The 130400-nt window shown below is 47.7% G+C and overlaps 2 protein-coding genes across 4 annotated transcripts; both read right to left on the minus strand.

Annotated features, from left to right (window-relative positions):
- Positions 1-9993: 9993 nt before the first annotated feature.
- ADD2 (adducin 2) lies at positions 9994-87511 on the minus strand. Of its 3 annotated transcripts, XM_083514232.1 has the most exons (16): positions 86475-87511; positions 35255-35465; positions 34030-34165; positions 31110-31261; positions 29764-29844; positions 28903-29052; positions 26555-26698; positions 25974-26072; positions 21171-21347; positions 20095-20346; positions 18868-18987; positions 18370-18459; positions 16012-16168; positions 14827-14943; positions 13895-13928; positions 10241-10527 (listed from the first exon to the last, which is right to left on the minus strand). In XM_083514232.1, coding segments are annotated over exons 2-16 (1893 nt in total). In that variant the 5' UTR covers positions 35438-35465; positions 86475-87511; the 3' UTR covers positions 10241-10526. The 3 variants fall into 3 exon arrangements, with proteins under 3 accessions (XP_083370357.1, XP_083370359.1, XP_083370358.1); XM_083514231.1 differs by lacking the exon at positions 13895-13928 and having other exon boundaries at positions 9994-10527; positions 86475-87509; XM_083514233.1 differs by lacking the exons at positions 13895-13928; positions 34030-34165; positions 86475-87511 and having other exon boundaries at positions 9994-10527; positions 35255-35363.
- Positions 87512-95681: 8170 nt separating this feature from the next.
- On the minus strand, positions 95682-106346 carry FIGLA (folliculogenesis specific bHLH transcription factor). Its single transcript, XM_083514497.1, has 4 exons — positions 106328-106346; positions 100297-100521; positions 96399-96632; positions 95682-95756 (listed from the first exon to the last, which is right to left on the minus strand). Exons 2-3 carry the CDS (start codon positions 100510-100512, stop codon positions 96402-96404), a joined length of 447 nt encoding a protein of 148 aa, XP_083370623.1. The 5' UTR covers positions 100513-100521; positions 106328-106346; the 3' UTR covers positions 95682-95756; positions 96399-96401.
- Between the last annotated feature and the right edge of the window lie 24054 nt (positions 106347-130400).

Consider the following 130400-nt stretch of genomic DNA (forward strand, 5'->3'; position numbering starts at 1 on the left):
AACGCTCTAGCCACTGCACCACACTGCCTCTCCTTCCACTTTGCTATGGCAGAAAATCCTGCCTGGAGCCTCCCATCTTTTGGACCTGACCTTCGGCACACTTGCCCCCCCCCCCCAAAAAAAAAAAAATTAGTTACCTTTGTTTGGAGGGAAAATATCTGCTACTTTCCCCTTTTCTTCTTTTTTAAAGGCATGCCTTCTCCAAAGAATACAGTGGTGCCCCGCAAGATGAATGCCTCGCAAGACGGAAAACCCGCTAGACGAAAGGGTTTTCCGTTTTGGAGGTGCTTCGCAAAACGAATTTCCAATGGGCTTGCTTCGCAAGACGAAAATGTCTTGCGAGTTCCTGCGGGGTTTTTTCCCTCCCCCCCCTTTTCCCAAGCTGCTAAGCCTCTTATCAGCTGATCCTAAGCCGCTAAGCCGCTTAACAGCTGATCCGCTAAGCCGCTTATCAGCTGATCTGCTAAGCCGCTTAACAGCTGATCCGCTAAGCCGCTAAACCACTTATCAGCTGATCCGCTAAACCTGTTAAGCCGCTGATAGCGCTAATCTGCTAAGCCGCTAATGGGCTTGCTTTGCAAGACGAAAAAACCGCAAGACAAAGAGACTTGCGGAACGGATTTTTTTCATTTGCGAGGCACCACTGTACATGTGATCTCTTTTGCCCCTGGGATATTTCTAATCCAACATCCAGGCTTTTAAGGCAGAATTTCCTATTTGATCTAGGATCAAGGGGTCAGCAAACCTTTTCAGTAGGGGGCCGGTCCACTGTCCCTCAGACCTTGCGGGGGGCCAGACTATATTTTTTAGGGGGAGAGGGGATGAACAAATTCCTATGCCCCACAAATAACCCAGAGATGCATTTTAAATAAAAGCACACATTCTACTCATGTAAAAACATCAGGCAGGCCCCACAAATAACCCAGAAATGCATTTTAAATAAAATGATACATTCTACTCATGTAAAAACATGCTGGACCGTCCGTGGGTCAGATTTAGAAGGCGATTGGGCCGGATCCTGCCCCTGGGCCTTAGTTCACCTACCCATGATCTAGGATTTGGTTCAAGCCCCAACAGAACCTGCCGCTCACTCATCCCTTGAAACCTTTGTGCAACTGATGCAATATGCAATCTCCCTCCGTTCCCCATCCTGCCTGGTTCCCCTATGATCTCAGGAGAACCGAATTTATTCTGTTTATAATTTGCCAGCTTGTTAAATGCCTCCCATGGCAGCGGTGCGGAGGAGCAAGGCCCTGCTGGAAGATTGGTCCTTTGCATAAAGGAGATCCGTAGTTTTGTATTAAGGCTGGAAATAAATTATTTTAGGCGTGAACCCCAGGAGACAGCACCGCAGACTGTTCTGCCGGGAGCCCAGGGGGATGAACTAAATGACCTAACAGGATTTCCCCCATCTTTTACCCTTGACACTTCAAAGGGCTCCCTAAAGGCGGGACCCCCTATCTGTCCTCTTTTCCATGCAAAAACCTAAGATCTGCCTGCTTGACAGCTTGCAAACATTGCGTGCTGTGCGGCACCTTTCTTCCTCTAATTCCATCTTCCTGCAGCTGGTGACCTGTAGGAGTTTTGCAGCTGATGGAAGCTGTAATAATAATAATTTTTTATTTATACCCCGCCCTCCCCAGCCAAGGCCGGGCTCAGGGCGGCTTACAAGCAATAATAAAAACAAGTTGAATGATTACAGCTTAAAAACAAAATTAAAATACAACATTAAAATATTGAAACATTAAAATATTAAAATGTAGCCTCATCACAGGAGGAGAAGGAAAAGACAAAAGAGAGGGAGGGAATCAAATTGGCTCCAAGCCAAAGGCCAGGCGGAACAACTCTGTCTTACAGGACCTGCGGAAAGAAATCAGATCCTGCAGGGCCCTGGTCTCATGAGGCAGAGCGTTCCACCAGGCCGGAGCCAGAGTTGAAAAGTCCCTGGCTCTGGTTAGGCTAATCTAACTTCCTTAGGGCCTGGGACCTCTAGGGTGTTGCTATTTATGGACCTTGAGGCTTGGCCTTGCGCGCCATTGTTCTGGGTTCCTCCTTCTTTCCTGTGAGTGAGGGGAGCACCCTGTTGCAACAGATCAATAAAGATCAAGCTTACTAGCTGCTTTGCTTCTCAATATTCTCTGGTTGGCCTCTGTTATTTTCTCCTACCAATAGGGAACCTATGTAGGGACTCTATATGGGCTCTTGGATACCCCATAAGGGAAAAAGTGCAATTTTTGTTTACAACAATAACATGTGCTGGTTCATAGTAAAAACAGATTTCCAAAAATGCTTTCAGTGTTCAGGTGAAAGTTTATTTGCATTTGCTGTTTTTTGCTTTTTTGTGTATTTTTTAAGAGCAATCAAAGGAGACAAAAGCTGTTTAAGGAGTTTCAGATGCAGATATTTAGCCGTCGTATCTTGCTTGGCAACCCAATGACAGCCCAGGCCTCTCGCCTGACTCAGCTCAGTCGCTTTCATACCTCACTATCCATTAGGTCAAGAAGAAGCGCATCTACCATCATCTGTACGGAGGAAAAACATGCAGCAGGAGCAGAAGGCGGCACCGTTGGGAAGGGGTCAGCTGCTGACTCGTCAAACTCTCTTGAAGACAGCAAGTATTCAAAGGTTTAAAAACCAAAGTACAATACAAAAAGGAAGATATAAAATTGCAAAGGAAAAACAAACCAAATTGCCAGTCTGAGCTGCCCCTTGGTTGTGGCAAGTACAGAAAAGAAAGAAAGAAAAGTAGAGGCTTTTGTGTCATAACGCAGAAAGAGAAGAGTCTTAAGTTGCCAGAGAAAGATTATTTACATCAGAACCTCAAAGGCAGACTTCACAAAATCAGTCAAAGGCCAAACACGGGGGCTTTATTTACAGAGGGCAACATTAAATAGCACTTTGAAGCAACGATTGTCAGACACAGACACTGAAGTTTTTGCAGCCCGACTGATAACACAGAGCGTTATTGTGACCTCTGCTTCTGGCTAATCTGGGCCAGGCCTGGCCCCAATCCCTTTTTGGTGGGGAGAGAGGCAGCTTGGAGATCTGCAGTGTGTGGAGGGGCGTCGGGGATTGCACTGGGGCTGGGCTTGGTGGACCCCTGCCCTGCCAATCGACAAGGACATGGGCCAGCCGTGATCAGGGCTGCTGTTAATGTCAGTGTGTGGCAGTGGGCAAAATCCCAAGGAGTTACTGTGGAGTCCCAGGGTGGGAATTGTGGCTTTACCGATTGGGAGGCGCCTATTGCTGCCTTTGCTCCTTTCCCTTGCTCTTCCACGAAACCGGTGCTATATCCACACACTCAGTCTTGCTACGTGTAACTCTCCTGAGATGGCCACGGGACCAAATTCTGCTATGTATATTTTGCGGTCACACTTTCCAGCTGTGAAATGTGGTATTGGCCCCAGAACCGAAGCATCCTAGGAATCCTGGGTGTGGTGGGCAGATGAGAGTAGCTTACATACACCATCCCTAAACTGGATGCACTGGCTGCTGACGGGGGACAAATCAGGGCTAGCTTCTGACCTTAGTAACCTGTGAGCAGCTCACCTCAAAGACTCCCTCCTCCCCGCGCAAGTCTTGCAGCTCAGCAGAGTTGGCCTCACCTTCTTGACTCTTCCACCTCTGCACCAAGTTCAGGAGTTGTTGATTGCTGGTTGAAATCTAGAGGGGAATGAAGGCCTGGGAGGTGCAGCCCCTCTCTGGGAAGAGGCTACAAGTTGACCCTCACGTAGAATCATAAAGGTTGGAGGGGCCCGTAAGGGTCCTCTAGTCCAGCCCCTGCAATCAGTAACCATGGCTAGGCTGAAAGAAGACAATTAATAGGCTCTCCTAGTAACTTTGGTGGTGTGGAAGAAGGAGCCAAAATGCCGTTCTTTCAAAAGCTGCCTAGCTGCACCCCTCATAATATATCCATTGTCTCCCAATCTTCCATTGTAAACCTGGGGCGGGGGCGGGAAAAGATACAACCCATCACAAAACTGCTACTTTTACACCCTAGGAAAACCACTTTTCCTCCTCAGGGAGTGAATGCCCACAGATCAGCTGCATAAGGATGGTGATGATGACAGGCTTGCTTCATAATAATTCAGCATTTGCTTATGCCTTGCTGCTTACATGGAATAAGTGCTCTTGTGATCAGATGCACAGTTATAAAATTAACTAAGTGAATATTGTGTAATTGCAGAGTGAGAGTGGGAGTCTGTTCTCCGCTAACTTCTCTTCTAAATACTATTTAAAAAAATAAGAATTGGGACTTGATAATCTTTGATTACTCAGAGCTTGCTATGCTCAAATAAATGGGGGCACATTTCATCAGGAATGTACCCAGGGCAAACCCCGAATCCATCCAAGGCATTCCCTTCACAAGAATAAAGGTAATGCTGTAGGGTGGATGGGCTGGGCCTGCTTCCAAATGTGCGGGCAAACTGGGCTTTCAGGTGGTTCTTGCTCTCCAGATACAATAGCCTCCAGTTCACAAAATCATAGATTTGTAGAGTTGGAAGGGATCACAAAGGTCCTCTAGTCCAACCCCCTGCAGTGCAGGAATCTTTTGCCCAGTGTGGGGCTTGAAGCCACAGCCCTGAGCTTAAGAGTCTCATGCTCTACCAGCTGAACTATCCCAGTTGGCTGTGAGGGGCTCTCACTCCACCTTCTCCAACTGGGTGCCCTCCAGATATTTTAGACCACAACTCCCATCAGCTCCAGCCAGCACACTTGTTCTGACTGGGAACTGTAGTCCAAAACATTTGGAGCATTCCCAGCTGGGGAAAGCTGAATAACTCGTGAGACCTGGCCAGAGTAATGAGCCACCTTTTCTGGCCTCACTCTGTGTCCTCTGCAAGGCTTCAGCATTTATTTTCTAGCCTTCCTGTGGTCTCCTTGAAGCCCTGCCTCTGCTCAGCCCCTCTGTTTAACCAGCCTACCTCCATGTACTCAACACCCTTTTCTCCCTATAGCCCCTTTAAAGACTTGGGGAAGAGGGGAACAAAAGAGAAAGTTCCTCTGGCAGCAACCGCAGAATGCCATGACCTCCCCACTTAGCAGTGGTTCCCCATGTGCTTGGCAAGCCTTGCTTTTCTTTCCTCTGCCCATGCCTCTGTAAACTGAAGGGAGTGTGTCACGCAATGAAAGCTGTTGGTGCAGCAAAAGCAGCAGTCCTTAGAGAGCAACAGGATTCTTTACAGAGTTGTTTTGGCCTTTGGAATCAAAAGAGCAGTTTCCTTCCAGGGTAGCTGGCATGACTCCCAACTGAATCTGAGAAAATATGAGCCCCCAAGCATCTTTCCATAGCATTCATGAGCCCCTGAGCCCCTCTCAGCAACGATACGCTGCCCACATCTCCACTGACAACATTCTGCAAACACAGTGTCGCCACCACCCCTTCCTCACACATCATGTGGAAACTTGTAAAGTGTAGAGCTTGTATGGTGGTCCGCTTCTGCTCCTAAATATTATTTTCCTGACCAGATCTGCTCTGTTTCACAGCAACTGCCTTTTCTGGAGAGAATTTGGACCTTGGTTTGCATTGTGTGGCCTCAGTCCACCAGATTCTGACTACACACCTAGAATCAGGGCTTCCCCCCAGCTGGAACTCACCAGAACTCAGTTCTGGCACCTCTCAGATGGGCACCATTGCTTCCAGCACCTCCTTTTCTAGAAATTTTGCACTGCCTGGAATCACAGAATTGTAGAATTGGAAGGGACCCAATAGGTCATCTGTTCCAACCCCCTGGGTGAAATCGAGCAGCCGTTCTTCAGACTCACTGCCTGAGCTGGCGACTTGGTCTTTGGAGGTGCCATTTCAGTGCTGGGAGAAGGAAGATTCTCAGTGAGGTTTAAAGGTCTGGGATACAAATATAGCAATGAATAAATTCAAGATTACATTGAGTGATATATATGAGAGCATTGGTTGTGGCTTACATAGGAAGCTGCCCTATACAGATTCCATATAGCTCAATATTGTCTACGCTGATTGGCAGCAGCTCTCTAGGGTTTCAGGCAGAACTTTCTCCCAGTCCTGAAGATGCCAGGGATTGAACCTGGGATCTTCTGCTTGCAAGGCAGATGTTTGCCCACTAAGCTGTGGCTCCTCCCCACACTTTGCATTTGTTTGCATTGAATGGTTATAGCAAACTTATCAGCTCAGGCTAATCAGGTAATTCCGCCACCTTCAGTTGTCATGATTTTGACATGCACACCTGGCAAATGAAATCGAGGCTGCAGCAGGCAGGACCAGTGAGTTGCCCAGAAATTGGAGGGCTTCCCAGGAAGAAGGAGACATGGCCCCAACCCTTCCCAAAGGGATCTCCTGCATAAACTGCCCATTCAACCTACCATTTAAGCAATGTTTGTGTATAATGAACATTGTTTGATGTTATTAGCTGGTCTGTGGAAGCACCAGAACCAGAGAAGCCTTTTGTTGTAGTAGTTTCATAACAGCAGGACATCTCCAGTCACTTATTCTTTATAAAAATGACTGAGTTCTAAAATATTCATTCCCTTTCATCTGTTGAGGAAAAGGGGAGGATTTGGTCCTTATTACAAGAGAAATGAGTTTCTCTATGCAAAGCACCAGTATAATTTTTGAGGTACAAGAAGAGTGAAATCTCTCCATCAGTGAGTTTAAAAGAAGAAATGCATAGCTGTCAACTTTCAGATTTGAAAACAAGGGATCAGCAGCCTCACCTGTCCCAGGAACAGTCCACGGGATATCTAAATAATCCGGGATAGCAGCGGGAAGCGGCGCTGGAATAAGGGAATTTCCCGCAAAAAAAGGGAAGGTTGACAGCTATGGAAATGGGGTTGGTTATTTTACTCTCAAAATGTACTTGTATGCACCAGCGGAGCCCCTGTGTGGACACACACTCCCCACTTTCTAACAAATGGGATAAAAGAAGCAACTTCTCTGGCTCAGATAGGAGATGGTTCCTTTATGAAGGTGTTGCTTTCTGGGTATTGTGACACAGAGACCTGATCTACTCCATGTGAGCAGCTCTCACCCATTTCAGTGTGTCTTGTGCAGGAGAACATGCACGGAGATTGTGCCCAAATAAATTTGCATTACCCTTGTGATTCTTTGCATAGGCATGTTCACATGAGAGCAAAAGGCCATTGCTTAAGTCTCCCTAACTGGCCAGTGGCAGAGGTAATGCATAGGGGACTCTTGGCAATTTCAGTTTCTCTCTGTTATTCCAATCTTAAATCCCAGTTCTTCACATTTCCACATCAGTTTGCAATGTATTTTTTAAGTCCTGCTGGAAATTCATTAGCATTTTAGTGTGAATTTCCTCTAACACGCACATTTCTGTATGCCATTTTGCCTAATAACAAATTTTAGCAAAGCATATTTTCTTCAAACACAACACATATTTGTATGTTATTTTTACTAGTCTATGCATAGGTACAGTACGCACAACTTTACCTCTGTAGATGCATTACTGTACACACCACTTTCTCAGAAAACTGCAACACAAAATTTGGAGGATAGTTGCTCTTCAATTTGTATATTGTTTTGGGAAGTGTGAATTGGTAATGTTGCCTTTCATTGCAAACTGAATCATATTTCTTCCCCCGTCTCTAGTGCTAGAACACACAAATTTGTTCTGGAGCGGGAAATAGCAGGGGTTGAAGTGTTAAAGTCTCCTGCAACACCCCCAAGAATCCTGATCTGGATTGTTCCCCCCACCCACAGCACCCCAGCAACACCCACAGAAAAAACCCCACCATTCACACTTTTGCTAATTGTGCAATGGTGTCGTGCTTAGTTTGGCCCCAGTGCTAGTGAAGGATCACACTTGTGTGTAACCTAATCCTAACTGTTCTTTTCTTAACTTTAGAAAAACCTACTTCTGGTGGGGCAATAAGAGAAGTGGCTTCACATATCCACCTAACGTTTTCACCTTTCTTAAATCGCCCCCCCCCAATGTTTCTTTTTTCTTGCTGAGTCTCAAATGCAGAGCAAAGAACAATGTTCAACTACCAGAGTGGAGGCTCGGATTGGAACAGGGAACTAACTGACTGGCAGGGAAAATGTTAAGCACTGCTCAGCCCCCCCCCCCCCAATTTTCTCAGTCCTGATCACCAGAAGCAGCAGCTTTATTTTCAGATGAGGTGAAACTGCCATGATGTGCCTGTAATGCTTAGCATGGCTTGAAGAATTTAAGGGCAGGAGCATCCAGACGTCTTGGACCACAACTCCCATCAGCCCCAACCAGCATGGCCAATGGGCAGGAATGATGGGAACTGTAGCCAGACTACACCTGGCTGTCCCCAACCCTGCCTGGGAGGAACAAAGACCTCTTTGGTGGGTCCCCAGCCACTGCCCCCCCCCCGGATCCAGCCAAACAAAGGAAAACACTAACAGCTCTAATTAACTTCCGTTGAAAATCTGTATCTGTGTCCCAGCTAAGCATCGTGAGTGATGCTCAGATCACTTCTAAAGGTGAATGCAGTAGAGAGAGCAGAGGCAGGCCATTTCTGTGCAGAACCTGCGCCCCGATCCAAGTGGCTCTCAAAAGCAATTTACAGCTGCAGCAAATTTTACAATCACTTGTGAAAACACCTCAAGCGTGATAAAATCCCTTAATAGTGCAGTAAGTGAGAAAATAGTATTTTTGTAAGCTTTCCATCGTATTATCCGTTGTGATTACACAAGTGACATTATCGGCAGTGTTTGTGGCTGTCTTGATAGTCCAGACAACCAAACTAGCACTTACGTGGCTGAAATGGAGTTATCGTAATACATATTTTCCTTAATGTAGTGCAGGTGGAACTTGGGAGAATCTGATTTATTTCCCACTAGGGCACCAGCACTTTACCAGCAGCTGGAACAGAGAGGGCCTCTCTAGATCTGATGGAGCTGCTGGGTGGCCACAGCTGACCATCTAAGGACAAGAAGCTCCCTTAGATCAAGCCAGGTCCCTGATCCACCTCACCAAGCTTCAGCCACTCCAACTGGCAACAGATCTCAGAGGCGTCATCAGGTGAGAGACCTCCTTTGGTCCTGTGACCTGGTGTCCTTTTCTCGCCCGAGACACCTCAAATTGATCCCTGGATCATGTGCATGCAAAGCACATGCTCTACCCCCGAGGAGACGTGTGCGTGCGTGGGGATATTGCAGCCCATAAATCTAAGCGGGTTTCAATCCAGAACCAGGAGACAGTCCTCAAAACAAGGGAAATCGTTCCACCATTTGTTAGCCTGGATTGTGAACCGGGGACCAGCCCCCTGCTCATTTTGAAGCCTGGAGCAGAAAATCCACAGGGTACCCCCAGTACATTGAGAAGTTCTCCTGCACAAGCCCCATCAAAAAGAATATGAGATGTGCAAGAGACTCACCATCCTCTTGTACACCTCACAGCGACTTCCAATGAGGAAGAGCTTCTTATTGGATTGTGCCCCAGGGGTCAGCTCTGTTCTCTTCCCCTTTGCCAGCCTAATGGCACCTGCCCAACCTTGTTCCACCTGCAGGGCAATCCGCTGGCACAGGGGGCGCCAGTCCTTATATTAAAACACCCACCTTCCCTAAAGGCATTTAGTGTCACTCGTTCGTACGGAAAGGAGGTCCCTGGTGCTCAGCTGGCTCCTGGGTCAGATCCTTGCCCAAGAAATCCCACAGCCTTCTCCAAGGGCTTCTCGGCAGCCGAAACAGCTTGTCCGCTTTAAAGTCCAGAGCAATTTCCGTCAGAGATTAATAGCGGCAATTGGATCAAGCATCCAAAAAGCCAGTCCAACCTCCCGTTCCGCAGGTTCCCTGCTTCAGCAAGGGATCAGCACTCCCCCCAGTGCACACCAGTATTTCTGAAAGTGACCTGCTGTGCACTAGAAAGCAGTCCATGGGAAACTTCCACGCATGGGCCTGACGTGGCTTGGGACGTTTGCGCTGTGAAGTGACTGGCATTCAGGGGCAAGCACCCTCTCCGTCCCAAAGGGAGCAGTTAAAAGGACAGACTATCTTGGTTATATCCTTGGATTTGTGGCCGGGAGGCATTTCCTCACCTTCCCAAGCAAATCCCATGGGGGAAAAACATTCCAGGGTCCTCAGCCTCTCTTTTTCGTCGCCAAAAGAGATGCCACTGTAAGGAGGAGTTTTCCCTGTGGTGGCAAGAGCAGAGGGAGTAGCGGAAGGCAAGAGGAAGAAGAAAAGGAGGAGAAAGGAGGAGGAAGAAGAAGAAGAGGAGGAGGAAGAAGAGCAGCAGGGAGAAGCATCCAGGAGAGGACCTCAAGACTCTGTCTTCTCTTTCTTTTTGCTCTTTTTCAGAAAGGACGGGGCCCGGAATTTCTTTTTCTTCTTTGAAGGAGACTTGGAGGGGGAGCCCTCGGGTGACACAGGTCCACTGGTGACCGTCTCTGTTTTGTCCTTAGGGGCGTCGGTGTCTGCGTTGGTGGTCATCTGGCTCATTCCTTTGCTGAGCAGGTCCTCTATGTTCTGATCATCGTCCTTGCCGTTCACCACCACCGTGCCTGGGTCGTCCGCCTTCTGGTCAGCTTCGGCAGGCGCCTGGCCACCGTCCGCCTTCTTCCCACCTTTCCAAAAGAAACAAGAAATGAGAGCTGAAGATTCAACCGATGTTGTCTTTCGATTGCACCAGGAGTGATGCAAAACAAGTAGTTCAAGTGCAAGACATAGACGGGAGAGACCTGCTCAGCCAGGAGGCTTACTGGGTGACCGTGGGGCCAGTCCCTGTCTCTCATCCTGATCTGCCTCACGGGGTTGTTCTGCAGAAAGGGGCACAGGGGTGTGTGTGAAACAATAATAAAGGGCTAGAACAGATGGGTGACAATATGATTGGGAGTGAGGAGATGGAGAGAATAAATAAGGTACGTTCAAGAAAACAAACACCAGTAACTAATATTGCTTCCTCACCAAAATGCAATTATTATTATTATTATTATTATTATTATTATTATTATTATTATTATTATTTTACTACTGTATTAAAATAAATAACTTTTTTATTGTTAAGAATGGCTAACAATAAAACTGTAACATTAGCAAAGGTTAGAACTACAATGCATAATGATTGTCGTTCCTTTGGAGAGCCAGCAGTGGTGCAGTGGTTAGTGTTGGAATCTGACCTGGGAGAACCGGGTTCGAATCCCAGCTTAGCCATGAAGCTGGGCCAATCACTACCCCCTCAGCCTAACCTACCCCACAGGGTTGTTGTGAGTATGAAACGGGGAGAGGGAGAACCACCCACACCACCTTGAGCTGCTTGGAAGAAAAGGTGGGCTGTAAATGTAATGAGCACATAAATAACTACTGAAATACTTTGTACAGCAAGAACCATCATGTCCTTATCCAAATGGTGCCTGCTCCAAAGGCCTGCCTGAGCAGAGCCCTTGAGCGGATGCCTGAATGAACGTTGGGATGGGGAGGGACAAGCTGGTCTCAAGAGGAAGAGAGTTCCACACTTGGAGCCTCTCCTGCAGACTGCAAAAGCCTGGGGCTGGCCGGGGCTGCAGAGAGAAGAGGCGCTTCTTCAAGCAGCTGGGTCCAAGTGCCGCCATCTTGAACTGGTCCTGCTGCAGACACTGCAATGCTTTCATGATCAGTGTCATCAGACCCTACTGGACGCGCAGCAGGATTCTGCCCCACTTTTCGAGGGAGCGCACAGCAGTAATCCAAGCAGCAGGTTAGCAAAGCATGAACTACCGTGGGTAGGCTAGTCTCCACAGGGCGGTAGGAGGGCCTGCTAGGGCTGGGCATAGGGACTCCTAGCCGCGGAGGCCACGAGAGTCTCTGTCGACAGTTTGGAATCTAGGAACAAAGGAAGACAGGAACGTGCCTTACACTGAGTCAAACTGCTGGCCCATCAAGCTCACTATTGCCTGCACTGACTGGCAGCAGCTGTCCAGGATTTCAAGCAGGAGTCTCTCCCAGCCCTATCAGGAGCTGCCATTGAGGACTGGACCTGGGATCTTCTGCTTGCCCACTGAGCTGCGGTCCAAGCTGCACATCTGTTCCTTTCAGGGGAAGGCTGCCTGGTTCGGAACAGGCCATCTAGGGATTTCTCAGATCCAGGAACCCTTACCCCCACAGCTTCCACCTTACCAAGATCCTTCCTCAGCTTATTGGCCTTCGTGCAGCCCATACAGCCTCTTCAGATTAAGCCCTCTAGTTCTTTCCTACAGATGTTTAATAGCATATTGGTGTTAAACAGAGCTTTAAAGTGTTCCAAGTGCAATCTATAGGCGCATATTATCTATAACCCTTACAACAACCCCACAGGTAGGGGTTAGGTATATTGCAGATGGCATGGGGTTCAGGCTTAGGGATGGTGGCAAGCACTAAAGGAACCTAGAAAGTTCCCAGCGCATGTGAGATTTGAATATAATACTACTAATACTAATACTAATATTTCTACCCCGCCCATCTGGCTGGGTTTCCCCAGCCACTCTGGGCAGCTTCCAGCAAAAGATTAAAAATACATCAGTCATTACAAACTTCCCTAAACAGGGCTGCCATATAGTTGTTTATTTCTTTGACATCTGATGGGAGGGCGTTCCACAGGGCGGGCGCCACTACCTGGTTTCCTGTAACTTCGCTTCTCACAGTGAGGGAACCGCCAGAAGGCCCTCGGAGCTGAACCTCAGTGTCCGGGCTGAACGATGGGGGTGGAGAAGAAGGGGCTTCCTGGTCTGTTCCTGGATCTCTTATGCTACACCACTTCTTGTACATATTCTGTACTACATGTTACACTAAATATTTTTGCAATATGCCACAAAAGCACAATGTATTGCAAAGAAAACTTTGCTAATCAGCAGACTGCATATGATGTAGGGGAGCCTCCCCCCCCAACCATAGAGAGGTTTCTATACTCCTCCAGGGTGGGCCTACTCCATCAACCCATTAGGAAAAGTCTTAACAATGATGAGAGCTGCAACAAAGTCCAACATTCAGTTCTGTTCAGTACAAATTTATTACAAATGTAGGCTGCAGTCCTCTATTAAAGTCTCCTTCCCTTCCCTGAGTGGAATCAGAAACGGAGACGGGGGCAATTCAGAGAGGCTGCTCAAGAGGCAATTCAAATCCTCCCATCACATTCATCAGGATGCAATAAAAGAGGCCAAACTACAACGATGGTTGCCACAGGTCCCCCATCCCTGCTATATTCTTGTTATTATTATTTACCCATTGCTCACTCTAAGGTCCCTGGGTGGGTTACAACATTGAAACCTGTCCCAAACAACTTACAATCACAAAGCAATGGTGGGCCCTAAAAACTTACACCTCAAGTGTCAGAAGCCAGAATAAAGAGGTGCATCTTCAACATTCTCGGGCAACTGTTAAATGATGGTGCCAGACACACCTCTGGGGGCCACCACAAAGAAAGCCCTCTCCTCCTGGGCCACCAAGCCTCCGAGGGCAGACAAGCTACCAGGAGGCCTCCCTCTGCCTATCATAGCACCCAAGGGGGACTGTAGGGAAGGGAGTCATCTTTCAGTTATTTGGGGTCTGAGACATTTAGGGCTTTAAACACTAACGTAAGCAGCTTAAATGGGGCCCAGGAACGAACTGGCAACCAGAGCAGCTGTTTTGAAATGGGTTAAAAGAAATCCAAAGGGAACCCCAGCCAGCAGTTTGGCTGCCCCTCTCTACACAGAGATTCTGGCGGAGGCTTTTCCTAACCATGCTTAGCCAAGACCCTGTTTAACTGGAGCTTTTGGGGACGGATCCTGAAACTCTGCTTGCAAAGCGGATGGCCTGCCACTGCCCTGTGGGCCCTCTTGGCATCATGCAACTGAGTCCATGTTTTACACACGTTTGCAGCTCCAAAAATGAAAGGGTTGATCAGCCCTGAGATGCTGAAATGGAGGCTGGATTGAGGACCCCGTCCCCTCCCCCCCCGGGAGCAGCTGAAAATTGAGAAAACAGCCTCTCTATACTTACTAAAGTGACAAGTATTCAGAATCAGAGGGAACTCCTTTGATGAGAGCAACACATGGAAAGAGAAAGGAGACAGTGTGGAGACAAGCACACCAAACACAACGAGGCACAAATGAGACAATGCAGGGGGGGGGGGAAGCAACAACACTACACCCCCCCATAGCCACAAGAAACCATGCCCCTCTCGGATCAGGGCCACACTTCCACTACACCCTTGAATAGGGCGGGGCATCACATCCTGGGGAGGGTAAGATTTCACAGCATCACAGAATTGTAGAGTGGAAGGTTCCCAGGGGTCATCTAGTCCAACCCCCTGCAGTGCAGGAATTACAGCGAAAGAGTCCCTGGCAGGTGGCCACCCAAGGAAGGAGGGTCCACCAGAGCAGGGCCAGGAGGGAAGGCAGGCCTGAATTCTCCCCCTGCCAGTAGCTGCTAGAATTAGCTAGCTGCTGCACATCTTGTTATCTTACAGGCACCAGGGGGTGGACCTTTTCCGCTGTGCCGCCCAGCCTTCAGGAGTTGCACCCCACCTCTCGATAAGACATCATCTGGGAATCTTTTAAGACTCTCTTGTTCACCCAAGCATTTGCCAGAAATTAGTGCAGAGGAAGTAGATGTACCAGGCCCATTTAGCAGGGACCCCCGGCTGAAATTCCATTATAAAGAAACAAAAAAGAAGCAAGTCTCATATCTCCTAGACTCAGGTATGAAGCAAAAGGTATAGGTACTCTTCTAAGCGGTTTTTGTGGGAAGAGCTAGCCTGGCTGCTCCTGCCTTTCAGCCTTTTTAGCCACCCCCATTTCTCCAATCCTATTAAAAGCATCTAATCCAGTGGCCACCAGCTCATCTTGTTGCTGTGAGTTCCAAAGCCTAACCTTTCATGGTGTGAAGAAGCAGGTGCTTGATTCCCAGAGCGCTGCAGAGGTTTCCCTTACCTTCTGAAGTCTTGGGCGGGCTTTTTAACGGAGGCTTGGCTGGGCTCTGGACTGTGGGGTCTGCAGTCGACTCCAAAGGGGCCGTCACCTCTTCCTCCAGGCTTGTGTCTTTCTCACCTGGGAGGAGATGGGAATACAATGGAAGAAAGCATGTCTCAGGATGCCTGGATGTCCACAAGGAGGGAGCAAATCCCCCCATCTCACTGTTTCTAAACTGATGGGACACAGAGCTGAAGGAGACTGCCAGGGGACCTCCTTGCTCCTTTGCAAGGAGGAGGAGGTCTTTCAATCCCCCAGGACAGAGAGTTCAAAGGGAGGCGTCACAACTTGCTGGGGGCTGTGGTCATCAGCACAGGGGCCCAAAATTCTGTGCAGCCAAGGCAACATTTCAGGTGGCTCACCTACTACCAAGCTGGGTTTGGGGTCCTTGTATTAACTTACAAAGCCCTGAACATCTTAGGTCCAGGGTATCACAGGGATCACCCGAGGATCCCAGCTCAGTCACTGCAGGAGCATTGATAGTTCCTGGCGTTGGAAAGACTCCTTTGACAACAGCAAGTAACTGAGCCTTTAGTGCCACCAGTCCAGTCCTGTGGAACTTCCTGCCACTAGGGGATGAGTTTATGGAACCAAGGGAGCGGTGGCCCTGAAAAGAGTTGGAAGCCACTGCCCTAGGGATGAACTATTTTTCACTCTGTGATGACTATATCATAGGATAGGCATTATAATACATAATTCTCTCTCTCCAGGGTCAGAGCAAGGCAGTGGACTTTGGACTGTGAGCAGGAGAGTCCTGTTATAGGATGGGGAGGGGGTGGTTTGGATGTCATCTCCAAGTCTGTGCTGCTATGTCTGTGAGATGGGATTCTGTAGGAAAATAAACGATTCACGTGGTAAAAAATAAATGTGGAAAACATAAAATTCTCCCCCACCCCTGTGGCTCTAGCACACCACCTACAAATTCCTTGGAACCATCCATATCCCCTCCTTCCCAACTAATGCTTCTTTCTTGTCTCTCTCAGCTGATGACACAGCATTCATCTCCCCAGAGTGTTTAGGTGGCCCCTATTTTATCAAGTGTCGTTAGTTGTTAATACCAAAGCAAGCGCTGTGGTCTTTCAGCCCACTCAAGTTTCTAGTTCTCAGCCACAACCAGCCCCTGTTCTCCTGAACCATGATATTTACCATCGAGACCCAGTTTCTTTCTTTCCACTTCCTTCTTGTACTCCTCCAGCTCCTGGTCTGTCAGCTGACTGAAAGGGTTTGGTGGCTCTGGCTCCGGAGGAACCTCGTTGTGGGATACATCCTTCATTTCTCCGTCTGCCAAGTGACTCTCTGTAGACTGCATTGAGAGGCAAGAATGAGGTAAATATGGGGGGGAGTCTGTGGGCAGAACCATGGGGGCTGGAAAGCAGAAAGGTGTTCTGGGCCCACGGATCAATCCTATCATGCTTCGATCCCACCCTTTCTCAGTGGCCGCTCCCAACCTTTGGAACTCCCTTCCTAGTGAAGCTAGACGGGCTCCCTCCTCGTGGTCCTTCTGCCGGCAGGTGAATACCAGTTTATACCGAGAGGGAAGGGAAGGGCTTTTAATAGCACCGTCCTGTTTTTATTATTTGTATTTTAATAGATTTGTCTTTTTACATTGTTTAAATTCTATTGGAGTTCAATTACTTTTTAACAATGTTTCCAGCATTTTTATTTTATTTTACCTGTGCTTTAATTTGTGCAAGCCATCTTGAGTCCTGGCCCATGAAAAAGGTGGGACATTGATGATGGTCTAAACCTCCACTGCAAAACATTTCGGCTAAATGGCAGGACGCCTCTTTAAAGGTCATTAAAAGATGGCACTGGATGCCCCTATGGCTTTCCAGACTTCACTGTACTCCCTTGCCCTTATGCTTAAAGGCACATCCTTCCATGTGTGGTGGGAGCGTCCGTTGCTTAAAGATTTCTGGACCTGATATCTTTCAGTGTCATCCATCATTATAGCATTTATGGAACACTTAACTCACTCTTGGAGGGTGATAAAAGGATCAGCCAGGAAAGTTGCATTTCACTCTGTATGGTCTCAATTTATATTGTTCATTAACAACAGTACAGTAATCTCCCTTCCCCCTCAGTCATAGCAGCCGCTATGGAGAAATTATCTTAATGCTCTAGACTGAAGTACATCCTGTGGATGTGAGCTTAACCTGGAATGTAAAAGATTTTCCAAATCTGTTTTGATGCCATATGAATAATAGAAGACTTAACATTTGTACATGTATTTGTCCTGGGAGACAACACTTTATGGTTTGTAATTGGTTTTTTTAAAAAAATGTCAATATCATTTGCAAATAATAGTAATAGTAATAGTAATAGTAATAGTAATAGTAATAGTAATAGTAATAGTAATAGTAATAGTAATAGTGAGGGGCCTTTTGTGGGACATTATTACAGTCAAACTCATATTTTGTCAGATAAGCACATGAAGAGGCTGAGGTTCACAGAGCTTTCCTGTTAAATTTGCTAGAGAGAACTCTGTGACATCTCTTCCTTTGTTTGCCTTGGCAGGAAGCTGTAACACTACATCCTTCCTTCCTGCCTGAGCATCTCTCTCTTTCCCTCATGCAACATTTTGAACTTAGATTTTGTACTTTTGTAACTTAGTAGTTATGAACCTGCCTTCATTTTGCTACTGTAAACTGCTGCTTCAAGACCCAGGTTAGGTAAGCAAATACTACTTTCACTTCTTCTCAAAACAACGTGTGTGATGGTCATTTTTAAGGGAGAGAAAAGCAGTAATACCAGGGAAAATCCCATCTGCCTTAAAGCATCCTGGATTCTTGTCTGTAGAAAGTTAAATCAACCTTGCCTTAGCTTCCAAGTTTAATGCTGCAAAGGATGGTACACTGCTGATCTCATAAACGTGAGCAAGGATCCTCTCCTCCTGCCTAAATCCATTCCTACACTTTTCAGTGCTAAATTCTTGAGGGTGAAATTTAATTCCCAGTGAGATCAGGAAAGCCCCAACCCTCTATTATTTGAAATGAGCTTAAGAGGTCTAAGCGCTGGGATTCAGCCAAGGAGCCCATGAAGGACTTCCACTAGTGCAACTGGACTTCCTCCTGCTATCCTCCTCCATGCACAGACAATTGGCTCTTTGGGGGTCCAGAGACATCCCAGAACTTCAGGGAGGTGGTGGTGGTGAAGAGGACAGATAGTTGCATCAGGCAAGCAGGAATGCTTGCAGAAACAGAGCGATCTGCTTAGCGCTACTTTGAATCCCCGCCCCCCAGATGTCTATAGAATAAATAAGTAAAATATGCTTGTCCTCATAACAGCCTGGTGAGATCAATGTGGTAGAGAAATGGTGCCTGATTTGGAGTCTCCATCCCAGTGACGCTTATGGCACTGGAGCCAGCCCCCTCCAGTCGACAGCCATTGGGGGGGGGGTGGCTAGATGATCCTCCCAACTTTACAATTCAGTGATGCTATGATTCTATTCCAGGACATTCCCAGCGGGTTTTTGCACCGGGAGGCTCCCTGAATGACAAGTACCGGGCTCCTGCTTTTCTCTGCTATCACGCTGGCGAGCAACTGGGACTGGGGTCCGGCTGATTTCACGTCCTGGCGGTTTTGTTCTCTAATCTGCAAGTGGAAATGAAGGAAAAGAGGAGAAAGTTTGTGGTCTGTGGGATTGAAGCAATGCCCCTGAAGAAGAGAAAGCAACACACAAAGTTTCTTGGTGCCATCAGGGGCTGTGGATCAGGACCCGGCTCCCTGTTACCAGCACTGATGGGATACCTGGCTGGAGTTCTGACCTAGTCCAGCGCATTGCAGGGGGTAGGACTAGGTGACTTCCAACCCTACAATTCTGGGACTCTACACTGCATTACACCAGCTCTCCCCATTGTATTTCTGCTAGGGAGAGAGGCTGCGGGGATTCTTCCCCAATACACAATTCCCAGGATTATTTTGGGGATGCCATAGCAACGGAGGCGGTACCAACAGAGATGGAAAGTCTCCAAAGAGCAAATGGGAAGGAGGCGGCTGTACCTTATTCCTCATTTCCAGAACTTCTTGTGGGTCTGTGTAGAGAGGCACAAATTGGTTTGGGTTTTCAATTCGGATCGGTGTTCCACTGCTGGTTTTCTCCACCTCGTCTGCTTTCATCCACTGGGCAGCATGAAAAGTCAAGGGCAAATTGTAAGGGCAAAGGGAGGTCTCTTAAGGGTGGAGAAAGGGCACAGAGGGATTCCTTAGCTGGGATTCTGGCACTGCAAGGGGTTGGACTGGATGATCTTTGGGGTCCCTTCCAACTCCACAAATGATCTGCAAAGCTGAGAGGCAGGATGGGATTTGGGGCTTCTGAATTCAAACTGATGAGTCAGTTTTTGCATCCACACTGAGAAAGAGCCCAGATATGTAAGGCTACAGACATTCAGGTTCCTAATTCAGCAAGAAGAGCTTTTCAGATGATTGTGACCCCCATCTTCTCTCGCTTACCTCACTGTGTGGGCCCTGCTGTCATGTAACTAGTCCTCATGAACTGTATAATCTGCCACTACTGAAGGTCACAACTCTTATTACCTATTTCCTGATTGTCACTGAAAACAGAAACGTATGTCCTCTGATTTTCTGAATAGTCCAAGGCAGAAATTTTCTTCAAATGAGTTAAATGGCCTGACTGAATTAAAACAGCTTTTCGAATCTTTAAATTCTCCCCCACGGTGAATATGTTTCATCCTCCCATACCAGCCAGTGGCTGCTACTGGGGGTGGGGGAACGGACGGACCTGGAGGAGTAGCCTCAGTGCAAGAGGACACAGGTTTGTCACACAAATAATGGGACTCAGAAAAGGGCAACCAAAATTATCAAGGGGGTTGATTGACTCCCCTGTGAAGAAAAGTTGCAGTATTTTAGTGTAGGGAAAAGGTGAGTATGACAGAAGTTTATAGAATAGTGCATGGATAGAAAGTAAGTTTTTATCCTTCTGTCATAACATTAATGAAGCTGAATTCAGAACAGAGAAAAGAAAGTCCTTTTTCACCCAGCACAGTTAAACTATGGAACTGTAGGCGCTGTAACTTTACAAAGGTGCACTCCTCCACTGTCTCCTGAGACAGATGTCAACCAACCAACCAACCAACTGTCCCCTAAATTTCTGCTGTAGCCAATTAGATGGGGGAAGAGGGCCTTTCTTTCAGCATGGAAAATGGTGGCCACTTCGCTTATGTGGAGCATTTCGCAGGGACAAGAGGCAGTGAATGGTGTTCTCCTTACGGTGGTTTTGGTTCTGCTGGCGCTGCCTTGGCTTTCCTCGGCCACATTCACCCGCAGATAAGTGTTAGGTGTGTTCAGCCAGCGGGTCTTCTCCTTCTGCTGCTTCTGGGCATGCTGCCGGAGAGTTGAGATGGGGGCTACGTCCTCCTCAAACACAAAGGCTGTGACCGTGGCTGGGATCTCCACCTCACTCTTGTGCTTGGTTTTCTCCTGGACAAACGGATAGCGGTAGGCGTAGCCGGTCCGGTAGCCCTAGGAAGGACAAAGAGGCTTCCCTGAAGGCTCCCCTGCATGCTGACACAGAGGCAAAAGCTGAAGCTGTGAGGCCACTTGCCTTCTGCACAGAAACTACCTGCTGATGTAGAGCAGGATTTTCAATCCCCCAAGCCCACCCCAGTTTCTGGTGCTGGTGGTTGTTGGCATGCATGAAAAACGTTTGTATTTTTACTATCTTAGAGATTACCACATTTCCTATCAGTAACATCTACCAAGAGTCAATTGATAGCAGTTCTGATTTATGGGTTAATTAATGGGATCTGGCAGCTTGCAAATGCTCAGCTTGAAGTTATAAAACGGTAACCATCCATTGTTAGACAATTTCGGCATCCAGGAACTCATTGAATTAAGTTGGGGAAAGGTTTGCTAAAGCCAGGGTGGGGAACCTCAGTGGCCCTCAAGTCACTCTATGTGGCCCTTGGGTTTCTCCCCACCACACCCCCTGCTGTGCCTTCTTTGCTTTGCCCTCTCCTGGAGTGCTTTTGCCCTGGAGTGTGGGGGTGTCAAAGCCAGCCTGCTTACGGACTCATTGCTAAAACCGTGTTTATGGAAGACCATCTTACTCGGCTCTGAGTGATCGCCAAAGAAGAAGACTGTTCCAAGGTAACATCTGCATCAATTGCTCTGCCCATTTTTGCCTCTGGCCCCACCCACCGCTGGCATGTGGGTCCCAGAAGGTTCCCCAGAAGGAAACGCATCCCTCAGGTAGGAAGAGGCTCCCCTGCACTAGACAGAGAAAGTGAGGATGGGACACATGTCCAGGAAAATGGGCGCTGTGGCATCTGCGCTTGCAAACGCACCAGGTTGTCGAGCATCCTCATCAGAGCCTCAAACTCGTGCTCTCCCAGCCGGCTCTTCTGCATGGGTCCAAAGGTGCTGCCGGCCCATCGGACAGAGCCAACGTCATGGGGCCGGTGCTTCTCTCGCTCCAGGAGTATCAGATTCTCTGCTCCGCCGGCACTGGACAAGGCTGAGACCTGGAAAGATGCAAACCACAAGAGAGGCCATTTATCCACATGTGGTGTCCAGGCAAAATAGCTGAGCGCCAAGAGAATATCTGGAGAATAATTCAGAGATCATAAAGTGCAGGGGAGAACCAGTTGGGAGCCAATTTGTTGCAGCCCCAGCAGGAGCCCGAGGGTGCGGGGAGGGGGGCAAGACAGCAGCATCCTTTGGTCATCAAGGAAGTGTGGAAGGAGCCCATGCCTTGCCACCCTTCCACCTGCAGACGGCGCTCATGCGCTGGGCCTTGGCACATGGCTGACCTAGTTTTTTCCAGCTGAAGAAGTAGGCTGATGCTCAGAGGGGCAGACAATGGCACTGAGCATCTAAGGCAGGAATTGCAGGAAGTCCAACCTGCCTCCCCCCACCCCCACCCTGCCTGGGGTTGCAGGGCTTATTAGTTCCTGACAAGGCTGGGCAGAGCCAGAAAGACAGAGAAGGGGGCCGGGGAAGACTGTTGCCTTTTGGGGATAACATTTTTAAAGCCCCAGAAGAGGAAACAGCTGATGAAGCCCACATATGTAAATAATAATACAATTGATTCATTTATGGATTATGAAGCTTGACGTTCTATTCTTTAACTTCCTGCCTATGCAAAAAAGTAAACATTACCAAATAAATCAGGTGCGGTACTCTCCCTGATGCTTTTCAACATCTTTATGCGCCCCCTTGCCCAGCTTGTCTGGAGTTTTGGGCTGGGCTGCCATCAGTATGCCGATGACACCCAACTCTATCTGTTGATGGATGGCCATCCTGACTCGGCCCCAGACACACTGATCAGATGCTTGGAAGCTGTGGCTGGATGGTTTCATGGGAGCCGGTTGAAGTTAAATCCTTCGAAGACAGAGGTCCTTTGGCTTTGAAGGGATGATATGGGATTGGGGGGGCAACTCCCATCTCTTGCGGGGGAGCAATTAGTGCCATTGCCTTCCATTAAGAGTTTGGGTGTAATCTTTGACACCACCCTTTCCATGGAGGCGCAGATTGCAGCTATAACAAAGGTGGCATTTTTTCATCTCGGCCAAGCTAAGCAGTTGGCTCCTTACCTCTCTCGCCCTGACCTAGCCACTGTGATCCACATGACGGTCACCTCCAGACTGGATTATTGTAACTCGCTGTACATGGGGCTGCCCTTGAGACTGACTCAGAAACTCCAGTGGGTGCAGAATGCCGTGGCAAGACTCCTTACGGGGTCCTTGCTGCGAGATCACATTCACCCAGTGCTATACCAGCTGCACTGTATCCCGGTGGAGTACAGGGTCAGGTTTAAGGTGCTGGTTTTAACCTTTAAAGCCCTATACGGCCTAGGACCCTCGTACCTATGGGACCGCCTCTCCTGGTATGTCCCACAGAGGACCTTACGCTCTTCAAACAAAAACACCTTGGAGGTCCCGGGCCACAGGGAGGTTAGGCTGGCCTCAACCAGAGCCAGGGCTTTTTCGGCTGTGGCCCCGATCTGGTGGAACGCTCTGTCACAAGAGACTAGGGCCCTGCGGGACCTGACATCTTTCCGCAGGCCTGCAAGACAGAGCTGTTCAACCAGGCCTTTGGCCAAGGCACAGCCTGACCCCCTCCTTTGGTAATTCTTCACAGAACTCTAGCCCAATGGTTGCCATCAATTTGATTTGAACTGATTTTATAATGAATTGATTTTAGAATGCTGTATTATTTTACTGCTCTGAGTCCGGCTTTGGCTGGGTAGGGCGGGATGTAAATAAAATTTTATTATTATTATTAAATTATGCAAAGCAACTTTTTAAATTTTTTGCAGATCTTAGCAGGAACCAGCTTGGAGGAAGGGAGGGGGTTTTTTCCCTTTCTTCTGAGATTCATCAGCATAGAGCGGGGTAGGGATTTTCTTTAGGATCATGACTGGAGCATGGAGGGTTAAACTTCACCCCATTCCCTGCAGTGGAAATAGTGCCCCTCTTGGCTTAATTGCTAATTTATTTGTTACATTTATACCCCACCTTTCCCTGAAGGAGCTCAGAGCGGCATACGTAGTTTTCCCCCTCCTCATTTTATCATCACAACAACCCTGTGAGGTAGGTTAGGTGACAGGGCCCTGTAATGTTGGGGCTGGTGGGATTTGTACTCCAAAATGCCTTGAGGGCACCAGGCCGGGGAAGGACAACGTTCAACCAGCACTTTCCCTCTTCAAAGGCTCTTACCATCCCTAAGCTGCAAATGCGAAGCTGAGCTTGAGAAAAGCAGGTTTTCCTAAAGCATCCCAGAGAGTTCAGAACAGAAGCGTGATTTTCACTGGGGACTTCACAGCTGCCAGGAACCACCATACTCTGCCAAATTTTACTCTGCAGCATGTTAGGAGGAACACAATGTTCCTTCCATACCACAACTTCTGTAGGAGAAAAACATCATTTCCCTGTGCCTAAAAATTTAATTATTGCAGCTGAAGCTACTAAGATGCTACTTGGTTGGAGCCAGCTAAGAACTACTCAGAGTAGGTGCACAGGAATGAAGGAAACTACATCAGTTATGTCCACTAATTCCATGGGGTCGACTTGGAATGTGGCTAACATTGGAAATAAACCATTGCTAATTTAACAGGGGTATGTGTGTGTGTGTGTGTCATATGTGTGACGTATGTGAAGGCACAACCAGATGCCTTCATCTGCTCCAACTGCAACAAAACAGGTATTTCCCATAACAGTCTCTACAGTCAGAGCAGGTGCTGCAACCTTCCAACAGTTGGACCTCACCCCCCAAGGCGTCCTCTTCCATTGTTTCCAAGACAGGTGGAAGCCAACCAACATGCGTCAACATATACACTATCAATAGTAACTGATACAAACTATCAATATCAATGGATATTGCTTACTTTAGAATGGTTTTAAAATACTGTCACATGAGTATTCTCGGAATGAATTATCTGGGTTGGTTGCCTCCTTGTGAACTTAAATGAACTGGCATTAGACTGACTAGAGTGAGGATGCTCTGATGTGCATTTTTGCTCCTGTGTTGTTACTGTGGCTGCTTTGGACATGCTTACATGGGGAAAGGACATACCGTAGATTCCGGCGTATCAGACAACTTCTTAACCCCGGAAAAGAGGTTAAAAAGTCGTCTTATACGCCAGGTATGGGCGGTGCGGAGCGGAGCCCGGCCACTGCTGCTTCGGAAGCAGCAGCAGGGGGGGCAAGCTCTGCTCCGTGTGGCTTTTTCCTGGTGTGGAGCTGCCCAGTGTATTAGGTGACTGGGCTTATAAGACGAACCCCCAAATTGAAGCTGCCAATTTGGAAAATTGGTTTCCAGGTGGAAAAATCAAAGTTAGAAACAGAATTGTTAGAACCCAATGTAAAGACACTGTCGAGAATGTATAATCTGCTGTTGAAATGGAATACTGAGGAAGAAACAGTAAAATCGGCAATGATAAAATGGGCACAAGACATAGGCCATAACATTATGTTCGCTGACTGGGAGAAGTTGTGGACCACTGGGATTAAATTTACGGCATGTAATGCCTTAAGAGAGAATATTATGAAAATGATGTATAGGTGGTACATGACCCCAGTTAAGCTTGCAAAAATATATCATTTGCCCGATAACAAATGTTGGAAATGCAAAGAGATTGAAGGTACATTCTTTCACCTTTGGTGGACGTGCCCAAGGATCAAGGCCTTCTGGGAAATGATATATAATGAACTGAAAAAGGTATTTAAATATACTTCCCCGAAGAAACCAGAGGCCTTCCTCCTGGGCATAGTGGACCAATCGGTGTTAAAGAAGGAGAGAACCTTTTTTATGTATGCTACAGCAGCAGCAAGAATCCTCATCGCAAAGCATTGGAAGACACAAGACCTACCCACCTTGGAAGACTGGCAGATGCAACTAATAGACTATATGGAGATGGCGGAAATGACTGGCAGAATCCGAGACCAGGGAGAGGAGTCGGTGGAGGAAGATTGGAAGAAATTTAAAATTTATTTGCAGAAATATTGTAAAATTTTTGAATGTTGAGGACATTGAAATGAGTCGCAGGGGCTTTAGCAACAAAGTAAAATGTAAGATTGGATTAATAACAGATAAATTAAATAGGATATGAATTTGCTGAATTAATTTCTAAAAGGGATACAAGAACGGGAGACGTGAGGAAGTCGGGAAAATAAGTTAATTGAAGATGAGAAATTAAGAAAGAGGGAATTTTTGTTTTTTGTTATTATATGTGTTTTTATCTCTTTTTTCTTTTTCTTTTGATGTGTTTAATGTTTGTATTTTGGTATTGTATTGTTTTTTCGGCGATTTTGTGTTTTCTTTGTCTTGGTGTATTTTCTTGAGTGCTTTTCTATTGTGAAAATTTAATAAAATATTTATTAAAAAAAAAAAAAAGAAGCTGCCAATTTGGGGGGGTCGTCTAATACGCCCAGTCACCTAATACGCCAGAATCTACGGCACACAAATGGAAATAATAATGGTGTCTCTAATGCTGTCAGGGGTCCCTTTACCTTTACCTTTAATGCTGTCAAGCAGTTGGACTAGATGACCCTTTGAGTCCCTTCCAACTCTATAATTATATGATTAGATAAAACGTGCCTGGTGACGAAAAGAAGGGTGTGGGTGGGTGGGTGTGCTCTGCTGCTCACCTGCACTTCACAGGCAGCCTGCAAATGGAAGATCTTGTAGAAGGCTTCTTCCACCGTGTCTCCCAAGGCCACCACACCATGATTCCGCAACACTAGAACCTGCCAAGAGAAGGAAGGAGAAAGGGTCAGTAAAAATGGGGAAAGCCATAGGTGCTCCTCAATTCTGTATAATTTTTCACACTGCCTCTTGCCCGAGGATTTCAAAAAGTCTGGCTAAGCCCTACTTCAGAGGTCTAGATCCCAAATGCCAGCTCCTCCACAGTTCCACATGTCCTGCCGTCCCCCCACCAGGGAAACTGGCATTTTACCATTGAATCAGAGCAAACATCAGTCAGGTTTTCTGTGAATTGACGCTTCCTCTGGTTCCGTGTTAGAGAGCAGGTTTTCCTGGGGAAAGTCGTGAGGCAAACAGACAGAAAACCACTTGGACCCCTGCCTGGAATGCACGGGGCAAGCAGAAGCCCTCTTGCCCCTGGGCTTTCTGGGCACAAAACAAGCAGTGTGGACAATCCCTAAGGGCTGTTTGACGCGCCACAGTGCCAGAGGACGCTGAAGCCTGAATGCTACCTCTCAACCCTCACCTTGCAGGTAGGTCCTAGACACTTCTGCAGCTCGATTCTGTCCGCTTCTTCCTCCATCTCCCCGTTGAAGTCAAAGTACACCATGTTCCCTGCCAGCAGTGCATCGTGGGAAATGGGCAAGAGGCCGTGCTTCATGGCAGACACCTGGGAAGGAAGACAGACCAGAGACAGAGAGGCAAAGATGAGCAGGTAGAGTCATCCCTTGTCTTTCCATCGACGCATCTCCACTGTGCCTTGAATGGGCAACAGAGGTGGGCCTGACCTTTGCACCGTAGGTCACATCCTAGGCATGCCAGAGTCAGAGATTTCTCCATCCCCCCTTCCAGGCAAGCGAGAGGCATCCTAGTACAAGGGCACCTTCCAGCCAGGCAAAAGCACTCAGTGGCAAGAAGGGCCTTTTACCAACTGCAGTTGCTTCAACAGTTGTGGCCATTCCTGGACTGGGAAAGCCTGGGCACAGTAGTTCATTGGTTACTTCAAGGCTGGATTACTGCAATGCACTCTATGTGGGGCTTCCCTTGTACTTGATACGGAAGTTTCAGTTAATGTGCAATGCCCAGCATGATTGCTGACAGGATCGAGGCCTTGTCAGCATACAACACGTGCGTTCATAGGTCTGCACTGGTTGGCAATTTGCTACCAGGCCAGATTCAAGGTGTGACTATTAGCATATAAAGCCCTTAACAACTTGGGACCTGTTCTGTATGTGAGATGGCCTTACCCCGCCTGTGCCCGCTCGACTGCTTTGAATGGAACTGGCACTGTTACAGGGGCCACATAATACCCCTTCCACATCTCTAAGGACGCCATTTTTTAGTGTGGCAGCACCAACACTTTGGAACTCCCTCCCTATTGACATCAGCCTTCACTGTACTCTTTCGGGTGCCTGCTAAAACATTTTTTTGTTTAGACAAGCCCACCCAGACGCTTAGGAAGTTGTTGCGAGCCTTGTTGGTGGTTGCATAGGAGTCATGAGTTTCTCTCTCCTCCCACCCATCCACAAGCCTGGAATCTAGCCATTTTCTGTCCCTTCCCTTAACACAGGGGTGCCCAAACTTTTTTCAAAGAGGGCCAGATTTGATGAAGTGAACATGCATGAGGGCCGACCAGGTTGTTTAGCTTTTTTACGATTTTACCCCAAAACTGTTGAGCTTTTTTGGGGGGGATTTTACCCCAGGAAATAAACTGACCTGTGGGCCGAATTAGGCCCCAGATTTGGATTAGGCCGAATTTGGACAAGCCTGCCTTAACACCTTCCAACGCCTTCACCAACATCCCCTCTGGGCGTTATGAGCCACAACCTGGGGATCTTGCAATGGAGTCAGGCTACTTTCTCAGAGGGAGAAACACCCGGGCTTTATTTGGGGACCTCCTGGCCAGAGGACACAGTCCCCTGCAGTTTTCCCAATGACTGCAAAACAGTGCAAGAGTCCTATATCCATCCAGCTCCTTCAGGGAGGTGGAATCTACCAGCCAATCTACTTAAGGCTTCTTCAGCTGGCTATAGCTCTTTGCAGAGACTACAGCCTCCATAGCTGATTCAGAAGCTGTCCAAGGCCCTGATCTTGACTGAGCCTAGACCTTGACTGGACCCTGCCTGATTCCTGGCCATAGAACCAGGTGCAGGAATTCTGTTCCTCTTCCCTGTCTCATTTGCTGCTTTGTGGTTTCCTCTAAACATCTCATTTCTCTTCTCCTGTCACCTCTGTACTGCTGGCGAGTATTCTCCCTAAACTTCAGAGCCAGTGCATAGTTAAACTATGGAACTCCCTCCCACAGGAGGCAGTGATGACTTGGAGGGCTTTAAAAGAGGATGGGACAAGTTCATGGAGGAGTAGAGGACTATTGGTGGCTACGAGCCATGGTGGCTGGGCTCTGCCTCCACACTTGGAGGCAGTCGCTGGAAACCACAGGAGGGGAGAGCGCTCTTGAGTTTGAGTCCTGCTTGCTGGTTTCCCAGTGGTGTCTAGTTGCCCCTGCGAGGACAAGATGCTGGACTAGATGGGCCTTTGGTCTGATCCAGCAGGCGCTTCTGCTGTTCTTATTTGAATAAACTCAAAAGATGCCCTGGTTTACACGATGCCTTCCAGACAGCACTGTTGGGTTCCGTGTTGGGCATCCTGGATACTGTGAAACTGGGGTCCCCCTGACTATTCCTAAGACCTTCTCCCATTCAGAGTCTCCCAGAGTCTCTGCAGTGCACAAGGAGGGATGGAGAGGCCAAGCTGTTCCAAGCTTAATGCTCTTCTATAAATCAGCCTCGGAGCCAGCCCAAATGTCTGGGCAGGAGGCTCTGTCTGCTGTTTCTCGTTGCTCTGTCAGCAAGACGAATGGACAGCGTTCCTTACTGCCGCAGTGGCTGGCGTGTGCAGATGGATGATGCATCTCACGTCTGGTCTGGCTGCATAGATGGCAGAGTGCAGGCTGAACCTACGGGTATCCACTGGGAAGCTGGTGCTGCCTGCCTCCACCACCTCTCCCAGGATGTTCACTTTAACCTGCAGTGCAAAAGAAAAGGGGGAAGCACAGATGGGTGAGACGTTAGGGTGATGAATTGCACCCTAAAGGTGCTGCCTGGATGGCAGCTTCCTTTTGGGGATAGAGGGGGTAGGGGACACAGTCTTTCCCAAACCAGGTGGCAAGCTAGGTTGACATGTGCCATGATAAATACATTTTTGACAATATTCAAACCCTAACCCTCCCCCAAGGACAGACAATTCTTAACCTTACCCATTCTAAGAAGAAATATTTTCAGTCACAAGAGTGACAGGTACTTCCCATTTTAATTCAGACCCAGAGTGTGCCCTTTTATCAGAATTCTGCACTTTCTCATTTTACCCCCTCTCAATTCACACCCGGCCCCAGAAATCCTTTGCACATCAGACAGCAAAATATGAAACAGAGACCTCACCCATCCTAGCCTCTCTGCAGTTGGTGATTCCTTGGGTTTATAAGGCTTACATTGCCTTCCCCAACCTCCAGGTATTTTAGTCTCCAATTCCTATCAGCTGACCAAGTCATTTGCCCTCCATGATGCCAAGGGAACTGGGGGCGAAGACTCCGCCCCATGCCTCCCATGATGTGTTGTCTGACCCTCAAGGGAGATGTTGTGCTTATTTATTAATAATGCCTTAAGCATGAAGATGCTCAAACCCTCAAGTTAGCTAGTTTTGGCAATGGAGAGAGGAAGAGGGGTCTTGTGTGCTCACCAGGCTAGAAGCTGTAACTTCAGGACAGGAAAGGCCCACAGGGCAAATCAGGAAGTGGTCCTGTTCTTTGCTGACTCTCAGCTGTGAAAGGAAGACCAGAAGAGAATGGTGAGCTCGTCTTCATTTCCTTGGGCTCCTGTGGCCTCCTTCTTCCCTAGGGAAATTAAGGTCAGAAGGCTCTTCCATTCATTCCGTTATTTCCCCCTGAGTCTTCATCCACCTTTAAGACACCGTTTATTTCTGCCATTTCTGACTATAAGATCCCAGGATGGCTTTTGACAATATAATTTACCGTTATAAAAACAGATAAAACAATTGCAGGTATAAAAACAAGTAAAACTGTTCCAGTCAGCTCAGAACAGTGTAAATTGTGCCAAAGAGGTGGGTCCCACAAAACAAAAAACAAAGCAAAACACACCCTAACTGCAAAGGGTGCCAGTATCTGGTGAAACCTAGACAATGAAGATGGTAGAACACCTCTTTGGGGAGGGAGGTCCACAGTTCAGTGGCTACCGCAGGGGAAGTCCTCTCCTGAGCTGCCATTTCCTGGGCGGGACATCCAAGAGGGTCAGCAGAGATGGAGACCATCTTTCAGATATTTGGGGCCTAAGCCACTCAGGGCTTTAAATACTGTTACACGTCACCACAGTCTCTGAGTGTTGAAAGACTGACTCCAGGGGTTCCAGGCACTTACGTTCCTTGGAATGAAGGTCAGCAGAGACTGTGGTGTCTTTAGGATGTATGATTTCATTTACAAACATCTAGAACCTGAGCATAAGATGGAGGGGCTCACAGCACTTACACCCCAACAGATCTTGCTTCTCTATTAGTCACGGCTTTGGATCCAGCACAGAGCAAGCTGGTCCCTGTGTCTCCAGCTTCCAGCCTGCTTCCAGCTCAGCCCTGTCACACACACTCTGGCTATTGTTTTCTTACCTAGAAGCTGGATGAGGGGCGTGGAGGAAAGAGGCAGCTTAGCGTGGAGGGCCACCTCACTTAGTTGTAGCTTTTACACCCTAGCTCTTTCTTTTGGGACAGTTAAGGTCACTGTCTTAAAAAGAAACTTGTCTGACCAGTTCAGCAACCACCTGTTCGATTTTAACCCTCGCTGGGTACAGGAGCCCAAGAATTAGAAGGGACTCAGGGCATCATCCAAACTGACCCCACCAAACACACAACAATATCATTGCAAGGACCTTCTTGGGCCTGGAAACAAACTGGCGCACCGTTGCCTTGAGCCAAAGGGGATAAAGTGGGTATTGACCAAGAAAAAGGAGATTTCAAGGCGTCTTGTTTCCTGGCCCTGAGCAAAGTGGGTGGTGGGTGGCAGGGAAGGGATCCCTCACCGTGACGCAGGTGCTGCTGAGCTGCGCCCAGCCATAGAGGTCCAGCAGCCGGTAGACGCTGCTGACTTTGCAGCGCATGAGCCTCTCCCCTTTGGCGAAGGACGTCGAGTCAATGCCCTGGAGGTCATTGATGGGGGTCACCGTGGAGAGGTCTGTGGGAGAGAAAGCGCACAGGAGGGGTCAGCTGGTTAAACAAACACAATCAAGGCATCACTGGAGCTGGGTGAGACGGTCCATTTCCATGTTCCACCCATGGCTCTGGAAAAGCACATTGCCTCTCACTTTCCTCCACTCCTTGTGGATGATTTAATTTTCTATTTGAAACAGAGGCGGGGAACCTATTTGACACCACAGGACACATTCTTATCCAGATAGGCCTTGCAGACCAAATTTGACAGGTGGGTGGGAAACTGCTTGATGTCACAGTGACGCCAGATTCAAGGTGCCTTGAAGTTCTGAAATCAGGACTTCAAAGCACCATTTAAGGTACTGCTGTAATGAAGACCCCCTCCTGGCTTTAGCAAACGATTATGAATCCGGAAGAACATATGAAGAGCCTGCAGGATCAGGCCAATGGCCCATCTAGTCCAGCATCCTGTTCTCCCATTGCTGCCTCTGACCATGAAAGCAGGGCAGAACCATTGTGGCTCATAGTGATCATTGTGGCTCATAGCGATATGGCTTTGCCCTGGCCTCTTTTAAAGCCATGCAAGTTGGTGGCCATCACTGCCTCCTGTGGGAGTGAGTTCCATAGTTTAACTCTGTGCGGTGTGAAGGAGGACTTTCCTTTATCTGTCTTGAAGGGGCTGGCATCCGATGGCCTGCTAAAATGGAGGGGGAACACTTCAATTTAGCCGGTGACTTGACGCAAGTGACTTTCTGAATCAGGAAAGCGTTTGCATGGAATCTGGTCAAACTGAGCTCAACCCCACCCCACTGGTCAGCTGGTGGGCAAGGAGTTACAGGTGAAACTTGGAAAATTAGAATATCGTGGAAAAGTTCATTATTTCAGTAATTCAACTTAAAAGGTGAAACTAATATATGAGATAGACTCATGACATGCAAAGCAAGATATGTCAAGCCTTTATTTGTTATAATTGTACAGCTGATGAAAACCCCAAATTAACAATCTTAGAAAATTACTGCCTCAGTGCGGCGTGGCATGGATTTTGCATCTCATTTGGAAACCAAGGACCCAGAGTCTGGAGGAAGAATGGGGAGGCACACAATGCCAGATGCTTGAAGTCCAGTGTGAAGTTTCCACAGTCTGTGTTGATTTGGGGAGCCATGTCATCAGCTGGTATTGGTCCACTGTGCCTCATTAAGTCCAGGGTCAATGCAGCTGTATACCAGGGGACTTTGGAGCACTTCATGCTTCCTTCCGCAGACGAGCTTTATGGGGATGCTGACTTCATTTTCCAGCAGGACTTGGCACCTGCCCACATTGCCCAAAGTACCAAAACCTGGTTCAATGCCCATGGGATTGCTGTGCTTGAATGGCCAGCAAACTCGCCTGACCTGAACCCCATAGAGAATCTATGGGGCATTGCCAAGAGAAAGATGAGAGATATGAGACTGAGCAATGCAGAAGAGCTGAAGGCTGCTATTGAAGCACCCTGGTCTTCCATAACACCTCAGCAGTGCCACAGGCTGATAGCACCCGTGCCATGCCGCATTGAGGCAGTAATTGATGCAAAAGGGGCCCAAACCAAGTACTGAGTACATATGCATGCTTCTACTTCTCAGAGGTCCAATATTGCTCTATTTGCAGTCCTTGTTTTGCTGATTTCATTTAATATTCTAATTTTCTGAGATTGTTAATTTGGGGTTTTCATCAGCTGTACGCCATGATCATCACAATTGTAGCAAATAAAGGCTTGACATATCTCACTTTGCATGTCATGAGTCTATCTCGTATATTAGTTTCACCTTTTAAGTTGAATTACTGAAATAAATGAACTTTCCCACGATATTCTAATTTTCTGAGTTTCACCTGTAAATCCTGCTGCTTTGGTTACAGGCACCTGTTCCTGGCTGTAAACAGGCATGAGCAGCCAATGCAGGATTTAATCCTGACCTTCTGGCCCATCAGCTGACCTTACAACCATTTGGCTAGGCCAAACCATCACTTCCTCCTACCATTTCAGGAGAAAGACCCTCCCTCACTGGCCGTCAAGTATCTCAAGGGACAGGATGGAGAGAGAGGAAGGCGGTCAGGAATTGTGGCTGGGATGGGGGTAGCTGCAGAACGAAGAGCTGGATCCCTTTTGGGGCTGGCGGCTCATGTGCCAGGTGGGTGGGGGTTCTGCAGAAGTGAATGCTGAGAGCAATGCGCGGGTCTGCCAAATTCAAAACAAGGTTGAAAAGTGGGGGGGGGGGGAGGCGTCCCATGAGGCGGCCAGGCCAAGGTGCAGTGTGGGGTAAAAGGCTGAGCACAGCGAGGCCTTGCTGGAGTCACTGGGGCCGCATTCACACCATACATTTAAACCACTGTGACACCACTTTAAACAGTCACAGCTTCCCCCAAAAACCTTCTGGGAGCTGTAGTTTGTTAAGGGTGCTGAGCATTGTTAGGAGACCCCTTCCCTATTCCCCTCCCAGAGCTACCGTTCTCCATGGAGAGGGGCTGATTATTAGACCGCTCTAGGCCTTGTAGTTCTGGGAGGGGAATAGGGGTCTCTTCACAACGCTCAGCCCCATATATATTCTTTGGGGGAAGCCGTACGTGTTCAAAAAGTGGTATGACATTCCTTCAGATGTAATGGTGTGAATGACACCTGTGTGGTGGCCAGGAGGCTTGTGTTGATGTGAGGCACAGGCAGATTTGTAGGCAAGAGGAGGGAGGGGGGAGGAAAGGGGCTCAGGAGACGGAGAAGGTGCTTTGGCACCAGACCCATTCATACAAGGGATGCCAACTTACTCAAGGGCGAAGGCGGGAAGACGGAAGGGGCAGTGCTGGCCATGAAGTCTGCAATCTGCCGGAGGGCCCAGATATTGGAGTTGTTTCCTTTCTTCATTTGCTCCTGGATGAGGCTCTCCAGCTCCTCCCTGAAAGACTGGGGTGGGGGAAACCCACAGAGACCCTGAATGATCCAGGCTGCAGCAGCTCTGAGTCCTCCTCCTCTGTCCCCTTCAAACTCTGACATTCGTTTGCTCAAGAATGACCACTTTATTCATTTGGATATTCAGGAACCAGAGAGAGACCCTTTCATCTGCCCAGGAAGACTCTCTGGCTGGTCCGAGAGTGGTCTGTCTTACAATAAAGGGAGACTTCATTGTAAAACCACTGCAGGGCAGACCCATCCATGAGAAGTGGTGCCACTGTTGTTTGGGCAAGATCTTGTGAGATCTCACCCACGTCCCGCAAGATCTCGCCAGAACCAACCTCTGCTCAGCTAGGTAAGGGATGCTTTGGTGGCAGGGCAGCGTAGCATTTCCTGTTTCACCTCAAATGGTGCAATGGGATGAATCATCCCTGAACCACTGAAGGACTCTGGATTCAATCACAGTAATGGCTTTCTATCCCACTGCAGCTGTTAATTAACTTCACAGCGCTGGGATCATTGTTAATCTTTAAGGTACCCACATAATTTGGGGAAATGAGAAGTGGAATTGTAACATTTATTGGTTTCCATAGCCGTGTGTGTGGTAAAGGGGGGGGGGCTTTCCTATTGCCAGGAGTCAGAAACCCTTATTGATCAACTGCAAATCACTCAGAAGATCAGCTAGTAGACCCAAATATGCACAGGTCCTGAATCAAGCACAGGAGGAAAGTTTGAACAAAAGAATTACTTTGATAAAATGCATATTTTGTTATGTGCAAATGGCTTTAGATCCTATTAGGTCCATAAATTACCATATAGCATATATTCAACACAAAAAAACAGTGACAATTTGTTGTTGACAAAGGACAGGTGGACATATAAAGGGCCCCAATACCTTCAGTAGCTTAGGGCCTCATCAAACCTAAATCTGGCCCTGCCTGTAGCCCAGAGCAGGTCATGTGGCCCTGCCTCAAGGTCAGACATGCTCACCGGCTCAAGCTGAGCCCTGCTGTTCCTGAGGGGAATGGCTCTTGCCTTGCTGCACAATGTCCCCCCACCCTGTCAAATCTGGCTTGCGCCATTGAGGTGGGTGATACTCACAGGGCTTTGCAGAATCATGGTGACCCTTTTCTTCTGCTCCATCAGGTTGAAGTCTTGGCGCAGGTCGGCAGCCATGTTCCTGATGCGCAGGTACTCAGGGTCATCTTCTGCGAACCGGTCGAAGTAATGCTGGCTTTGGGTGGGGAGGGAGGAGACCTCCTCGGGGATGGTCTCGCTGCTCATTTTGGATGTTCTAGTCTACTTTGGGGGCCTGCACAAACAAAGATGGAAAGGCCATTTGCATCCTCTCTCTCTAGAATCCTAGAACCATAGAAGTGCAGAGCTGGAAGGGACTCCCAAGGGTCATCTAGTCCAAGCCCCTGCAATGCAGGAATCACAGTTGAACAATCCCTGACAGATGGCCATCCAACCTCTGTTTAAAAACCTCCAGCAAAGGAGAGTCCATCACCCTCCAACTGCCAAACAGCTCTTGCCCTCAGAAAGTTCTTCCTTGTGTTTAGTTGGAATCTCCTTCCGTGTCATTTGAATCCTACCCTCTGGAGCAGCAAAAACCAGGCTTGTTCTATCTTCCATGTGGCACAGCCCTTCGGATATTTGAAGGTGGCTATGATGCCATCCACACTTCCCTTTGTCCCACAATTTCTTCCATTGCTCCGTGACTCCAAGGCACAAGTCCAAGAGGTTTTCCCTTTGTCCTGCCTCTTTCCCCGAGAAAACCCACTGTTTACCGCTGAATCGGAAAGGAAGTCAACCCACAGGAAACCTGATTGATGAGCCCAGGCTAACCATACCCAGCTCTCTCCCAAGGCTTTGTTTCCAGACCCCTCATCATCTTGGTCACCCTCCTCCGCACACCTTCCAGCTCTAATATCAACACAGCAATGTTAAGAAATTGCCCAAGCCTCCTTTCCCAGAATCCAGCACTTTAATGTCAGAACGCACCTCTTGACAATGCTTGAGGGGGTTTATATACTTCTAGGATCACAGGGGGGAGTGGGCAGGGTGTGTGTGTGTGGGGGAGCTGCAGGCTGAATCACAAACAACTGCAGCTTTATCGGGATATCAGGCTGACAGAAAGCCCCGGTGTAAATTACACATTGCAGCAAATCTTCTCTGTTCATTATTGCTAAAAACGTTTAATTACAACCAAGGAGCCCAGATGGCATGTGGCTTGAAGGCAAAAGCACGTGAGTCTCTTACTTCCAGCAAGAAGAGTAGGCAGGAAACCTAAAGAGACCTGAAAGTGTTACTCATCTGGTTGCCTGTGGCGAGGAAGAATCTTCTCCAGGGGACCAAGCCTAACAAAAAGCCACAAATTACTTACTTAAAGTATATGTGATCAGGGAGGAAGAGAACATTATTTGCACGGTTGTAATGCTCTTATTGCGGGTGGCACTGTGGGTTAAACCACAGAGCCTAGGACTTGCCGATCAGAAGGTCGGCAGTTCGAATCCCCTCGACGGGGTGAGCTCCCATTGTTCGGTCCCTGCTCCTGCCAACCTAGCAGTTCGAAAGCACGTCAAGGTGCAAGTAGATAAATAGGTACCGCTCCGGTGGGAAGGTAAACGGCATTTCCGTGTGCTGCTCTGGTTCGCCAGAAGCGCCTTAGTCATGCTGGCTACATGACCTGGAAGCTGTCTGCAGACAAACGCCGGCTCCCTCGGCCAATAAAGTGAGATGAGCGCTGCAACCCCAGAGTCGTCCACGACTGGACCTAATGGTCAGGGGTCCCTTTACCTTTAATGCTCTTATTGCACTACTTACAAGCAGCTGGACCAGCCTAAGTGTTTGGTGCCACATATGATTCTCCCTCCCAGCAGAGCATCCAGCACAATCATCCCCCCCCCCCATGTCTGTGAAGGCTGCTAGAAGGATATGCTGTTCCCTTGTGTGTACTAGGTCAGACTTGCTCCCTTCCCTTCTGCCATCCCTCATGGCATCCGTAATCTGCCAGCTGAGAGGGCCTGCTTCCCTTGGTCTCATGGTATGGCCAGCCCCTGACAAACAGGGCTGCAAGCAGGAAAGGTGTGTTTTACTTATTTATTTCAGAAAATTTATACACTGCTTGACTGTAAAAAAAACCAAAACCAAAAACATTGTTATTAAGAAGACTTAACTGTGTTTATGCACTGAAAATCAATGAACAAAATATGAAGAATTAACAGCAAAAATGCAAGACATTCAAAAAGTTGACATAACAGCAGACTAAAACGAGATCGAAACCTGTATGAACTTTCCAAATGTCTGACCAAGAAGGTTTTAGCAAGTGCTGAGAAGAGTTCAGTGAAGGAGCCTGACTGCTGTCAAGAGGCAGGGAGTTTCAGAGTGTAGCTGCTACTGCTGCTGCACTAAAAGATTGGTTCCATACAAATGTGGAAGGGGTCTTATGTGACACCTGTAACAGAGCCAGTCCCGCCAATCGAAGCTGTCAGGTGGGCGTATATGGGCGAGGCAATCTCACAGGTAAACTGGTCCCAAGCTATTATACTAATATATACTTTCTCTCTCTCTCTCTCTCTCTCTCTCTCTCTCTCTCTCTCTCTCTCTCTCTCCACACTAATAGTAACACTACGAACTTTGCCCAGAAGCAAACTGGCAGCCAGTGCAAGACCCTGTGCTGACAAGGCCTTATGTAGCACATCCCCTGCCAGACAGGACTATGGAGCAGAATTTCATTCCTTGGGCCTCTGAGTTTGCATGTGTGTGTGTTTGGGGCACATCTCTCACGCTCACTCGTCTAAATATTTGAACACATGCTGCCTGTTAGCATTGATGTATGGAAGTAATAGTGCCACTGTATTCTGCTCTGGTCAGACCTCACCTAGAGTACTGTGTCCAGTTCTGGGCACCACAATTCAAGAAGGACACTGACAAACTGGAACGTGTCCAGAGGAGGGCAACCAAAATGGTCAAAGGCCTGGAAACTATGCCTTATGAGGAACGGCTAAGGGAGCTGGGCATGTTTAGCCTGGAGAAGAGGAGGTTAAGGGGTGATATGATAGCCACGTTCAAATATATAAAAGGATGTCACATAGAGGAGGGAGAAAGGTTGTTTTCTGCTGCTCCAGAGAAGCGGACACGGAGCAATGGATCCAAACTACAAGAAAGAAGATTCCACCTAAACATTAGGAAGAACTTCCTGACAGTAAGAGCTGTTCGACCGTGGAATTTGCTGCCAAGGAGTGTGGTGGAGTCTCCCTACTTTGGAGGTCTTTAAGCAGAGGCTTGACAACCATATGTCAGGAGTGCTCTGATGGTGTTTCCTGCTTGGCAGGGGGTTGGACTCGATGGCCCTTGTGGTCTCTTCCAACTCTATGATTCTATGATTCTATGACCAAAAACCCAACACACACTGTGTTCACACAACATTCCTTTCTAGAATCAAGGGAGGCAGAGTGCTTGTTTTCCCCACGTAGTTTGTTCACAATCCAGATATATTGCACATTATTCTTGCCCCAGAAGACTGCTTCCTAAGAAACTGGTTTCTTTTTTAATATAAGAACTCAGCTCGATTCTGCATTACCCTGCAGCACATCCATTTGAAAACAGAGGAAGACAGGTGTAGGTGGTTTGGGCAATGGGTCTCTACCTCCACCCAATGATGTTGTGGGTGAGCATAAACCAAGATCACAACCCCCACTTCTTCTCTATTCACCTGGGGCAAATGGAAAAAGCAAGGATAGCCTCATCAAAGGGAGGATTTTTTTATTGCCTATCAACTCACCAAACCCAGCATTGTGGATGGCAGGATCTAGACTCAACCTGGATGGAGAACAGAACGCTGAGGATGAGCATGAACAATGCTGGACTGAGTAAAAAAATTACATTTTTGTGTGACAAACAAGTCACTGTGTACACAGCCGCAGTGTTGGGGAGTGTAATGCATTCGTGGGTAATCACAGAATTGTCGAGTTGGGAGGGATCCCAAGGGTCATATAGCCCAACCTCCTGCAGTCACAAATGTCGAGATTTGAAAAACACACATGGAAGAGGCTATTGAGAATTTAAAAGTAAGAGGCACGTATAATGAAAAGTTATGACTCTCCCGTGTGCTTTTCCGCCCTGCTTTGAACCCCCCAGCCTGGGTGCTCATGTCACTCCCCAGACTGGCACATTTGATGGGGGGGATCCTGAATTCAGACAACACTTTTGCTTTCTATTTCTCTCCAGTGTCAGCTTGTGTTTGGATGGAGACTGCTCTCGAACTTTGCAGAACAACCACTTCCTTTTCGCCTCTTACTCTTCCAAGGCAGTGCCATGTTAGCGTTGCCTGGTAACCCAGATGCACCAGGACTTAAAAATAAAGATCTGAGTAGGATTAAGAGAGGAGGGAAGCTGGAAAGGTCTTCCTGCCTTTCAGCCAGGCCCCAGTTGTGATGGGAAGGGGCACTATGGAAAAGGGGTTATATACATGATACATGATATCAGAGAAGTAAAAAAAAAATGCCTTGGGCAGGTCTGCTCACATGGTTTAGCCATCATCTAACTTTCATGCAAGGTTATTGCATGCTTGCAAAATAAACAAATAAATAAATAAAATCCCCCAGCATTAGAGCAAGCAGAACTACTAGAAATTTTCCCACAATAGGGGCCGGCAGGAGGAATTGTGTCTGCAAAACCCCTCTTTTGTGTCACCCTTGACACAGAGCTGCGCTTGCACATTCTTGTCGACCCAGATTGCTTTTAGCTGGCTGCCTGCCAGCCTCTCTGTCCTGCAAACAGCTCTTAGTCCGCACCGCAGGATGGTCACTAGTTTAAAGCTTGTCCTCACATGACTGCCTTATGAACTCAGACTGGACCCCATCTCCCTCCAGCAAGGTTTGGAGACTGGCGGTGTCAAAGGCCACCTCTGACTGTACTGTTCCAATGCCTGAGGAGAAGGAAGGCCTGTGTCCCCTGTGGGACTTGCCCTCTCCTGACACCTTTGCAGCCTTAAAGGGCTTAACAGGATATAATAATCTGAAAGGCTTGCAAATGGCTACAAGGTTACAGCTACACCCTGGTGCTTAGACCATGGATACTCCAAAACTGCAAAACTAAGCGGAGGCTAAATCTCATCATCACTGGGCTCCATTCTCTGCCCAATGACTAGCAGGGCCACAATGCAAGGAAAAATATGTAAATTGGCTTGATTTATGCTGATGGCAAGCTTCAGGAACATGTAGCCCTGACTGTAACTCGCTCAGCCTCCAGCTGCTTCTGGATGAGTGTGCAGTTGCTATACTGTATCCTGCTAAGTCATGTTTAACCGTGTGTTGTGCTTCATCGTGGTGATCAGCCTGTGCTCCATGACTGGCCATATGCAGAGGGCAAGGATGAGGGTGCCATCAAAGGCAGCAGCAGGAGACTGGCACTACCCAAAATGACAGCAAGGGTGAGGGTTGCCTTGCGCCACGTTGCCAGGATGAGGCAGACATGAGGGACCCAGATGAGGGCAACAGCAGGAGCTGAAGCATAAGCAGGGCACTGGTGCAAGACTTACTTCACCAGAGGAGCCTGTTCAAAGCTAGGAGGGAGCCCAAGCGCCCCTCTCCCTACCTCCACTGTCTCCTGAGTCTGTAGGTGGGCAAGGAGGGAATTAACAACATTGTTAGGAGAAGGAATGAGCCACTGTGCACCTGGTCAGCAGCCTGGAAGCACAGGTGGGGTATGCCTAAGGAAATGCTCACAGCTGTGGCTGGCCAAGCTAAGGTGGGGTTGGAAGCTCAGGGCAGGTGATCCCTGCACCTATGGCTGACTCAGATGGAAACCACCTTAATGGTAGTGCCCTATTTAAGGGGGAAAGAGACAAGCCCCAAGGGTTGCCACAACTCTCCAGGGTAGATGTGAGGAGGAGACCAAGGGGGTGATACAGGATGTCACAGCACAAAGGGGGACCAAGCGACCCAGGCTGGGTGAAGGGGCAGCAGAGGCAAGGGGAGCTGAGGGACTGTCACATGCGGAGAGGAAGCAAGGACAAAGAGGAGAGCAGCCAGATCCAGGACTGATGCCAGGGTGGGGGTGGCACTTTCTTGGACTTGACATGAGGCCACCTCCCTCTCAACGCTGCACCAAGCACCGACTGCGACAAGTTTCCACACAATGCAGCCTTAATCTTGGAATCTTCCATGTTTCCCCAGCATTGCTTCCACCTTCCCCATTTTGGGGGAGAGATGTGGAATTGCAGCCCCAAAGGTAGGGTTGAGGCATGGTAAGAGGTGCTGACATGTTGAGTTTGAGAGAGGTAAGAAGCAGGCGGCCATGGGGAAGAGGAGAAATGGGCAGTTCTTGGCAGTGGCAGCTCAGCAGATGCCCCACCTTACCAACCTGTGATGCCAGCTCTGGATTCAGCATCTGGCCTCCAGGACTCTGGAAGGAACAGCACCCCACCAGGCCTGGAGCTAAGCACCCAGCCTGGCCCTAACACCCCCCTGCTTTGGCCCAACACCCCTTCATCCTCCCTCCGCTGTCTCTTGGGGGCTCTGTCTGGGAAGGAGAAATTCATTGCTACCCAGGCTGCTGCTCTCCCCAGCTTTTAAATATCTGTCACCCCAGGCAGCTTGAACATGGCTAGGCTGCCCAGTTCTGTCCATGGCAACCATGTGCCTCCACTCCCAGACACAAAGAGCCCATTGTCAAGGATCCCAGATGAGGAGGAGTCTCTCTCCGCGCGTCGCTTGAAAACCCAGGAGGAATCCGCAGATGGCAGATGTGGACGGAAGACAATCAGGCAGATCACGAAAAGGCTTCCACAGCCCAGAAGGGTGTGTGACAGCAGCGCATTCAGGCAAGGAGGGCTGGGAGCAGCCTGGGGCCACAGGGCACGTTGGCGTATGAGCCAGCTCTGGCATATGGTGCTTTGGCAATCTCATTGTGCCAGGCAGCGGGCGGCAGCCAGATTGTCTTACACAGTGCAGCAGAGTTGCCCACTGGGGGAAGAGCTGGAGTTTTTACAGGAGAAGAGTCCCCTGGGAGTGGGGGGTGGAAGGCAAACAGCGAGGAAACAACGAGAGCCCGGAAGACTCTCTGAGCTTCTCCTTCCCTCGGCTGGAGTCGGAAATTCTGTCTGCAAAGCAGAGACCCTAGGGAAGGTGGGAGTGGGCGGCCCTCTGGGTTAGCCGGGGGCTCTGCAATCTGGGATTCTCATCCTGGGATTCTCTTAGCAAATGATAGGGCTCAGTTATCTGCATGCTTTCATTTTCTGCCCTATTGGATTGCCCCACCAACAACTCCACAGATGCCGTTCCATAACAGGATGGCATCTACACATGCAAAGAAACATACACACACTTCATAAGGAGTTTAATTCTAGAATCCTCTCCAGCAGCCTGCTTTGTTATAGCTGCAGTTGTAATGTAAGAAAATGTGAAAGCTTGTCAAAAGGAAGGAAATCAAAAATGGGGGAGGGAGTTGCAAAATAAAATTCAGGGAGCTCAGAGTTTCTTGGGGGATTAAAAAAAAACCCCTTTTTGCTACTCATGCTGAGAACAACTTGCTATTTGCAAAATTGCACCTACATCCATTTCTCATTAATGACAATGCGTAAGAAATGCAACTCTTGAGACTCAGGAAAAGGAGATCATGGCAGCATGAGGAAGCTCTAAACTTCCTAAACATACAATATTCCAAGCATCTTTTTTGGTTTAATAAAACAAACCATTTCCTCTTTTCAGTATCTATTTTTAAGGCAATTTTTATGGCACCCCTCTTCTCTCCCCTTCCCTTGTGAATTTAGCAATCTCTTTTGGCCCTCTGCCCCCCCCTTCTGCTGCTTGACCTCTCTGGAGGGACAGGATTCTTGGCACCAAACATTGGTAGCCTTTTTGAAGTTGATGTGACCAGTTGAGCCGGGCCTCAAAGTGGATTAATGGAATTGCCAAACAGGAGAGACTAACCAATAAAGGCAATTAAATTAAGCATCAATCATGCGTCTCTTTCCATGCACAACCATTGCTGCATGCTCAGCCAGAGTGGGCCTCTACACAGGGTGCACTTCTTTGGTGTGTCAATGCAATCTGCTTGTCCCTGAAAACCTCATGCTATTACAGGGTCAGGGAAAGCAACCTCCTTCCTCCTCTGAGATAAGCTACAACTTGGTTCAAAATTTTGTTGCATGCACACCAATCTCTGAGCAGCGAGAGGTTCTAGGAGTTCCTGCACTTACCCAGGGTTTGGTTTCCTTAGCATGAAGGTCAGTGGAGACTGTGGTGTCTTTAGGATATATGGTTTTATTTACACAGACATATGACCTGAGCATAGGATGGAGGGGCTCACAGCATTAGCGCACTCATAGATCTTGTTTCCTCATTCTGTTCCCAGGGAAGCCCCAGAGTCAGCACAGGTCCAGCACAGATCAAGAGAAGCTTCTGTATATCCAGATTCCAGCATCAGCCAATACTCTCACAAAGCCCAGCTTCGCCTATTGTTCTCCATCTGAGAATGAGGTGGCATCCAGCCAGGTGAGGTGAGAAAAGGCCCACCCATTTTTCTCTTTGCCCATACAAATGGCAGAATTGGCACCCACCTGTCTCAAGAGACAATGGAGTGTGCCTCTGAGGGTGAAATCAAACCACTGTGTCAGCAGCACTGAAGTGATCTCCCCAGGGCACAAGCCTGGCCAGTGTGTCTGGAGGTCCTGGGCTGCTCAGATGACAAGACTCCCCTCTTGGCCTCACTGATGGGGTCCAAAGGAAAGCAGAGCAAGACGTTTGGCACCAGCTTGGCTGCAGGAGTTGCCAGATGGAGGCGTACAAGGTGCCTTCCAACTGCCTTAGGGACTCCACTCCAGCTTTGGGCAGGGTTTACTCCTTAGCCTTTTCATCTCCTGAAGATGTCCTGCAAGGCAGTGGAAGTTTGGTATCAGAGTTTTCCTTCTCCTAGATGGATTACCTTCCCAGGTGGATGAGCCCCATTTACCCCTCACTTCCCTCTACTGTGGAAAGTGCCTTCTTGACTGTTGGACCCACCCTTGGTCTCGTCAACTCAATCAGCTGGAGTCTGTCTCCACATGCAGGGGAAGTCCCTAACTCACTGCGGGTTTGAGACCCATCTACTCCCCTCACCTGGTTTAGCTGGCCTGTCAAAGCTGTTCCTGGGATATGGCCGCTGTTGCTTGCTGACAGCTTCCAGGAGGCACTTGTGAGAACTTAGTGCATGCTGGGGACTAAAGATGGAGCATGATGTGTCCTCCACAGAGCTACTACCCCTCTCCCACCACCCACCCCCGGCAGTACTTCTGGCCAGCCAAAGCCATCATCTTGACAAAGGAACTGCTAGGCTGGTCCTCCAGGAGTTATTGTACTCCAGCTCCCATCACTGCTTTCCATTGGTCATGCTACCTGGGGCTGATGGGAGTTGGAGTTCAACAGCAGCTGGAGGGATACAGGTCCTGGGTTGGCCAAAGGAAAACACAGAGCATCAACTGCACCTTAGTTTGGCAGGGTGAGAAAAGCTGTCCTTGTAAAGTGGCCAGGACAGCAACCCTTTCCAGTGCCCTTTGAGGGTGAGGGCAAATGCCGGTGCTGGGTGGGGGGAGAGGCAAACAGTGGGAGCAGCAACAGATGAGACTCTTAGCTTGGAATGTTGCAGAAATGCACAGAAGGAGGGAAGTTGTTGAAGAACAAAGGGTTCAGCGTTTTGGCCGATTTCACCAGGGGATTTGTAAAACGATCTGCCAGACACCCCCTCTGAAAGACACAAGGCGAGGAGGCAAAGAGACTAGATAGATGCTACCCAGATCAATAGACAAGAGCAATCAAAAAGCCACACATAGCAGCCTGCAGGTGCTGTTGCAAAGCTGGTCCTGCTACACTCTAAGGAAAACATCACGAAGCAAGGCTGCCCCATCCTCAGGGGTGGACATTTGAGCTTCAGATGCAAAAAACCCCTGCAGAAAACTTAATTGTGGTTAGCAATCAGGAATCAGCCAGGAATATTTCTTGCGTGGCACCCTCATCCCCACACCAATGGTAGGCAAGCAGGTCTTCTCATTCCAGCTCCCCATGGATTGTGCCCTGTGGGTCGGATCTGTCTCCCACACTGTCTGCCCTTTGTTGGTCTCCAAAATCCATCTCTTGACATGGCGGACCCACCTTGCCAGCTCCCAGCTTGTTTATAAAAATTACCTGCCAGTGGAACGAACTGCTTGCTCCACACACCCACCTCTATTTCCTTCACACCTTAAAAGACACGCCTGCCAAAAGGTTTCTTGAAAGTGCAAACACTGCGCTCGGCACACAGAGAAAGAGATGCTGTTAGTGCAAAACAGGCCTGGCCCCGAGTTCCTTAAAAATTAACTTCTTTTAGGCGTAACAGAATTGAGGAGGATTTAATATACAGTGGAACCTTGGTTTATGAACTTAATCTGTTCCGGAAGTCCGTTCTTAAACCAAAACGGTTCTTAAACCGAGACGTGCTTTCCCTACTGAGACCTCCTGCCGCTGGTGCCCTTCCACCGTTTAGATTCCGTTCTTAGACCGAGGTAAAATTCTCAAACCAAGACACTATTTCCGGTTTTGCGGAGTTCTTAAACCGAATCGTTCGTAAACAGGACTGTTCTTAAACCAAGGTACTACTGTACACCTTTTGGAGTTGGGGAAAAAATACCTTTCTGGACAGAAACACTGATCATTATACAAAAATAAGTACAGGTGATGATCTCCCAAGAATCCCTTAAAAAAAACCTCTCCTTTGGTTACTTCACTCCGAGGTCATCAGTACTGATTTTCAGCTGCTTACTACACTGCTAACAACAGCAAAACACTGTATTACATAAAAGTAGAAAAATGAAGATTCCCCACTCCCCCACCATAACTGATTGGCAAGGAATAACTGGCAAACTATCTTCATGATAAAATCTAAATATTTTTTCATCTTTATTTATTCACAACACTATATATATATATATATATATATATATATATATATATAGTCCCTTCCCCCATCAAATGTCACTCCCCCCCCTTTCTATTTTGTAGAAACAAGGGTGTCTAATAGTTTTGGCAATGAATCGTGATAGCGTTAATAAAAGAGAGAGAGAGAGAGAGACGGGGGGGGGGGGAATCTTTATTTTCCCACTTTTATGTAAGTGTTTTGCTGTTGTTAGCCTCTTTTAAGCCTTATTTTCCTATCTCCTTTAGTTCTCTCTGCCACATCAGCTGTTGCCTGACTCTTGCCAGAGATTTGACACCCTCAAATCACATCTTCAGACTCCTCCCTCACAGTGCCATAATGTGCAGAGGGATTATTTTTCAGGTGGCAGAATATTAAAAGGTCTCTGAAGGCAGTTGGGCCATTACTTCAAAGCGGGCAAAAAAAAAAGACCAAGGCATTTTGTATTTCTTTCTGCTATGGCTTTCCAAGGTGCTCCTGACGTTCCCACGTTGAACTGTTTTAGGGTGTGCTGAGATTATTCATTGACAAGAGTCACTCTGGGCAATAATCAGGGGCAGGTTTTTCTTTCTTCTTGCAGGTCTGACTCCTTAGCAGTCAGAAATGGTTTGGGGGGGGCAGAGATCTGGCTTAAATGGATCCTTACTGCTCAGTCTCATAGCTTCCACAAACGGGAAACTGACAAGGCCATAAAATAGGGTTACCAGATGTCCCCGGTTCCCGGGGACAGTCCCCGGATTTGCAAATCTGTCCCCGGACAAATTCCATCCCCGGAATGTCTCCAGATTTGAAAATCTGTCCCCGGGAAACATGGCAGCGGCAGCCTCAGCAGCCCGGAGCCAGCCTGGTAGCACAGTTGGCTCTGGCTGGCTTCAGGAGTTGCTCGCTGCCATGGAACCTGTAATTTTCCTCGCCGGAAGTCCCCATATCATGTATCATGTGCGCAACACATCATATGAGGACTTCCGGTGAGGAAAAATGGTGGGCGCCACAGCATCTCCTGCCCCCTTCCCCCTTTGTTTTGACTGATGGGGGAGGCTCAGGAGTTGTGGGTTGGTGGCAGTTGCCCAGTTTTTTAAAAACTCTGCGCATTTATGTTTCACAGGGTGTGAAAGAAGAGCTTTGCACCTTGCCTGGCAGAGAAACCGTGCACCTGGTGTCCCTCCTGGGCAACAGCTGCCCACCTGTGACTCCCGAGCCTCCCCCAATCTGTCAAAACTAAGGGGGCAGGAGATCGGGGAAGGCCCGGGAGTCACGGGTTGGCGCATTTATGTTTCACAGGGTGCGAAAGAAGGGCTTTGCACATTTATACAACATGCATGTGTGCTTGGGCCCAGGGTCTTTGACCATACCATCCCCATTACTGACTCCCAGTTGCTACTCAGCTTCAAACAAAACAAAACAAAAGAAAAGAAAAGAAAAGAAAACAAAAAACACTGGTAGCCATACCATAAAACAGATTTTTTGTGAAAGTGAAAAGGAGTAATAAACCTAGCAATAAAGAGCACTTTGAAATGGGCCTGGAAATGCCCCGACAACCAGTGCAACTGATTCCATATCAGCTCCATCTAACTGGAGATCCCGTGGACAAAATCTGGGATCTTCTGAATTCAAAGCATGAAGCTGCAACTGGGCTCCCTTTTCAGTTCACGCCTGCCCTTTTCATTTCGCTCTTTGTGAAATTTTGCCTTTGCATTTACAGAACAACCAGGGATTCCCACCCCCCACTCTTCTGATTATTTCAATTTGATTCAATTTAATCTAATAGTTATTGTCCCTCCTTGGTCTGTTATGGATAAGCTTAGCGTTCTTAAGTGGCACTTCAAACAGCAAAACAAAGCCATTGTGCAGGTCACATGATGAGAGCAATCAGGGCAGAGAAAACGAAGAGGTTCAGGATCACAAAAGAAATGCAAAGATGACAATCCCAGTCTGTTGTGGCTAGATTGCGATGGTCTCCTTCAAAACCTCCCAGTCTAGCAAGGTGACAAAGTGGAAGGGAACGAAAATAGCTAATTTACAACATGACGACAGAACGCATCTAAAATATCCAGATATGCTATGACAACAAATCTGGAGGGATGGAAGCTCCATTTCTTGCGGAGGCCATGAAACAAGGAAACAGGGTCACTGGCAGATCAGCTGTGGGATATGATCAGCACCTCCCATCTGTCCCAGGGTAAACTGACAGCCCAGCTGGGCAAAGGGCAGGCTGAGATGCTGTCTGACACACAACGTGGCAGGGCTTCCTCCGAATGCATCGGTGTGCCTTGAAGACAAACAGGAGAGATGGAAGCAAGGGAATGCCTCCCCAAGTTCATTGCCCATTCCATGCCCCCAGCATCCTTCCCACACAATTGTTGTTGTTTAGTCGTTTAGTCGTGTCCGACTCTTTGTGACCCCCTGGACCAGAGCACGCCAGGCACTCCTGTCTTCCACTGCCTCCCGCAGTTTGGTCAGACTCATGTTAGTGGCTTCGAGAACACTGACCCACCATCTCGTCCTCTGTCGTCCCCTTCTCCTTGTGCCTTCCATCTTTCCCAACATCAGGGTCTTTTCCAGGGAGTCTTCTCTTCTCATGAGGTGGCCAAAGTCTTGGAGCCTCAGCTTCACGATCTGTCCTTCCAGTGAGCACTCAGGGCTGATTTCCTTCAGAATGGACAGGTTTTATCTTCTTGCAGTCCATGGGACTCTCAAGAGTCTCCTCCAGCACCATAATTCAAAAGCATCAATTCTTCGGCGATCAGCCTTCTTTATGGTCCAGCTCTCACTTCCATACATCACTGCTGGGAATAGTTTCTCTGAGTTCTTCAAGCCCCTTCGCCATGGCAAGGCAGTGATCCATGAAGGGGTCCCACACAACAGTGGTACCCAAAGTGGGTGGTACTAGGTACTAGGAGGGTGCTAAGAGGAAAGGTGGGGGCGGGGGCCACTGGAGATGTAAATGACTATCAGACTTTGAAAAGCTGTTCTCCCTGGACCACGTTCATCAATTTTGTTGAGTTAATTAAACCAAATAGTTTTAATTGAATTTTGAATAAATGTGCAATGAATGGTTGCTATTTTATTGTGTTGTTGCCTTCCTTAGTGGGCTGTGCAAAGTGCTATTTGGAATAATGCTTTGGCTAGGCTAGCGGGCTCTGGGGACGAGTCTGTAGAACCAAGGAGGCAGCGGCCTGAGAAATTTCGGGAAACGCTGATCTATAGTGACAATTTTCTCAGGGCAAACTGACACATCCATTGAGGGGGGAGCAGCTCTGCCTTTTCCTAAAGAGCCTGTGCCTCAGTTTCCTTAGGGAGTGGCAGGCAGACATCAACATTATATGCTGTGTGCCTGGGTGTTCCCTGGTGTGCATGTGATGTGCCAGTGTGGGTATTGGGGGCTGGCCTAAGGTGTCAGATCCAGGCAATGCGCCAGTCACCCCCAAGCAAAGGGGGAGCCCTCAGCAACCCCTTCTCTACAGCTCTGGCTTGAAGATGTGGTTCTCACACACGATGACTCCCTTGCAGCTTCTCCTGTTTCACAGCCATGAAGGAGCTTGTGTGGCTACAGAACTGGCTACTGTTCCCTTCAAGGAATGCTTATATCTCTTCCAAGGGGATGGAACCACTGGAAGAGAAGAGCCTGCCAACTTTCTTAAAAGCCTTCATTTGACTCTGGTTACACATGTAAAGCTAGCCCTGCCCCCTGCCCAAGAATCCTGGGAACTGTAGCTTACCCCTCACTGAACTGCAATTCCCAGCACCCTTAACAAACTACAGTTCCCAGAGTTCTTGGGGGTGAGCAAGGGTGCTTTACCTGTATGGTGCTTAAGCAGCCAGTGCCTCCCACCCATTAGTGTGGTTTTGTGGCTTAGAGTGTTGGACTAGGACTTGGAAGACCAGGGTTCAAATCTCTGCTTGGCCCTGAGGCTCACTGGGTCCCCTCGGGGCAGTCGCTGCCTCTCAGCTGAGCCCACCTTGCAGGGCTGTTGTGAGGATTATAATGGAGGAAGGAGAGAACCAGGTATGCCACCTTGAGCATCTTGGAGAAAAACAGTGAGATATAAATGCAATAAATAAAAAATAAAATCAGCCAGCAGGGCCCACTGAGAAGTGCCTGAGGTCCTGATCTGCCTTGCCCTGGCAATCCTTATCACCTCTCCAGTCCCGGCAAAACAGGATACAACTCCCTTGCAGTGCTGTGACATTATCTCCCTGGCATTATTATTTTTTGCTTTTTGACATGTTGTCTCTGCCATTGCCTGCTATTATTTTGCATGTTACTGTTTTATAATGTTAGCCACTGTGACAGTTATAAATACAAATACACACAGAGAGACTTCCTGGTGAATTGTGCCCCAAGCAACTAGATTTGGCTCCCATTCTGCTTGTTACTGATACCCCATTCTGCTTGTTACTGATACCCCAAAATCACCTACCTGCCTCACCCTGCCTCATGGTACAGCAACTGCGGCTTCAGGATTGTGGCACTCAGCACTGTTCGCTGTGCTGCTCACCGGGCTTTTGTCTGCACAGGTGAGAAACAACATCTCTGCCTTTGACTGGGGCTGTTAGTCTCATCTGCACCCTCGATCTTCCTTGCCAGTTCTGTCTTCCTGGGAGCCTTTCCATCATCACCCTTCCTGCCTGCCAATGGGAGTCATGAGATGGAAACACAGCATCTGTGCTGCAACCTTAAGCTCCTCATCAGCTAAGGCATCTCCAGTCTTAAGCAAAACAAGCACAGTTGCGACCACAAGGGAGACAGCACCTCTTCCGGCAAGCTTCTCTGGCACAGCACCAGAGCAGCCCTCTTCCCGGAACGAGAGCTGGGAAGCAAAGAGAAGGTCAGGAGACGGCATGGTTTTTATGGGGGCCGAGAGGCAGGTGGCGACTAGGCGGCAGATTGCAATAAAGACAGGGCGCAACACCTGCATACTGATCAATAGCAAGAGCTATTTCAGAGAGAAGAAGAAAATCTGATGCTATTAGTTCCCACTGGTGCAGAGTGAATTCTATATTTGGAAGGCAGGAACGGCGTGTTTACTGTGTGCAGCGCACCAGACAGTTATTAAAAATTCATCCAGAAGTCTCAACCAATCTGTCTTTCCTTAGTGAACAGAAAGAAATGGAGGGGAAGGAAATGGTGGCATAAAAAGATAAGTTGCAAAAGGATTATTTCTGCCTCTTCATGTGTCAATCTTCATCATGCAGTGCATAGTTAAACTATGGAGCCCCCACAGGAGGCAGTGATGTCCACCAACCTGGATGACTTTAAAAGAGGAATAGACAAGTTCTTTTAATTGGTATTCCAGATGGTATTCCAGCTGAACTGTTTAAAATTTTAAAAGATGATGCTGTTAAGGTGCTACACTCAATATGCCAGCAAGTTTGGAAAACTCAGCAGTGGCCAGAGGATTGGAGAAGATCAGTCTACATTCCAATCCCAATCCCAAAGAAAGGCAGTGCCAAAGAATGCTCCAACTACCGCACAATTTCACTCATTTCACATGCTAGCAAGGTTATGCTTAAAATTCTACAAGGAAGGCTCAAGCAGTATGTGGACCGAGAACTCCCAGAAGTGCAAGCTGGATTTAGAAGAGGCAGAGGAACCAGAGACCAAATTGCAAACATGCGCTGGATTATGGAGAAAGCTAGAGAGTTCCAGAAAGACATCTACTTCTGCTTCATTGACTATGCAAAAGCCTTTGACTGTGTCGACCACAGCAAACTATGGCAAGTTCTTAAAGAAATGGGAGTGCCTGATCACCTCATCTGTCTCCTGCGAAATCTCTATGTGGGACAAGAAGCTACAGTTAGAACTGGATATGGAACAACTGATTGGTTCCAAATTGGGAAAGGAGTACGGCAAGGCTGTATATTGTCTCCCTGCTTATTTAACTTATATGCAGAATTCATCATGCGAAAGGCTGGGCTGGATGAATCCCAAGCCGGAATTAAGATTGCCGGAAGAAATATCAACAACCTCAGATATGCAGATGACACAACCTTGATGGCAGAAAGTGAAGAGGAATTAAAGAACCTTTTAATGAGGGTGAAAGAGGAGAGCGCAAAATATGGTCTGAAGCTCAACATCAAAAAAACGAAGATCATGGCCACTGGGCCCATCACCTCCTGGCAAATAGATGGGGAAGAAATGGAGGCAGTGAGAGATTTTACTTTCTTGGGCTCCATGATCAGTGCAGATGGTGACAGCAGTCACGAAATTAAAAGACGCCTGCTGGCCACATGACCTGGAAGCTGTCTGCAGACAAACGCCGGCTCCCTTGGGGTCACGAAGAGTCGGACACGACTAAACGACTAAACCACAAGAGGGGAGAGGGCTCTTGTGCTCGAATCCTGCTTGCGCATTTCCCCCTGAGGCATCTGGGTGGCACCTGTGAGAACAGGCTGCTGGACTAGATGGGCCTGATGGGCTCTTATGTTAATGCCATCAGCCATCAACAGTGCCAGAGGTTCAGGACTTGCCTACATCATGTTGTTGTTGTTGTTTAGTCGTTTAGTCGTGTCCGACTCTTCTCTTCTCATGAGGTGGCCAAAGTATTGGAGTCTCAGCTTCAGGATCTGTCCTTCCAATGAGCACTCAGGGCTGATTTCCTTCAGAATGGAGAGGTTTGATCTTCTTGCAGTCCATGGGACTCTCAAGAGTCTCCTCCAGCACCAGAATTCAAAAGCATCAATTCTTCGGCGATCAGCCTTCTTTATGGTCCAGCTCTCACTTCCATACATCACTGCTGGGAAAACCAGAGCTTTAACTACACGGACCTTTGTTGGCAAGGTGATTTCTCTGCTTTTTAAGATACTGTCTAGGTTTGCCATCGCCTTTCTCCCAAGGAGCAGGCGTCTTTTAATTTCGTGACTGCTGTCACCATCTGCAGTGATCATGGAGCCCAAGAAAGTAAAATCTCTCACTGCCTCCATTTCTTCCCCTTCTATTTGCCAGGAGGTGATGGGACCAGTGGCCATGATCTTCGTTTTTTTGATGTTGAGCTTCAAGCCATATTTTGCACTCTCCTCTTTACCTTCATTAAAAGGTTCTTTAATTCCTCCTCACTTTCTGCCATCAAGGTTGTGTCATCTGCATATCTGAGGTTGTTGATATTTCTTCTGGCAATCTTAATTCCAGCTTGGGATTCATCCAGCCCAGCCTTTCGCATGATGAACTCTGCATATAAGTTAAATAAGCAGGGAGACAATATACAACCTTGCCATACTCCTTTCCCAATTTTGAACCAATCAGTTGTTCCATATCCAGTTCTAACTGTAGCTTCTTGTCCCACGTAGAGATTTCTCAGGAGACAGATGAGGTGATCAGGCACTCCCATTTCTTTAAGAACTTGCCATAGTTTGCTGTGGTTGACACAGTCAAAGGCTTTTGCATAGTCAATGAAGCAGAAGTAGATGTCTTTCTGGAACTCTCTAGCTTTCGCCATAATCCAGCGCATGTTTGCAATTTGGTCTCTGGTTCCTCTGCCCCTTTGAAATCCAGCTTGCACGTCTGGGAGTTCTCGGTCCACATACTGCTTAAGCCTGCCTTGTAGAATTTTAAGCATAACATTGCTAGCGTGTGAAATGAGTGTAATTGTGCGGTAGTTGGAGCATTCTTTGGCACTGCCCTTCTTTGGGATTGGGATGTAGACTGATCTTCTCCAATCCTCTGGCCACTGCTGAGTTTTCCAAACTTGCTGGCATATTGAGTGTAGCACCTTAACAGCATCATCGTTTAAAATTTTAAATAGTTCAGCTGGAATATCATCACTTCCACTGGCCTTGTTATTTGCAGTGCTTTCTAAGGCCCATTTGACTTCACTCTCCAGGATGTCAGGCTCAAGGTCAGCAACCACACTACCTGGGGTATACGAGACATCCATTTCTTTCTGGTATAGTTCCTCTGTGTATTCTTGCCACCTCTCCTTGATGTCTTCTGCTTCTGTTAGGTCCTTTCCACTTTCGTCTTTTATTATGGTAATCTTTGTACGAAATGTTCCTTTCATATCTCCAATTTTCTTGAACAGATCTCTGTTTTTCCCCATTCTATTGTTTTCCTCTATTTCTTTGCATTGCTTGTTTAAGAAGGCCTTCTTGTCTCTCCTTGCTATTCTTTGGAAATCTGCATTCAATTTCCTGTATCTTTCACTATCTCCCTCACATTTTGCTTGCCTTCTCTCCCCCGCTATTTGTAAGGCCTCATTGGACAGCCACTTTGCATTCTTGCATTTCCTTTTTGTTGGGATGGTTTTAGTTGCTGCCTCCTGTATAATGTTACGAGCCTCCATCCATAGTTCTTCAGGCACTCTGTCCACCAAATCTAAATCCTTAAACCTGTTTCTCACTTCCACTGTGTATTCATAAGGGATTTGACTTAGATTGTATCTTACCGGCCCAGTGGTTTTTCCTACTTTCTTCAGTTTAAGCTTGAATTTTGCTATAAGAAGCTGATACTCTGAGCCACAGTCAGCTCCAGGTCTTGTTTTTGCTGACTGTATAGAGCTTCTCCATCTTTGGCTGCAGAGAATATAATCAATCTGATTTCAATGCTGCCCATCTGGTGATGTCCATGTGTAGAGTCGTCTCTTGTGTTGTTGGAAAAGAGTGTTTGTGATGACCAGCTTGTTCTCTTGACAGAACTCTATTAGCCTTTGCCCTGCTTCGTTTTGAACTCCAAGGCCAAACTTGCCAGTTGTTCCTTTTATCTCTTGACTCCCTACTTTAGCATTCCAATCCCCTATAATGAGAAGAACATCCTTCTTTGGTGTCATTTCTATAAGGTGTTGTAAGTCTTCATAGAATTGGTCAATTTCAGTTTCTTCAGCACCAGTGGTTGGTGCATAAACTTGGATTACTGTGATGTTAAAAGGTCTGCCATGGATTCGTATCAAGATCATTCTATCATTTTTGAGATTGTATCCCAGTACAGCTTTTGCCACTCTTTTGTTGACTATGAGGGCCACTCCATTTCTTTTACGGGATTATTGCCCACAGTAGTAGATATGATGGTCATCTGAACTGAATTCGCCCATTCCCATCCATTTTAGTTCACTGATGCCCAGGATGTCAATATTTATTCTTGCCATCTCATTTTTTACCACATCCAACTTACCAAGGTTCATGGTTCTTACATTCCAGGTTCCTATGCAATATTTTCCTTTACAGCATTGGACTTTCCTTTCGCTTCCATGCATATCCGCAACTGAGCGTCCTTTCGGCTTTGGCCCAGCCGCTTCATCAGCTCTGAATCTACTTGTACTTGTCCTCCGCTCTTCCTCAGTAGCATGTTGGATGCCTTCCGACCTGAGGGGCTCATCTTCCAGCGTCATAACTTTTATATGCCTGTTGTCTTTGTCCATGGAGTTTTCTTGGCAGGGATACTGGAGTGGCTTGCTGGTTCCTGCTCCAGGTGGATCATGTTCAGTCAAAACTCTCCACTATGACCTGTCCATCTTGGGTGGCCCTGCATGGCATAGCTCATAGCTTCTCTGAGTTATTCAAGCCCCTTCGCCACGGCAAGGCAGTGATCCATGAAGGGGCCTACATCAGGTGTTTACTGCAAATGAATGTCAACAGGCATCTGATGGATTTCCCAGCTTTCTGTCCTCCAGATGTTTTGGGCTGTAATTTCCACCATCCCTCACCATTGGCCATGCTGGCTGGGGCTGATGGAAGTTGTGGTCCAAAGAATCCAGCGGGCACAAGACTGGGGAAGGCTGATTTAATTAGTAGCCAACGCCAACAGTTGCACTGGAAAACTTTGCCATTTGGCACAGGGGATTACCAGAAGCCGCATTTGTGCCGCTGAGTCAGGACTGGCTTGGAAGAGGTGCAAACCTAGAGCTGAACTATTCTTGCAGGCTTTTGGGACAGGGCTTGGTGCTTTTGTGCTTAAGATGGTATTACGGAGTGCCCCTTCTTTCCCCCTTCTAGTAAAACATGTTTTCTACTGTTTCAAACTCCTGCAAATGCAGACTGGCCAGAGACAGCAGCAAGATGAAAACAAAGGCTGCACGCACCATAGGAAACTATGCTTCTTTCCCATCACCTTCCACTCTCTGGGAGGGGGAAGAACCGTATCCAGATAAAAAATTAGGAAGACTGGCTCCATTTTCCTATTCTCTGTTTACATAGCTGGTGTGAGGATGCTTTTGTATTTTTGTGTGCACTTTTGCATACTGACAATGAAAGATGAATGAATTTGAAAGTAACACGAACCTCCAGCTTGGCCCCTGATTAGGCAGGTACTTTGGACAGTTCCTAAACCCTCCACTCCGATTTCCACTACTTTCTGTCCTCAGATGTGAAATAGTCAGGGGATATTCAGTAAATATTCAACATCTAAATTTGCAGAGGAGAATTGGGGGGAGTGATTCTTATTCCAGCTCTGAAATTTCACCAGGAAGCATATCCAACCTCTTGAGCAGCCCATCTCTGCAGAGAGGCCACTTTCAGCTTTCTACCTGTACATGTTGATAAAAAACAGCCCCCAGGAACTTGCCTCCTCCTCCTCCTCCTCTCTCATATTCTGAAGCGAAGGCCATCATTGCACCAACCCTGTTAACAAAAGGGTAATGCGTGGGAGGAACAATTCAACTGGGAGAGCCGCTCGTCATACCGGGAGGTCTTGAAACACAAAGCAAGGTCTGTGGGCTTCATGCCTTCAGAGGCAACATTACTGTTTGACACATCAGCCCGGCTTTTCCTCCTCATGTTGATCTTGGCATTTAAACAGCCACTTGGACCTGCAGGAGGCGGCAGGCAGAGGGCTGGCTGCCCATGGCTGCAAGAGCCAATCTCCAGAGATACTGCAGAGCAAGAATGGCACTTCATTTTTTATAGCCTTTATTTATTTAGATACAAAAGGTACATTTTCTTCCCGGGGACAGAATCCCACACATGTTAAGCCGCATCCAAGTTTCACACTAACACCCATAGATTTATGCCCAGTTTATTCCTTATTACTTTTACAAAAGACCAGCGCTGGTGCGTTGTAGTTCAAAACATCTGGACCACACCAGGCTGGTGAAGGCTGCTCTATGCCACTGGGCGGAACTGTCTCTGAACACATAGGCAGTTCTGCAAGTTTGACAAATTAGGCAAGCACCAAAGGATGGTGGTGATAATATTTATTTCTTATACCCTGCCCACCTGAATGGGTTACTCCAGATAGACTTGGCAGCTTCCAACAAACTACGGGGGCATGGGGGGGGGGACAGACGGGGAGTATCAAACATTAAAAGCTTCCTGAAACAGGGCTGCCTCCAGATGTCTACAAAAAGTCATTTAGTCATTTAACTCTTTGACATTTGACAGGAGGGCATTCCACAGGGTGGGTGCAACTACCAAGAAGGCCCTCTGCCTGGTTCCCTGTAATTTCACTTCTTGCAATGAGGGAACTGCCAGAAGGCCCTCAGAGTTGGATCTTGGTGTCTAGGGCTTTAAAGGCCAGCACCAACACTTTGAATTGTGCTCAGAAATGTACTGGGAGCCAATGTAGCTTAGGACCGGTGTTACATGGTCCTGGCAGTTGCCCCCAGTCACCAGTCTAGCAGTTGCATGCTGGATTAATTGTAGTTTCCGAGTCACCTTCAAAAGTAGCCCATGTAGAGCGCACTGCAGTAGTTTAATCAAGAGGTAACTGGAACATATACAACTCTGGTGAGACAGTGTGCAGGAAGGTAGGGTCTCAGACATTGTACCAGATGGAGCTGGTGAACAGCTGCCCTGGACAGAGTTGACCTGAGCCTCCATGAAGCCCAAAATGACCCCCAGGCTGTGCAACTGGTCCTTTAGGTGCACAGTTACTCCAATCAGGGCCAGGGAGCGCAAACCCACAGGCAGTTTGTAGGGTTGTAGGGGCCCTTGAGGAAGTAGGGTGTAGTCAGAGAGGAACCTCAAGGCATTTCACAATGTTACAGAGGATTTTGGGTTGTGATTTTTGGCTCATGAAGGCCAGCCACTTTGGGGGAGGAAACTAGATGGAGCCAGCCATCCATCATGATGGTTTGTGGTGACATCCTTGGCTGCTGTGTCCTGAAATATCATAATATGTGAATGGGAAGGCCAGGGTCTGTGTGGTGGAAGTAGACACAATATGGGTCTTTCCCCTCCCCTAAACACCTCTGCTGCGTGCACGACAACACCAGACCTGCGGATGGGATACTTGGGTTATTTTCCACGTATTTCCTCTCAAGCAATAATTTTATAACAATGACAAGAGATTGTTCATGACAAGTAAGACACTAGGAGGAACTGCTCAACAAGTATAATATCTTGTCTGTTTTATTATTGTCTAGCTTCACTCTCGTTTGTTAAGGTTAAAAACCAGCAGGGCAGCCCCCGCTGATGATGATTTCAGCTGACCAAGATCCATTTATCTTGGTCAGCAAGACTTTAATGAAGGAGGGAAAGAGATACAGAAAGAGATCAGGGCAACAGCTGCAGCTCTCCTCCCTTTCATGCAAATCAGGAGAGACCCCCCCCCCAAAGCCCCCTGGCTGAGCGCCAGAGAAGCTGTCAGATGGGGCATGTTTTAATCAGGCAGACTAAGAGCACCCTACACAAGGCCATTTCTTACAGGTCCTTTTCTCGTATCTCATCGCACCACAAAATGCAGGGTGACAGAATTTGTACATACGTTTAATGAAAGCCTGAAGGTGTAACTCAATACAGTACAAGGAGCAACTTTTTGGGGCTGTATGTAGCTGAGCACTTGGGCTGCTGAAGATCTGTCTTCCAAAGCACTCCAGATTCAAGTCTCTATATGTTTATTCCTCCTTTTGTCCTGGGGGCTATTCACAAACCCAATCAGTTCCACCCCGACTCCCATTATGCAAAAATTAATACACAGCAGACTAAAAGCTTTCTGAAAGAGAGAGATGAGGAGGGACGCAGAGTTGGATAAATGCCTCGAGAGAATGGATCTTTCTTTTTTGCTGAGCCTGACAACTGGAAGCAGTAAACCAGGGGCAATACTAGGCTTTATTTCACCCAGGCCCAGTCCCCCCGCCCCCAATCTCTGTACACACACACACTGGCTGGGAGCCTCAGTGGCTCTGCTCTGGAGACTTTACCTGGGCCAAAAAAAACCTGGCTAGCACGCCCTGCCCAACAACGACACTGCAGTAAACCCAATCTGGAGAGCTAAGAATGAGGGGTGTTTGTTGAATCCAGATTTGAAATATTTTTCAATCTACATTAACTTCTGCTTGGAGCCTCCTGGCTAGGATGCCTGGCTGCACAAGGAATGTAATGATTTGGAATCCAGTTCCTGCAATGGAAAGGGGACTTATCACTTTGGGTGAGATTCCAAACCTCACACAGCGGGCAAGTTGAGTACTGGGAAGAGGTGCTGGGACACAAGAAGGCTAAGGGTCAGGGAGCCCAGATGCAAAGCGATGGAAGGCTTTGAGAAGAAAAGCAGAGGAGATAAGGAACCAGAGCAAGAAAGGGCTGCTCAGAGGGCTCTCTGAAGTAGGACTGCCATATTCCAGTTTCCCAGTGATTTGTGTCCTATGGAAATCTAAGGCTGCAACGCTATGCACATTTTCCTGAAAGTAAGGCTGCTTACACACCAGGGATGCTTCCAAATGGGGATGTAATACTGGAAATGGGTCATTGGTGTATCACAAGCAGGTGGTTGCAACACCTTCTTTAAAAACTTACAGGATTTTCTCAGGAATGGTCAAAACTAGATTAAACCTGGGGGGGGAGGGGGAGGCAGATATAAGCTGGCATTTTGATGCTGATGATATCATGTGCACGGTGCAAAAAAGAACAACCCCTGTTGTGGGCACCAATTCCACATTAGACACCTGCCTGAGAGGGTTTAATGCGTCACTCAAGCTGCGTCCACACATGGGCAAAAATGTGCACATGGCTTGCTGTTTCCATGTAGGCATTCGTGGACCTTTGTTCACACGTGAGTGCTTTCAATTTTATGGCTCCCCAAATGGCAGATGAAGGTGATGGACTATATGACATTGGCTGAAATGACTGGCAGAATCCGTGACCAGGGGAAAGAGATGGCGGAAGAAGATTGGAAGAAATTTAAAATCTATCTTAAGAAATATTATAAAATTGATGAATGTTAAAATGTTGAGGTTCTTTAGAAAGATAAGGAGATTACAGCGATAAAAGATCAAGTTAAAGAAAAAAATAATGAAGGAATATATTTGATAAGATTAAATTTAGGATTTGCTGAAATAATTTTGAAATTTTGGATGCAGAAAGGGGAGGTTTGGGGGAGTCCGAGAAGTGAGGTTTATGAAAAAAAGGATATGAAATTATACATGTTTGTTTGTCTTTTTATTTGTTTGTATTGTGTATAAAAAATTGTAAAACCAATAAAAATCTTTTAAAAAAAACAAAACAATTTTATGGCTCCCAAATCTACCTCAGTATTTCCCATCCATACAAACAGGGGCAAATTTGTGCTGTGAATACTTTCCCACTCGCCAGACATTTCATTGTGGGCATGAAAATGGATGTTTGCGTAGTAGTGCCACCTCACTTTAAAAAAAAATAATTAAATTGAAATGTTTGTTAACAAGAAAAGAGGCGAAAAACACACACACACCTTCTCAAATCTGAACAACAATCTCTGACTTACACAATACATCCATGTAAAAAACCAAGTTAGATAAATATTTGAAAAGTGTCAGGATTCATGGGATGCAATGTATATAAATCCCTAACATAGAATCATAGAGCTGGAAGAGACCACAAGGGCCATCGAGTCCAACCCCCTGCCAAGCATAATTTCCAAATTCTGTTCTTATCCTTTGTAGTTCACTGAGCAAAATCACCCTCTTTTTCTGTATTCCTTTTATTACATTGGATAATAATTTAGACCTTCTATTTTCAAATTAATAATAATGTTGATTTACATATAATAATACAATCATGGTATTATTAATGTCTATTTAATTATTTTCAGCCACAATTTCAAGGCCAGGAAACGTGGGACACAGCCAATCCACAACAAATTCTTTAATTGATGTAGAATATTCATCTGCTCCTTCTGCAAAACCAAAAAAACCCCACAGGTTTTGGCTGCAATTTTTGAGTTCCTCCAGTTTTGATTTAATTCTTTTATTTTTCCCTTCTCAAGAGCTGAATTTCTTCTGCGTTTGGCCAGGCTGACATCCAGAGCTTTGAAAGTGGAAGTTGCCAAAGCATCAAGGCAGGAGTCAAACTCTGCATTTTATTTCCACCAAAGGTCTCAAGGTTTCTTCCCATTGTGCAGTCAGTTCCTTTTCAAATGTTTGAAATTGGTTGACTAATCCCCTACTAGTCCCCCTTTGAGGCTGTTCTTGCCATCTTGCACCCCATTGAATGAGGTTTTCTGTTGCCTGGGGGGCCATATTGCCAGATCAGGGTCTGTCAGATGATACGAGGCCTTCTTGCTCAGTTGGGATAAAATATGACATCAACACACTTCCTTTGCTTTTCAAAGAGCCGTGTAACATTCCTTAAATAAGGTGCATGGAAACATAAACACCAATTCTATAGCTGAATCACATGAGGAAGGTTGATTCTGTCCAAGAGTTCATGGAGCAAAAGATTTCGTGTCCGTGTTAGCCATGCTCCCTGGGCCCACTCACTTTTCAAAAACACCAACAAAAAAAAAAGTGTTTCCCAAGCCAGGAACCTGAGCTCCCTTGTGCCCATGGGCACAAGGCGTTTGTTTACATTTCTGGGCAAAGCTTCGCTATGGGGCAGGGATTGGAGAGGGTCAGGGAGGATGGTCAAGAGGCAGGGTGGCTAATGGTCATCAGACAAAGCAGGCTGGGTATATGCAGCCTTTACCATGCTAGTTTTGAAGTACAGTTCCCATCAGCCTCACTCAGCACCAGGTTGGGGGAGCTAGCCTAAATGAATAGCGGAGACAAAGTTGAAGAAGAGCAGAAAGTAGGCTAGAGCAATATTATTATTTATATTATTACATACTGGCTGCTTGCTTTCCTTAGAAATGACGATCTCTGCCCATCCTTCCAGAAACTGACCTTTGTCTAGTGCAAGCCTCAGTACCTCAGCTGACTTTAATTATATGGTAATATCTTGCACCCGCTGAGAATAGAGCCCTGCACTTTTAATTGGTCTCAATGGGAAATTTGGCTTAAGAGCTGATGAAAAGTCAAAGCCTTTGATTTATGTACTTTTTAAAAGATTGAGATTGACTGTTCAGGACAGCAAATGAAACTGGGGTCTCGTTAATTCAGATCAGGGATTATGCCCTTTGTAGCAGTTCTGCAGCAGTTCGGCCCCCGTGAGCCGACCCAGAGGGATGATTCTGAATATCCCCCTCCTCCAAATTTTGCCCCAGACCTCAGGGCTCCAATTTGCCTTGACTTGGTCGCAATGCAGCGCCTAGGCATTTTCTTTGTAGCTTTCTTCCTGATGGGACTGCCAGAATATTAAACATGGCTTAACATAGTTACGATCAAGAACAGCAAAAAGACATTTACATTGAATTCTTGTGTGATTAGTGCACAACTGCATGCACCCACGGAAAACTGCTGCCGGCGGACAGACCTCAGCTGGAAAGAAAAACGGAAGAGATCCAGTGTTGGCTGGAGGAAACTGTGAGCATGCCAGTTCAAATAGTACTCCCCGCATTATTGCTTCGTGGCTCTACGATGCGCCTGACACTCACCCCAATGGGGCCCCATCTGCTCCTCTGCTTTGGCATTGCATTTACAGTGCATCAGTGTAGGTACATTATCTTACTGGCATCCTTGTTTAAAGTGGAACAGTAGCACTAAAGGGGTGGGTGGGAGGGAGGCAGACCCCACAGAAGGGAAGGGAGTTTGTCTGATGGCCTATGCAGATCCTCAGGCTTACACTTAGGATTTCAGTGCCCTTTGCAGGTTGTAGGAGGAGGCCTAATTCTCTGGGGAGGACCCACACAACCAGTCCTGGCCCTGTGGCTGCACCATTAACCCACTGGCCCTTGAGAGATGCCTACAATCAGGGGGATGCAGGCAAGAGCTTATTTCTCAGGCTTGCCATGACTTAACCTACTCTTCAACTCTCCTAACGGGCTCTCACTCTCTCTTCGCCAGCTGCCCATCTCTGTGGACTTGCCTTCCGCACTGTAGCACTCTCAGGCCTGCTAGACTCTTAGGGGTTACTATGGCAACCAATTTCTCAGTTCCAGGGGGTACCACTTTACTGGATGCTGACCTGGTTCCTCTGAGGACGAGTAGCAAAAGCCCCACCCTCACATCGTTGCCTCAATAAAAATGGCAAAGCAAAGTGAAAATAGCTGATAAGAGACCAGATTCATCAATGGAGATGGGGGAGGAAGAATGTGGTAGCTGAAGACCTGGTCTATGGGAAGCAGGTCCCATCTTTAGTCTTGGTCATCTGCTGTTAAATGAGCACAGTTAGCAGCAGTAGAAATGAGCCACGCCTGAGGTCCCTGCAGATTTGCAGCAAAGTCAGCACTGGGTTTGACCCAGTACCACAGAGAGAGAGAGAGAAACTGGATAGGAAAATTACATTTTGATAACCCAGTATTCCCTCAGCCCCCAGGGCACCTGCAACATGATAAAACTGAATATTCAGAACTGGATAAATATGGGAACTTGACCTTTAACTAAGGGCTGGCTGTTGTCAGGCTGGTCAGGCCTCCCATAGCCATTGACCATTTGGCTTGATTTACAGATTGCATGCTAGTCAGAGAGTTGCCCAGTGGCAAATGCCAACTCTGGTCCTCGTGCCAGTAGGAGGCCGACAGCTTCAGCTCAGCAGGTCCAGCCAAGTGCCGGAAGTGCTACCATCAGCCTGACTCTAAAGAGATCTCTCCTACTGGATCAGCGGCATTTTGCAAGAAACCAAATTCAACATAGCAGATGAACAACCGAAGAAGACACAGAGGTAGAAGAATCGGGCATTTAATGTGGAAGGCATTCAAGCTTCACTGCTGGCAGGTGTAAGTTGCCCAACATGAAAGCCTGGTATATATTCACCACTGTCTGTCTGGAAGCTAATGAAAATATTGTGATAGGATTGGGGGTTGGTTTGGATGATGCCCATGGACCCCAAACAGGCCTGTGCTTTAGTATCTGTTGTGATTGGTTTCCCTCGACTACAAACTATGGCTAGCTGGGGCTGTAAGCACCCACATTTGCACCCACAGAGAGCTGGCAAAGGACAGGTGTGTTGCCATAGAGACAAGTGGGTGGGCCCCTGGCTGAATCGCCCTAGAGGTGGAAAGAAGAATAGCCAGGTAGAAGAAGACCAGCCTTTCGCCAGAGTCTGGGGTTGTAAGCTGGGAAGAGACACAGAGGCTTTTCTTGCTCTGTGCTGCATCCAAAGCCATGATTTTGGGGTCCTCCTAGGAACCTATAATGGGCAAGCAAGATGTGCTGGAATGTTAAAGCTGTGAGCCCTTACCAGACATATGGCAACCCTAGCTGAGCACAAGGCTCCCTTTTAAAGTGGTGCTTAAGGGTGCTGTGGCTCAGAGAAGGCGCTCCCTGCTATGAATGATAGCTCCTGTGTCTGAGGGAGGTGGATCGGGGTGGGGTCATGCAAAGATGCTGGGGAAAAGCCTTGGGAGCGCATCAGAAGAAGAAGTAGCCAGGCTCTGCAAATAGAATAATGAAATTGTAGAGTTAAGGAATTCATGGTAGAAGCCAGACAAACTCCGAGGCAGATTTAGGGGAGTGTGACCAGTTTGGTCGCACTGGGTGCCGAACCTCAGGGGCACTGCAACTATAATGTAGAAAGGAAGGGGAGAGGCAGGGAGGGGGGTGCCAAATTTTGCCATGGCACATGGCACCACTGAAATTTGAGACCTCAAGGCCCACCCCTGCAAAAAAAGGTAAAGGTAAAGGGACCCCTGACACTTAGGTCCAGTCGTGGACGACTCTGGGGTTGTGGCACTCATCTCACTTTATTGGCCGAGGGAGCCGGCGTACAGCTTCCGGGTCATGTGGCCAGTATGACTAAGCCGCTTCTGGCGAACCAGAGTAGTGCACAGAAACGCTGTTTATCTTCCTGCCGGAGCGGTACCTATTTATCTACTTGCACTTTGTGCTTTTGAACTGCTAGGTTGGCAGGAGAAGGGACTGCAAACTCTTGTTTAAAAACCTTCAATGAAGGACAGTCCACTACCTTCTGAGACAGTCTGTTCCATTGTCAAATGGCTCTTGCTGCCAGAAAGTTCTTTTCCACCTCTCAGTCTTCTCTTCTCTAGGCTAAACATCCCTCAACTGTTCCTAAGGCTTGGTTCTCAGACCTTTGATCCTCTTGGTCGCCTTGCTCTGCACACCTTCCAGCTTGTCAATCTCCTTTTCTGCTGGGTGGGAGGCTTTTGTCCTGAGCTGAGCAATATGCCAGCCATGACTGATGGAACCGTCCATTGGGGAAATGCCAAGGCATTGAAATGCCAGAGCTACATTTAAAAGCACAAGAACATCTCAGGAGAAGGTTAAACGGTTGGCTGTGCTGCTTCGTCAATGTGGCATTTGCATCTACGGCATCTTAGCTGAGTCATGCCAGCTGCGTGCTTGATCCCCAGCTAGCCACTGCTGACTCAGACTGGGTGCCAGCGCAGCATGGAGGGGGAAACAGGTGGAAGCTGCTTAATAATATTATACATTCATATTCTACTCTTCCTCCAAGGATGGGGTGGGTGGGCACACACATGCATGGTCCTACCACTTCCCATTTTATCCTCACAACAACCCTGTAAGGTATGTTAGGATGAGTGATAGTGATTGGTGCATCCACCCCAATGAACAGAATTTGAACCTCGGATTCCCCACTCTTTGCCCAACAGGCTAAGCACTACACCACTCTTGGCATTTAGTCTCCTCAGACCACTTCACGTGAATAATTTCAACAATCCTAGTGCCATTCCTGTAAGGAAGGTCAAATAGCTCATCCTTCCCTCAGAGCAGATGGCACTCTGAAGCCATTAGATATCTCCTTGCATATAGTCAAGCCATAGAGAGTTGATTGGCGAGGAGACATTTGAACCAGGGGTGTCTTGGAGAACAGTTTTTGCTCTTTGGACCAGCACAGGATACTTAGCAATTGCTGCATGCTGTGACTTTAGACCTGTAGGAAACAAACAAGCACACCTGTCTGGTTTGCTCCCATCCCTTTATCAGGAGTCTGAAGCTGAACAAAGTCCCCCTGGATGACGTAACCGTGTTCTGGATCCGTCACACACACCCAACACACTATTTATGTGTACAAAGTGTATAAGTTATTATACCACAAAGACAAATGCAGATTTTTCCAGGTTCTTCATTGCTGAGCTGGTGAAGTCTTAGCCACTCGTTCAGGCACTGAAAGATGCACCCTATGCATTCTTACTTCAGAGTAAGTCCCAATGTAAAATTCACTTCCAAGTAAACATGTCTCGGGTCAAGCTGCTACACTAAATACCCGCTTTTGAAAGCTGAATCAGAGCAAAAGGCAATATGCGGAACACCAAAGTAGCTGTTTGCTCTGATTGAGCTTTAAAGAGCAAGTTTTTGGGGAGACAGCTCTGGATAAAAAAAAGGGTGCTCAGACATGAAGCTTTAAAGCGCAGAGCTGTGCTGCAAAGAGCGGGGCAAAAGGTTAAGCATGAATATGCCTATAATTCTGAGCAAATGAACTGGGCTGGGTTCTATTAAGCACACTGTGATGGATGGGGCCAAATGGAATTATCCCATTGATCTGAAAGATGCAGCTTTTAATGTAACCAGAGAGGCGAAATGCTGTTAAAAGAAGAGGCAGCAGGACACTATACTTCCTCCCAAACCTTTGAATATCTTGGGGGGGGGGGGAGAGACTTTCCAGATGCTGAAGGCGAAGGGAGTTCCCTATAATAAGCCTTCCAGATGCTTTGGATTAAAATTCCCATCAGTCCCAGGATTCATACTACTGTGTTGGCTCTGGCTGGGAGTTGTAGTCATAGAATCATAGAACCGTAGATCTGGAAGGGACCCTAAGGGTCATCTAGTTCAACCCCTGTGATGCAGGAATCATGGCTAATTAAATAAACTCCACAGTTCATAACTTCAGATTTAATTAACTTCACACTTAAAAGGCAAAACTACCCTTTCCACACTTCCCAGAGCAGTACGCAAACCAAAACACAGCCTTCCTCTGAATCTTGTGTTGCAGTTCTCCAACCAAATAATGTGTATAAAAGTCCACATGCTAGGGCAGACATGTCTAAAGTCCGTTTTGGGGGCCTAATCTGGCCCCCCACTGGTTTTATGGTTTTATCTGGCCCCCGTGGCAGTTTATGTATTGGTGTCAAATCCTAAAAGCTCTCAACTCCTAGAAAAAGCTCAACAACTTTGGAGTAAAATCGTAAAAAAAAGGTTGTCCCTCACGCATGTTCACTTCATCAAATCTGGCCCTCTTTGACAAAAGTTTGGGCACCCCTGTACCAGGGGGAAAGTGTCCATAAATGCATACATTGGTGGAAATAATATACAAAAATGCATCTGGAGTGTACAAGGTGAAGAAGACTGCCTTGTTATCTGGAGGGCAGTCAGATAAGCAGCCTGACCTGACAAGTTGGCAATAAGGGAAAGGTGCATTTAAGAATTTATAATAAAGAGCCAATGCGCTGTACTGGTTGGAGTGTTGGACTTGGGAGACCAAGATTCAAATTCGCAAGGAGCCATGATGCAGCGCAGTACCTTTTGGCCTAACCTACATCTCACAGGGTTGTTGTGAGGATGAAATGAGAGGAAGGAGAACCATGTACCGCCTTAAGCTCCTTGGAGAAAAAGGTGGGATATAAATGCAACCAACCAATCAAAGCACTGCCCAGTAGTACCCTTCCTGCAACAGCCAGTCAGCTGGAGGGGAGGGTCCCATTTCTGGCATCCAAGCATCTTGGCCTCACCTGGCCTCTGGCCCTTGGATGCAACAGTTTTCTAATGGAGCTGTGAATCATCTCTCAAATGTCAGTTACATAAAAGAAGAAGAAAAATCGATATGTATTTTGTGACCTAATCAAACAGATGGGAGAGAGAGGAAGCCAGCGGGGATCGATAGGGAAGTGGAGGAGTCATGGCCTGGTCACTGTAAAAACCCTCCCTGCTGTGATTTTCCACACAAAAATATTGGCCCATCAAAGAATTGCCAGGAGCTGGCCTGAAACAGAATGAATTATCACCATCCCCGGGTCTAACGTGGCATAAACCAGCCAAAAGAGCCATATTAATCCACTTAACTGCTAATGTTGATTCATTGGGAGGGAACAAGGCTTCTCATCTTGCAAAACAGGAGGCCTCTTTTCTCTTGTACTCTCCTGATTGATAAAAAAAATAAAAATTAAATGAGGAATATGGAGGCTCTCTTTGAAGGGGGAAATCTATTTGGTGCCAGAAAGGAAAGAGATGGTCCTTTTTTCCAGGAAAGGATTTGCTGTTTTAGGGTGAAGACAGACATGACATTTTAAGGGCCCGGAGACGAGGCTGTTTTGGGAGAACATGGCTTGCGAGATATATAGTATTGATAGTTGACCCGTCATTTCAAACTGCCCCTGAGTGCAGGCAGCCAAGTCACCTTGCAGAGAACCATTGTGCTCTCTGCTCATGTGTGTGTGTTTGTGTTGGGGTGGGGTGGGGACAGAGTTAATGCCCAATTCACAGACACTTACCTGAACCCATTTTTAAAAAATCATGTGATCTTTGCTTTTATCTACACAAAATGTCAGAAGTTCCAAATGCATGCGATTCAGTTAAGAACAACAAAGAGTCTTGCAGCAGCACCTTAAAAAGCAGCTAATTTGTTATGGAATATAAGTCCGCCTCCCCCAGCCTGGTGCCCTCCAGGCAGTTTAGACAGCAACTCCCACCAGCCTCCGCCTGCAAGGCTGTTTGAAGCTGGGGCTAATGGGAGATGTAGTTCGAAACATTCCAGTCGTATAGCCAGATGTGCCTTCTTCCAGGTTGCCCCCTTCTTTTTACACACACACACACACACACACACACGCACGCACACAGACACACACACACCCAGCTAGCATTGCATGGTAGCTGAGCATGCCCAGTCTTTGTTGGGCTGGTTTCGGGTATGTTCCCTTCCACTTCTCTGAGTAGACAGTCCCATTTTGCTGGCATAAGAGAACAGGTTCCCTATCAGACAATTTTGGATATCCAGCTCTTCGGTGAAGCGGCCAACACCATTAAGAACCACAACAGGAATAATAAATTCCAAATGACAGTGATTTGAGACAACAAACTTAGCCAACTCATCTCAAAACACTATCCCTTAAGCCAAACTCTGATAGACAATCCACAGTCAGTCGTACGAAAAGCCACCAAGAGCTTCAGGAATTGTCGAGTTGCAGCTCGGCATCCAAAGAAAAATCAGTCTCACACCATGATAGGTTCCGAAATATGGCTGCTCCTAGGGCTAATGCAGCACAGCTTTTATTGTGTGAAATAGAAAAGATACAAAAAATACAAGCCAAACAATTTGTTCTAGCCAGCAGATAAAGACCTTCGTACGAGCATCAGGCCATGCCACGTTAGCCAATCATATAGGACAGCACGAGCTGTTCACGCGCTATTCATGCTCCAAGGATGCTTCTAGCTATGAGATCACCCTGTAACAATAAGAACTTTGCTCATGCTCTCATGTACAAGCAATCATTTTCCCACATGTCCCCTTTTCTTGTTTATATTATTAGAGGAAAAGAGGGACCATTAGTCCAAATCGTACACTTCATTGCCTAAGCGTCTACACTTTGCAACATAAATTCCTCTTGTAACCCCTGTGGTGGGCCATGGTCGGTACCACCATGCAGTGCATTGGGAAATCAAAGAGGGTATGCATTGAATGCAACAACACACCATAATGAAGCCAGCAATACATGCAATTACAATCAATAATATTTTTCTTAACCATAATCCATTAGGTAACCAAGAAGACAACCACTCCCATGGATCAAAACTTTCAGGTGGATTCAAAGGATTATGGGCTATCATTTGTTCCATATGATCAATAGTAGCAGAGATATTGGTCGATTGATCAGTTATATACATGCAGCAATGAGAATGAATTAAGGCACAAATTCCACCTTTAGAAGCAAGGATCACATCTAAAGCATAATGATGTTGAAGAACTACATTTCTTATTTCTGATATTTCTTTGTTAATCATTTTTAAAGCCAAAATGGTGGAATTAAACAAATTTTCTGTCCAATTTGCCAATTTATGCAAATCACGGTAATTCATGGCTGCACCTAAAGAAGGCAGAAGGGACCTAGAAATGGCTGTCCCTGTATATTGAGAAATAGGTGATTGTACTTCCCTTCTGTTACGCAAACGGACCGCTGGGAGCTTATCTATTTTATACACCAAGGGTACCACTATGCCTAACGTGCAGGTACCAGAAAAGGCAGAGGGGATTTCTTTGTAGGCATGTGTGCCACAAAATAACCATAAATCAGATTGAAGCAAACATGTAGTTCTGCTGCTCTTTCGCATCCAGTCGAACCAAACATAAAAGTCTCTACACGCAGCTTGTTGTTCATAGGTCATGTAAGTTGTGACATTATTAATTAAAACCTTTGGTCTGCCACTCATGGTAGTAACATTAAGAAAACAAGAAGATCCATTAATGTATTCATATGTCCAATTACAATATGGATAATGACCTAAAAATTTTTTGCTATTGTGATTAAAATGAAAACAATAAGGCATTATTTTTGCAAGCAACAAAACACAGGTGATAAACTTATACGATTGTCCTTCATATTATTGCTAATCTTAAATGAAGCATTTACTGGAATACTAGAATACCATCACCAAAAAAAGCTGAAAGCTTTGAGAAGCTTTTTAAAATCATTTTTCTCAGCAGCTAAAAAGGCACTAGCCAAGCATATTTCGCTTCAAGCATATTCCACTTGCTGTAACTAAAAAGATTGCAACAAGGTCGAGAACAGAGCCCATTGTCTTCGTGGGCCGTGTTAAAAAACCATATTGCAAGTTGCTTTCTGTCCGGGAACCATGCCAAAGCACAAGAATGAAACAACTGGAACACACTGAAATCCCTCACCCCCTCCCTTGCCAAGAGTCCACAATAGTTCCAAGACAGCCCTCTGTACATGCTCAGAGGAACACATCATAAGGCAGGACTCCTGAGGGAGGAGAAAAAAAGATCTGATCTGGGGGGTAAAATCCAAGTGATGCCAATAAGGATGAGAATGGTAAATTAGTCCAATGGCCACTTCCGAGCAACCTGTGTGATATTTCATGGCTCGATTATTGGCATGTTAAAATCACAATCCAGAAGAAGTCACACAACCATTTCTGCAGATACAGGAGCCCATTTGCTGTAAATAGGTCTGATGTATTGCTCCTTGTACTGCTGAGTCAAAAGTCCAAGCCCAATGAAGCGTGATGATACAGATGGGATGGTTGCTATTAGGAGGCAGCAAAACTGTAATGATGTTTGGTGGTTGAAGTGGCTTCCCAGGGAAAAGGGGGGCCAATGCAGTAGGGATGAAGATGGCCTTTCAGCGTGCCAGGAAACACTGGAACAGCTGTGGAAGAGCCTCTTCCATTGCAGAGGTGATTGTGATCTTGTCTGCTGGATCCTTATGTCCTTTAAGGGCAGAAAATAGTGGAGGCAAAGTGGATGTGGGCAGGTCCAAATAACTCTTTATCCAATTCAGCTGTCCAAGAATTTGTTGTAAATCCACCAGTTTACGTAATGGGTAAAGTCCGCTGGATTTTTTCCTTAGCCACTGTCAATCCAACAGGTTGTAGCCTTTGCAGGATTTTGGGACACGGAGGAGGACCAGGCCGTGGCTAGCAGGCCGTGGCTAGCAGTGCCCACTGACTGGCAGGCTTTAAGCATATCAGCAATGGCTATATTTGATGTTGCCATTAGAAGGCGCAGCGCTTGCTTAGAGTCCTCATTTGCATTAGCAGACGCAAGCTGGCGTACAATCAGTTCTTGTGCTGCCAGGTCCTGAACTTGCCGCTTGAAGGTATTATACAAGCGATCAACAAATTGTCCATAGGGCTTTGCAGGACCCTGTCTGATGCTCCCCAATAGGCCATTGCGCTCAGTCTTGTCATCAGGGACAGAGGCCAGAGTCTCTTGGGCTGAGGCTGTGGTGGCTGCCCAATACATAGGATCAAGGGCCAACTGTTGGGCAATGGTAAGAAAATTGCCTCCTCCCGTCAGCCCATCGAGAACATCGGTTTGGGTCAGCATGACGGGGGCTGGGGGTGCAGGAGCAATCACAGGAAAGTGATTTGGAGTTTCAGAATCAAAAGGCAGCAACGGAGCAGTAGTACAAAGAGTCTCTTCTTGGAGAGGAGTGGTAGAAGCGGTGCCAAATGCCTTGGGCGGAGGAGGTGGAAGAGCAGGGGGTGCTGCAGAATTTGAAGAATGCAGGGGAGTGACAGGAGGAGCCGAAGAGAGAATGTCCGGCGGTTTAGGAGGTAGGTTTGAGGCAGGCAAAGCGGGAACCGGGGGGGGGCGTTTGAAGAAGCTGTTGCAGCAGCCAGAAGAATGTTTGAAGGAGTTAAGCACGACATAGCTTTGTAGACGTTACCCCAGGCATGCAAAACCTTTACATCAATCTGAGGATGATTTTGAAAGAAGTGTCCAATTTTTTCCCAATCGTCTAACCCCCAATTTCCGTCCTGGGGGAACCACGGGCAGTGAGTGTCCAGGGCTTTTATAAGGGACTTAAGGTCAGCTTTCCGAACAGCAAGGTTGTTACTGGCCAAAAGGAATTTAAGGTCTTTAAAAAATTTTTTCTGTGGTGCAGAGAGAGACTTTCCCATGATTGCAAGAGTTGCAAAAAGAGCAGGGAGCACTTACCGAGGGATCCTTAGGAGGATGAGGGAGGCGCCTTTTTGCCCTGTCCGGGCGGAGATAAGTGCTGATAAGTCCGTAACGTAGTCCAGAATCACATTCACACGGGAGCTCTCACCGGGGATCCACTACGTGGATGAACGACGCGTCTGCAGCCCTTGCGGGGCGAGGTGAGAGCTGAACGTTGTACACACGGGAGCACTCACCAGGGATCCACTACGTGGATGAACGACGTGTTGGTGAGTGCTGAATAATGAAAAACAGGCAGTCACACGGGAGCACTCACCAGGGATCCACTACGTGGATGAACGACGTGTAGGTGAGTGCTGAATAATGAAAAACAACGTGAAGTCCGAAGGCAGTCACACGGGGCACCAATTGTCGAGTTGCAGCTCGGCATCCAAAGAAAAATCAGTCTCACACCATGATAGGTTCCGAAATATGGCTGCTCCTAGGGCTAATGCAGCACAGCTTTTATTGTGTGAAATAGAAAAGATACAAAAAATACAAGCCAAACAATTTGTTCTAGCCAGCAGATAAAGACCTTCGTACGAGCATCAGGCCATGCCACGTTAGCCAATCATATAGGACAGCACGAGCTGTTCACGCGCTATTCATGCTCCAAGGATGCTTCTAGCTATGAGATCACCCTGTAACAATAAGAACTTTGCTCATGCTCTCATGTACAAGCAATCATTTTCCCACAGAAGCTGGGGCTAATGGGAGATGTAGTTCGAAACATTCCAGTCGTATAGCCAGATGTGCCTTCTTCCAGGTTGCCCCCTTCTTTTTACACACACACACACACACACACGTACGCACACAGACACACACACACCCAGCTAGCATTGCATGGTAGCTGAGCATGCCCAGTCTTTGTTGGGCTGGTTTCGGGTATGTTCCCTTCCACTTCTCTGAGTAGACAGTCCCATTTTGCTGGCATAAGAGAACAGGTTCCCTATCAGACAATTTTGGATATCCAGCTCTTCGGTGAAGCGGCCAACACCATTAAGAACCACAACAGGAATAATAAATTCCAAATGACAGTGATTTGAGACAACAAACTTAGCCAACTCATCTCAAAACACTATCCCTTAAGCCAAACTCTGATAGACAATCCACAGTCAGTCGTACGAACAGCCACCAAGAGCTTCAGGAGCGCTGAGAGAGCAGCATCTCCATGGCCCATTTCCCATCATAAGTCACCAACCAGGATGCCTTTTCCATCCCAAAGCCTTACCTGAAATCAGACTAAGACAGATCTAAACCATCAGCATCACCCAAGACCGTCTGGCATTGGAAGGCCACAGCCCACAACAATGCCTTGTCCAAAATTGGAAAATTAGCACAAGGGTACTGATAGACCAAGTTTGACTTGCTAAAGGTGCGACTTTCCTAGTGGCCTCTTCAGGCTGTCAGGAACAACTCCTTCCCTCAAAGAGGGATTAACTGCCTCAGAGGTCCACTCACTCAGTCCCAATCTTGCTTTTTTAACTGGCCAGGATAGGCAAGGATCAAGCAAAGAGGCCACCACCCTCATCCCATAGATCCACATGCCTCCAGCGTCAGGCAAGACAACCTGAGCAGGATCCATCAGGCAATGCTTTCTGGTTCCTTTGATCTCTGAGTGCTCATCCACACTTCCGCTTCTACCATGCCTGGAAAGCACTGGTCTGAGCCCTTTTCCCTTTGTCCTGCTCCTTTCCAAGGGAAAACCACTCTTTAGTAATAAATCAGAACAAAAGCTTATCCGGAGGAAGCCCAAATCGCTGTTTGCTCTGAGCTCTGAGCGGGTTTCCCCAAGGGAAAGCAGTGAGACGACAGGACTCTGTCATAGCCAGTGGGTCAAGGTCAGCATGGATGGCAGGGTCAGCCTGGCAGAGCTCAGCTCCAAGAGGCTCAGCAAAGCCGGCCCAACACAAACCTCTGTGCACCTTGCAACTCTGAGCGAAAGCTCTCTTGCAGCTCTGCTGCTGATTTTGTGCAGCAGAAGCCAACGCGAGAGGAATAATTGACACTTCTGCCTGGGGCTGGGAGGCATTCTGGGATATGGTGCTAGGAGTGCCTTCACAATGAAACATCATGCGGGAGTAGAGAGAGAAAGGCTTCTCGGTGGATTTGGCTCGGAGCAAATTCCCGAATAGAGTTTTCGCATCCACGACAGCTACCAGATTAACTGAAACAAAGACTGATGTCCTCTCCATCATGTACAGAAGGCGGCCCACATTTCCTCCCTGTCTTGTCTTAGAGCATATTGGATGCCTGGCAGCCAAGGATGGGTGAATCTGTCCATTTCAGTTCTTTCTCCGTTTCTCATTTCCCCCAGCCCTAAGTTCCACTTGCCCTCTTTCAGCGTCTATTTGCACATTTTTCTTTGCAAAAAGTCAGGATGAAAACCCGCTTGCGTTTCTAGGAGCATTTTTGCATGCAATCACATTTTCCTGCAAGCCCTTGATCGTAATGCAGTGTAGCTTTGTAAGATACGTTCACTAATAATAATAGCATTTTGCACTGAAGAATCACATCACACAAAGAAAGAAAAATGCAGATTTTTAAGGATTAACAGTGTTCCAGATTGCTTATTGGTTCAGAAAGGGTGACTTAGGAATTAAAATGCAAACTGAACTGATTTATTCTTATTGCTGCCTATAGTATTATTTATTTAGAGCATTTGTACCCTGCTCTTCAGTCAATTCCAGAGTGGCTTAAATGGGAGCAATCAAAACAAGACGGTCCCTGCCCACAGGCTTGCAATCTAAAAGAAACAGGCACACAAAGGAATAGGGACAGGGAAGGAAGAGGAGGAAATCAAACTCAGGCGCCAATCTTGAAACAGTTCTTAAAATGACCGGCTGGCACAATTCAGGGGTAGGAGGTGCCTGATGGAGCTGGTCTTTTGGTGAAGCTGAGCGAATGAGTCTTCTGTTTCCCATCTCTCCCACTGAGAAAGTCTGGTGGAATGGCTGTTCCAGTAGGGCATGCCATGCTAGAGGGTGAAACAATTTTTGCAAATTTCTTTAGTGAGGGGTCTTAAAAATATGTTTTTAGGTGTGAGATATTCAAATCTGCTATTATTTTGGTGACTGGAAAACATTTAGCTTGTTAAGTCTATGTCTGATAAAATACAAAAAACCGATTTGGAAAACCGAAGACTTATAATTGTACCTTCTGAAAGTGTCACGTAATGCTAAATAAATAAATAATAAATTATAAAATGATATATGATATAACTGCACACACTTTTAATGATTTCTGTGCAATTTTACACACATTCTACTTACCAAGCAAAACCAAATTACCCGTATTTTTCGCTCTATAACACGCACCCGACCATAACAGGCACATAGTTTTTAGAGGAGGAAAATCCGTAGGCATGCCACCCGTAGGCATTCCCTCCATAACACGCACAGACATTTCCCCTTACTTTTTAGGAGGAAAAAAGTGAGTGTTATGGTGCAAAAAATACGGTATATAATTATTTAACCAAAATATCTTTTGAATTCCCAAGTCATGTTACAATTTCTTGGCACCCCTCATTTTTGGAAGTTGACAGCTGAACAATTTAACAGGCCCTACTGCTCCAGTATCTCTTTTTGGGATGCACCACAGAGATAAAATAAAGCCAGTCTCTTTCCTACCCACTCTCCAGGTTACCAACCAGCCAGCCAGCCACCCACCCACCCACCCCTCACCCTTTCGTGCATTTTGACCCTAATGACAGCACCATTTTTGACTCAAGTAAAAAGAAACCTCAACTTTTGATGCATTTGCCTGCAGTTTAATAAATCAAGCTGATCTCAGAATGTAAATCGATACTACAGCAGCCATGGGCAGACTTCCACCGATCGCGGCAACCTCTTGCCTCTCCAGTAACATCTAGCAAGGCACAAAACAATACATGGGTCCATAATGCAGATGGTGAATCAGGGTGGGGGTGGGGGGTGAAGAAGCTTGCCGTGGGTCCTGTTGCACGGAGCATCTGGCAGTGCCGGCTTGCAGGCAGAGGAAACAGCCACCCTGAACATTTTCACCTAGGAAATGGCGAGAAGGGACACTGTTGCCCAGCTTCCCCCAACCAAGCTGGTGCCCTCTGGGTGTTTTGGGCTCCCAGCTGCCTCAGCCAGCATGACCATACAGTGCTGGGGCGGATGGGAGAGAGCACCCTGTTGGGAAAGGATGCTGGAGTCTGAGAGCACCAGAGGAAGTCAGTGGCCTTAGCGGCAAATAGCTGCCATCCAGGGATGGTGAGTTTTTTTGGCAAATATTGAACTGGGAAATTTTCTGCCACCCTAAATCAATGGAGAAAATTAAATTAATTAATTAATTAATTACATTTCTATACTGCCCTTCATCAAAGGTAAAAGAACCCCTGACAGTTAAGTCTCCTCCCCCAGCGTCTCCTCCCCCATCGTTCTGCCTGGACACTGAGGTCCAGCTCCGAGGGCCTTCTGGCGGTTCCCTCACTGCGAGAGGCCAAGTTACAGGGAACCAGGCAGAGGGCCTTCTCGGTAGTGGCGCCCGCCCTGTGGAATGCCCTCCCATCAGATGTCAAAGCGATAAACAACTACCAGACATTCAGAAGACATCTGAAGGCAGCCCTGTTCAGGGAAGTTTTTAATATGTGACATTTTAGTGTATTTTTCATCTTTGTTGGAAGCCGCCCAGAGTGGCTGGGGAAACCCAGCCAGATGGGCGGGGTACAAATAAATAATAATAATAATAATAATAATAATAATAATAATAATAATAATAATTAGTCCAGTCGTGAACGACTCTGGGGTTGCGGCGCTCATCTCGCTTTACTGGCCAAGAGAGCCGGTGTGTGTCTGCTTCCACAGACAGTTTTTCCAGGTCATGTGGCCAGCATGACTAAGCTGCTTCTGGCAAAACCAGAGCAGTGCACGGAAACTCTGTTTACCTTCCCGCCGGAGTGGTACCTATTTATCTACTTGCACTTTGATGTGCTTTCGAACTGCTAGGTTGGCAGGAGCAGGAACCGAGCAACGGGAGCTCACCCCGTCGCGGGGATTCGAACCGCCGACCTTCTAATCGGCAAGTCCAAGCGGCGCAGTGGCTTCATCTAAGGATCACATAAAAGCACAATAATGCAGAACAAGCATATGTTATATAGAATGTGCTGTAGAGGGAAGTGAATGTTTAGAATGTTGCCTTATATTTATTTTAAAAAACATATTCAATGCACAAAATTTAAATATTTGGGCATCCATTTGTCTTGAGAAAACCCTTTGTGTAGGGTTTACTCCTTAGGCTTTTCGTCTTCCAAAGATGTCCTGCAAGGAGGTGCACATTCGGGATCGGAGTCTTCCTTCTCCTAGACTGGCTGCCTTCTCAGGTGGACAAGCCCCACCTGCCCCTCACTTCCCTCTACAGCACATGCAGAAACTGCCCTCCTCACCATTGGACCCACTCTTGGTCTCGTCTGCTCAATCTGCCAGAGCCTGACTTTGTACGCAGGGGAAGCCCTTAACTCAGCAGGGATTTGAGACCCATCAGCTACCTGGTTTAGCCAGCCAATCGAAGCCGTTCCCGGGATGTGGCCACTGTTGCATGCTGACAGCTTCCAGGAGGCCCAGGTGGGATATATATATTATAAATCTATAAAAGGCTCCCCCCACTAAAGGTAGTTACTAAACCATAGTTTAGTTTTCTGTGGACAAGCTGCAGTGAGACTCAGACTTGAGGCCTCCCTGCCGCCCCCTCTTGCTCTGGTCAGCCTTCTGTTTTAGATTAACCACAGTTTGCCGTTTTGTCTGAACCTGACAGATTTCAGGTTAACCTGAGATATGCCTTGTTAAAACAAGCTGTTTTTCAACCATAATCTAAGAAGCTGGCTTGTTTTGACAAACCACAGTTATGATAAACCACCGTTTAGGGTTCCTATTAAAACAGAAGCCCAAGTAAGAGGAAAGGGAAGTGGGACTGTGCAAACCTGAAACTTACTATGGCCTGTCCTTGTCACAGTAAACAATGGTTGCATGATAATGTGGCATCTGAATATAGACTGCATTTTTAATCAAGGCATATATTGGCTTATATCTTGATCAGGTTCCTAAATTAAATGGGCTTAGATTTTCAAATGTTTCATGCCAGGCAAGAAGGCCAGCTGTTTATAGAGAACCTTGGCAATGTTTTCCTCCTAGACAAGGGCCCCCCCTTGATTTATAGCAGAAAACAATTCTCAAAGTCGTAAAAAGGGAATTACAGGTTAAGAACAAGGTTACATGGACCAAACATAATTAGGAATGAGTAAATAGTAAAATAAAACCGTTAAACTTGAGCCACAGGACAAAAGGCCAAGAGCACATGGAAAACAAAGCAACTGGCTGGAGAAGGGGGGGGGTCTAAACTGAAGAGGCTTCTTTTAAAGCGGTTTTTTACTGTGTTCCTTTTTTACTGAGTTCCTTTTCTACTTTACAAAGGCCTTATTCCTTTTAAAAGGCTACCTATGTTATGTATTAAATATATTATCTTAAATGTAATTATGCAAAGGATTTAACAAATGCTAGATTCTTATTTCATATAGTTGTAAGAGTTGTATTTAAGTCAGCCACCAGCCTAGCCCCCTGCCAGACAGGAAGACGCCATCCAAGCAGTCCTGATATATAAGTTGTCAGGCATTTGTTTAGAAACCTTCAAATAAAGGAGATCTTTCAATGTTGATGTGAAACTCAAGATCCTTGACATATGTTTAAAATAAAAATTTAAGATTAACCATTTGTTTTAGAAGGCAATAGGGCAAGGAGGGCAAGAGGTGAGCTGGTAATTAAGATTCCTTGTTGAGACACATGTAAGATATAATACTACATATTTGTCATTTATAGATGTAACAATATATAGCTCTTTGTGTTCCATATAAGGACAGGAGGATATGGGTGTATCTTTTAGAATTGGTTATAGCAATCAGCCAATAGGAAATTCAACCAGGCTGATTGAACAGAGGCAGCCACAGGAGGAGCAAAGGGGGCTGGATTAAGGGAATATAAGTGCTGGCCATGATGGCAGGAGGCCAGGCCAGAGCTTGGTAACCATATACCACTGTGCCTCTCATTTATTTGTCTGACAAATAAATTATTATTTTAATTTCTCTGTTGCTGCGTTGAATATTTCATTCCAGCTAAGCGTTAACCACAAGCAGGGTGCTACAATAAGAGCAAACAGGGCCACCAGCAATGCACTCCTATGCAGGCTGATTTATAATAATGTCCAATTGAGCTAAATGAGGCTGGCTCCCTAGTATGTAGTGACTAGGCCTATAGCCTAAGGAGTAATGCAAAGGTGTTGAAAACTGTTCACATCCTAATATTAGCATGCCTTGAAAGCTGAATACATAAATAGATGTGCTCCCTGGGAATAGTCACCCAGAAAAGAATGCTAATTTCAAGTTTAATTTTACATGGAGCTAGTATTCAGGTGGCTCTAGACTGAAGAAGGGAAGGAAGGAACAAGGAATTAAAAATAGCTTTTCATGGCTGCCATCGCTAACCCTGAACCTCCGGTGAGGAGGAAGAGGAAGAAGTGGCTCGATGGCACCTTTCCAAATCATTGCATTGATTTGGGGTCATCCCCCCCCCCCGGGATTCCCCATGGAATGCCTGCCCCTTCAATCCCAATCCATTCCGAGTAGAGTCTCGGAGGGTTCATCCACCTCTAGTTTGTTCTCTTACTGTTATTTGACCATAACGCTTGTGCAACTGCATCTGACAGAAATAGAAACCTCGCCTCAAAAGCAGCAGCAAGAGGGAATATCCAAGAATTCTGGAAACGGTCTGCTGCATCCTTGGATGAGGCAGAATTTAACACCAAACATAACCATGGAAACAGAGATGTAGCTTTTTCTAAGCCACGTAGAGCGTTGGAACATAAAGCCTACAAGAGCAAGGAGATGTGCCTGCAATTAGGAAGAGCTTCCAAAGACGGCCACACAATTTATTCAGGGAGAAGTGACAAGGGGAAGGAGATAAAAGGAGGAAATGGTCTAAGCAACCACCTGCGCATACCAGATGCAAAATGGAACTAACCTGCCCTGATCCCCATGTCTTGGACCGCAACTCCCATCAGCTCCAGCCGGCACTGTCATGCTTCCATCAGCCCCAGCACTGCACAGGATGATGGGAATTGTGGTCCAGAAATATCTGAAGGGCACCAGGTTGGGGTAGGCTGCTCTTGCCCATTTCAAGAGAAATATTAAACCAGGTAGAAGAAGACCAAGTCAGTGGTACAACACCAAAATCTGGCACCGTCCCACCTCTTGCCTTCCGTTCCACATCATAGTTGCAGCGCCCCTGAGGATCCGCACTCAGTGTGACCGAACTGGTCGCACTTCCCTAAATCCACCTCTGACTAAGAGCGTAGGGGTGAATAATAGTAATAATAATAATAATAATAATAATAATTTTTATTTTTACCCCACCCTCCCCAGCCAGAGCTGGGCTCAGGGTGGCTAACACTAATAAAATTACAATAAAACATAATGGGGGAAACAAACAAACAAAAATCAATTTACTAAAAAACAGGTTAAAATACAATTTAAAATGCAGCCTCATTTTAATAGTAGCCCATAAATCAAAACCGTAAGGGGAGGGAAAACATAAGGGTCAGACTGAGTCCAAACCAAAGGCCAGGCAGAACAGCTCTGTCTTGCAGGCCATGCAGAAAGATGTCAAGTCCCGCAGGGCCCTGGTTTCTTGTGACAGAGCATTCCACCAAGTCGGGGCCACTGCTGAAAAGGCCCTGGCCCTAGTTGAAACCAATCTAACCACCTTGCGGCTTGGGACCTCCAAAGTGGTGTTATTTGTGGACCTTAAGGTCCTCCGCGGGGCATACCAGGAGAGGCGGTCCTGTAGGTACATGGGTCCTAGGCCGCATAGGGCTTTAAAGGTCAAAACCAGCACCTTAAAAAAAGCACTGGATGAATGTGATCCTGCGACAAGGACCCCGTAAGGAGCCTCGCAGCGGCATTCTGCACCTGCTGGAGTTTCTGGGTCAGCTTCAAGGGCAGCCCCATGTAGAGCGAGTTATAATAATCAAGCCTGGAGGTGACCGTCACATGGATCACTGTGGCCAGATGAGGGCGAGAAAGGTAAGGGACCAACTGCTTGATACGGCGGAGATGGAAAAATGTCACCTTTGCTGTGGCTGCAACCTGCGCCTCCATGGAGAGGGAGCCATCAAAGGTTACACCCAAGCTCTTGACAGAAGGCGCTGGCACTAATTGAGCCCCCGCAAGAGATGGGAGTTGCCCCCCCCAACCCCATGTCATCCTGACCTAGCCAAAGGACCTCTGTCTTTGAAGGATTTAACTTCAACCGGCTCCCACGCAGCCATCCAGCCACAGCTTCCAAGCATCTGGTCAGTGTGTCCGGGGCCGAGAAGTTGCAATGTCAACAGTTTTCCCAGGAAGATTGCTTGCGCAAGTCCATGGCCCGTTTGCTGTGGTAGCACTTGCGCTCTGGAACTCCCTGCCTACTGACATCAGAGAGGCGTCCTCCCGGTACTCCTTTCAGTGCCTGCTAAAAACAGCTTTTAAAGACAAGTCTATCCAGACATGTAAATGTTGCTGTATGTTTTTAGTTTATTTCTGATCTTATCTTTTGAATGTTTCAAAGGGTGATTTTTATTGATAATTTTATTGTTTTATTCTCTTTGTATACCACTTTGAGGGTTTTCTTTTAACAATCAAGCAGCGTATAAATGCTATGAAATAGATAAGGAAATAAAGAAGAAATAAACTGAAAAGTTGGTGATAACAGACCTTTCATGGATGAAAACAAGGGCAAGCTTCCCTTCTGTCACCTCAGCGATCTAACTGAGCGGTTCCTGCCTCTCTAACCACTGTTTGGTCCTTCCTTCCTTCCTTCCTTCCTTCCTTCCTTCCTTCCTTCCTTCCTTCCTTCCTTCCTCCCTCCCTCCCTCCCTCCCTCCCTCCCTCCCTCCCTCCCTCCCCCTTCTATCGCATCTTTCCTCCCAAAGGAGCCCTGGGCAGCAAGGAGCACAACAAGGTGTTGCATTCAACACAGTGCTGAGGGAAAGGGCAGTAGCATCTTCCGCACATGCAGAACATCCCCGCTTCAGTCCCTGCTGTCATCTCCACGTAGGGCTGGAAGAGATTCCTTGCTCGAAACCCTGGACAGCCGCTGCCGGTCAGTGTAGACAATATGAACCAATGGTCTGACTCACCTAAAGCAGCTTCCTATGTTCCATCAGTTCGAGGGCTTTTCCTTGCGTGATGCAATGTTCTACCCCCTCTTCCCCACACCTGGCCCTTGAGGTCAAACCCGGAGACCCGGCTACCCAACGTCTCTCGCTGGGATGCTGCCCGCACCTTTTAGTCCTCATGCCTAACAGAGACAGACAGGCGCAGGGATAGTGCATGCAAGGGCATTGGCTCCCATTCCATTGCGGGTTACCTTTGACTCCCAGTTGCCTGCGCTGTCAGAATTTGCAGCTAAACGTGACATGATGCTTAATGGTTCAAGAGCAGGGTCTCTTTTTACAACTATAAGCAGCAGCTGTAGGTGCCTCACTCCCACCCCAAACCCACTACAGTGGTACCTTGGGTTATAAACACCTTGGGTTACAAACACTTCGGGATACAGACTCCATTAACCCGGAAGTAGTACCTCAGGTTAAGAACTTTACCTCAGGATGAGAACAGAAATCGCGCAGTGGTGGTGCGGCAGCAGCGGGAGGCCCCATTAGCTAAAGTGGTACCTCAGGTTAAGAACGGTTTCAGGTTAAGAACAGACCTCCGGAACAAATTAAGTTCACAACCAGAGGTACCACTGTATGTTTGGGTTGGGTCTGCAGCGTGCAGGGAGAGGCAGCAAACACTTTCCTCTGATCCCACACCCGCAATGAGCACTTTCTCCTTAATGCTGCTCTTAGTCGAGGGAGAGTGAGCCCATTGACACCAGCAGAGGCTTCCCTCCTGCCGCAAACAGAGTTGGGGAAGGGGGATGGTAGTAAGCAGAAAAAGGGTTAACTCCCTCCACCCTGTGAAGGAAATCAGGCCCACCCACAGTAATTTAGCCTGATAAAACATTGACATGCTTGAAGAGGTATTTAGCAGACTCTGGTCAAAGCCACAGCCTAGATTTAAAGCATACCCAACATAGATTTAATGCACATGACTTCCCCAAATAACACTGGGAACTGTAGTTCCCCCTCATAAACATACAATTCCCAGCATTCTTAACAAACTACAGTTCCCAGGATACTTTGTGGGAAGTCATATCTGGTTTTCAGTGATGTCTGAAATAAGGATGGAGCTATGTAGAGGCACTGGTGGCTTCACGGTTTTTCCTGCATGATTATATTTGCATAGCATAAACCAGGGGTTGGTAACCTAAGGCGCATGGGCCACAAGCGGCCCATGGGGGTCCTTTAACTGGCCCATGAGCCGCCCTCAAACTGAGTCGCTCGCTTGGCGAGTCCCCGCATGCTGCACTAAACCGGCACAGTGCGGTGCGCGGACTCGTTTCTGCAGCACTGGAAATTGTGTCTGCACAGACGCAAACACCGAAAATCGGATAATATAGAGACATATCACCCAGTCCTAGAAGTCCTGTGCTTTAAATGCATGTTATGAATCTGCCCTAAGAGAAGTGGCTTCCCCCATAATGTAACCTGGGAAGCATAGTTTGCTAAGTGTCGCCTAACCACTCTTAGCTCCCAGGATTCTTTGGGCAGGAAGCCAGGATGAGTGCTTTACATTATTGATGTCTCATCATGCCCACCAGATGTTTTTGACTCCCATTAGCCCCAGTACTTAGCTTGTAAGCTCTTTGGGGCAGAGGCCTCCCCTTTCCTACCATTTTGCTTCTGTTACTCTGTGAAATACCAAGAGAAGGTTCAATGCTCAAATTACAGGGAAGATGCGAAAGAATAGGGTATCGTTCTTGCAATCCGTGGGCCCCAATCTGTGACTCATTCCTACTGGAGTGAAACCATGCTGCTCCCACAACCTTCTGAAAACCATGGCTAAGGAAGACAGCCGGACCCCGCTCTGCTCCCCTGTAATTCAAACATGGCCCACCAGCAGATCATCGCCTGAGTCAACAAATCAGACACTCCTCCTCATCCAGGCCCAGAGCCATAGAGGTTGAAAGAGGTTGGAAAGATTCTCGTGAAAACAGGGAGGGGGTGAAAGGATGCCCCCACCTCCAAGCATTCTGAAAGAGGAACTACGGGGTCTCATCACAGAATTCTGTAGTTTGAGCACTGACAAGAGCCAGTGAAGAATGGTGGTTCGAGTGTCAGACTAAGACTTGGGAGGCCAGGGTTCGAATCCCTCCTCACCGGGTGACCTTGGGGGCCAGTCACTGCCTCACAGGGTTGTTGTGAGGATTAAATGAGGAGGGGGAGAACGACATATGCCACCTTGAGCAATTTGGATGAAAAAGTTGGGATATAAATGCAATAAATGCATAAATAAATAAAAATACGGATGACCCTGGTTGATAAACAGCAGCGCCTAGAGCAACCACAGACCTGGTAGTTGGGAAAGGAAGTAGGATTGTTTTCAAAGTGAAGCTCAGGGCTGCAACACACTCTCTCCTCCTTAGACCTACTGAGCATGTTCCGCTTATTTCGCAGGGGCTGTGACTCATGAGACCTCCTGGAAGAGGAGACTGGGTGAGCCATGGCTGCAGCAGCCCTCACGATGAGGAGCTTGCTTTGACAGTGAGAAAACAAAAGAAAGAGATGAATATTCAGCAGGGATGAGACCAAGCCCAGGTTAAGTGTGGCTCAGGAGTCCTCCCTCCCGTCCTCCTTCCTAACCGCACACAAGGTGGAGGAAAAGAACCTCACAGACACAAAGAGAACCCTGGATCCGGCCCAGAGAATCAGCTGCCACAGTGACACTTCCCAGCATTTTCCAGTCACTTCAAAGTGCAGAGCTAAGACCCACCTCTGTCGCTAAGTATCTATGTGTGAACCCGCTGCCTAGGAAACCAGAGGAATCCCCAGAGATCAAACACCAGAGAATCTCCATGGCATGAAAAGCCAGATCAGAAGGTTTTCATCTTTAGGGATCAATGTATCCAGAATACACCTGTGTACACACACACACACACACACACACACACACGCACTTTAAGATGACCAGCAGCCAATTCTGTCCAATGGGCTGCTGCTGCGTTGTAGCATACAGGGCTTTTGGCCACGGTCGGTTTAAAATTGTTGCAAAAACAGGCCAATCTGGTTTATGCAAACCGTGCAAGAGAGCAACCTCCACCCCCATCCCCACCTATATCCCGCTTCCAGCTCAAGAAACACCGCCTGGGCTCTTCGGAATTCACTCGCGTGCTGGCGAAGGGAGCAAGCAGCCCACGAAAAACAGCAGCAGCAGCAGCAACCCCAGCCCATTGGGGTTTTCCTTTTTGCTGCAAGATGGGGTGGGGTGGGGGGCACCTTTCGACCCACAAATTCACCAGTGCAAAACATTCATACCAAATTGGTTTTACCTATATCTTTAAAAAAACAACAACAGAAGCAGAGACAATAAAGTGGAAAGCCGACTTGTCGAAGGTGCGGATGAAATCCGAAAGGTTTGCCTCCTCCTTACCCGCTTAGCGCATCTTCCTTGCAGGGGCGGTTATTCGCTTTCCTCCCCGGCAGTGCGGTCCCTTCTCCTCCTCCTCCTCCCAGTCAAAGGAGCCCACCGGAGGAGCCCATCCTGCGATCTCCGGATCTGTCCCTCGCCGCGCCTCGCGCCTCCTCCTCCTCCTGGTCTCCTTGGGCGCCTTCGCTGCTCTGCGCGCCGCGGAGAAAGAGATCCGCCCAGGGAGGTGGGGAAGATGCCGGGCAGGGGGAGGCGGCGGCAGCAGCAGCAGCATCCAAAAGGGACCCGAGACCCAGCAACCGGGCGGCGGAGGCAACCTGCCCGCCTCGCCCCGTCCGCTTCGGATGATGACAAAAGGGCGGCTCCCCTCCGCGCCCCGAGCGCCCCCCTCCGGACGGCTGCGCGCACAGCCAGAGGCGCCGCGTCCCTCGGCCCCCGAGCCGCCGCGCTGCCTCCTCTTCTGCTGCAGGGAGGAGCGGTGACGCAATGGGCCGTTGGCACCAGGAGGGCCCCCAGCCGGGTGGGCCAGAAGGATGCGCCCCTCTCCTTTAAGGGGCTGGAAGGAGAAGCAGCAGCCGGCGATGGAGCTGGCCTCCCTTAGGAGGGGCTTGATATGGCTGCGCGGCAGTTGTTCTTAATGGCGTTACTTAGGAGTAGGAGTAGGCTGCTGCTCAGGAGTCGAGAGGAGAAGGGCACCTGCTTGGCAACCCACGTAGGGCGGGGAGAGAAACGCCCGTCCAAGATCCCGGGGAGCCGCCGCTGCCAGTCTGTGTGGGCAGCACGGGGTCGAGGGACCCAAGGGTCTGAGTCGGTGCGCTGCGGCGGCGATCAGCAGACCTCGTTGCGCATGTGGGAAGATGCTGCCTTTGAAATGTAGCGCGCATCTGGCGCTGGCGCTGGCGCGGGAGGAGCAGGGCGCCCCTCTGTGGCCCGCGAGACGGGAGCCTCGGACGCGGGGCTGCGGGAGAGGGAAGAGGCAAGGACCAGCTCTGCCGATCAGGGGTCACGTTTTTGTGAAACGATCTCGCCCAGCCCGATGAGATCCTTGATGGAAGTAAGTAACTGGATTGCATGCTTAGAGTTCGCGGGGAGGTTATACGACACGGATTCTTTGTTGAGCGTTCATTCGGGGTTTTTCTGCTGTGCGGATGGATGCCGCTTTTCCACAATGAGCTGCGCCCAGAGCGGCTTACAGCAAACATGCAAAACATCACAATGCAGAGCACTAGAAATGCAAATAAACAAAATGCAGAGCAAGTCAGTGATTTCAGAAATCACAAAAATCAACAATTTGGCAATCACATTATAAATTCAACGTTACAAACACACCCACAAAACCCCCCAATCATCCCGGCTTAAGTACATAACCACAAAGCAAAACAAGAGTTAACCAACGATGAAGTTTCTGGTCTTGCCGCTCTCCAAGGAGCCTGGCTTAAATGCGGTTCAGCTGGCTCCCATATCCTTTCTTCAGAGGAGGCTGACACAGCAGCAAAAGGCAAATGTCGGAGAAGGCAATGATGGCGAGTCTCTTCTCCAGCCTCCTAGAAGTACCAACTGCTGGTTATTGCACTTACTGGACAGGTAATATGCAGAAAGGCGTTTCTCCCATCGCGTTTCACCTGTAAACAGTTTTGGGGCAGGGGGAAGAAGCAGAAAAAAATGGCAAAAAAACTCTGCGCTAATTGGGCAACCTGAATTTGCTGGTATGTGATGGAATCCCACATGCAAATTGTGACAGTCTGTTATCCCACTGTGTGTTGTGTTCCTTGTTGCTGTATGGGTGTGAGGCTGTGCACACTCCAGGGGGCTAATGCACAACTGTGTCACATAGTTCTGATTTCTCTGCTTCTGAGGACTTTCCATTGAAATCTGCCTTGATGTTCCCACACTAGTGTGTGGCGCTTGATGGGATGCCTTCATGCTATGTGTTGTTGTCTGTCCCCCCCACCCCCATCCTCAGTTAGTACTTCTTTGCCCTCTGGAAGTTACAGGAACTAGACGTCCATTATGGACAGGTATGCAAGGATTAGTTTACCTGTGCATGCACACCTGGTTTTTCCCCCTTTCTCATAAATGGTTTTGTTCACAGAGTATTTCAATAACAAACTTTTACCAAAGCCAAAACTTCACGCATGTTTCATGGTAGGGAAAACAGACAATTTTAAAATTCATTTTTGAAATCATGTTTTTCAATTTACTGATATTGCACAGAGCAGCATTTAAAATGATGTTCATATGACGCACCAGCCCTGCCAAGTTCAGAACCAACAGAGAGCCTTCTCCAGGGCAAAGAATGACCGGACAGGGCAAGGCAGGGGAGTCTCTGATCTCCAGACCTTCCCCCTGCCCCCCAACACAGAAAGCCACAGTGTGGCCCAGAGAATAACAAACAGTACTTTTTTATTTTATTTTTAAAGGTCAAATTTATTAGGAGATTAAGAGATGTATTATACATGGACTACAAATGCAGCACAGCTGACTTAATTCACAGTCAGACGCAGAGACAGCCAATGTCAACCTATTTTGTGTACACCCTTGTTCTTTTGTTCCAAGAAAAGTTTGCACCATAAGACTTGGATTTAGGTTTTGGAATCCTCTGCTCTTGAACATCATAGCTCCAGCCATTTCCTCCCCCCCCCCCCCCCAGCAAAGGCTATAGCAGCTTCTTTCGTAAAAAGGTCATCAACACATTGGACAGAGGATCCGCGGAAGATGCCCAGCCCATCAGTGGGTTTTCCCAGTGCTCCCTTGTGCCAAATTCTATCTTCCTTTTTTTGTATTGTTAACACCAGCTTGCATGGTATCACGGGCTGGAACAAAAAAGCGAACTTTTCTGGTTATGATATGCTCCTCTGGTATACCTGTTGAAATATACTTAGAGTCACAAAGTGATTTCATGCTCTTTATTCAGCTCATAGTGGTGAGGAGGAATGAATGAATGTCCCCTCAAAGTATCTGTTTTATATACATTATTTACACAATGGGCTGCACATGATTGGCTAATTCCGGAATTCTACTGTAAGCCAATCAGGTTGTGGATTCACTTCTATCTGGAGCATGATTGGGTGGTGGTTCCTGCCAACCAATCATAGTGCTGCATTGTTCTAGGACCAATCAGACTGCTGCCTTTTGGATCCTATTGTTCTAGGACAAATAACACTGCTGCAGTTTGGATCCTATTCAACTCAGTACATAACACCCCTCCCCTCTAAGTTCCAGTCCTGCCCGGGAGGTCGCATTCATAGTCCTCAAGGTACGCCGGTGGCCTACGTGTGCGTTGCGGCCTGGGGTGTTCCCTGGTCCGGGGTTCAGGTTCTGGCTCGTGTTCCAAGGATGCTGGCTGTGATGGGGCAGTTTGGTCTGGCGCAACCGGCTCGCTCAGTCGTGGTTCTGGTTCCGGTGTCCTTTCGGCCTCACGGGTCCTCTCTGTATTTACTGATTCTGCCTCTCCTGCTGGCCCCTCCTGCTCTATGGGCCTCACTGCCCCACTGTTCCCTTGGGACTCCTCTGACCTGTCCTCCTCCTCCTGGTTTTCTCCCGGGAATCGTCGCCGTATCTGGTCGCAGTGGCGGCGCCAGCATTGCCCATCTGTTAGCACCTCGTACGACACGGGGCCAGTGACCCTGGTGACTGTGGCGGGTACCCATGCAGGGCCTGCCCCAAAATTCTTTGCGTACACTGGGTCCTGGGCCTCGAAGGTCCGGGGGTTCCTGCCTTCCCCCACCACTACCTCATCCTGAGCTCTATTGGGGTGAAGGCGGTCCAATCTGATTGCAAGGCGCCGACCCATTAGTAGTTCAGCGGGGCTCCGGCCGGTCGTTGAGCTGGGGGTGCTGTGCTGTGCTAGAAGGAATGTGGCAAGGCGGTACTCCCAATCCCCTTGCGTCATGCGGCGAAGGGTGTCCTTGGTGGTCCGCACCATGCGTTCTGCTTGGCCATTGGTGGCAGGGTGGAATGGCGCCGAACGGATGTGGCAGATGGCATTCTGCGCTGTGAAGGTTTGGAATTCTCCTGATGTAAATGCAGTCCCGTTGTCTGAGACGAGAGTGTCAGGGAGCCCGTGGGTTGCAAACAGCCTGCGTAGTACCCAGATGGCTGCGGACGTAGAAGTGGACGGTACCAGTGCGACTTCCAGCCATTTGGTGTAGGAGTCCACCACTATGAAGAATGTTTTCCCCTGAAAGGGGCCAGCGAAGTCCACATGCAGGCGTGACCATGGTGCTCGGGCGGACTCCCAGGACTGGACTGGGGCCCTTGGGGGATCTGGGCGGGATTCTTGGCAGGCCTGGCAGTGTTTGACCCAGGCCTCTATCTCTCCATCGATCCCCGGCCACCACACATAACTCCTGGCAAGGGCCTTCATTCTTACTACCCCTGGGTGTGTCTCATGTAGGGCTGTGAGGACCCTTTTGCGGAGGGGCTGGGGAACAATGACCCTGCTTCCCCATAACAGGCACCCCTTGTGGGCCGACAGTTCATGTTTGCGGGTTGTGTAGCCAGCAAATTCTGGCCCGGGGCTGCTGCTGGGCCATCCCCTCCACACCCAGTCCAGGACCCGGGAGATGACCCTATCTTTCTTGGAATGGTGTGCAACTTCTTGTGCCTGAATGGGGCAGTCGGGAAGCAGCTCCAGGCTCATAACCTCTTGTGCAGGTGCTGGGTCGGGGCCTGTTTCCGGTAGTGGTAGCCTGCTGAGGGTGTCCGCATGGCCCATCGCCTTCCCAGGGCGGTGAATCAGTGCATACTGGTAGCTGGCAAGGAAAATTAACTACCTGAGAACGCGAGGAGACAGCACTTGGGGGGGGCTGCTTTTCGGGGGCAAACAAGCCAAACAACGGCTTGTGGTCAGTCACCACGGTGAAGGGCCGCCCGTACAAGAAATCATGGATTTTTTTTACTCCCTTCACGATTGCCAGACCCTCCTTGTTGATTTGTGAGTAGTTCCGCTCGGTTGCGTTGAGTATCTGGGAAAAGTATGCCACCGGTACCTCTCTTCCATCCGGGAGTTGGTGTCCCAGGACAGCGCCGATGCCATAGGGCGAGGCGTCGCATGCTAGCACCACCGGCAGCTTCTCGTCGAAGTGTGCCAAGACCAAGTTTGAGACAAGCAAGTCCTTGACTGCCTGGAATGTGGCCTCCTGGCGCTGGCCCCACACTCAAGGGGCCCGCTTGTCCAGGAGTCTGTGTAGTGGCTCCGCTACCGCCACCTTGTGGGGAAGGAAGGAATGGTAAAAGTTCAATAGTCCCAAGAAGGCCCGGAGTTCAGTTTTGCTCTTGGGCGCTGGGGCATCACAAATGGCCCGTACCTTGTCCCCAGTTGGGTGGACCCCTTCTGCGTCCACCATAAATCCCAGACAGTCCACCTGAGGCACTCCTAATAGACATTTTTCCCGCTTCACCTTGAGACCTGCCGTCTGGAAATGGTGCAGAACGGTGTGGAGGCGGTCCTCAAACTCCTCTGGTGTGGGCCCAGCAATCAACACATCATCGAAGAAGGGGGTGACGCCAGGAATCCCTTTAAGGAGCGAGTCCATTAGATTCTGGAATATGCCTGGTGCCACACTGACACCGAATTGCAGCTGCTTTACCCTGAACGCTCCTCTGTGCATCACAATTGTCTGTGCCTCTGCTGTGGCCTCATCTACTGGCAGCTGTTGATATGCTTGGGCCAAGTCCAGTTTGCCAAAATTTTTTGACCCAGCCAGGGTGGCAAGGACATGGCTGACCACTGGCACTGGGTATGCATGGGCCGTGAGGGCCTTCTTTATGGTACATTTGTAGTCTGTGCAGATGCGGACCGAACCATTAGGCTTGACGGGTGTGACGATTGGGGTTTCCCAGGGGGCATTAGGCACCGGCTCCAGCACTCCTTGCTCCACGAGCCGGTCCAATTCCTCGTCTATATGGGGTTTCAGGGCGAACAGGACCCGGCGGGCCTTGAGCCTGACCGGTCGTACTGCGGGGTCAAGCTGCAGAGCAATGGGGGGGCATATACTGTCCCAATTTCCCATCGAAAACCCCTGGAAATTCCTTGCATATGGCGTCCATGTCCACTTGTAAGGTAGTGTGGTTCACCCCGGTGATGGCTAGCCCCAGTAGTCCAAACCATGCCAATCCCAGTAAGCTAATGTAGGGGCCCTTGACCACAAGCAAGTCCAGTTGCCGCGTCCGCCCTCGGTATTGCACCCTGAAGGTCCTCACCCCCATTGTGGGGACCTTATGTTTCTGGAAGTCCCGGAGGGTGAATGGGGCCGGCCTGAGTTTGGGACCCCCAGTAGGACAGTTTCTTTAAGGTCCTTGCCGAGATTATGGATAGAGTTGAACCCGTGTCAAGCTCCATGCGGCATGGGGCCCCCTCTATCTGTACCTCTATATAAATTTTCTCTACGTTGGGGTGGGGCAATTGGTATACCTGGAAGCCCATGAGCTCCGTCGAGTTGCCTTGGTGCGTTGGGCCCCGGGACCTGGGGCTCTTGGATTGGTCATCTGATGCCTGACGTCGGGTGGGCCGAGCCCAACACACCTGGGCGATGTGTCCCGATTTTCTGCACTGCCTGCACTCTGCGTTGAGGAAACGGCAGGTCCTCCTCTCGTGACTCTCCCCGCAGCTTGCGCAGTTCCCTCCTTCTCGTCGAGGCAGATGTGGTATATGGGCTGCTTAAGTGCGCTGCTGTACTCGGTGCACCTCCTCCCTGTCGGATCCTGAGTCGTCGGTGAGGTCTTCGTGGTGGACCCTCGGTTGGGATGGCAGGCTCGGCCGTGCCTCTTGCGTCGACCTCTCGGCAGCTTCCGTTGCCAGGGCCTCCTCCAGAGCGACATGGAACGTTAGGTCCTTCTTAGCGTAGAGGCGTCGTTGCAGCTTCTCATCCTTCAGGCCACCGACGAGGCGGTCACGAAGCATGTTCTCCAGCTCTGAGAAGTTCAGAACCGGGCGGCTTGGCGGAGAGAGGTCACAAACCCAGTTATGGTTTCCCCAGGGGCTTGCCGCTTTGCGTAGAAGGCATTTCGACGAGCCACCACTGAGGGCTGCGGCAAAAAGTGCCCCTTCAGCTGTTCCATTATTGTTTTGTATGGAACAGTAGCGACGTCTTCAAGCGCAAGGAGAGCCCGGGCGATTTCAAACGTCTCCTCTCCGCAGACGCTGAAGAATATCTCCCTCTTCTTGGCGTCTTCTTCGTCGGTGACCCCTTTGGCTTCTAGGAGGAAGGTGAAATGGGAGGCGTACGCTTCCCAGTCTCCGGATGCTGGGTTGAACGGCGAGAAGCTGCTGTTGGTTGCCATTCTGAGTTCCTTGTGTCCCGGAGCTGAAGCCTGGATACATGGTGCGAGGCAGCGGTGCGGCAGGTGGCGGTGCTGCGGTGCTATGTGTGGCAGTCAGCTCAGCGGGATCCCACCTTCGTCGCCAGTGAAATATACTCCGAGTCGCAAAGTGATTTCATGCTCTTTATTCAGCTCATAGTGGTGAGGAGGAATGAATGAATGTCCCCTCAAAGTATCTGCTTTATATACATTATTTACACAATGGGCTGCACATGATTGGCTAATTCCGGAATTCTACTGTAAGCCAATCAGGTTGTGGATTCACTTCTATCAGGAGCATGACTGGGTGGTTCCTGCCAACCAATCATAGTGCTGCATTGTTCTAGGACCAATCAGACTGCTGCCTTTTGGATTCTATTGTTCTAGGACCAATCAGACTGCTGCCTTTTGGATCCTATTGTTCTAGGACCAGTAAGACTGCTGCAGTTTGGATCCTATTCAACTCAGTACATAACACCTGTTAAAGGTGAAAAGTCTAATTTTTCATCAACTGTGATGAGTTGGGTGTCGTGAGCTTGGTCCTGTGCCAGCCGCCATGTGGAAGTGTTCAGTGACCTGGGTCCAAAGCCGCTGGTGGAGGCCACGGCTGCTGCTTCTCTCCCTGCCCCATGCACCAAGTGCCTCGCTGACCACAGCTGCTGACATTGAGAGCTCCTGCAGAAGCAGCACTGCTGCCATGTTGGCGCAAACAGCTGCTGCGGAGATGGGCATAAGCAGTACGTTTCACACACACTCATAAGGGGTTGGACAAATGGCCCTCTGGGTCTCTTCCAACTCTACAATTCCATGATTCTAATCATACACAACCCAGGGACACAAAACATGGAGACTGTTTTTCTTTCCCCACCTTTCCTGCAAAGGCCATTTTTCTTTTTGACCACTGCAGTTTTGCAGAAGAGCAGTTCTGTACAAAACTACTGCTTTAAGAGTGAAAATAAATTACAGCAAATGTGCCTTTCTCTGCACATGCCAGGAGTAAGCATGGTGCATCCTTTCTTTTGGGGGCTGATGGAAACAAAATGGTTTGGTTGTGCTCAGGTGATGCAAAAATAGAAGAGAAGGGCATGGAGCTAGACGGCGCACAGCAAAACTTCCCAACACACATAAAGCCCCCCCCCCAAACCTGGCCACCCAATCTGCTTGCCCAAGGAACACGATTTCCCCTTATCACATCATCTGCAGAACGAGGAAAAGGTAAACTAAATGGGGAAGAAAGTATGGGCTGCCATTTAGATGAGGATGATGCAAACACACACACACACACACCCCTCTGGCTGGGGTTCATTGGATCCACTTTAAATTGCCATACGTACATACCTCAGAATCATAGAATTGTAGACCCAATTGGAAGGGACCCAAAGGGTCATCTAGTTGAACCTCCTGCAATGGGGGAATCTCAGCTGAAGACAACAGTCATCCAACATCTGCTTAAAAACTTCCAGTGAGGTTCAGAAACCTCCACTGCCTTCTGAGGTAGTGTGTTCCGCTGTCAAATAGCTCACCAGGCTTGCCCTAATAAGGATCAGGTCCATGGAGCAAAAAACAAACAAAACCCCCTGCTTTGGCTTCTCTCTTGCACTGAACCTTCCCAAGAACACCCTCCCATATTTAGGGGAAGCTTTCAGTTACCCTGTGAAGCTCTTTGCTCCCCACAACGAATTTTGGTCCAAAGACTAGACTGCAAAGATGCAAAGCATGAGTCATAATTGTGGCAGATTTAATTTAATTTTAAACAGAACAAATGAAAACTCATCAAACAAGAACCCCTGGTTTGGGTTCCTTTCTGTAAGTGCTGCGTCTTGAAGAGCTGTTCCTCCCTCTGCACCAAAGGAGGCTCTGAAAGACAAATTGTCCGCAGGTGTGGAAGTGCAGCTGCGTCTTTGCTGATTGATTCCAGTCCTGCGCTCTTGATTTTCCATCCTGCATCTTGAAGGCAGCATGCAGAATAGGATAAGGATTAAACTGGAATGAAATGAAAACAGGAGGTAAAGGTATAATCTTAAACCAGTTGTTTCCAAATTGGGCACTACTGCCTCTGGGGGGGGGGGGCATAGTATTACCCGGGTAAGTGCATGAGCTACTATTTATCTTATTTATTTGTTTGTTTTATTTCATGAAACTTATACACCACTTGCTTGTAAAAACAAACAAACAAACAAACAACCTCAAAGCAGTTTACAAAAACGAAAAAAATGATAAAACCAAGAAACATTTACAATACTTTAAAGCATACAAAAATTTAAAATACAAAAACAGATTAAAATTCACATTGGCATTTATAAGCATCTGGGTAGCATCTTGCCTAAACAAGAATGTTTTTAGCAGGTGCTGAACACAATAAAAGTCGAAACAGTAACAATTAATTGCACATTTATTCAAAATCCAATTAAAACCGTTTAGCTTAGCCAGTTCCACAAAATTTGTGCATTTGATCCAGCAGTACTAGCCTTTCAAAGTTATTTACATCTCCAGCGCCCCCTGCTGCCCCCTTGCCTCTTAGTGCCCCCCCCCCTGAATCCCACAGCCCCACAGAGGGCGGCATAACGAACTTTGGGAACCACTGAAAAGGTAAAAGGTAAAACCAAGCCCTGGAGAAAACCTAACCTGCTATCCGGTTGTGTGAAGTTCCAAAATCCCCACATAGGTAGGAATAAGTGTTTCCTCCCAGGCCCACATGGGGCTCTGCACCACTGGGCTTGCCCACACCACTTCCATCCCATTTTCCATCTTGATGCAGTTGTTGGGTCTCTGGGGCCTGGGACTGGCTGGCGAGCACTTTTCTAGTGGTGCTGGCACTGAAGAGGGCCCAGAAGGACCGTGAGCAGCTGGATCTTTCAGCTTGTGGAAGCAGAAAGGAAAACAGATCAGTAGTGAGACAGCTTGGATGACTACATACATACGAAAAATTGCAAAGGAAGGGGTGCTTGGGAAAGAGCCGACATGATTTCATGGGCAGAGCATTAACTGGCTTTTTGTAGGGATTAAATGAGGAGGGGGAGAACCATCTCTGTCACTTTGAACTCAGGTGGGATATTAAAGTATTAAATAGATGAATAATAAACACAGTGAATGTAATGTATTCGCTGTACAATTCCAGTTATGGCTAAAGTTTGCTATTGCCTCATAAGTGCTTTAGTGCAAATTCAATTATTTATTTCAAGGAAAAATTAATGATGGGGGTGGGGTGGGGAAGATACCTTCCCTACCCACTTATTTAGGCAAAAGGTAGTGTGATGTATACCCTCCACCAGCCCAAATCAATCACCCCACATTGGGGGAAGTCAGTTGCAATTCTGCTTGTAGCTTTCCAGGGAAGGACAGTGTTGCAGTAACCTGCTTGGAAGCAGCTGCAGTTCAAGTGCCACAGGTGTCCCAGTGAGCAGGGCCCAAGCTCCACAGGTGCATTCCAGGGGATGCCCTGGAACCCGCACAGCACAGGGTTTTGCAACTCAGGAGGTTCTTCAGCAGACCGCACCGTGTGGCAAGGTTCTTTGTTGCTTTACCTGGCCCAAGGAAACCTACCCACCCCACACAGATACATTAAAACCAAGGGGGGAAAGAAACGTTTTTAAAACACCTCACCCATTTCTAAAAGGCCACAGATCGTTAAAGGCCAAAGGCCTGGGTTACAGAGAAAAGTTTTCGCTTGGCGCCTAAAGATATAAAATGATGGTGCCGGGTGAGTCTCCCTGGGGAGAGCATTCCGCAAATGGGGAGTCACCGCAGAAAAGGCTTGTTCTCGTGTTGCCACCCTCCAGACCCTTGAAGAAGGGCCTCAAATGAGGATCACAGGAAGTTCGGGAAGGGTGGGGGGGTTGCAAAGTTTGTTTTGCTCCTACCTCACACCCTCCAGTTTCTTCCAAAACTGAGCGCAACAGGCGAATGTATTCAGCAGTGGCTTTAAGCATATCAACTTTGCTGGGCTTCCGGTCCTTCGGAATCAGTGGCACGATAGCTTTGAGCTTGGAAAAGCAACTGTTCAAGTTCTTTATCTGTGTGTGGGGTTGTTGTTTTTTAAAAGCAAGCAATTAAAGCCGAGAGATTAGTGTCTCCTGAGCCCTTCAAGCCGGAGAAACTTTTCCTTCCTTTGCACTCATCCTGTGATGAGCAGTTGGGAAGGGCTCCCCCTCCCTCCCATCACCTGTCCTTCCAGATGTGCATTTTTACTAACCTGTTCATGAAACCAAATTATGACTCATTTTCTTCACTTTGGCTGCCTGCTAATTGGAGATGATACTGGGGTGGCTAACCTGTGGCTCTCCAGATGCTGGGCTGACTTCCATCAGCACCAGCCCAACTTGGCCAACCGTCAGGGGTGATGAGAGATGGAGCCTCAAAAGCATCTGGAGGCCCACAATAGACACCCCTGTTTACTTTCAAGATTTGGCCTGAGGGCAGAGGGACAGAGATTCAAACTCCAGTTTTGCCATATGCTTAATAATCCTGTTGCTGTTGCTGTAATTGCTGCAGCTTTGGGGATGTCAAACAACACTTAAGACAGCAGAGTTTTTAAGGGAGAGGAAAGTGGTTTGGGAGAGGTCTCACTTCACATTACTATGGTTATTATTAGGAATAACTTTCTGATGGTAAGAGCTGTTCGAGAGTGGAAGGTGGTGCCTCCATTTGATGTTTTTAAATAGAGGTCGGATGGCCACCTGTCTAGGATTATTTAGCTGTGATTCCTGCATTGCAGGGGGTTGGAATAGATGACCCTTGGAATCCCCTCCAACTCTACAATTCTATTATCCTAATTACCTGCTATTCACTCTAAGGCCCCAGAACAGTTACAACAATTAAAACACAGTTTAAAACAACTCTTTGCACGTTTTTGTCTTTAATCAAATAGATTTTGCCTTGTTTTTGTCTTTAATTTTTGACACAACACAAATACCTGCCAGAGACAGAAGTGGAATGAGTATGACATTATGAGCCTCTTCCAGCCTCCCTTCAACTAACTATTGCCATTTGCCTTCTGCCAAAGTCTGATGCAACCAGGTTGCCGAACTAACCTCCTCAAGGTTTACCCAAGCTATCTAGAGTAAACAGTTAGCAATGGCTGATTTCCTGATAAGAATGCTCTCTAACAGCATAAAAGCTTTTTTATTGCTGTGTCCTGACAGCTTTCCTGGAGGAATTGGCAGAAGGAAACAGTGCTTCCCCCAGAAGACAAAATATTCCACGAAGCGTTGGCTGGTGGCAACTGAGGAATGGCCATCTGGGTACAGAAAAAGAACATCTCTTTCTCTACCAAGCCCCAAGGAATCAACTTGCAAAATGCAATGACCACTCCATACAGCTTGCAAGGCTTCCATGACCATCTATCTGGGGTATGGCAAATGTTGACATTTACCGGTAGTTCTTAATCTTTGGGGAGGCTAGTGGGAAAAGTCAGAAAATTTGGGCACTTCCCCAATTTTCTGGCATTTTGAGCCCAATGTCATCATCATTTCCACAATTTAACACTGAAGAATGGCTTTTGCCATGTACTTGGAGTAAATATTGAAAATCTGCCCCCAGGATCCAGTAATTCCTGAAATTGGCATTTGCTTGTACCAGCACATTCACATCAAACTCTGACTCAGCCTTTGACCACCTCAGAGGCTAAAGTGTGTTTCTCATTGTTACCCCACCAATTGCTTGAACAAAACTAAAGAAAAGACCAGAGAGCAGGAAGTATTTTGCAATCATTAGCAGATTTCCTTATGCTTGTCATGACCAGGATTTTCTTAGCATAATGTTCTGGACAGCCTTTTCCCAACTGGCTGCTTTCCTGGTGTCTGGGAATACAACTCCCATAAGCCCCAGCCAGAACTGACATGTTTCCATCAGCCGCAGCTTCGTATGACCAGGCTGGCTGGTGCTGATAGAAGCTGTAGTCCAAGACGTCTGGAAGGCCAGAATGGGGAAGGCTGTCAGCTGGCAGGTGTTTCCCTTCAGAGTCAACCCCACTTCCCCAGGCTCCTCCTTCCACCAGTTCATCCAGCCCCTGTAAAACTGGCAGATGTTTTCATTTATGAGAGCCACCTTCAAATATCTGAGGGGCAAGCTTGTTTCTTCCTCCAGAGAGTAGGACTGAACCAATGGATTCAAATGGCAAGGAAGGAGATTCCGGCAAAACGTTAGGAAGAATTTTCTGAGGGAAAGAGGCTCTTTGACAGTGGAATGGACCTCCTTGGAAGGTCAGTGGACTCTCCTTCATTGGTGGTTTTTAAGCAGAGGTTGGATGGCCACCTGTCATGGATGCTTTAGTTGAGATTCCTGCCGGTGGTACAATGGGTTAACCAGAAGGTTGGTGGTTTGAGCCCACCTGGGGACAGCTTTGGGCAGGATTCTTGCATTGCAGGAGCCTGGACTAGATGGCACAACTCTACTATCCTATTATTCTGTAACTAGGAGGTCAGAAACTCTTGTGGCTTCATACAGTGGACATCTCCTTGGAATTAAATTCTATTGTGTGTTCAACAGGGCTCACTCTCAAACCTCAGACTCTGTGTCTGCTTACCCTCTCTCTCTCTTTAGCGTTCGCTGCTTGCCTCCTTCCCAGGACCTGATCCTGGTTCACCGTGGGAAGGTAGACACCAGAGGACTTCTTCTTCATTCGGGTGATGGGGGCCTTGACAGGCATGGGGCCAAAGTGTTCATTCATCATCTCACCCAGGATCACAGCGGAAGGTGCCGGGGCAAGCTGAGGCAGCTGCTGGGTTTCTTGCATCGCCATCCTCACTCCCTGGATATGACAAAGCAGAGCTGATGAGCATCAGGAGCGGCCTGGTCGTGGCAAGAGAGTCACCAGCTGCAGGTAAAACCCACCTTGCCACATTTCAGGGAGGGGGGACCAGGGAGGAGAAAGTTGCAGCACTTAATGTTTAAATCCACACTTTTAAAAAAGAGGACCAAAACACAGCTAACTTTTGGAATTTGCACTTTTCCACATTTTGCAATGCAGTTCTCCAGCCAAAAAACATTTATGAAAACACACAAATTAGGGGGAAGTCTGCATACAAATATATTTGTCAGAACAAACCAAATGTGAATATATTAGGAGGAATTGTTTTTTAAAAATATGTGCATTAGTTTGTATGCAAAGCTGCATACAAACATGTGCTGATTAGGACAAATTTGCACTGAAATGCTGATGAAGTTTCAGGGGGCTATTTTTCGGTGGTGGTGGGGGGGATAACTCTGAAATTGCAGAAATGTGGAGAACCAAATTTAAGATTGGAAAAAAGAGACTCTGACAGAACCAAACTTGACCCTTCCATCCCTAGCGACCAGCTATATTGCTTATATATATTCATTTATTGCATTTATATTCCATGTTTTTCTCCAAGGAGCTCAAGGTGGCATATACATGTTTCACCCCCTCCTCCTTTAATCCTCACCACAACCCTGTGAGGTCGGTTGGGCCTAGAGGCAGTGACTGGCCCAAAGTCACCCAGGGAGCTGCACCATGCCTTACCGAGGATTTGAATCTTGGTCTCCCAGGCCCTAGTCCTACACTCTAAGCAATATAGCACACATTATAAATTCTTAAATGCAGCTTTCCCTTATTGTCAACTTGTCAGATAAGGCTGCTTTATTCACTCCAACATTTTTAATTTCATCATTGAGGCATCTAACCAATGTATTTGTTAGCTGCACGAAATGATTGGCCTTATCTCTTCTCTCAGTTAATTAAAATGAACTTAGCTCAACTAAAGCTATTAAAAAAACACAAAACCTTAGCTCTGTTTTTGCTAATGAGTTCAACAAGTGTTTAAATCCAAACCAGCTCAAACCAACAAGTGCAGAGTTATAAAGATAAATCATCCATGTTTACATGTGTAGGTGTCCCACACCCACACCTCTGCTGCGTATTTTTTTTCTGCTCTGAAGAAGACAGACAGAAGAGGAAGAAGAAAGCCTATGAACATTCAGAATGGAGGGGAAAAGGCTGGGCGGCAGTGGGGGGGGGGGTTCTTCTCTCTCTCTCCCCCCCCCATTGTGCTGACTGTGGTTGGTGAGGGTTGCAGCAGGCACAGGAAAGCCGATCTTGGCCCATTGCAATTAGGCTTCAGGGATGATGAGTGTTAGGAGAGGTATTCAGCTAGTCCATGGGTAGGCAAACTAAGGCCCAGGGGCCGGATCCGGCCCAATCGCCTTCTAAATCCTGCCAGTGGACGGTCCGGGAATCAGCGTGTTTTTACATGAGTAGAACGTGTCCTTTTATTTAAAATGCACCTCATTGCTGACCCCTGAGTCTGACCAGCGCCAGAGGCTGGTCTGACCAGATGGATCTCCTGGTGTCTTCCAGGATAAGAGTCTGGGGCCTCATCCAGACTTCCTTTTGCGCTGTGCTGTCCAGGCTTTAAAGCCTCATGTCCAAGCAGTTTTGCTGTTGTTGCGGCAGCGCTTTCCACAGGAAAATCTGAATTTCACCGCCTAATTTGAGTTAACGGCAGCCCACGGAAAACCTGATTGCTCTTTGCTCTGATTCAGCAGCAAAACACAGGTTTAAGTGGGCAAAGTGCAGGGACAACCCCCCCCCGAATGCTCAAACGTGGAGTTTTAAAGGCTGGACCTGCGCCTAGAAAGGTGGCACCAAAGGAAGTCTGGAAGAGCTCTGATTTGGCTGCAGGGTCCTTTCAGTGGCCCTGTTTCTGCAGTGAATGGCAAGCTCCAGAAGGTGTCACTAGCAGACTGCTGCTCAACCCTCCAGTATTTATACAGTGCAGAGGTTTTCAAGGTTTTGGGTCCACGGCTCCCTTAACCAACTACCTTCTTTCTGCAGCTCCCCTGTGGGGCTCAGGAGCCCAGTTATGTCACCCCATGCCTGCCGAGCTGGCAGCATCTCACCCTTTTTCGAACACCTTCCCTTGTGGAGTGTTCCCTCCGCCTCCTCTCCTTGAGAGAGGCAGTCGCTGCTGCTGCCGCCCCCTGGCCTCTTAGCAGCTCCCCACGCCCCACTCCCACCCCCATCCAAAAGAGAGGTGCCTCCTCACACTGCCCCACAGGGGCCTGGGAAGCACCCCCTGGCCAGCCCCAGAGGCAGCATTCGCCTGGGGAGTTTGTAGCCAGGGCTGCTGCAACAAACAGTTTTGCAAGCCTTTGGGAGGCAGAGATGCGGGAGGGAATCAGAGGAGCGAGGGAATGAAAGAGGGACAGAAACCAGTGTTGCCTGCAGCACCCCTGGCCATCATTCAAGGCACCCCACGGTGCCACAGCACACTGGTTGAAAACTTACTGATATATTCAGCTCACACAGGGCACTAACTAATCCCTTCCAAACATATAGGGAGGAAACTGCCCGTTGAGGTTTCATCGGCAGTGCTGCACTCCCATGTTTGGAATCTGGTGTGTGTCCCCATCCTGGGACCATTTATGTCAGGAGTTCTCAAACCTCTGGGGGCCCCTGCCCCCTTGGTTCCATAGACTCACCCCCAGTGCACCACACTCTATAAAAAGCATTATTAAGAACAGTGGTTTTCCTGACCCACTAAGGAAGATATTAGCATAGTAACATTCAAAGGAGTAACAATTAATTGCACATTTATTCAAAATCCAATTAAAACTGTTTAGTTTAATTAATTCAAGAAAAGTGATGAACTTGACCCAACAATACCAGCTTTCCAAAATCTGGTAGTCATTTACACCTCCAGCACCCCCACGCCGCCCCCTTGCCTCTTAGCATCACCCCCCCCCGGTAATCCTCCCCAGGGGGCGACACCATCCACTTTGGGAACCACTGACCTATGTTACTGGCAGCACAGATTGCCCATGTGCAACCAATTCCTTTTACTGCCAGCTGTGACTCCTGGACAGAGGTAGCCTGGCACCAGCCACTCATACTCTGGCTAGACTGCTGTAATGTGGGGTACATGGGGCTGCTCTTTAAGATGGTTCAGAAACTGAACTTTAGGCCAAAGGACACCTGCAAGGGTGTCAAGTTGGGGCCGGGCATTGTGAGTCTACGGCACTAACACTATGCCAACTGCATCAGATCCCAGTTCATTTCTGGGCTCTATGCAAAGTGTACATTTTGACCTTTAAAGCTTTGGACCACTTTCCCACATATGAAGATCTTCAACAGACCTCATTGTGCAGGGTGTCCAAACTGCACAACTGCATAGTGTTAAAACTATGTTTTGGGGTGTGAGGAATCCAAATCTGCTATAATTTTTGTGATTGGGCAACATTTAGCTTGATAAGTCTATGTTTGATGAAGAAGCACATCAACTGCTTTCAGAAAACCAAAGAATTATAATTAAAATTTTACATTCTGAAAATGTCAGGTAATACTAAATAATAAATAAAATTAATATAGAATATGGCTGCAAGTAATTTGCAATCATTTAAAATAATTTCTATGTAATTTTACTCATTTACTAAGCAAAACTAAATTATATTAATTTAATCAAAATATCTTTTGAGTTCTCAAGTTATGTTCCAACTTTTTAGCACCCCTCATTCTGAGGATTTGAAAGTCGAAAAATTCAGCATGACAAGTGTCAATAGTGCTGCTTGGGCCACACAGAATTGGCACACTGGTGTTTGAAAGACGTGAAGCAACACCATCTACTGTACAAAGAGGGTCTCCCCTTAGATTGCCCACCTGCACGACTTCTACCACAGAATGAGGCTTCTCAGTGGTGGCCCCCCAGCTTCACCTGATAAAGACTTTCCCACCAGATGCTTGTGGGAAACCAGCAGGCAGGATTTGAATGCAAGGCCTCCCTCCCCTCCTGTGGTTTCCACTGGTGTTCAGAAGCATTTCTGTCAACAACAGGAACTGTGGGAGCACAGCATAGACATCATGGCTGTCAGCCATCAATAGCCCTCCTCCATGAATTTGACTAATCTTCTTTTAAAGCCATCTAGATTGGTGGCCATCACTGTCTCTTGTGGGTGTCTGTTCCATAGTTTAACCGTGCACTGAGTGAAGGAAGACTTCCTTTTATCTGTCCTGCATCTTCCAACCATCAGCATCACTAGATGCCCATGAGTTCCACCATTAGGAAGGAAGGAGGAAAAACTACTACTTGGGTGTCCCGTCAGTGCCAAAGACTTTCTCAGTTTCCCAGATTTTTACATCCAGCCTGCTTCTCTCTGCTGGTTTCTTCTTGTACCGATACCTTCCCTACCCCAGAAAAGTCCCAGGTATACGATACAGTTAAAACAGTTAAACAAAATTCCACACTCTAGCCCCAAAAACAGTAATTCCATACTACACATTACAGGGAGAACACCAAACTACAATTCTTCAGTTTTCAAAAGGTGCAGTTTGAGCAGCCAATGGAAGCTGTAAAGAAAAAGTACCCCCCACCCCTCTGGAGAGGGAGTCCTACTGGGAAGGCACTCTTAAAAACCACACACACCCCTCCAAGAGTTGCAGGAAGGTCTTCTCTATCAATCTTAATCTTTGGCTGGCCTGTGGTGTTGCTCCATTTTAAACAATTTTCATTACAATTGCACATTCTTGCAAGAGCTTAGCAAAGGGTACAGAATACATAAACACATAGATGGGGCCAGTCTCTCTCTAAATCCTAACTACCAGGGCTAAACAATATAACACCTCCTTTCTCTGCTGCTGAAAAAGGGGGTGGCCCTGAGTCTCAGCCTGCAGAGTGGCTGGGGAAACCCAGCCAGATGGGCAGGGTACAAATAATAAAATACTATTATTATTATTACATACTTCAAGAGAAGTCGACAAGTACTTTACCACCACTGCTAGGCATTAGGAAACCCTGAAGTGGACCCTGTACTTACAGACTTGAAGAGACCAGCAGGCCCCCTGGCTCCCTCTTTTCCTCAGCCCAGTCCAGTATATCTCAGGTGATTGCCTGCTTGCCCTAATGAAGGCTTCCAAATCACTGAAAACCTGTGTTGGGAATAACCACACCTGAGGCTTTCTCTGTTAAAGGACCAGGAGACTTCTAGCTTTGCCCCCACCGGCGTTGCCCCCTCTTGTTGCTTCTGTTGCTGGGGCGCAATATAGCCTTTGTTGCGACCCATAGATGTGAGCTGAGCTAGAATGCACTGAACTGCCTCAACATCAGCTGCAACTTCTGCCAGCCCCAGATGTTGTAGCCCAACATCTGGGGGGCACTAGGTGGGCAAAGTCTGACCTGTCCCTCTGTGGAGGCGATGGCAGCTGGGAGGGTTAGCTGGCTGAATGACAGCCTGCTGCACCCCCACTAAGCCCTTTGCCAGGGACAGTGGGAGAGCGCCCCAGCATGCTGTTTCAGTGGCCGGGAAAGCAAGCCCCCCAGAGATTCTCCCTGAGAAAGAGCGGCAGAAGAGGCACCTGCTGGGTGGTTCTCAGGTGCCTCCCCACATCGTGGCCCTAGCCAGGTTTCTGCCTGCTGCTGCTGCTGCATCTGCATTTTGAGCAGATCGCACCTTAGGGGGCAGCAGCGCATTGCCCAATGCTAGGAGTGTGCTGAACTGTTGCAAGGGCTTATATAACTGCCTTTGTTTCAGCCGGAGTAGGACATCTCTGGGCAAACGCGCCTCGCCGATTCTCTCAGCTCATCGCATCTCTCAGCCATGCCGACCTGCACGCGCCTCTTCCCCCGGGGGTGGGGGGTGGGGGGGGTGCGCAGCGGATGCTGACGGGGTCCTTTCTGCGCTGCGCATGGTCCTGCAGGGGGATTTGTGCCCCCACCCCCCCGCACAAAAGCCTCGTCGCTTCTAAGCCTATAAGGACGAGAAAGCTGCTCTGAGACCGTTGGACTGTGGACAGGGCAATTGCGCCTGGCCAGCCCTGCCAGCTGATTCGGAGGAAGCCTGTCCTGCGCCTTTAAGAGAGGGTCAAGCTCCAGAAAACAGCAGGCGAACATTTTCCCAGCAGAGAGAGAAATATTAGCTCAGCTCAGGTGTGCAGTTCACACAGTTACAATCATGGGGAGTGGGAAAGTGGGGCGCCTGCTGCTTCGCCCAAACCTGGGCAGCCCAGCTTTATCCCCACGTTGGAGGGAGCCCTTTTTTATTTACTTCTCTTATCTCCACAGAGCCTTGAAGCTCACGGGATGGGGCCAGGCACCGTCTCTCAGCTGAACCTACCTCGCAGGGTCGTTGTGAGGACAAAATGAAGAGGGGAGACCTTGAGCTCCCAGGGGAGACGTGCGATATAAATGGAATAAATACATTTTTAAAAGTTATGAATTGCTTTCCACGAAACATCCCAAAGTGATTAATGGCAACATGAATTCCAATAGGGACAGATGTCACTTAGGAATGATCATAAGGAACATAGCAGACCTAGTAAAAGAGGTGAAAATCTTTTCCCCTGCCACGAAAAAGGCTCTGCTCATCTCTCTTGCTCAGCCATCGACGCTTGTACCGAAGAGCAGTGGCTAAGGCGGATGATGACAGGGGAGCATCTCAATGGGCTCTGCTTACTGAGTGTGCACAGAAAAACTGCACTGGAAAAGAGGAGGAATTTGAGAAGGAAATGCTGGAAAGGTTTGCAGCAAAACCCTTTAGTTTAGACTTTTTAAAAATAAGATGGGAAATGGCATATTCTTCGTAATTTTGCAAAATATACTCATTAACTGCATGAAAGGTACTGCCTGGTGTTATTCTTTTATTTAACTTCCTGGTCTTCCAATTATGAAAGATTTTGACAGATTTTTCTGAGCAATTGGGGTCAAAAGAAAGTAATTTAAAACAACTGTTGTTGAGACATTTCATTCCGAATCTGCTAGAGAGAGCCAGGCAGAGGATGGTGACAGGGGGGTTTCCTGCCCCGCCCCCGCCCCCGCCCCCGCCCCAATTCCTGGCTTCCTCCCTGGTTTCTTGCACTGCAGAGGGCTAGACTCGATGACCCTTTGGGGAACTCTCCAACTCTGCAATTCTATGATTAATAGAACCTATAAAAACAATCTCAAGTCTGATACAGATGCAACCTGGGATAGGCAGTGGTACCTCGGGTTACAAACACTTTGGGTTACAAACTCCACTAACCCAGAAATAATACCTCGGGTTGAGAACTTTGCCCCAGGATGAGAACTGAAATTGCGCAGCAGCAGCGGGAGGCCCCATTAGCTAAAGTGGTACCTCAGGTTAAGAACGGTTTCGGGTTAAGAACGGACCTCCGGAACAGTTTAAGTTCGTAACCTGAGGTACCACTGTGTTTAAAAGGCTTTGAAGACAGAAGGAGGTCTTCCATTGGTGCTTCCTTGCCTAATATTTAACAGGAAAGGACCTCCCCTCTCTTGGTCCACTCCAGTCGGATAGTGGCCAGTTTTGAACAGCAGGTGCTCTTCCCGACAGATAGAACGTGGGTGGTCACATTGTCAGAGGTTATGGTAGAGCAAAGATTGTCCTTGGGTTTCCTCCTTCAAAGAAATTATGTTTGTGTCAAGTGCTGGATACAGCCATAAAATGGTGAGCCTTATCTTCTAGATAAGAATTAAGTAAAGGGCAAAGATTAGGGCCTACTCAGCCTCCTCTGGGCCATTTAAGTGGAAACATTATCCAAGAGCTTTGACACAGCGGTGGTGGTCAGGCATTCTTTGAATATCAGCTTTCCCTTTTTTTTGCCCAGAAGGTCACCAAAGTCCGCCCTTCATATAGTTTTAAAGAAAAGAAAGAAATGGGCAAGTGCCGCAGGTCTCAAGGAGATGTCATGAAGAGCGTGGTCAGATCCTGAGGAGCTCAGGGAGTTGGACCTGGGTGACCCTGGGGAGGGTCCTAGCAGGGGTGGGGGAGATGGAGTTGGGGCACGGAGAAGGCCACTAGGCCGGGGGGGGGGGGACACTGGAGTCTGGAGAAGAAGGAAGCAGGTTCGCAGAGGAGTGTCCTGCTCTTGTGACACTGGGCACTCCTAGCTGGACTCTTCCTTACTGGAAGCTGATTTATATAGTCTGTCAGACAATTGGACCAACTAGTTCAGTATTGTATACACTGACTGGCAGCCGTTTCTCAGAGTCTTGGGCAGAGGGCATTCTGAGTCCTACGATTGAACCTGGGGCTTTCTGCATGCCAGTGGCATAGCGTGGGTTGCAGCACCCGGGGTGGGACAAGTGTTGTGCCCCCTGGTGGACAGGGCAGCTGGGGGGAGACGTGCACTGGGAGGGGGCTTCCTCCCTTGGGCGCTTTCCCGCCTTCCTCTTCCTCCTCCAAGGGGGTGGTGCTGCTGCCCTCCCCCTCCACAGGCGCAATCTCCCCCCTGGCCTGAGCCTCAGCCACTGCGCCCAGCACTCCCCAGACCCCTCCACTTCCATCCTTGCCACCTCGCAGACCAGGTGAGCCCTCGTACATGTGGGTGTCTGAGGAGAAGGAGGCACCACCCCAGCCCCGAAGCGCAAAGGCCCAGCCCAGGTGTGGCTTGCCTCCCCACAGCTTCGGAAGACAGCAGGAGCTGTCGTAATTTTGCACCTGGGGCCACTGCCCCCCCCTACACTACTGCTTCATGCAAAGCTAATGAGCTAAGGTCCTTCCGCTGGCGTCTCTTGAGAAAATGCTGTTGTGGATTTTCTTCAATTACCCACTCCAGTTGCAATGTTTAAGACAGCTTTTTATTTGGTCAGAATAACAGCAGCTGTTGGGGCGTCCACAAGGACTATCAATTGCACAGGCTTATATAGAAGCATTCCCTTGCTTTAGCTTTAGCCATGCTCAGAAATTAAGTCACATTCTCAGAGGAAAAGCATACCTAAATTGGAAGGATTCAGTGCCTGCTTTCGCTCAGTTTGGCTCAAGGCTGAGTTTGCCAAACAAACTTCTTGGCACTTTCTTAATACAGGCTGAAAAAGTAGATTCTCCTACCAATATCCTTTTGAACTCTCTTTTTTTATATCTCTTCATTTATGGGCTACATATAAATGTATGTATCAGTATGTTCACTGTGTTATTCTTTCTAAACCCGAGACCTCCAGGTATAGGGTGGTATATAAATTCAATAAATAATAAATAATAAAGATAATACCTAAGAGGCCACTGTTTTCTGCAGAAGAATTTCTGCTTAAAGTCCCCAAACTATCTCTGCCTTCTCCACAGGAATGCAGAGCAGGGCTTTCAAAGTGATGGCCCCTCTTTTGTGGAACAGCATCCCCCGTTGAGATATGCCAGGCACACACTATCAGGACTTTACAGAAACCAAGGAAGATGTTTTTATCCAGTTAAATGAAAATGTCTCTTCTCAGCCTTTGGTGCACATTTTGTATTGTTTTCAAACCCCTCAGTTGTTTCTTGTTCTCTTTAAAGCTATTTCAGCTGTTTGTATGTTATGGCTGTAAATTGCTTTAAGTCATATGGAAATGGCTACACATAAATAAATAAATAATCACCAACTTCTCATCATATCCATCTCATGTTTTCCAGGCTTAATTACTAGTTCTTCTACTCCAGGGACCTCTTTCTGGAAGTAGTTTCTTGGTTACCGTTAATTAAGGGAGGGAGAAAATAAGTTCAACATACGGTGGGAAAGTATTATGTATTACGCTGAATGTTTCCTTTGGGAGAGAGATGGCGCCTCCATTTTGCTATTCTTGCCCACAGCCATGGATAAGCCCGTCTCCTACAGATTAGCCAATACGAATCCACTTGCTGTCATGTTGAAACTGCAGGACAGAATGGTTTCTGGTTGCCATTGCAAGAAAATCACATCAAGGTGTGTCTACCAGATCCAGCCTTTTGCTTCCAAGGATCAGCCAGGCACTGCTGGAAAGCCCAGGCAAAGGGGAAGGGAACAACTGCTGCCCCTCCTGCTGTTTGCCCTCCAGCAACTGGTACTCAGAGGTAGACTGCTCCTGGCTGTGGTGGTTTCACTTAGCCAGACTTCCTCAGCCTGTTGCCCTCTGGGTATTTGACATCTCCCACTAGCCCCAGTCAGCGGGGCTGTGAGATGCTGCGGCTGATGGGAGTTGCAGTTCAAAACATCCAGAGGGCAGCTGGTTGGGAAAGGCTGCACTTTGCTATCATGGCAGATACTCTGGAGCTAGTAATCTTCCGCAGGCATTTGTCCACTCCTTTTCAAGCCCCGCTGACCCCCACTCACCCCCGCTGTCCATAAGTCACCACCAGCAGCATCCCGCATCACTTCCCCAGCAGGTTCATTGGAGGGTTGCCTATAAATGCATTTTGCAGCTGCATCTTGAATCTCTGAATCGTAGAGCTGGAAGGTACCCCAAGGGTCATGTAGTCCAGCCCCCTGCAATGCCGGAACCACAGCTAAAGAATCCCCCAGTTGCTACTCCCCCCCCCCGCCCCCCATGGCTTGCAAAACATTTTGCAGGGGGGAGGGCGGTGGCTATATTTTCCTTTGATCCCTGGAGGAAAGTGGAAGGGCTGTTTGCTTGAACAAAGTAGGAGCAGAGCAAGCCGCTCTCTTGGCTCAGTGCTGAAGAAATGTAAATAGGCAAAGGAAACAATATCCTATTGGAGGCACCTAGAGGAATGTTGCTGGGAGCTCTTGAAGAAGGCAGGGAGGACTGGAAGACCAGAGGGGACTGAATTAATCACTCTGGAATGTCAAGAGATAGTAAACACTCTAGAATGTCAAGGGATTTTTCCAGGTTGTTGTTGTTGTCGTTTTGCAAAATTGAGAACTAAAAATTAGCAGCTGCAGTTGAGGCAGAGAAGGAGAAGGGAAATGGCCTATTTAAAACAATGTATACATGATTTCTGAAGCTGCCTTGGATGCAAGCAGTGGCAGAACCAGGACAGGCTAGAAATGCTTCAAGCAAACACAAATAATTGTCTCACTAAGCCATCCCATCCTGCCTCCAAAACCTTGCAAGCAGAAGGTCCCAGGCTCAATCCCCACTGCAATCCAGGCAGGATTGAGAGAGACTTCTGCCCGAAATCCTGGACAGCTGCTGCCAGTCAGTGTAGACAGTACTGAGCTAGATGGACCCAATGATCTGACTCAGTATAAGGCAGCTTCCTCAAACTTCCTAAAGAGTAAAATGTTTTGTGTGGTGAGGTTCTTATGGTGCTGCAGTCTCGAACCTGGCTTCTGTGTGGAGGATTGTGAGATGATCCACTGACCAAGGGGTAGAATTCTCATCGAATCTGCAGATGTTACAAAACTAGGAGGGTAGAACAGAAACTGCACCAAAACTAACAAAATGTGATTCAACATGAGACAAACAGGACAATCAGGTGATAAAACAAAATACGGTAAACCCAAAGCCCAGGATGGGCTTAGCAGTACATGCAAAAAGGTGCAGCCGGTCATAAGACATCCATGGGGCTGGTCAGAGATGCTTTGGTTTCTCAAATTTCAGCCGTGTCTTCCTGTGTGACACTAAAATTTCATCTCCAATGTTTTCTGTGGTCCACGTACTCAGCTGCTGATGTTCAAGTGAGGAGCTCATACATGTGCGATCTGGGCTGGTATAACTGGAACATGTGAGTAGGTGTCCTTGGAAAGGATTGTGTTCAGTGGGTTGTGAGGTGACATGAAGGTACCTTCTGTGAGCTACCGTGGCTCCTTCACACACGCAAGTCTCCCTTGATGCTGCCCTCCTCTTGTGCCCCACAAGGCGTCCTTGGAAAAGCAGAGTATTAAAAACAACAACTGGATCTTGCACACGGAACATAGGACTTGCACTAAGTCCAGCCATTGATCCATCTAGCTCAGCATTGTCTGCAGTGATTGGCTGCAGCTTCTCCAGGGTTTCAGGCAGGGTTCTCTCCCAGCCCATGTCAGGGAATGAACCTGGGAGCTTCTGCAGGCAAAGCAGATGCTCTGCCACTAAACTGCAGCCCTTCCCCATGGTGTGAACAACAGGCTGACAACAAATATAATCCTCAGGGTCCCTCCCAACTCTACAATTCTATGAGATATGCTCATGAAGTCTGAATTGGCCATGACAGATCTGGAATGAGACCATGAGGTCATGTGGAAAGCTCAATGAAGATGTCAACCTAGTGTGCAGCGGCCATGAAGAATGAGAACAGGATGCTGGACTAGATGGGCCATTGGCCTGATCCAGAAGAGCTCTTCTGATGTTCTTAGGCTGCCTGCGCATTATCAGTGCAACCAGGGCAAGGAGAAGACCTGGGCAGGGATTCCAGCTGGCAACTCCAGGCTGAATGGTCCTCTCCACCAGCCCATCATCTCCCCTTCTCTGGCTTTTTGCTGATGCATGTCATGGACTAGCTGGATGCAGAGGACTGGTGGGAGGCACCAGCCAAGGAACCCCCAAAGGAACCCCCTGGGGAAGAAGGCTCAGAGCCAGGAGACTGGTGGTGGGATGACGATGAGTGGTCAGAGGGAGAAGCGCTGTCAAAATTTGAAGAGGCAACTGGGTGAAGTGAGCAGGAAGAGGCTGTGGCAGAGAGCAGTCCAGAATCAGAGGCAGGAGGCAAAGATCATGCAGGCTGTCTCCCCCTCCTGTTGTGACCAGCTCTTCTCTTCCCTGTTCTCCCAAAACCAGACGAGGTATGAAGAGGGAGGAGCAAAAACAGACAAGCCGATGGAGCCTCAGATTGCTTGGGAAGGACTTGGGGGGGGGTGAAACTTAAGAGAACTGTGGGAAGGTGGAGACCTTCAGCCCTCACTGCTTCCTTATTAGGGCAATATCTACTGGGAAGAGTGGCTGTGATCACTAAGCCTGCACTGTTTTGGTTTCTTTGAATGAAGAGTCAACTTCACAGACACCGCTGACCTACTCCTGACTCCAGCTTCTGACAAGGCATCGCAGCACAAACGGCACTTGGGGATCTTCTGCATCAGATGATGATGGGGAAATCTTCACACCACCAGCCCTGGCTCCTGGATCATCTCCTTCCTTTCCCTCTTCTTGCAGAGTGACCAATTAATTTCCTTTCCCTTTCTTTGCTGGATGCATGTTTTTCTTGCCCTTGAGACGTGTGTCTAAGCGGAAGGTTCTAATTGGGGCAAAGTCAAACTGCAGCCATGATGTGCCAGCGGGAAAGGGAGCCTCTCTGGCCTTTGCTTTCAGCATGCAGCTCCTCGTGCTAACTGGAGCACCCTGAGGTCATCAGCTGGGGCACGTGTCCTGGCGTCCCCCGTCAGGCAGTGAGCTGATGCACCCAGCTGGCAGAGCCAGGCTTGCAAGAAACTTGACTGCTTGCATTAGGCTCATTCACACAAGGCTGCCTTTGGTTATTATTAACTACAGAGTTTCTGTAAGATTTGATTGTCAAAATGGGCATTCTCCTTAAAATGTGAACCAGGTCTGTGTCAGGTGTCTTTTGCTGCTATTCTAAAGGCGGGGAGTGGAAACAGCACAGCATTATCTTGACTGAGTCAGTCGGTCCATGAATGAGCTGGAATTTGATTCCATCTTTGGGTATCTAGGACAGCGAAGTAGTTAATACACAAAACTTGCATCACTTGCAGTGAAATTGCTGCTTCATGAGTTGAGCAGATCAAGCCAGGCACTCGCTCTCTCCCTCCCCACCCCCAGAGTGCTTGCAATCGGATTGACTTCCTGGATCATCATTATGTAAGATTGTAGAGTGTAATTTGCTAGATTATTCAATTCATTTTTATCTTGCTCAGTGAGAAAGGGGAGGGGGAATGTTACTTTGACCAGCTAGTCAGAACAGATTGCCCAATAGGGATGTGATAGAGTTAGATGTGAGTCAGGGCCGGCTGCAAATGGTTTGCAAATTGGTGGCTTCTTCCCATTTAGACCTTGTGTGACCTGTCTCCACCGGAGAAAGTGCTGTGAAATTGAAAACTCCTGCATTGCCGGGGTTTGGACTAGATGACATTTTGGGTCCTTCCAACTCTCTAGTTCTATGATTCCGACTAAACATCAGGAGGAAATTTTATGACAGTAAGAGCTGTTTGACAGTGGAACAGTCTCCCTTGGGAGGTAGCGGACTCTCCTTCCTTGGAGGTTTTTAAGCAGGGGTTGGACAGCCATCTGCCAATCAATCACCTGCAGACATATGACATCATATTAATGACAGGTGGGTGGCCCCGCCCACCTGCCCAAGGTAGAGCAGGGAGTGATAAGGATCTGGCTCATTAGACACAAAAGTTTCACGTGTTGGCCTTTGGCTTTTGCATCAACTGGAATCTGATAAGAGAGAATCCATTTGTAACAGCTCTTTCCAGCAGCTAGAATGTCACACTCTTCAAATTTTCAGGAAGAGCTACCTACAAGTTGTCCGAAGGAGCAGGGAGAGGTTGTAGTTAAAACTGAGTTGCAACCTTAGTGGGGGAAATGGGGAAGGAAAAAGCGCTGCAGTTGTTTCTCAGCCTAACTGACAGAGAGGCATGGGCAGGGGGGAGGACTGGGTCAGAGGAAGAGTGGCAGAGTGAGACCAAAGGAGAGGGAGGGAGAGAATAGAGGAAAGGGAGCAAGAAAAAGGGTGCCTCACCTATGTTTTGACTCTGGCCTAACCCACAACTGGAACATGACCCCAGACAGGGAATGAACACAAAGGAATGTAACCCTTGACAGAAAGTGGTTGCCCATCCCTGTTATTATGAATGGACACATAATATAATGATATAACGGTGTCATAAGCCTCCAGTTCTCGCTGGGAAGGACCAACCCTGGGAAAAAGGCTCTCTGGGAATAGCCAACCATTCTGGAGATTGCAACATGTCACCTATTGTGTGACAGTATCGAGCACGGAGTCCAGCACCCCTAATGTCCTGGTTGGGTTTTCTAAACCACAGAAGTTCCTTCCTATTATTACTATGAAAGAAAATTTGCAGTGTTGTGAAATCTCGGAAGCCAGGAAGATTTGGAGCCAGAGTCATGAGATCTGAATCTTGCACTGCTCCCATTCATTTCAGCGGCTTCTGCTCATGAGAACTTACTTCTGGAAAGCACGTAGAGTCTTTTCTGTGGACCTGGAGGAATTATACCCTGACGCAAAGGAACTTCCACACTTTGAAAAAGTCAGCTGTCAAAAGTGTATCAAAACTGATTTTTTTTAATTTAAAAAGCCCACACGCAATGAAATATTTTCACTTCCTTATCCACAATCTCCTAAGCTGGCACCTCTGGCCCTAATATTCCCCTACAAAAAAATTCACTGCATACCACAGCTGGAAACTGTAACTCTGTGAGGGGGGGGGGAAGCATGCCAAGCAGCCTTAAATGCTGTTATTAGCCATAGGCCTGAGAGAAGGAGAAGAAGGTGCCAGCCAAAGCTCCAGGCGAGGTGTGGGGATGTTCCAAGCCTACTGCAAAGAAGGGTCTCTTGCAAGTCCCAGAGCTCTAAAGCTCACTCCAAGGTAGTTCCACTAAGGGGACCTTCCTGGTTGACCTCAGAGTGCAGGCAGGACAAGGCAGGAAACATGGGTTCAAGGTGAAAGCTTTGAATTGAGCCCAGTGACAAACTGGCAACCATTGCAAGTGTTTAAGGACTGCTGTTCTAGCGCTGTTTGGCCTGTCAATAGTTTTATTTATTTATTTATTTTATTCATTGCAATTAAGGTAAAGGTAAAGGTACCCCTGCCCGTACGGGCCAGTCGTGTCCGACTCTAGGGTTGTGCGCCCATCTCACTTAAGAGGCCGGGGGCCAGCGCTGTCTGGAGACACTTGTGGGTCACATGGCCAGCGTGACGAAGCTGCTCTGGCGAACCGGCACCAGCGCAGCACACGGAAACGCCGTTTACCTTCCCGCTATAAAGCGGTACCTATTTATCTACTTGCACTTAGGGGTGCTTTCAAACTGCTAGGTGGGCAGGAGCTGGGACCGAAAGACGGGAGCTCACCCCGCCGCGGGGATTCGAACCGCCAACCATACGATCGGCAAGTCCTAGGCACTGAGGTTTTACCCACAGAGCCACCCGCGTCCCTATATTCATTGCAATTATATCCCACCATTTTTCTCCAAGGAGCTCAAGGAGGCACATTTTATTCTCACAACAACCCTGTGGGGTAGGCTGGGCCGAGAAGCAGCAACTGGCCCTAGGTGGCCGAGTGAGCTTTATCCTGAGTGGGGATTTGAAGTCTCCCAGGCCCTCTCCCGACACTCTAACCACTACACCACACTGGCTCTCATTGACACATTTTGTACCATTCATATCTCTCGACTGTCTTCAAGGACAGCCCCACCGCACGAAGTTGTTTCTTAAAGGTACCACAAAACTATTTGACAGAACTTTGTGATACATCACAGATAACATTGTCCTATTTCAGAAAGCAGGTCAGTGTCGCAATGCTCAGATTTCCTTGTGAGCTTGACTGATTCAGTTGCTCAAGTGTCTTGACTGGAGGTGGAGAAAGAGCACAGGGAAGTCCATTGTTACCGCACCCCAGAATTCCTAAATTGCCCAGTCGAAGCTTGAGGTGAGAAGCAGGAATAGGATGTGATTAGATTCAGCAAGAAGCTCCTCCTGGCCTTCCGTCATCATCCAGTGATTGACACCTTTTGGCAAGGCTGGGCAACAGTTCAGAAAACAGGTGCCGCTGCAGCAATGCTAGCAAGCTGAGGGCAAGTTTGCTCTTGCATTACATGATTAGCACACCCCTTCCTGTTATGAAATCATTTCCAAGAAGTATGTGCCACCTTTCTAGAGCGTTTACGATTTGCATTGAGCAGGTTGAAAAAAAGAGAATGGAAATAATTGCCTTGACATCTTTTATGTAGAGGGTTGCCTAATGGTGGTTGCCCAAATCCCGAGAACCTAATTTGCATACTATGCACGCTGTCAATTATGCAAATTTTGCTCTGATTGCATTTGGAAAATGCACTTTGGGGGGAGTTTAAAAAGTTTTTTTTTTAAAGCATCACATCTGGCCACAAGTTAGTGGAGCACAAGGCTTCTTTTGCATGCCACCCAACCCTGGGTGGCCAGCTGGGAAAGAGGCAATGGAAGTACTTGGATGTTTGCTGCAATTTGAGGCTCATTTTGTGGGGAGGTTTTTAGCCGGGAAGCAAAATCCAGCCAAACAGCCAGGTGAGAGGGTCATTTGTCACTTTCTGGATGATGGTGATGGAGCCTCCCCATTAGTTATTTTATTATTCGTTTAATTTGTTTATGAATCATTTCCCATAAAACCTGGCAAAGTAATTTAACAATAACAATATCAAGAATAAAACAAAATAAAAATAAGCACTTATTTTTCTAAGCCAGTGCAGATAAAAACCAGAATAGAAGACTTCTGTTTTAGAAAGTTTCTTGGAAGAGGCGGTCTTAACATTTTCGAGACAGGCTGCTTTGTGACAGAAAGTGCCTGTGATGTTTGCAAGCCTTCAGGCTTCCTTAGCGGACATTCTTGCTCTTGGTGCTGGACTGGGCTGAGAACCACTGGCTCCTCTGCTTCCTCCCTTCCCCTTCTTCCCTGGGGTCAACCTTGCCCTGAAATGACCTGCTTTCTCCTGGAATCCAAGGCTAGGGCTTTGCATCTTGGGGTTTGGAGTTGGAATCGCCAAGCTGACTTTGGCACTGGCATTTGTTTTACTGCTGTTGTGGATTCTCATAAGCTGCCTTGAGAAGCCTGTGCAGGGAGGAATACAAATCTCTTCAACAAATAGATAAAATAGCATCAGCCTTTTGGAACATGTTGCACTTCAGGATCCCTAGGAAGGGATATCGAACCTTAGAGGGCATTAAGCAGGTTCGCCTGTGTCCTTATTTTGCAGGTATATATAGAATCATAGAACTATAGTGTTAGAGGGGACCCAAAGGGTCATTTGGGATGAGGGTGGTGCTATGGGTTAATCCACAGAGCCTAGGACTTGCCGATCAGAAGGTTGGCGGTTCGAATCCCCGCGACGGGGTGAGTTCCCATTGCTCGGTCCCTGCTCCTGCCAACCTAGCAGTTCAAAAGCACCTCAAAGTGCAAGTAGATAAATAGATACCACTCCGGCGGGAAGGTAAACGGCGTTTCTGTGCGCTGCGCTGGTTCACCAGAAGTGGTTTAATCATGCTGGCCACATGACCCGGAAGCTGTCTGCAGGCAAACGCCGGCTCCCTCCGCCCATAGAGCGAGATGAGCGCTGCAACCCCAGAGTTGGTCACACCTTTTTAAAGGGTCATTTAGCCCAACCCCCATGACCTCTCAGGTTACACTTTGTCTACCCACGAAGCACAATTTGGAGGATCTTTAATTTGGATTTTGCTGTGTGCCACAGGGGTTCCTTCTTGCAGTTTAGGCAATAATGCCAATACCATCTTACTTATTTGGCGTAATTTGCGACAGCCAATAAATGTTAAGATAAATGCAAATAAAATAGGTATTTATTTAGAGTAAATGGTGTTGCTGCTTGAGGCAGCAATTGCAAAGACGCAGGAAATGAGATGGCGAGTGATTACGACATAACACTGGGGAAACCCAAGCCCACATTGCCTGGACCAATAGTTTAGACTTCAACTGTCCCTATTACATACACACAGAGAATCACAGAATCACAGAATTGTCACGTTAGAAGGGACTTCAAGTGTCATCTAGACCAATCCCTTGCAAAAATTCTCACTTCAGCAGAGGTATTAATGGCACTGGAGCTAACTCCTCCTTCTTGTCTGATCACATTTATACAGGGGCTGTTAGGGGGTGGCCCCCAGGTCTTTTGTGCTGTGCCCTTTTCCTTTTCTTCCTAAAAAGAACTCTTACTCACCAGGTGCAAAGCACAGTGCTGTTGAAGCCTCATCCACCCACAACCATAATTTGCCCAGAGGTAGATCAACATATGCAAATTTGCACCATAGGCAACCTCTTCAGCCTGATGGCAGCTGGCCTGGTGACACAAATGCTCTCTGTCTCTGACCTCTTGTGAATAACTTAGCAGAACAGGGAGTGCGCTTCCTCCTGGGACTGGGAGAAGAACCAGCAGGAATGTCAGAGATCTTTGAGGTAACCTCCCCAATGGCAGAGGTCCTTTCCAGGCAACTTTGATTGCCTTCGTTGAGCTTGGCCAGGGAGCTCTGATATAACCTAGGACTGAGCTGAAGGTTGCCTGTGGGCCCCGAGTGCCAGGACCAGCCCAGTACATTTTGCTGCCTGTGGCAAAGGACAAGAGATTCCCAATCTCCCCATCCAGTGTGCAAAAGCCAACCAGGTTGCACCTCACATCAACACTATACAGGGGGCAGCATCCTCTGCTACACCCAAGAGATGCTGGCTGCCTGTGTGACATATGCTCAAATGCCTCCCCATTGCTGGCCACTCTGCAGTATCTGCCGCCTGAGGCGGCTGCCGCAGTCTGCCTAATGGTAGGGCCAGCACTGCCAGGTGCATCCTGTTTGTGGGGCATAAGCAGCAAACAGAAGCAAGCAAAGGACTCTTGTGACACAGGTGACAAAAACCAAAAAAATTCCCAGAGGAAGGTGTGTGTGTGCTTGGCACCTGCACCTCTTTCTCCTGTTCTTCCCAAACATTGCAGAAGCAGGCCTTCTTCTTTGGCTGCTCCCCACCCACCCACTTCCATCTGGATCAGGACCATAAATGAATCAAAAATACACCTGCTGATCTCATGATGCCTTTATACAACTCTAGGGCTCAACTGCATCTGGAATACTGTGAACAATTACAGTCACCTCACCCCAAAAAGGATATTGCAGAGTCGGAAAAGGTTCAGGAAAGGGCAACCAAAATAATCTGGAGGGTGGAGCAACACCCCCGTGAGGAACAGTTGCAGCATTGGGGACTTTTTACTTTAGAGAAAAGGCAAGCAAGAGGCGACATGATAGAAGTTGGTAAAATAATGCTTGGCAGAGAGATAGTGGATAGAGGAAAGGTTTTCTCCATCATAACGTTAGAACTCTTTGGATATCCAAAAAAGCTGAATGGTGGAAGATTTGGGACAGATAAAAAAAATAATTTCTTCATGCAGCACATTGCTAAACTATGGAACTCCCTCCCACAGGAGGCAGGGGGGGCACCAACCTGGATGGCTATAAAAGAAGATTTTTAAAAAAGGTTTTATTTATACTTTTCAAATTTACACATTTCATTAGTTTTACAATCATTTTAACATTACAAAGTTTGACTTCCTTCTCCTTCTTTCTGCGGTTCCTTATTAATATCTTCTTCATATCCAAATTCATTAAATTTGCTCATTTAATTATCTACTTTAAATATACACTCTTATGAAACTGCAGGTTATTACCATAATCCTGCGAATGTTTTTATCTGTTTGTAATTTATCTGTAAATATTCAACAAACCATTTCCATTCTTTTATAAAGAGTTGTTTGTTATCTTGATTTCTTATTCTTCCAGTAAGTTTCTGCACATTCCATAAGTTTTTGTATCCATTCTTCCTTTACTAGGACTTCTGCTTCTTTCCATTTTGGGACGAGTAGCATTCTTGCTGCTGTAATCACATACATAAAAAAAAATTCTGTACAATTTAGGTAGTTCTGTCCCTATAATCCACCAAAGAAAAGCTTCTGGTATGTTTTACAATGGTTATTTTAAACATCCTTTTCAATTCATTGTATATCATTTCCCAAAAGAAGATGAGACAAATTCATGGAGGACAGGGCTGTCAATGGCTCCTAGCCAGGATGGCTCTGCTCTGGCTCCGCAGCTGGAAGGAGCACTGCTTCTGAATTCTTCTAAATACCAGTTGCTGGAAACTGCTGAAGGAAGGGAGGCTGCTCTTCTGCTTGGGTCCTGTTTGCAGACTTCCCACAGGCATATGGATGGCCACTGTGAGAACAGGATGCTGGACTGAATGGGCCATTGGACAGGCCAAATAATAATAGTAATAATATTGTACCCCACCCACCTAACTGGGTTGCCCCACTCTGGGTGGCTTCCAACATATATGTTGTTGTTGTTTAGTCATTTAGTCGTGTCCGACTCTTTGTGACCCCATGGACCAGAGCACGCCAGGCACTCCTGTCTTCCACTGCCTCCCTCATATTAGTAGCTTCGAGAACACTGTCCAACCATCTCGTCCTCTGTCGTCCCCTTCTCCTTGTGCCCTTCGTCTTTCCCAACATCAGGGTCTTTTCCAGGGAGTCCTCTCTTCTCATGAGGTGGCCAAAGTCTTGGAGCCTCAGCTTCAGACTCTGTCCTTCCTGTGAGCACTCAGGGCTGATTTCCATAACAATGGAGAGGTTTGATCTTCTTGCAGTCCGCGGGACTCTGGGACTCCAACATATATAAAAACCATAATAAAACATTAAACATTAAAAAGCTTCCCTAGACAGGGCTTCCTTCAGATGTCTTCTAAAGGTGATATAGAAGAGCTTGATCCAGCAGGAGCTGCTTATGTTCTTCAAGTAGGTGGTCCTCCATTGTGACGTCTTTTCCGGTTGCTCTGAGATAGCATCATGTGCCTTGTGTAACTCACATTTCCCTGACATGATTTAAATGAAGCCATACCGGGAGGCAGACTGTGGAGCAGGCAGTGGCCAGGCAGGCACGGGGCTTAGCTGGCTTCCCGCTGCTCTTTCCCTCTCTCATCTGCTTGATGAAACTTGCCTTGCCAGAGGCCACCCTTCCCTGGAATTGCAAGTGTTGTTCAAGGCTGCTTGATCTTGGTGGCCATCTTTTCCTTTTCTTGGAGAGCTGGTTTAAGTTAAGGTTACCAGATTTTTTTCAGTGAATCCGGGGACACTTTTCAACTTCAATGGATTTTGTATGGGGACTGGTCTGCAAATCCGGGGACTCTCCCTGGGAAACGGGGACGTCTGGTAACCTTAGTTTAAGTACAACAGAGGAGAAACAGCAGAAGCTTTGGTTCCCAGTCTGCATGCCACTAATCCCCAAGTTGGGGCAGTTCATGTGATTCTGCTTCTTTCCAAGGGTACCCAAAACCACCCTAGTTCCCCCCCCCAATTCGAATGCTCATCTCTCATCTCACCTCAGCTAAGAATGCCTGAGCTTGCCATGAGGAGCCAATGTTGCCTCAATTCCTCTATGTACAGCCTGCAAAATGGGGAGCGTTTTAGGCATGTCCAGTTTGGGCAGATGATGCACAGAGGCCCTTGTGTCCTGGAACTGCTCTAAGCTGCCCCTCCAGGGAGACACCACCTGGCCCACCCAGGCTTAAGGGAGCCCCTGTTGCTTCTCTTGGACTTGCACAAGCTTCCTTTCCTTGACTTCTAAACATTTTTCTTCTGAAAGGGAAAGTCAAAGCTTATCCTAGCCTCAGGTTATTATTTTATTAGTAATATTTATTGCATTTATTACAGGTTGCCATAATTTTTCCCATTTGCTGATTAGATTAGGACTTCCACTCACCCGTAAAGTGATTATGATAAACTGGCTGATATACTACCACAAAGTGATTAAATTGCAATAAAAAGTTTAGTTAAGAGGTTGCCAGGTCCAAATGTTCTGTTTAAAATGCCTATAAACTATCATGTTGTTTTAGAGTTGTGGTCCAGCAGCCCGCAGGTGGTCAGTTTGGGACCTGCGCTCCTCAGGCACCCAAGCTTAAAACTGGCCAAGGATGCCATCTGGCAAGGACATTTCCATGGCATGGAAAAAGTAGATAAAAAGTAGATAAAAACTTTTCTCCCTCTCTCTTAACACTAGAACTCATGGACATCTAATGAAGCCAGATGTTGGAAGATTCAGGACAGGTAAAATAAAGTACAGTCATAACTTGGAAGTCAAACAGCTGAGTTCCCAAACATTTTGGCTCCCGAATGTCGCAACCCTGAAAGTGACTGTTCCGGTTTGTGAACTATTTTTTGGAAGCCAAACATCCGATGGGGCTTCCACGGCTTCCGATTGTGTCCTGGAACACAATAAGAAGCCATGCTTTGGTTTTCGAACATTTTGGAAGTCGAACAGACTTCTGGAACAGATTGCATTTGACTTCCAAGGAACGACTGTACTTCTTCACACAGAGCATACAGGGAAGTAGCGTTGTCTGCAGGCGTCAGGGGCGGGCGCATGCATGCGCTCCCCCATGCGGATCCGGAGCATGTTACCCCAGGCCATGCTGCTGCCACTGGGTGGGGGCGGGGCGTGGAGGGTGCTCTTCAGGCAGGCAGGAGTGGGGAGAGCATGGAGGGTGAAGAACACCCTCTGCACTCTTTGGGCGGTTGCATGTCAGGTGCATGCGGGGGGTACCTGGTTTGTGGCTCCCCAAGGTTCTGCACCCAGGCCTATAAGCCCCCCCTCCCTGGGGCCCTCGCTATGCCACTGAGTGCATAGTTTAACTTCCCTGCTTGCCTCTTCTGCCCTTTGGCGGGTGACTGTGCCGTTGGGGTGGCAATGAGATCGCACTGGCCTATCTATTCTGAATGTATTCTGAATGTTCTTATGTGATGCCAATAGAGGTTACTTGACTTGACTTCCCTGCCCTACTCTAGTCCATAAGAACATAGAAGATCCTTCTGGATCAGCCAATGGCCCACCTAGTCCAGCATCTTGTTCTCACCATGGCCAGCTACGTGCATGTAGGAAACACACAAGCAGGATTTGTGCCGTTTCCAGCAACTGATGCTTAGAAGTATTGTGGAGGCAGAACAGAGCCACTGGGGCTAGGAGCCATCAAGAGCCCCGTCTCTTCTGTGAATTTGCCCAACCCTCTTTCAAAGTCATCTTTAAAAGTGGCTGTCACTGCCTCCTGTAGAAGTGAGTTCCATAGGTTAACTCTGTACTGCAGAAAGAAGTCCTTCCTTTTATCCATCCTGAGTCTTGCAGGATTCTGCATCATTGGATTACCACCAGTTCTAGTGCTATGATACAGGGAGCAACACTTTTCCCTATCCACTTTCTCCAGGCCATGCAGAATTTTATACGCCTCTGTTATGTTGCCTCTTAGCCTTTTTTGTCTAAACTAAAAAGTCCCGAACACTGTTTCATATAACCGCCATATCCTTCTCCAGGGGCCTCTCTGGTCCTTGCAGGCCCCTTTAGCCACAGAGGTTCAGCGGCTCACTTCAGCTGCTGAGACCCACAGCTCCTGAGACCCACAGGCTACCCAGCTGGTCTGACGCTTGTGCCCTCTATGGGAGGTCGTTTTGGGACAAAGCCTTATTTTCTGTGTTGCTGTTCCTGCTACTTGCAGTGGTGGCAGTCTATAGAGCCTCCGTCTGGCTGAATTAACAGTGCATCATCACCGCTGCTTTAAACCTCTTTTCTTTTCGCTGCCCATTCCGTTGCAACACAAGGAGGAAGCCGCCAGGCTTGTGTGTGTGTGTGCCTGGGATCACGTACTTAGCAGAGTGAATGAAAGGCAAATGGACTCAGCTGGGGTGTTGCCAAGAAACCCAGGCAGCATCACTGCTGCTGCTTGCTCTCTCTTTCTTCTGTTGGCATTCCTCCCCCCCCCCCTGAGAGAGAGAGAGAGAGAGAGAGAGAGAGAGAGAGAGAGAGAGAGACTCTGCATAAGCTGTCATGTGAGATCCAGAGCTGATGATCTGCTTTAGAGGGCACCCAGTTAGGGAACCAGCCACATGCCCACACACGTGGGTCAGGCACACACACCCTTCCCACTCCCCCCTGCCACATGCCCATGAGATGGCAAGAGAATCGGAATAGCAGATCAAGGCTTGGCCAAGGGTGCGTATGCGACACAGCTGTGCATGTGTGTGTGTGCATGCGTGTTAGGTGCGGATGGAAAGAGCATGCAGCCAACAAAGGTCCTTAGCCAGGACACTGTAGTGGTGAGATGGGAGTTGTAGTTCAAAACGTCTGGAGAGTCCCAGGCTGGGCAAGGCTGGTCTGACACATCTGCAAAAGAAGAACCATCTATAGAATTACATAAGTGAATATAGGGGCACAGTTAAAAAGCAACAACAACACATTCAGAGCCTTCATTGTTGCCAAAATTCTAGTTATGTCTATTTCAGAGCTATTAAAATGTGCCTTATTCAAGGTTGATTCTGATCCTGAAAGAGCCCAGAGCAGACATACAACGTAATTAAAAATGCAAAACAAACAAAAACTCATATATATACACACACACATCAGTTTCCAAACTGCTAAAAATACCCCACCCTGCGAGGACTGGACACAGGGGTCAACAGGGAAGCTTTCATGCGACATCTAAGTGCTAGTGAATTAGTGATGCACTTCATGGGGGGGTGTCCCAAAATTGGAGTGCTGCTGCAGAGAAGCCCTGCTGAAGGTCTCTACTACAGCCCCACTCCCAGATACACCCCCTTGGCACAACCACAGCAAGGAGAAAGGTGGTGAACACTCCTTCGCTGGAGGTTTTTAAACAGAATTTGGGTGGCCTCATCTCAGGGATTCTTTAGCTGTGATTCCTGCACTGAAGGGGATTGGACTAGATGATTCTTGGGGTTCCCTCCAACTTGAAAACACCATGACTCTATGCTTCTTAAGGCCTGGTCAGTAATGGGAGAGACCATCTTTTAAGTACTTGGGCTCTAAATTCTTTAGGGTTTTATGCACTAGTGCCAGCACCTTAAAGGTCACAGGCCCTGCAGTGCTTTCGGGAGCAGGGACACATGGCCTCGCCTTGCTGCCCCCTTCAACAGCCTGGCAGCCGGCTGTAGCTTCCAGAAAGTCTTCAAGGGCAGCCCCAGATAACGAGCATCTCTATTACTGCCTTACGCTTAGTCAGATCATTAGTCCAGTCCCAGGCAGAGATAGGTTCCTTCCCAGGTCTGCTAGGTGAGACCCTTTTAACTGGAGACACCAGAGATTGAGCCTGAAAACTTCAGCATGCAAGGCAGGTGCTGCAGCAGTGAGCTGTGGACTCAGAACTATCTACTCCTTTTAGTAAGACAGAGATAATAGTATTGGCTTTCCTTATTGCCTAGATGCTGTAAAATGACAGAGATAAGGTTTGTGAAGCATTTTGATATGCTTATCAAAAGATGGGCAGTTGGAAGGGGCAGTCAAGCAACTTACTTGAGACTACCTTTTGTTAGTGAGTAGCATATAAACTTTGGAATTAGACAGATGTTTTTAATTGGGTTTCCACCTTCTGCTGGCAGAAGAGGCAAAAGTGTTCTCCTTCCTCCTCTCTTAAACTCTGGAAGCAGTTGCAAATCTAGAAGCCAATTCCCAGGCCTTCTCTGTGGAATGAGAACTGCTGTGAACAGAAACGTATATGCACAGAGAATGGGCATCCACAACACCACTGCTGTGTGATTTATTTTGGGCTATTTGCACTGAAGAACATCTAGTTCAGCAGTGATTCCTGCACTGGACTAGATGATCCTTGTGGTCCCTTCCAGCTATAATTCTATGATCTTGTTACCAACTCTGCTGGTCAGTAATGTGGAGCTGCTACCAAGGAAAAAACTGGCAGGCTTCCTCTGTTCTTTGTCACCAGCACCTGCTACTCAGAGGTAGACTGCTTCCTGCAGGGACGTTCCATCTAGTAACTGACTAATAGCCACTAGAGCAAATCCAGTTCTTTGAGGGATTTGTTTCACTGTATTACAGGGACAATAAGAACAGGAGAAAAGCCTGGCTCCTGGATCAGGCCAAAGGCTGATCTAATCCAGCATTAGGTTCTCACAGTGGCCAACTAAATGCCTCGGGGAATTCTGCAAGAAGGACCAGAGGATGCCTTTGAGTTGTCGTGATTTTCAGATGGGGTTCAATCCCTTACTGAACCTAAGACAAGCCTGCTGGCTCTGGCCAATTGTCCATCTAGTCCAGGATTCTGATCTCACAGTGCCTATGGGAAGCCTGCAAGCAGGACAGGAGGACAACAGCACCCTACTCACTGCAGATTACCACCAACTGGTATTCAGAGGCATGCACCCGCTACTAGCCCGTGTTGCCAGTAGCCATCGATAGCCCTTTCCTCCATGAATTTGTCTAATCCTCTTTTAAAGCCACCCATGTTGGTGCCTCCTGTCTCAGTGAGTTCCATAGTTTAACTCTGTGCTGTGTGAAGAAGTTTCCAACCTTCAGCTTCACTGGGTGTCCACAAGTTCCAGTGTTAGGAGAGAGGTGGAAGAAAACTTTTCTCTGTCCACTTCCTCCATGCCATGCCTGCATGTGTCATCTTGGAAACTTCCATCATGTACTCACCTTTTCCCTAGGCCAAAAAGTCATAAATGCTGCAACCTCTCTTCATACGTGAGCCACTCCATCCCCTTGATCATTTTCCCAGCCCTTTCTCAACCTTTTCCAATATCCTTCCAGAGCTGAGGCGACCAGAGCTTGTACACAGCATTCAAACTGCAGTTGCACCATAGACTTGTGTAACAGAATTATTGCATTGCATTCTTTGCATTTATATCCCACCTTTTCTCCAATGAGCTCAAGGTGGAGTACATGATTCTCCTCTTCCTCATTTAATCTCCACAACTACCCTGTGAGGTATTGTATTTTTCGCTCTATAAGACGCACCTTTTCCCTCCTAAATAGTAAGGGGAAATGTGTGTGCATCTTATGGAGCGAATGCAGGCTGCACAGATATCCCAGAAGCCAGAACAGCAAGAGGGATCGCTGCGCAGCAATCCCTCTTGCTGTTCTGGCTTCTGGGATTCAGAATATTTTTTCCCTTGCTTTCCTCCTCCAAAAACTAGGTGCGTCTTATGGTCTGGTGCGTCTTATAGAGCAAAAACCCGGTAGTTTAGGCTGGGAGGCAGTGACTGGCCCAAGGTCACCCAGTGACCTTCATGGCTGAGCAGGGATTTGAACCCTGGTCTCCCAGGTCCTGGTCTGACACTCTAACCACTACACCACACTGTTATGGTACTGGCAAATTCATGTCACACTGTTATAGTTGGTTTGCTTTCCTTGCCCTGTCTACCACCCTGCTTCCCCAAAAGACTAGAACTTTTGCAAATTTTGCAAATGCCTTGGGAAGTCTGGGGAAAGCCTCGTTTTGACATGTCATCCAAGCTCCCTGCAGACAAATAAAGGGAAATGCTCAGCGTATACTTGGTCTGGAAGCAACTTGACTTTGTTTAACACTGCCCCGAAAAGCTCTTTAGTGCTTCAGTGTGTTTAATTGTAACTATTGAGTCCTTATCTGATAACACAATGAGGAAAACCTTCTGGTTTCAGGGCAACTGAGCTTGTTCCGGCTTGGCTCCTGCTCAGGTCAGCCAAGGGGAAATGTAAATGCCAGTCACACTAATTTGTATATTTGCATAGGCAAGGAGTGGTTCATATGACTACAACAATTGACCTTTTCAGGCACTCTATCCTCTCCTGCAGTTAGGATTCCCTCAGAAGTTGGTAGATTCTCCTTCATTGTTTTTGGTTGTGTTTTTTTTTTAAAAAGAGAGGTTGGATGGCCATCTGTCAGTGATTCTTAAGCTGTGATTGAAAAGAGGGCTGGACTAGATGACCCTTGGAGATCCCTTCCAGCTCTACGATCTATGATCACATGAGGGGAAGGGGGGCATTCTCCTCGCTTGCTCCAAACCCCTAGGCATGCTCTGATCATCCAGCCCCACCCTTTCCACCCATGGGGGTCCCCGGGTGCTTTCACAGGGAGCCTGGGGCTGTGTGGTGGCTCCCGGTGCCATCTAGAACCCAGATTGCGCAGGGTTCCAAATTGTGGGGTGACCCTAATTGTCCAGAGTTGGCTCCCTGCTCCAGACCTTCCACACCTGTGGATGGTGGAGGGCTGGCATGACAGCAGGGGTCATGAATGAAATTCTATTTTATGGTGGGTGGCCAGTTACTAGAAACTGTGTTGAAAATCTTTGCCAGTAAAGTGGTCTCCCAGATGCTTCATGGAGTAGCGATATGGGGCATGGATCCTAATGCCAACAAAGCCTTAGAAATAGTGCAGAACAAATTCCTCAGGAAAGTGAAGTGGGTGTGACAACAATACGGGGCTAGAACTGACTATCTGTGTCTAAACTATGTGAAAAGACTTCAATCTCTCTCGGAGGAGAGATTCCCCACTTATGGCCCACATAGAACGGGAACAGACCAAATGTTGGAAGGATGGCATCCAATGCCTCTTGACCCAATATCAATTACAAGATCTCCAGGTGATCATGAAGATGGATAAGTGGCACTTAAGAGATTGTCTCTTCAGGTCCGGTGCAGAAAGGGATTTAACCATGATTGCCTCTAGCAAACGTTCACCATGGTTCCCACTTATCAAAACAGAGCACATCCAAGCTAGTTATTTGATAGAACTCCCACTTGCCGTACTAAGAATCGCTTTTGCAGAATTACGATTCCAATTGATGCCCTCCGTGGTGGTGGATGGTCGGTATGGCAAAGTACAGTACAAGGAGAGATTTTGCCTGTGTGGGCAACCTTGCGTAGAGGACCTGCACCACTATTTATTGCAATGCCCGCTATATATAGAACCAAGAGATCGATATATAAAACCCCTGCTCACGAATGGAACACACTCGAAGAGGGTGGAAAGGGGGAAATGGCTGCTGAGTGATACTGATGACTTTGTAACTTATAAAGCAGCACTATATGCGTTGACAGCTAAGAAGATCAGGAGAAAAGAACTAGATAAAATAGCGGTCAATTGCAAAGGTGATTTAAGCTGGCACATTCTACCTGAGAACCCCTTGCTATTCTATCGTATGCAACAAATAATTTTTGGGAGAAGTGATTGTGGTTCATTGTATCTGCAGTGCCTGATGTTTTTATTTTTTATGATTATTGTTGCTTCTCTCTTTGTGAATGAAGCCATGTCCTTTGGCTAGTGCAATAAAGTTGTTGTTGTTGTTGATGATGACAGCAGGGGTGGGACCAGTGAACATGGCCTGCTCTTCCAATCACTTGCTCTTATCTAACAGGATGACTCATCATGCCTGAAAAGGGGTCTTGTCTCCCAGGCTCATCTGCACAATGCATCACTGCTTTAAACAACCATGGCTTTGCCCAAAGAATCCTGGGCTGTAGTTTGT

This window comes from Podarcis liolepis (assembly GCF_965112155.1).
Source record: "Podarcis liolepis genome assembly, chromosome: 7".
Lineage (NCBI taxonomy): Eukaryota > Metazoa > Chordata > Lepidosauria > Squamata > Lacertidae > Podarcis > Podarcis liolepis.

Bases quoted from the DNA above. Each gene is read 5' to 3' on its own strand.
- ADD2 (XM_083514231.1), bottom strand. From the start codon at position 35,437: ATGAGCAGCGAGACCATCCCCGAGGAGGTCTCCTCCCTCCCCACCCAA. The intron at 29,845-31,109 runs GTGAGGGATCCC...TTCCTTTCACAG, and splicing joins TCAGCAGCACCTGCGTCACG to CTGAGAGTCAGCAAAGAACA. The intron at 16,169-18,369 runs GTACTTGTCATT...CTCTCAATGCAG, and splicing joins CAGAGAAAAGCAGGAGCCCG to TCTACAGAGAGTCACTTGGC.
- FIGLA (XM_083514497.1), bottom strand. From the start codon at position 100,512: ATGGCGATGCAAGAAACCCAGCAGCTGCCTCAGCTTGCCCCGGCACCT. The intron at 96,633-100,296 runs GTAAGCAGACAC...TGCTTCCACAAG, and splicing joins ACGCTAAAGAGAGAGAGAGG to CTGAAAGATCCAGCTGCTCA.